The sequence below is a fragment of the Halichoerus grypus genome, chromosome 7 (assembly GCF_964656455.1).
Source record: "Halichoerus grypus chromosome 7, mHalGry1.hap1.1, whole genome shotgun sequence".
NCBI classification, from domain to species: domain Eukaryota; kingdom Metazoa; phylum Chordata; class Mammalia; order Carnivora; family Phocidae; genus Halichoerus; species Halichoerus grypus.
In genome coordinates this window covers 27448482-27586000 of record NC_135718.1, presented here as the reverse complement: position 1 = coordinate 27586000, position 137519 = coordinate 27448482, and the positions used below count along the sequence as shown (strand labels likewise).

The following is a 137519-nucleotide window of genomic DNA, read 5'->3' as shown; positions in this document are numbered from 1 at the left end:
GAATTGATAAAATTACGTCTGAAAAACATCTAGCATTGCGCCTGACATATAGGAAGAATGTTAAAATAGATGTAAGTGTAGAAACAGATATATAGATATGCTCCCTTTCATGAGCAAACTGGTGTCCCATATCTACTCTCCAATATCCTTCAGTGATGCCATCTTTTCCAGAAAAGTCGGCCTCCTCAGAGAGACGGTGATGCCTGCAGGAGTCTCCTGGATCCATGAGAGAGACTGCTCATTATAAATTAATAAATTCACATTTTGGTTTTAGGCATCCATCTTTCAAGCCTGATTAATATGCTTTTGCTACCAGACAAGGATCTGTTTCTGGTTGCAGATAAAATGAGTTTTCTGAGCCCATAAGGCTGGGGGTCAAATCTTGGACCAGAGATAAGTCTCCAAGTTAATGGCTGTCCCCTGAGAAACCTCCCAGGAGACGACCTGCTCACCATCCCTGGAACAACTGGTCACCTCCATATCTGACACCTCTGGCTCTGCTGCCCCTTCCCCCATCTGGAATCGTTCTGCCCTGGGCACAGGGCTTCACAGAGGCTAGGTATTTAGGATCCACTTCTTTTGTCAGTGTGTGGGTGGGTGGGTGGACGGTCGAGCGGGTCACCGGGAATTTGTGCCTCTTTTGGAGGCAGGGAAGAAGCTGCGGTGGCCTAGCAACAGGGGAATCTGCCTAGCAACAGGGGCGGGAGGCGGGGCTTGCTGGATCGTGGGGAATGGCTGACGGGAGGGAGACCTTTCTGGATCTTGTCAAGCTGGGGTCTCAGGCCAAAAAGAGAGAAAGCAGACCCACAGAGACCAGGAGAGAAGCGTGGGAGGCAGGGCAGGAAGAGAGTCAGCGTATTTGGAAACATCACAAACCTAAACTGGAAAAAGCCTCCTGCTTTTCCCAAAATGTGCTGAAGCAAGGAGCCCTCCCCAACCCCCCCCCCGGAGTGAGCTGATGCCCCAAAGTGGACAAATTTGAAGAGTGTACCACCTTTTCTGCACTCCAGTTTGCAAGGGTGCGACAGGATACGCTTTCATATGTGCTGTCAAGTCTGGAATTTGCTCAACTCAGAAAGCCACAACACTCCCCCCCCCCCCCCCAGGCCCTGGAAAGGATAAAGACCTATATTCACTTAAAATCAATCCAGAGGCAGATTTAGCAACTTTCCAACCCAGTCTGTCTAGGGCAAGGAACCATTAAGAACTCAGGGCTGATCTGGTTTGAATCGCTTCCCTCCTTCCCTCCCTTCCACCCATCAGAGGACAAGGGCTTGGACATCCCCTCCTGTGAACTTTCAAGACCCTCCCCTGAAGAGAAGAAAAATTGTCATCAGCCTTTGACCTGATTAATAATTAAAACTGCTGAGTCTGAGCTGCCCCTAACAGCGAGGTGCTCCAAAACCCCAGCAAACTTTAACAAATAACCAGCCCGCTCAGGGGAGAGAGGAAGCTTTTTTCACTAGACAAACTGACAATTAGCCGCTATTCAAATCCCCCTCTAGTCTTAGCATATTGGTTCTCCTTTGAAAGTGGCTCGGCATGGGGTAGAATTTTTGGCCTTGAGTTTAGAACTACTGTGCATAAAATCAAAGCAAGGAAGCCAGCAGTTGAGAGAATAGAGGCTATTTGGGGATTAGTGATTTCAGAGTTAGATTTCTAATAACTTGGTGAGTGGTGGGTTAGGAATGTCCTCCAGGAGCATCAGGCAGTCAACACCGTGGGACATGTCCTCACAGTGAACTGGAAAGCAGTGAGTCACTACCCTAGAGGGTAGAAATACAAAATGGCATAAAATAACTGCAACTCAGCAGCACCGCATGGTAATCTGCCTTTTGTAACTGCTGCGGGCTGTATCCAGCGCTCGCTGTCTTGGGGTTACGTGTGAAACCCCAACTTGGGCTCAAAGTTTTCTCCCCACGGAGCCACAAATACTGGCCCCCCCACATTAGGAACCATTTATGGAGAACAAAGGGAAGAGAGTGGGGGAGGTGGGAGAAGGGAGAAGGAAGAGGCAGGCATTCAAACTGTTCATTTTCCCCTAGGAAGCATAAGGCCCAGCCACTACGGTGGGTGAGCAAAGCAAATTGGTAATGGGTGATCCAGATTGCATCGCAGAGTCTTGCTTGCTTTCCAGGCACTTACTGAACTTTATAACTCTTTTGGGGGTAAGGCACAAAAACCCAGGGTTTCTTATTGACCAGTGGGGGAGAGGGAGTTTGAGCTGGCTGGTCCAAGTCTGCTGCTTTTCCACAAGACTGTACTGTGTTCTGTCAAGAGATTGTTTTTAAATATATATTTTTTTAAAGAGGGGAGTGAGCCAGAAAATTGTGATGGGAACAGCAGCTGCAGGTCCTTCAAGATTGCAATAGCCCAGGCTAGAAAGCACTGGAAAGCTCAGTTTTTCAGAGATGAAGAAGGCAGAAGGCAGAGGTGGGCAGATGGCTGCTCATCCTAGGCACCCAGAAGGGGAGGAAGGCTGTTTTGTGAGGACGAATCCCCTTTTGTCCTTTTTTTGTTTTAATTGAAATATAACTTAAAAACAGCAAAGTGGATTATTCATAAATGTATGGCTTGATGGATGTATATATGTATTCATGCAATCACTAGCCAGACTAAATGTGAGGCATGACCACCACCCTGGGACTTTCCCGTGTGTCCCCTCATGGTCACTATGCATCCACCCCCCAAAAGTGGCCACCACTCTACCCTATGTCTAGATAAGTTGGCCAATTTTCAAACTTCATGTAAATGGGATCATAAAGTATGTACTTTTTGGTGTTGCTATCTGTGAGATTCATCTACAATGTTGTGACTATTGTTGGCCCATTCTTTTTCATTGCAGTGTGGTATTTCATTGTATAAATGTGCCACAACCTACTTATCCATTCTACTGTAGGGACAGCTGGGTTACTTCCAGTTTTTGTCTATGATGCATAAAGTGGCTATGAGTATTTTTGTACGCATCTTTTGGTAGATGTGCACTTATTTCTGTTGGGTATATACACAAGAGTACAATTGCTGGACCATTTACTTATTAAAAACAATAATCTGGAGGCATGTGGCTGGCTCAGTCATTAGAGCATGTGACTCTTGATCTCGGGGTTGTAACTTGGCGCCCCACATTGGGTATAAAGATTACTTAAAAATAAAATCCGAAAACAAAACAATTACCCAGACTCAAAGAGGACAGACATCATATCTGTCTTCTTCATTGCTATATCCCCAGACCTTGTCACAAAGTACACACTCAGTGAATATCTCTGGAAAAAATATTGATAACAATGATCAATTTTTCCAAAATTAATGTACACATTTGATGCAATTCTAATTAAATAACAAGAAAGTTTTGATGGGGTGGATTGAGTAAAACAAGTTTAAATTATACAGAAGAATAAATGCTTTACAATGGCAAATACAATGTAAAAAAGAAAAATAAAGGGTGAGGCTTGCCTTAGCAGATATCAGAATGTACTATAGAGCCACTATAATTAAATCAATTTGATATTGGCATAGGAATAGATAAATGTATCATTGGAATAAAATAGAGAAGCCAGAAACAGACCAAGTGTATATATGAGAATTTACTATATGACATAGTTGGTATTTCAATTCTGTGAAAAAGGACGGATTATTTAATAAATGGTGCCAAGGCAACTTCCATCTGGAAGAAAATAAAACTGGACTCCTAGTTTATACCACATACAAATTTAAACTCCATGTAGATTAAAGACAAATGTGAAAAATGAGACAATACCAATCTTGGAAATTTAGGAGTCTACATGTTCAATATAGGAGTCAGGGGAGGGGGCTTTGTAAAACAAAACTGGAGTCCAGAATCTATACAAGAGAATATGGACATATTTTACCTGGTAACAATAAAAAAAAAAAAAACTTTGTATGGCAATAGATAAACAAAGTCAATAGACAAACAATAGGTTTGGGGGAAAATATTCATAATGTCCAGGACAGACAGATAATTAAGAACAAAAATAAACAGAAAATCTTCATAAATGTACCAGAGACAAATAACAGAAAAACGGGCAAAAGCTCTTGGAAGGCACCTCACAAAAGAGCATTTGTAGATGGTCAACATGCGTAGGATCAAAATTATTAGTATTCAAAGAGATGCAAATTAAAGTACAATGAGATATTGTTTCATACCTTTCAAAAGCAAAAATTAAAATGAGGGTAATTTCCATTGCTGGCAGGGATTCGTGGAAAACAGTTCTTACATTGCTGGTAGAATTATAAATTTCTACAACCCTTTAGAATCTGGCAACATCTCTTGAAATTGAAAATATGTATTCACTTTGACCCATCAATAGAAATGAAAACACTGGCCATTCTCCTCCACACCCCTCCCCCCAGAAAAAAAGCCAGACACAAACTAAAACCCATTAATAAGGCTCAGTGATGGGCTAGTTAAAATAGGGAAAATGCCCTGGTTTGTAGCTTTTGCAGATTCCTAGTATATAACCAGTCCCAGTGCCTAACTTTGAGCTACCAGCCTGGTGTCACTGAACGCCTGGGCTGGGAAGAGATGTGAACAATCTGCTGGGAGCTCCAGCACAGCCGCACCTTGGACTATTAGGCAGCCATTAAGGAGAAGGAGATGATCCTATAGAAGTTTCCTTGGTCGATTTCCAAGAGCGGTGGTTGCAGAAGAAAAACAAAAGGCAGAAAAGTGTGTAAGGTGACATCATTATATTTTTGTAAAGCATATTTCGACCCAAAAACCTCTGTGTGTGTGCATGTTTGTGTGCATTCTGTTTGTGCATGATTATATAAATATGAGAAGAAGGAGAGAGCCAAGGAAAAAAAATAAAAAGGGCACGTTTATACATTAGATGTATGTCTATAAAAGTAAAATTTATTTTAATTAAAAAAACATAAAGATGGGGCACCTGGGTGGCTCAGATGGTTGGGCATCTGCCTTCGGCTCAGGTCATGAGCTCCAGGTCCTGGGATCAAGCCCCACAACAGGCTCCTGGCTCAGCAGGGAGCCTGCTTCTCCCTCTGCATCTCCCCCTGCTTGTGTGCTCTCTCTGTCTCTTTCTCAAATGAATAAATAAAATCTTTAAAAAAATAAATAAAGAGGGGCGCCTGGGTGGCTCAGATAGTTGGGCGTCTGCCTTCGGCTCAGGTCATGATCCTGGGGTCCTGGGATCGAGTCCCGCATCAGGCTCTCTGCTCCTTGGGAGCCTGCTTCTCCCTCTGCTTCTCTCTCTCTCTCTCTGTCTCTCATGAATAAATAAATAAAATCTTTAAAATAAATAAATAAATAAATAAATAAATAAATAAAGAGCCTCTGATACATGCCCAGTTCTGCAGCAGGTCTCGGGAACATAGGAACATGTGAGACATGGTTTCATTCCAATATCTAGTTGGAAATATAAAAGCAGATCATCACAGGGCAATTTATTAACTCCTATTAGGCATGAAATAAGTGCCACAATAGAGGGATAAGTAAAATGAGGGTAGGGGTGAGAAATCCCACCGAGGAGGGCTTTTTATTTCTTGTTTATGTTGATGTTCTGTGTTTTTTTGCTGTTTTGTTTTTGACTAAGCCCTCCAGGCTCTCCTGGGCCCAGACTTGCTGCTGGGTCCAGGTCTCCTGCCCCATGTCACTGTGGATCCCGGGCCAGCCTCCTTCTTAGTCTCCTTCAGCAGGTGCCTTTGCCAGGCCCCCAAACCCCCCTTCCCTGCTGCCCCCAAAGACAAACACATTTTATTTTAAAGCTTTGGCTGCTTTACTGCTACTGATTGCTGTTAATCACCATGGAAACAGACCTGGATACACATAAACTGGGGAAGCCACACATGTTAAGAATCATACAGGTGTCAGGAGGTTTGGTTTCTGGGCCTGGCTCTTGACTCCTTTCTGATGTGCTAACAGAAGCGCTCACTGGGCAGCCACACTCCCCTTTCGTGCTCCCATCTCTCTCTCCTGGGGTGGCCAACCGTTCATCAAGCAAGAGCTACTTTGGGTTGCCATCAGCTTTACCTTGGGGAAGGGTCCTTCTACCTCAGAGAGGGAGACCTCTCTGGGAGAGAGGGAGCATGAAATTCCTCCAAGGCGCTCTCCCAGGCCTCCCTTTGACTGGGTTTGGTCTCTGTATAACATACCAACAAAAACCGGGCGCCTGGGTGGCTCAGTTGGTTAAGCGACTGCCTTCGGCTCAGGTCATGATCCTGGAGTCCCTGGATCGAGTCCCGCATCGGGCTCCCTGCTCGGCGGGGAGTCTGCTTCTCCCTCTGACCCTCCCCCCTCTCATGTACTCGCTCTCTCTCATTCTCTCTCTCTCAAATAAAAATAAATAAAATCTTTAAAAAAAAAAAAACAAAAAAAACCATACCAACAAATAGGCCGGACAGGTCATCTGCAAGTCTCAGAGCCAAGAATTGGCTAAAGCCCAGTAAATCCCCGTTGGTCCCAACAACCTTTGTGTTCAGGCAGCTTCAGACTCTGATGAATTCTCCACCCAGCGAGCCAAAGCCCCCATCACCACTCGATAGCCCCACCTCCCACTGCCAACAGGCCACTTTTTGTCCTGCTCCTCTGGTCCAGTGCTTTAGCCTTCATCCCGAGACTGTCAGGAAGTCCGTGAGCATCCTCTACCTGCGAGAGGCTGGCTTTGGCTCCTGTCCTCTCATTCAAACACGGCTTTATGAATTTACTGTGTTCAGTATCTTTAATTGGTTGCACCCACATTTTTCACTCAGCCAGCTTGCCAGAGCATTTATATAAAGTTTTGAATCATGCAAGAAAATGGCCAGAAGGCCTGTTTATATAGGAAAAAAAGAGGTAGGGTTTAATTAGAAGGTCTGAGGTAATATTCAAGGGGTCCATCCAAGCTAGAAAAGAGAAAAACTGTTGGGAATCTTAATAGTCAGATGGAAGTCCACCGAGACCAGCTGGACAAGGGGACAAGTAGAGTATGGTCAGAGGTCAGAGGTGGCAGCAGCAGGACATAGAAATTCTAGCACATTACAGTGAATCCAGGGTGAGCCCTCAGGCCGGGCTTGTGGTATTGCAATCGCACGGCCAGACTTAGAGCGTAAGCAGCCCTAAGCTTGGAAATGGTTATGGTGTCCCCTACCTCACTTGTGTTTCACTCAAAAAGAAAAATGCTAAACAGTAAAACAAGCACGTGGAAGTCAAAGTTTTGATTTTTCCTTTCATTATTATTTCAGTACTTTAAAAACTATATGTATTCTTTCAACCTTTTTTTTTTTTTTTTTTTTTTTGCTTTCTTGGCACCCCAAGTGTATGCCCGGTTTGCAATTAGGCCATCTAACACTACGTACAGTACACATTGTCTTGCAACTTGTTTTGTTTTTCATATGAGCCATATCTTGGGCATCCGTCCATGTCAGTATCTAAACAACATTGTGACTGGCAGCTGTAGGCTCCTTTCTAAAGAAAAACAGGATCCTTCAAATGTTGGTGCCTGTAGCCAAGGGTTAGGATCTTGGAGGAATTTCATGGCTTTAATACATTAGTGTGACAACGACTGACAAAGAATTTTCCTCCATGTTTAGCTTGAGTTCACAAGCAACTGAACTGCTTTCAGACCTTAACAGAAAGAGATGAGATATAAATAAATAAATTGACTAGTTCTCTTCTTCACAGCTAGTTCAACTTAGGAAAAGCAAACATCCTTATCATAATTAAGGGGAAAAGTAAAAATCAGAGAAAACTAATTAATGCAGGGTTTCCTTTATGTCATCACTGTTAGAGAATTTAGAATTAGACTATCTCTTCAACTGATATTTAACTATTACTTAAATGTGGTACTTTTGTTACTGATTTCTGATTTTATTACATTGTGGACAGAGAATGTTTATATGCTATCCGTTCTTTGGCATCTTCTTAATCCTGCTGTGGCTTAGCACATGGTCATTGTAAATATTTGGCATGTGCCTGAAATACTGAAGTTTTATCCACCATCCTGGGTGAAGGCAGAAATAAGAAAACTAAAGTCCATATTCCTATTTGAAATTAGCATTCAAGGACAAGCTTCCAAATAGTATAAATCCTGAAATTTGCCCGACTGAAATCCTCAAAAGCTCTACAAAAAAATTACTTCTTAAAAATTATAAACCGCCTTTAAAATTTTCTTTTTTTTTTTTTTTTTTTTTGAGAGAGAGAGAGAGAGAGAAACAGCATGAGAGGGGATAGGGTCAGAGGGAGAAGCAGGCTCCCCGCTGAGCAGGGAGCCCGATGCGGGACTCGATCCCAGGACCCCGGGATCATGACCTGAGCCGAAGGCAGTCGCTTAACCAACTGAGCCACCCAGGCGCCCCGCCTTTAAAATTTTCAAACAGAATAAAGATTATAAAGTTGAAAGTAATAATTCCCTGATATCTCCCCTACGTCAAATCCCAGAAGGTGGATGTGGGGCACTGCGAACAGTTTCAAGAACTTCCCCCAGACACTGTCTTTGTAGGCGCAAGAATATGTAAATACATTGCCTACGCCCACCCTGAAAGGGAAATGCTGTACAGAAGTGGGATGTTACGGGGCGCCTGGGTGGCTCAGTTGGTTAAGCATCTGCCTTGGGCTCGGGTCATGATCCCAGGGTCTTGGGATCGAGCCCCACATCGGGCTCCCTGCTCGGTGGGAAGCCTGCTTCTCCCTCTCCCTCTGCTGCTCCCCTTGCTTCTGCTCTCTCTCTCTCTCTCTCTCTGTCAAATAGATAAAATCTTAAAAAAAAAAAAAAAAAAGAAGAAGAAGTGGGATTTTACTACCTGTACACTGTTCCACGCTCTGCTTTTTTCACTTAGTGTATGTCAAGTATCTCTTCATATCAGCACGCTTATATCCTCTCCATTCTTTTTAATGGCTGTATGGTATCCCCTGGTAAAGCCGGGCCATCCTCTCTTGATGGCCACGTGCATTATTACCAACGTTCTGTTACAGATCGTGCTGCTGTGAGCAGCCTCGTTCACACATGAAATTGTTGCTGCTCAGCTCTGTCCTTTCTCAGGACCAACTGCCCCCTCCCACAGTGTACCTCACCAAAGCTCCCCATCCTCCCTTGCTGCAGACCCAGGTATTCAATCTGCTTCCCTCTCCTTCGGAGGCTGCCACACCATCGCCCCTGCGGGCTGAGGGCCAGCATTTAGTTCCCTCGCTCCCTGTTTGGTTAGAACTCCTGACGACCAGCACACTGGCCTGTTTGGATTTTAAGTGTTTTCTTCCACCACTCCAAGAAGCAAACAGAGAAGAACAGTAAGAACAAATGCGGGGTGGCACAAAGCTTACAAAGTGTTTTAGTTAGTAATCCCTGGCTCTTGTTTCTGTCCAGGAAATGCCAAATTTCCAAAATTCACCAACTCCATTTCTGATCCGCAAATTAGAGAAGGTCACATTGATTCTTTTTTCCATAGAACTCCTTCCTCCCCCCCGGAAACTGTCTTCTTATTTCAAGAGAGCATTTTGTGGCTCTGAGGACCCTACACTGGGTTCCCAAATCAACAGGTTTCTGCTCTGTCACTGTGGCCACCCCGGAGCATTTGCTTCAACCATAATTTTTCATTATTATACAACATCTCTAGGTAGGCTGCAACATTCTATGACTAATAAACAGCCTGAAAATGTCAGAACATTGCGTCCTACAGCCAGCTAATTCTGAGTGAGTCACACATAACCTCCTAGCACCTGTAACATAAGGCCAGCAGAATGCATCCTTTCCCAAGCCCTGCAGAGATTGGGTGAGGGGGGCCGCACAGAGAGGGGGTAGATTTCATGAGAGAATTCAATCCCGAAGTGAGCTTTGGGTACAAGTGCCTCATGGGTCGGTACATCTGTGGACACCTGTTGTTTTGCCATTTGTTCTGCTGAGCTGTAGACACCCAGAATCCCCCAGGCTGATCCCTTGACTTTCACACCTGTCCACATCTGAATTTTTCATTTGTGATCTAAGCCAGCATCACTCAAAGAGCCTCTAGAAAATCAGGCATGGCATTTCTAGGCTATGCTCTACAAAACAAAAACAAAGCATATTTTCCTGCTCCCAACTACCCAGGAAAGGTTTGTTTCTGCTCTCATCATAAGAACACAAAGTGAGAATTTTGTGCTTGAAAGAGTCCAGAAAGAGAACGTTACGGTAAAGACCATCTGAGTCCCTACCATGGGAAACTGTGGATTCTGGGGGAATCTTGGAACAGATGGTTTGGGTTTATCACACATGGAGACCTCGGACTGAAGCCTGCTTCAAGGGTGAAGAGAAGAGGGAAAAGGCAGATTCGGTGAGTGGCTTGGAAAGGACTGGGGTGGAAGTAGCACAGAGGGGCTCGCTAAGGTTTTTAAAATGCAAATGATGTTCCCAGATTCATTTAACATAATGCATTTTTCTAATGCCTACAGTTATTTCTGGTATGGTAGCTAAGTGCCTGGGATGGAGGAGCTGGGGAAGAAGGGAGGAAGAACGGGCACCATTGACCAAGACTCACTGACCAAGCCAGGACTAAGTGAATAGTGGGGATTACTTGTGAAATTTTAGTTGGGGATGTCCATGTGTCACCTAGGCTAACACCGCTCCTACACTAAGTATCTCCTCTGGCCCTAAGAACCTCTTTTTGAGGAATGGCCCTATGTCCAACAATCAAAGGAAGCCAGGACTAGCAGGAGACAAACTGGGGGAACTGACCCAATGGTAGGAGCTAGCCCCCGTGGAGGAGGTAATACCCCAAAGACAGGGGACATGTGTTTCAACATTCTCAGTCCTAATTCTGTAAGGGGCATTAAGACATATAGTGCAGGTAGACAAGGTATTCGTGCAAATATACCAAGTGCCTACCATGAATAAATAATGGTTATTAATAATAGGTAAACAAACATAGATCATCAGAATTAACCTTTATTGGGCACCTATTATATGCTATATACTATTATAAGCACTTTATGTATATTAAATGATTCAGTACAAGCCAATGAGATAGGTACTATTATCATTATCCCTGCTTTACAAAGGAGGAATCTGAGTCACAGAGAAGTTAAGCAACTTCCCAAATAATAACAGAGCTGAGGTTCAAACCCAGGCCATCTGTGGCTCCAGAGCTCATACTCCTAGCCACTCTACGATTCTACCTCTTGTAACAAACAGACAGAACCCTGGCCAAATGAAGCTTTCAACCCATAGGGAAGACATAGATACAATAAATCATTTCAATGCAAGGTCATAAATATTATAGTGGGGTCATAGCATATGTGGGTTGAGAAAGGGGCAAGCAGGTCTCTTTAGGGATGTCAGGTAAAATTTTACTAGGACGACAAGATAGCAGTAGAAATGAGGTACTCAAAAGCCCAGAAGTGTGAGTGAGGCTGATGTGTTCAAAGAATGGCCAATACCACTGTTCAGAATGGCTAGAAGTAAGACACACGGGGGCGGGGGGGGGGGGAACAATGTGATGGCCTCACAGGTAGAAAGGGATCAAATCGTGGCGTACCTGGTATGGCCTGCCGAAGAATTCAGTTGTTGATTCAGTGCCTTGAAATTTGTTTGCTGAGGATTTGGTCGTTGTTGATGATGATGATTTTGTTTTGTTTTGTTACCCTGTCAATAATGAATTTGGGAGTGGCATACTCAGATTTGCTTGTTAGAAAGATAGCTCAGGCTGCAGTGGGGAGATGAAGAAGGACAAAGGGACCAGTTTGAAAGCTGTTGCAAAAGACTTTGCAGGGGGTAATTAGGACTCGTATTGGGGTACAGCGGGAGGGATAGAAGGGATTTTTGAGTATACAAAATATGTAGTTTTAAATTCTACAAACCAATAAGAAAAACACAAACAGCTTAGGAATAAGTAAAATATGGAAATGGACAATTAACACAAGAAGAATCCAAATAGGCACCCCCTCAATATGTATGAAGAGATAGTCAACCTAATAATTAAAGTAATGCAAAAGAAGACAATGAGAAGCCATTTTCACCCTCCAGATAGGCAAAAATAAAAAAGGAGCACAGACATGAGGAAAACAGAACATTGCTAGTGGGGTCATAAATTAATTTGGCCATTTATGGAAAGCAATTTGGCAGCATACAATAAACTTGATAATGCAAATACCCTATGACCCAGCAATTTCCCTTCTGATTATATAACCCACAGAAATTCTTGCACATGGGCACAAAGAAGCATGTACAGAAATGTTCGTGACAGCGTTGTTTGTAATGGATAAAATGTGGCATATGAACTGTATACATAAATAAGATGTATAAGTATGCAAATCTTTTCAAAAATATATACAAAATAATCCTATATATTCCTTATGACTGCATATAGGTATATGTAAAAAATAAGGAATCTGAGGCACAGAGAACTTGTGTACTTGAAAACCACAATACTGGGAGGAGGGGAATTAAACTGGGGTGTTGGTTAAAAAGGACAGCTACTTCTGTGATGTTTTGTTATAAAAACAAAATGACCAGAGGGGTTCCTGGATGGCTCAGTCAGTTAAGCTTAAGCGTCTGACTTCAGCTTAGGTCACGATCTCAGGGTCCTAGGATTGAGCCCGCCCCCGTGAACCCCCCATTGGGATCCCTGCTCAGCAGGGAGTCTGCTTGTCCCTCTCCTTCTCTCTCTGCCCCTCCCCCTACTCATGCTCTCTCTGTCTCTCTCTCAAATAAATAAATGAAATCTTAAAAAAAAAAAAAAGACCAGAAAAGAGGAGAGGAGAGTAACTGGGCAAACTGTTCACAGTCTGTGAATCTGGAGTGGTGAATATGTGTTTGTAATATTCTTCTTTGCATTTGACTGTATCTTTTACATTTCTAAAAAGAACCAAATATATGTTTGTGTGTGCATGTATTTTTAAGAGAAAGAAAGGATACAAGTGATATTTAGGGTGCAAAACCACTAAGACTTGATGACTGATGACAGGTGGGGGCTGAGGGTAATAGAGAGGAGGGGTTAGTTAGTAGGGTTCCCAGGCTTCTGGTTTGGGTGACAGGGGAAGGGAGATGATGTCCCGATTCACTAAGATAAGAAATACAGGAGGAGAGAACATTACATTGGGAGGTTAGGGAGCGGAGATAATAAGTTACGTTTAAGACACGCAGAGCTTGAGAACTCAGCATCAAATGTTTGTCCTGCTGAATCCCTCCTCAGGCAACATAAGCAAATGGCCTCCACATTGGCCACAACAAGCAGATAGGCGCAGGGGTGTCAGAATCACGGTCCTAGGGAAGGGAGACGAAGGAGAAATGGGCAGAGGCTAACAGAAATAGGGGCGGGTATCCGGCAAGTCTTCACTGAAAGCAGTTAATATAACAGCATAACTTTTCATCTGAAACTATTGGTCCCCTTATTTTCTTATGTGTAGGTGAGAGAGAGATCTGTTTCTTTAGAAATGTAATATATGTAACTGGTAAAATACAAATTTCACAAGTAGGGGAAAAGCTCTCTCTAGAGGCAACCATTGTGAAGGGCTTCTTTACCTATGATCAAGATGGCCACTTAAAAGGACCAGTGGCCTCCCATGTGGGGGGGTCAAGGCAGGCTGCAGGCAGAGAGAGCAGCAGGACCTGGAGCACATGCCTTTATTCGGGTCCATGGTAGAATCCTTTGTGGTTCCCAGGTTAAGGCCCCATTGGTCAATTCAAATTAAAAAGAGCTGGATTTTGGTAAGCTCCCCGGGGGTCTTATTAAGGGGCACACAAGGAGGAGGCGGGGGAGACTGTTGATCACAGGGACTGTTGGGGGGGTTTTATCAGGAACTTCGTTTACTTGTTACTATGCAGGCTGTTATCTAGGCACGTGCGTGGGGGGGCAGATGTCAGTTCAAGGCCCCTGCAGGCTGCTTGGCCATGCAAACTAGATGCCAAGGTTGGCAATATTACAGAGTAGTTTAGCAGAACTCTCTACACTTGTGAACAGTATAAACTGGTATGGAATAGTTTCGAAGATATATTGAGAAAAAATTAAGTTGCAGAACAGTGTATGCTACCGTGTATACATAGACTATGTTATTGCTTGTATAAGTAAAATGGGTGATTTGCATGTATACGCCAAGACTCTCTGGAAGGATGCTGCACTTTCCAAGTGAATTCCTAAGTGCAGCACAGCATTCTACTGTATGGATGTGCCATGATTTGTTTTGTCCCCGACTTCTGGGCTGGTTAGTTCCTTTGCAGCCTTATACTTTGGCTAATGCTACAATAACTTTATAGATCCATCTTTGTGAATGGAGGAGAGGTATATTTCTAAGAGACATTAGAAGGGGAATTGCTGAATCAAAGGACATGTGCATTTTATATCTTTGATAGATATCGGCCACTGGTTCTTTGAAATGCCCACAGGTATTGATTATAAGTAAAGTGTGACAATTTCTTTAAGTAAGAACCCCTGAGTGAGAACCCTGCTAACTCCCTGTAACACTCCTCTGGGTACCGAAAGCACTATTTCTTCCTCTCTTGGTTCGAAGAGGAAATACTTTAAGAGAGCATTCTCTCCTAGAACTTTAGAAACAAATATTAGGGCATATATTAAGACATCCAGGGCACTCAAAAAGGAGTTGCTGTGCAATGTCATGCCTCACCTCCCCACTGCCGGGTGCTTCTCTCTTTGCTGCTGAGAGAAGAGGAGGAAACACGGGGCCTACGTTCCCACGTGGAAACTGCAGCCTAGAGAGGTTGTCTCCATTTAGCTGGGAATGTGCCCCCCAGGTCCCCCCAGAGCCTCGCCTCTCCACTCACTGAGGCTGAGTTCCACGTGCCATTTACCACCATGCTTGTGCAAACACTGGGCCAGTGCCACCATGTCCTAACTTGTAGGGACGTGGCAAAGATTAAAGGGGTCAGCAATCGTAAAGTGCTTAGAACAGTGCCTGACCCATAGTGAGGCCCAATAGGATTTCGCTGCCATCGCCGTACTGACCTGCGAAATAGTTCTCTGATCCCAACTCTCTATAAAAGTCAGGAAAATGAACCTGATTCACATATTTATTTACCTAGCCCCTGTAGGCGTAAGTGTGAGACCCCTCCTTTATACCTGTTAAAGCCAGAAATCTAGAGTTTTGTGTGAAATCTCTTGATTTTTTTTTAATTTTTTTATTGCTATGTTAATCCCCATACATTACATCATTAGTTTTAGATATAGTGTTCCATGATTCATTGTTTGTGCATAACACCCAGTGCTCCATGCAGAACATGCCCTCCTCAATACCCATCACCAGGCTAACCCATCCTCCCACCCCCCTCCCCTCTAGAACCCTCAGTTTGTTTTTCAGAGTCCATCGTCTCTCATGGTTCGTCTACCCCTCCGATTTCCCCCCCTTCATTCTTCCCCTCCTGCTACATTCTTCTTCTTTTTTTTTTTCTTTCTTAACATATATTGCATTATTTGTTTCAGAGGTACAGATCTGAGATTCAACAGTCTTGCACAATTCACAGCGCTTACCTGAAATCTCTTGATTTTTAAATGTTGTTCTACGTCTTTAAGAATCTCTTTGAGAGCTCAGGAAAGCACGTTTTCAGGAAGGCTGGCACAGAAGGTTCAGTATTTTGGTGGCGTGGAAGCTTCCAGCTTCAGGATAGTGTTGGTAGGGAATGACTGTAGAGGCAAGTCAGAGCCTGATAAAGTAAGGGTCATGATGTGAGGAACTCTGGGAAGAGCACTGCAGAGGTAAGAGATCAAATGTATTCTCCCTCCCAGACCCTCTCCAGTTCCAGGTGGTGGGGTTTTATGTCAGGGGCAGGTGGAACAGGGGATCTCTGCCTCGTTTGCAACATTCTCCCTTCCACCATTTCTCACCCACAGTCCCTAGATTACTGAGGACAAGGCTGGACTTAAGAGGGCCACCTCGGCCATCCTCTCCATCTTGAAGCTATTACAGCGCAGGATGGGGAAAGGCCAGCTCCTCTAGAGAGTCAGCCTCCCTCTACTAGGCTCCCCACTCCTGGAGGGAATGGCTTTAAAGGAACATAAGGGGAACCTGAGTTGTGTCTCCTGACCCTCCTCACCAGCAGGAGTGACCAAAGGAAGCCCACCTTTTCTCCTCCAAGCAGCTTCTGCTGTTCAGAGCCCCCGGTACACAGAAGGGTGAAGTATGAATACAGATTACAGCAACAACTTTCAAACGTTTCCACCACTGCCCACAGTAGGAGCCACGGACCTACCTTTTATATCACTGCCTCCAAAAGAAAATACATACAACTGAAGTTTTGCAAAATAACACATAACTAAACTATGCGCGGTGCACTGATATTCCCTATTCCATTCCCTCACTCTTTTTTCAATTATGGTCTGGGACCCCCTTACATCAATTTTAAAACCCTCTAATGGGTTGCTAACCATGTGTGAAAAACACCTGATTATAGACCGGAGTCCCTAAAACTAGTATTTTCCAAAGACTCTCTTGTATTTCACATATATGAATAATATCTATGCCTACCACCACTAGTAAACAAGATGACCGTAGGAGAAATGTGGGGAGATATTTTTCTAGTTCTTATTGAGTTCTTTATTAGTTTTTACAGTTTGCTTCCATTTGGAAAGTTATCACTTTCCAAGTGATACTGATTTTTAATTTAGGGAAATGATTTTAAGTTTTCTTCCAAAATAAATGGGTTTAAGAGTGATTTAAGTGAAAATATTGAGTAAATAATAGTACAGGAAATATTCAGGTATGTCAAAAATCACAAATATGTTACTTGTGTTCTAAAGTGTAGGAAATATTATCTTGCAACATTCCATAGTGAAATAACAAGAAACGTACTTTCCCTAACATAGGATCTGCTTTCTCAGAGTGTTACTAATTATTCCCAGGAAATTTAGATTATATGACATTACGTTATATTACATTTGGCGTGTCCCTAGCAGCCCCTTAAAACCAAGCCAGTGCTTCTTCCAAATGCTTGTTGGGCAGTTTTGAGTTCGGCATCCATTTGCAAAGTGAATCGTGTGGCTCTTGAGAAGCAGGAGCTCGCCTTTCCTTCGTCAGATCATCACGTGGTCTTTCTTTCTCTGTCAGGTGTTCAAGTTAATTATTTCCTGTTTCTCTGGGTCTGTTCCTTATCCCCCGCTTCCCAGGTCCCTCTACCTTCCCCTCCACACATACAGGCTTGGCCATCGGCTGGCAGCTCTACAGTAAACCCACCTTGGTCTCTCCGCCTGCCCTGGAGAAACCTCCAACAAGAGCCTTGGAATTTACCAGAAGGTAGCAATCTCAGAGCAAAAGTGTGTCATTACTGTGGAACCAGAAGTTACTTTTACTTTAGTTCTCTTCTTTTTAGTATCATTTTTTGTAACTTACTGACCTTTTGTTCTTTTAGTCCCTGCCTGCTAAGGTACTGCTGAGCCAGTCTGCCCACTGTTGTTTCCTTTGTGCCCGCTTGGAATCTCTGGCATCAGTTATCCTGTCACTCCTCTCAGGATTCCCACGTTGGGCTTGACACTCCCAGCAAACTTGATCTGTTGTACATGTAACACTGTTGCTGCTGCTGCCCCATCCCTTCCCATCAAGGCCAGAGTCTGCCCTCCTCCTAACGGCCTTTAACAGTTCAGGGTGCCAGACTGAGGGGAGCTGCACCCCATAGAAGCTTCATGCATAGAAGCCACTCCATTCCTATGGTCTTTGCTTCCTCATCCCCAACCGCATTCCCAGAAATCTTTTCAAACTAGCCTTTTATGGTCATCTGGCCTTAATTTCTCCATATTCTTTTTCCAATCCTGGCTGAAGTTTTGTCTTAAGTCTCTAATTGAGTCTTGTCTACTTTATTCATCATCCTCTCCTCCCAGCCCCACCCCAGTTCTACTCTCCTCTTGTCTCCTCACATGCAAGCACCTGAGTTCTTTACCATCTCTCACCTGGTGGACAGCTCCTGGCTATCTATTTCTGGCCCACTACATGAACCCTACATGAACCGTGTGTGTGCATGTGGCATATGTACACATTCAATGTGGGGAGAAGGGGTATAAACACAAAATAGAGTGCCCAACGCTATTTGGGGGTAGGGGGAGAGCCTGAGAGGCTCCCAGCGGTTCTAGTTAGTATGTTGAGCATATTTCACCCTGTGACCAAATCTGTATCATTTTCAAATACAGCTTAAACAAAGAAGAGCCTTGATGCTTATTGAGGATTTGGATAACTACTTCCCTGTTAAGAAGAGATTTTTTAAATTGTGTTTTCATTATGACTCCATCTCCATTTATTGATCAAGGGATTTCTTGCCTCACTTAACTCTATAATCTGTTGCTCAGATTAAGAAAATGTGAAAACTATTGTTTGGTAGCATGAGTACAGACTTTAAAGTGATACCTTGGAGGCCAGATGATTCAAATATTATAATCCAAGAAAAGCAACTGATTGATCATGTAGAATGTTGTTTTTATGCATCGCTCTTTATTATGGACCGAGCATGCAGTGAAACGAATCAGATTAAATGTTTTGTAGATGTGCCATTATAGAAGCAAGAATTTACTAGTGTAAAAACACCCAAGAGAAAGCACTAATACAAAATAGGAAATAATACATGTAAAAAGCCCCAAATAAACAAATGTGTAAATCATTATTCATTCAACACATTTCAAGCATCTATTGTATTCTTTGTTAGGTAGAGAATGATGCTACGTATAACTTCTCGCTATTAGCAGAAAAAATGCCCCTTATTTTAGTATTTCCTTTCTTTTTTTTTTTTTAAAGATTTCATTTATTTATCTGACAGAGACAGACAGTGAGCTGACAGAGACAGACAGTGAGAGAGGGAACACAAGCAGGGGGAGTGGGAGAGGGAGAAGCAGGCTTCCCGCTGAGCAGGGAGCCCGATGTGGGGCTCGATCCCGGGACCCTGGGATCATGACCTGAGCTGAAGGCAGTCGTTTAAGCAACTGAGCCACCCAGGAGCCCCATAGTATTTCCTTTCTTGCTACCTAGTATATTAGCTGCATATATATGCTTTTTGGGTTGTATGACAGATCGTACATTCACTGTTTATCTTTTACCCTATGCTTTGCAACCTTGTGGGCCACTTTTACTCCTCATTAATTCTTCCTCCTAAGGGCTAACCAGGAGGGAAAAGAAGTGAACTTCCGGTCAGTCAGCCTTGCTTAGCTACAGAACCAGTCAAATCTCAGTACAATAAACTTTATTTTTTTTAAAAGATTTTATTTATTTATTTGACAGAGAGAGCACAATCAGGGGGAGCAGCAGGCAGAGGGAGAGGGAGAAGCAGGCTCCCCACTGAGCAAGGAGCCCTATGTGGGGGGCTTGATCCTAGGACGCTGGGAACATGAACTGAGCCGAAGGCAGGCGCTTAACAACTGAGCCACCCAGGCGCCCCTCAGCACGATAGACTTTAAATACCTGCCTAAATTCTTTTGTGTTTTAAGATTTTGTTCCACCCAAATGATTGAACAGGCCTGACAATTAAAGCTTGGACATCCTGAAGATATCACATATAATGTACGTGAAAACTATTAATATATTACATACAACATATGTCTGCATATATGTCAGACAGTATCTGAGGTATCTCTGGAAGATTTTGTAGTAAATTAGAGTGTAAGAGTATGTCTAAAGAGCAAAGGAAAGGGAACACTAATTTGCTCAGTACTTATTACACGAGAGACTCTGAACTGTTAAGTTTACACTGCTTATCACTTTTATAGTTTACAGTTTCCCAGAAAAATAGAATAGCATTTTATAGATGTGGAAACTGAGGCTCAGAGATATTCTGACCAGTCTCAGTTTGCGAGGAAAACCCTGGCTAACAGCCTCCAACACACAAGCCCCTTACAAAGAAGGACTGGAGAGTGCTGGCAGCTTTCACTAATCTATGCTGTCCACACTTAACATGGGTAATTGAAAGCTGACCCTGTGTTCCTTCCAAAAATCTCCAAGGAATCTGGCTGCAGAGACTTCATGGATAACTCATTTCAACAGCTGAGAAACAAAATGCTTCTGCGGAATAAAAACAGCCTTTATTTCTGTGGGGTTTTTTTTTTCTTTCTTAAAAAAAGAGAAAAGGCATCCACAATACTTAACAAGAACTCTCACAGAACGGACAAGTCTTCAGATTGGGTTGTGCAGATTACCAAGGAAATGGTGACAGCATTAGGGCACTTTGGCCTAAGATGTTAAAGAGACGATGTAATGAACAGCTGGGGATTTCTGAGGCACAATTGTATGACACGGGAAGCCGAACCGTTGGCCATCCTCACTGAGGGCAGCTGCCGGGCTCGGGTTTGCTTCTGCAAACCTCGTCGTCCCTCGCCCTCGAGCAGGCGGCTGTCGCCAGCTGCCGCAGCACCCGCAGCGGCCCGCGCCTGTCCGCCCCCGCGTGCCTGCCAAGGCCGACGCGGCCCGGATGCGACGGTGCGCTCCCCCCACAACCGCGCACGTGACGGGGGGGGCAGTTTTCCTACTCCCCTCCCCCTTCTCGAAACCCCGCCTTCTCCTGAGAGGCTGCGGCTTTCTATTGCGCCACTACTGAAATGACCGCCGTGCCAGCCAGTCAGAGTGCGACCCTTCAAGTAAGACCCGCCCCCTGTTGGTCCTCAGGTTCCTTCCCGCTCATACAGGAGTCACTTCCGAAGAGAGAGAACCGCCATGAAGAGGGAAGGGGGTGCCGCCCAACTCCGCTCCGACAGCCTCCCCGAGTCCCAGCAGCAAGACGGCAACCACGCACCCAACTTCTCCAGCCACAGCTCATGCCGCCGTCGCCAGCGGCGCCGACATGACAAGGCGCTGCATGCCCGCTAGGCCAGGTTTCCCCTCATCCCCAGCCCCGGGGTCGTCGCCCCCGCGCTGCCATCTGAGACCCGGTAGTACCGCCCCTGCTGCAGCGGGAAAGAGAACAAAGAGTCCTGGGGACAGGTACCGTGCAGAGGGCTGGAGAAGGGGCCGGGTCGCGGGGGCAAGGGTATGAGGGAGGACTGCGGACGCCCGCTCTTTCGGTTCCCGCCATCCTCCGCGAGCTCAGGCCTCGGCTTTCCGGGGCCTGGCAAACCCCTGCCCCGCCTCCGCGCGGGGGCTTCTGGGACTTCGAGTTTCCTTTTCTGTAGTTGGGACGCAGTTCTCGGTCTAGTGACCACACAGCTTGGGTGGCTACGGAGAACCCGCCTTAGGTAGACCGTGATTTTTGTCTTTTACGATAGCTGGACCCGGGGCCCTGCCTGCTTAGTGCATATTTAGGTGGTTTTTTTGTACGTTGCAGTTCTACTGATCGTAGTAGCTTAACAGTATAAATCTTTTCTCAATTGTGGGTGAAATTATGTACGACGTGACGAGGAAAACCTTTCCACGAATTACTTTATAGTCCAGTATGCACGATAATTGATACTTGACATGCAGATTTGGAATGTGATATGTTTTTTCCTTCAGTAACTTTCCGCCTCTCCAGGCTAGGTTTCTTGTGAAGATTTTGTGGGAGCTATGTAATAAGATGGGGGAGTTTTGACATCCTCTGACAATAAAACATGTTTAAATTCTCTACGCACTTGGTACTGTCTTTTTTATTTTAAGTTTTAAAAAGCTTGTAACAAGTTTAACAGTAAGTTTATCTTCTAATGTGGTACAGGTCCACAATCCCTTATCTTAATTGTGAAAGCCAGAATGCTATGAAAATCAAAAGTTTTCAGTAAGTTTGGCACCACCTCTGACTTGGCAGCCAAACCTGACTAGAACTAATGGAAGGCTATTTATGGGCTTTATGGCATTAAGTGTGAGTATTTGTAAGCTTTGCTGGAGAAATACTGGTGTGTTTGCTTCCGGGGTGCAGTGTCAGACCCCACTGGGGGACTTTATGTAATGCATCCAAGTTACCCCCGTTCTAAAATCCAGTAAATTCAAAATTCAAAAACACATTTGACCCCAAAAATTTCAGATAAGGGCTTGTGAGCTGTTATAATTTTTAAAAGCTAGTTATAAATAACTAATGGACATTTCTGTGCATATAAAATTAGAGAACTGTTCCTACTTGAAAGTTACATTCATGGTTATTTTACAGATTTCTTGTATGTTTTACCCAAAACCATTTTTCCCTCTGGTGTATTACTCGAAAAGGAGCCTGGGATCTAATATTTTAGGAAAGATATAATGTTACTTTTAGTAATTAATGTAAAGGCATATTTAGTATTGTTTTGAATTAGCTGCTGCTTAATCCTTTCCCATCTCTCCTCAACTAGTAACAGAGGGCATCATCCTTTCCCGATTTGCAGAACCTCTGATATTTCTTCGTTTATTCTCCTGTGGAATTTTTTATGTTTTATGAAAACAAATGCATAAATTATTTCTTAGTCTGTCACTCATATTCATTTCATAACCAGTTAGCTTTTCTACCAACATTTTATAAACATTGTAGACTCTCAGTAAACCATTAAAGACGGGTGTTGCTCTTCGAACGTGACCTGTGAAGCGTACGAGGGACTTGGATTGTTCAAGTTTTCTCTGAGCATTCCAACCTCATAATGAATAAATGTTTAGGGAAACTGAGTGTACTGCTTCTCTTTCAGTGAAATGAATATGTTTTAGCAGAATTTTGCCAGGAAGTTAATTTTTTGCTCTACATATGATGACATTTCTCTTTATGCAGCTGACAGATAACTCTAAATACATCAATCCGAATACAAATTCTGGTAATATGGTTCACTTTGTGTTACTGTGCAGAAAGGCGCAGAAATCCTTAAAAATTAAAACAATTTGGTTTTTGTAATTGTTCACTTTCTTCCTTTTCTCGTGTTTCGTGTTTTCCCCAGGCAATGTGTTATTTTTGTAAATATCTGAAGAGTTTTTAGGTAAAAATTAAGATTTTGAAACACTAGTTGTGAAGATCATTCTAATTTCTGCTGTTACTTAGATTAACATCTTACTGTAGTATATAAAGAAGGTAGTATAAGCTTGGCACTTGATCCTTTCTGCCTTATGGCCAGCATGCCCTTCAACTCAGCTGCCTCCCCAGCTGGGCCCAATCACTGATATGCCATTCTACCATCTACTCTTGCTATGAGTCTATTCAGGTTTTACTCAGTTTTTGTAATCTCCATTATTCATTCAGCAAACATCTATTGAGCATTATTTTGTACCAGTCACTGGAGATACCAAGCAATAGGATCAGATCCCTTCACGTAGCAGTAAGCTTTTCCTAGGAAGCACACTGTCAATTCCCTGGATCTGTACTCCAGTCTTATCATTTTAGTACTATAGATTATATAAACCTCAGTTGTGCTTTTATAAATTTGCTCCTACAGGAAATGGTAAATTATATTTTCAGTTTTTTATAATCAGCTTAGCAAGGCATTATTGCCATTGTCAGAACGTGATTAAACCAGGTAGTGAAATCCAGTCTATATCCTATAAATCTAGTATTCTCCCCTTAATCTGAATTATTGAGGTTTTAACGTTTGCTTGTGTGATACCATATTAGTTATGCTTTTATTTTCAGGAAGCAGTCAATTATAGATTTCTTCAAACCAGCTTCAAAACAAGGTATGTATACTATTAATGCATTTTTTTGCAGGATCTTTTGAGGAGGGAGATGGATTCAATAAATTTCTCTAAGCTCTTACTTGATTAAGCATAATGTTCAAATTGAGAATATAATGAAGATGCAGTGTTTTTTACAAAGATAAGTTCTAAACATCATGAAACTTTTTGCTATTATTTTCTTACATTTAAAATATTCAGTCAATAATGTTCATACTGCATACTATTTTGATTCTCTAGTACAGTAACATTTTATAAATGGAGCCATATGAGCTTACAAGATGTAGCAAAAGGGAGCTTTATGAAAGTAAGGCTATTAAATAAATCATGTCTTAATTCCCCCCCATGAAATATGTATCATCATCTAAATATTGATTTGAAAATTCTTGTGATAGCTTAGTATTTTAAGTATTATTAATTTAAATAAATATACAAAATGTAATAGTTTGTGTTATTTTTAATAACATGCAATTTGTGTTTTAATTGGCTATTTAGACAGACGTATGTTGGATTCTCCACAAAAATCAGACATCAAATATGGAGGAAGTGGATTGTCCATCACTGGGACAGAGCAGTTTGAAAGGAAACTATCCTCACCAAAAAAATCTAAACCCAAAAGGGTGCCATCAGAAAAGAGCACTATTTTAGAGGCTTTCATGAAAGGTGTAAAAGAGCACCATAAAGATCGTGGTATGCATGAGTCACGTCGGCCTTGTGTGTCAATAGCCACCAAATATCCAAAGGCAGTTGCAAAAGTCTATGTTCCTCCATATTGCTTGTCAAAGGAGATGAAGGCACTGAAGAAAAAACATCGATCTCCAGAGAGAAGGAAGTCACTGTTCATTCATGAAAATAGCAGGGAGAAGAATGATAGAGATCGAGACAAGACCAGTGCAGATTCCAAAAAGCAGGCCACAGTGACAGAAACTGACATCTTCAGGAACAGCTCTAGAAGTCTTAGCAGCAGGAGCAGCCTATCCAGGCACCACCCAGGAGAAAGTCCACTGGGGGCTAAATTCCAGTTGTCATTAGCTTCTTACTGCAGAGAAAGAGAACTAAAGAAGTTGAGAAGGGAGCAGATGGAGCAGAGAATCAACTCGGAAAATTCTTTCTCAGAAGCAAGCAGTCTTTCCTTAAAATCCTCTAGTATAGAAAGAAAATGTAAACCAAGGCAGGAACAAAGTAAACAGAATGACGTCACACCTGGAAAGAGTAATCTTTCAAACCTGGTATGTGTAATAATTACTGGATTAGCCTGGCTACTGCTTTATTTAACATGCTAAATCTAAAAATATTTAATAACTATTAGCATCATATTGGTATCTTTTGTTAAGGAAATACTGATACACAGTTTGTTTAAAACCTAATTTCATTACATTTCTTCTGACTGTAGGATTCAGTAAAGTAATGTTTCTTGCCCTTAATTTTTTCAGACCATGAACAAAGACCTTTCTTAATCAAGAAAGTAAGCATTCTTTTTTTAGGCAAGTATAGTCATTTTTAAATTAGGCTGTGCTGAAGGGAGATACTTAAGGAATGGAAAAATCTAAAACAGGAAGAAATGTTCTAGAACAGCGATTCTCAAAATGTGGTCCCTAGACTAACAACATCAGCATCACCTGGGAACTTAGAAATGCAAATTCTCAGGCCCCGCCCCAGACTCACTGAACCAGAAATTAGAGGTAAGACCAGCAATCTGCAATTAACAAGCCTTCCAGATGATTCTGATATACTTTAAAGTTTTGAGACTGACTGGTTTAGATTATATGAGTCCTAAATAATTTTGAGAATGGGTCTTAGACAACTTAGATAATACTTAGAAAGCTATCCAGATACATACTAACTTCATATTCTCCCTTGAGAATAGACCAAACCTAGATTAGCATAAAAGCTGACCCTCTCCCCTAGAAAGACAAGTACCTCTGTTTCAAAGAACTTTTCTACATACAGAGCAAATAAAGCAAGATCAGATATCAAGAAAGGGCTATGTTGATAAGATGCTATGAGATTTTAAAGCCAGGTAGACCAAAAAAGTAAACCAAACTATGACATTTTAGGAGGAAATGGAGAGTGTTGCCTTGTATATTGTTAGAAGATGTGTTTGTAAACTCTAGGGTTTGTTTGAAAGGAGTTTGGTGTCTTTACCAATGAGATTTGCTAACAGTCAATAGAAGTTAGTAACATTTGGTCCATTCTTACAAGATTTTAGTGTTTGGTTGTACATCAATACTTGAACTGAAGTATTGAAGAGTCTGTTATGTCCATTTTTTTTTTTTTAGAGATTTTATTTATTAGAGAAAGCACAAGTGGGGGAGGGGGGGCAGTGATAGGCAGACTCCCCACTCAGTGGGGAGCCGGGTACGGCTGGATCCCAGGACCCTGAGATCATGACCTGAACCAAAGTCAGGCACTTAACTGACTGAGCCACCCGGGCGCCCCTGAGTTATGTCCATTTAATTGGCAAATATTAGGCTTACTATTTCTTTTTCAAAATAATGATGCAGTGCTTAATCTTTAGCTCTAAATTTGCATTATGAAAACTGGCTTTTATTTTTACGACATTTTTACATTTTATGATACAAATGCCTTTCATTTTTATAAAACTTAAAGAGTTTAAAATGTTTTATTATAGAAGTTTGAATTTCTCTCCAAATATAAGTGCTTGCTTTAATTGGTCTAGAAATCTGTGTTTAAATGTTATAAAGAAAAGTTTACATTCTTTACTGGCCCCAATTCCTAATTAACTTTTTCTCATTTTGCTAATAGGAAAATGGACATTTCTCAAGGAAAAGATCCTCTTCTGATTCATGGGAACCTGCTTCAGGTAGAATCAAAATTAATTTATTAATTTTTAAATAAAATTGTACCTCAGTGGCACTTTTTTTTTTTTAAAGATTTTATTTATTTGACAGAGAGAGACACAGTGAGAGAGGGAACACACGCAGTGGGAGTGGGAGAGGGAGAAGCAGGCTTCCCACTGAGCAGGGAGCCCAATGCAGGGCTCGATCCCAGGACCCTCGAATCATGACCTAAGCCAAAGGCAGACACTTAACGACTGAGCCACCCAGGTGCCCCATTAGGTGGCACTTTTTTAAAACAAATTGGTTTAAATATTCAATTTCCTTCCTAGAGGGAAATTGAATGTCTCAGATCAGTTAAGAGTTTGGTTAAATTATATTTTAAAAGAATAGTACTTGAATTAGTATGTATAACCTGTGGTTTATCTTGACTTTTTTGCCTCTTTCAAGAGTTCCTAGCAACATGTTTCTCATTTTGGTATTCAGTGTTCTACTGCTGAATCTTGGCTACAATAAGAAGCATAATCTTATATTATTGGAATTGTGGACCATCTGAGATCTCGGTATTATAGATGCTTTGTATAAGGTTGAAACTGTTATCATGATCCAAAACAGTGTTTCCTAATATTTCAAGTACAAAGATAACCTTTTTAATATCAAATTTCTGAGGACACCTACATGATATTAATTTGTACTTTTAGTATCTATTGGTTGAGGAAATACATAATAACAAATAGCTACTGTTAATTCAGTAATTCTTAAAATATCTTTATCTTTTCTTAACTAGAAAATAGAACAGTGTAAAAGTCAAACAATGCAGAAATTCATAACACAGAAAATGAAAGGTTCCCAGAAATAACAGCTGTTAATAGTCCAGTGTATCAGATTTTTTTCTGCCATGACTGCAAACTTTGAAAAATGGATTTTACAGATTTCCACACTCAGTAAGATACAGTGGACATAACAATAATAGCCAGCGTTTATTGAACAGTTACTGTGTGCCATGCCCTGTTCTTTGTGCTTTTAATTCATTTGATCTTCACATCCTCATAAGATGATTACTTTTAAAGATGAAAAAACAGTGGTACAGAGAGACAGATGTGACTCCTTGTTCTTCAGGTTTCATGTAAGACTCTATTTTTTATATATTCTAGAGGTGCAGTACATTTTGACCAGGTGATCTCAAGTGTTAAAATCAATGTTTAGCCAAGGCTGAAACCATAATTACCATCATAGAGGGAGCTTCTAGATACAGGAATAAATTTGAAGTTTTATGTGGTTTTTAAAATTTTTATTTAATTTTTACAGTGTTGTTGATTTTAGTGATCAAATTTCATTGCATTTTGACATCACGAAATACAACAACAATAATTTCTCAGCCAGGAGGTTGTTCCTGTACTCACTGTATTACACATTTGTAGTAATAAGTGATTTGCAGTGAGGTGAATGGAGGAACAAAGTATTTTTAGTATAAAATATTTTGCTCTGCCGGTATAAAGGGCTGCTGGTGGTGGTGTTGCCACCAAGCTCTTCAGCTTTTTTTTTTTCTCTAGTAATGACTAAGAGAATTCTCTTCAGTTCATAGGTTTGCAGATTTCATCAGTGGTGACTGTAATGTAGTTTCATTTATATAGTTCCACATATTGCAGTTTTTGAACAGTGTTTGAAAAAGATGCTTTCTGGGTGCCTGGGTGGCTCAATCAGTTAAGCATCTACCTTGGCTCAGATCATGATCCTGGAGTCCCAGGATCGAATCCGAATCCGGCTCCCTGCTTAGTCTGCTTCTCCCCCTGACCCTCCCCTCTCTTGTGCTTTTTCTCTCTCTCAAATAAATAAATAAAATCTTTAAAAGAAAAAGACGCTTCCTGTCCCGGGAGCTCTTAGGTATCAAAGTGTTGTCCTTTCCCCCCTGCTTTTCTGGTTGAGATCATGTCATTGATGAACTCCCAAAATCAAGGGAAGAGGGCGGACACCTCGTGTTTACATCGGAGTTTCTACACGTTTTAGACAGAGACTCTTTAAGGCCTGCGCTCTTGTTTCACTAAAGACAAACTAATGGCAGCACACGTTGCTAATGACAGTGGATTTTTTTTTAATAAAAGTTTACAGATCAAATGTGAAATAAATATGAAAAAAATAAAAAGATGCTTTCTGCATATTTTCATAAGCAGATTTAAGATTCACTTATATTTTTATTTCTAATATTTTTGCATGTTTCATAATCATTTTTAGTTATGGTATTGTACTTTTTAATAAATACACATTTGTGCTGCATTTCACTGTCAACAGAATATAAAGGACATAAGGGGCTTTTTCACTAGATAACCTGAAGAATGCTTATCTTTATCTGATAGTGAATAGATCTTAATAATCCAAATATACTGTCTTGTTCATATTACTGCTATTATACTTCTCAGTTGTGATCGTGATGTACATAATCACACACAAGTTAGAGGATTTCAGAAATGTTGATAAAGTCATTTAGCTCTTTAGTCTTCCAGAATCCTGTCCTTGGGCTGCATTCTGAGGTCCAAATTAATCCATCCCTTGTTTATTCTATAATTTATTAGTAACCAATCTCCTATTTTTTTTTCTTTTTTTTTTTTTTAAGATTTTATTTATTTATTTGACATGGGGGGCGGGAGAGAGTGAGGGAGAGGGAGAGGGCAAGCACAAGCAGGGGTAGCAGCAGGCAGGGGAGAAGCAGCCTCCCCGAAGAGCAGGGAGCCCGATGTGGGACTCGATCCCAGGACCCTGGGATCATGACCTTAGCCGAAGGCAGCCACTTAACCAACTGAGCCACCCAGGTGCCCCTAACCAGTCTCCTATTAATGGACAGTTGGATTTTTACTTTTTTTCTATTTACAAATTAAATCTCTTGTCTTACCTGTTTTATATATTAACAGATATTTGAAATGTTCTTAAACAGTCTACAGTTTGTACAAGCAGTGCAAAAATAATTCTTCAGTTAACCCACTGCTTTAGAGAGCTTGCAAAAGGGGAGCTGCCCCACAGTACCATTTCAACCTCCTCTAATTCTAGATGTCAAAAGCTCTTAATAAGCTGATTTTTCCTAAACCTTGCCCATAAACAAGTTTTCTCTCCTCCTGTTCCGTAATTAAAGACCTGAACAAATCAGAAATTTCTCCTCATGTCTAGCTGTATATAAATTAACTTCTCTAGGAAATGGAACAGAACTCAAACTGGCAGCTCTGTAGCTGTCTTTTTTGAAACCCTAAATTTAAAATAATCAGTGTAAGTCCACCCCAAGTCTTTTTCTTAGTTACTTGATTTCTCATCTTATACTGTAAAGGACCCCTGTCCTTTTTTACAAGACATTTAACCCCAGCAGAGTGAGTGGGCATGGAATGATTTCTTCAGGTAATAGGAGCTATCTGTAGAAAAATGGCGATAGAGGCATTTGTTTATTGATTTTTCATGTTTATAAATGGAATTTTTTAGATTATGTTCTGATCAAGCTATCCAAAAAGTTGCTTACCTCTTGAGTTATTTTGTTGTTGTTTTAATCAAATTGTTAAGGATTTGAGGACATCTGCCCATATGCAGAGAGAAACTTGATTTGGGGAATACTGATTATATAAATAGTAATATTTAATGATTAGTGGGTTTTAATTAATGATACATCACATTTTTAAACACAATAAGAAATTTTTTAAACCTGGTTAACTCAAATATACGTGGTTTATTAAAGTTCTCCTGTATGGAGCTCCTAAACCTAGGTGGCTTAAAACAATAGTAATTTATTTTCTCATGATTCTAGAAGCTAGAAATCCAAAATTAAGGTTATCAGCAGAGCCATGCTCTCTCTCAACAATTCTTAAGATTTTATTTATTTATTTATTTGAGAGAGAGTGTGCGCACACAAGCGGGGGGAGGGGCAGAGAGAGAGAGGGAGAAGCAGACTTCCACTGAGCAGGGAGCCCAACTCGGGGCTCAGTTCCAGGACCCTGAGCTCATGACCTGAGCCAAAGGCAGATGCTTAACCAACTGAGCCACCCAGGCACCCCTTCCTTGTGTGTTTTCACGTCATCTTCCCTCTTCAAGTCTGTCTCTTATGTCCAAATTTCCCCTTTTGAAGGAAGCCAAAGAGAAAGGTATTTAGGTTCAACTAAAATGCCAGCCTGCTCCACCCAGAGAAGTACATTTTGTGAGAACCAATGGAAAGGAGCCTGAGTTGCTGTAGTACATTCCCTGTGAATTCATGACATGATAGTGTAAAAAAAGATAAAAGACCTCAAGACTGCAGATATCCCCTTTTTCTGAGGACACCAGTCATAACTTTATTAGGACCCACCTTAATGACTTTATTTTAACTTGACTACCCCTGTAAAGACCCTATTTCTTATTAAAGTCGCATTCTGAGATTCTGGGAGTTAGGAGCCACAATTCAACCACAGCTCATAACACAGCTAAAGACTAGACGGATACACAGGAAGGAATAAACAATTAAACACTGGGGAGAAAGACTTGGGTGGATTTTCTTAATTGAGAAATTAAAATATATCTGCCTTCAACTAGTTATCGTATATATATTTTAAGGTGCTATAAATTTAGATGTAGAAGTATTACATTTTTGGAATCAGATAGTCCTTGGTCTAAGAAAGAATATATGAACTTTGAGGGAATTGCCTTCCATGATAACAGATATGCAGCTTTTGTGTTTTGGGGAGCAATACCTTGAATTTTGTTTTGGTAGTAAACTTTTAACAGCTTTAGAATGAAAATGAGCATTGTCATTAGCTTTAAATTTGGACACCAGTATTTTATTAGTTAATAAATAAATGGTAGTATTACCTCTTTTTCCTTATCCCACATATATTGAATGATCTCAGCCTAAACTTTTACAATTTATTTTTTCTTTTTTTTTTAATTTTACTTTATTATGTTAATCACCATACATTACATCATTAGTTTTTGATGTAGTGTTCCATGACTCATTGTTTGCGTATAACACCCAGTGCTCCATTCGATACATGGCCTCTTTAATACCCATCACCAGGCTAACCCATCCCCCCACCCCCCTCCCCTCTAGAACCCTCAGTTTGTTTCTCAGAGTCCATAGTCTCTCATGGTTCGTCTCCCCCTCCGATTCCCCCCCCTTCATTTTTCCCTTTAAACGTTTACAATTTAAACATTTTGTCATAGTGTTCTAGACACTCACTGAATAAACTTTACTAAGATAGGAAAATATATTTTTCACTAATCTGGCAAAAATTAAATTTTAGCAGGGTCTAAGCAGAATAAGTTCCCTGACAAAAGAAAAAGGAACTCTGTGGACTCAGATCTGAAAAGCACAAGAGAATCTATAATGCCAAAAGTAAAAGAGTCCTTCCTTGAGAAGCGTCCTGACGGACCACATCAGAGAGAGAAATTTATAAAACATATTGCACTGAAGACACCTGGGGATGTATTGCGCTTGGAAGATATATCCAAGGAACCCAGTGAAGAAATTGATCGCTCCTCTGGAGGCTTGGCACCTTCAAATTCTGGCCACCATTCTTCCAGGAATAGTGACCAAATCCGTGTGGCAAGTACCAAAGAGACTAAGATGCAGAAACCCCACTTATCTTTACCTCAGGAAAAGTCTGCAGTTAAAAAAGCTAGCAATCTTCAGAAAAATAAAACTGCTAGCTCTGTGGCATCAAAGGAAACAAAACTTCTACCTTTACTTTCCCATGTTCCAAGTGCTGGTTCCTCCCGGGTACCATTAAATGCTAAAAATTGCACTCTTCCAGTTCCTAAAAAAGAAAAAGAGCGTTCCTCATCTAAAGAATGTTCTGGGCATTCTACAGAGTCCTCCAAACACAAGGAACACAAGGCAAAGACTGATAAAGCTGATTCTAATGTATCTTCAGGGAAAATTTCTGGGGGATCTTTGCGTTCAGAATATGGCACTCCTACAAAGTCTCCCCCAGCTGCTTTGGAAGTTGTGCCATGTATCCCAGGCCCTACAGCACCTTCAGATAAAGCCCCTTCAGATAAAGAGAGTTCAGGAAATTCCAATGCAGGTAGCAATGCACTGAAAAGAAAACTAAGGGGTGATTTTGATAGTGATGAAGAAAGTTTAGGTTACAACCTAGACAGTGATGAGGAAGAGGAAACATTAAAATCACTGGAAGAAATAATGGCTTTGAACTTCAATCAGACTCCTGCAACTACAGGAAAGCCTCCTGCTCTTTCCAAGGGGCTTAGATCTCAGTCATCAGACTATACAGTAAGTAGTGCTGTGACATTTATCTTTACTTGAAGAGGGAAAGATGGATTGATCAGTGAAAGAGGGATAAATTGCTAGAACTTATTTGAAAACTTAGTATTTGTTATGATTCATAATTGGACTGAAACTGGTATAGTTCTTGTTTGGTTAATGGATTTCCCATATCTTTAGTTTTATTACTGTAAATCAGTGGTCTCCAAACTTTTTTGATCACACACACTTCTATTAGTAAAAAATTTTTAAGCATGTACTCCAATATATATGTATACTTGTAGATTATATACATGTACCACTATACTACTGTGTACTTTCTAAAGCATATGCAAAAACAGAATTTAAAAGGAAGAAGAAAAAAGTATTTTCCATTAGAAGTTATATAGAAGTTACTATAGACTAAGTTCTACTGGAGTTTCTATAGAAGTTCCATATAAATAGAAGTTCTATTATTTTCTTCCTGCACCCCAATGGATCACCTTGCACACCCCCTGCTTTGGAGACCACTGCTGTAAATGAAGGTAGAGTGTAGAAATGTTGTTAATTGTGGTGTGCAATTTTATTTATAAAGTGCTTCATTCTATCTTGGGAATAAGCTGCATTAAATTCTAATATGTCTGTAAAATTTGGTGGGGAAGGTGTTAATGTTCCATGGTAACACCTAAAAATTAGTTTGATTCCATTAAAATAGAATTTAAAAATAAAGACAGGGTAGCCATGGAGCCCTTGGGTGTTTGCAGTCAGTTCCTAAGGCTGGCAGGGTTTTATAAGTAGTGCCTTTCCTAATAAATGGTAAAATCAAATTGCCTGCAGTACAAAATACTAGATTTAAAGCATGATGGTGAAAATTCTCTAAGAAAGGTATCCTCCTGGCCTAGGTTATTGAAATAGAAAATATTCTTTAGTACTCTGAACAACTTAGAACATCCCAATTCTTCTACTAAGATATGTTATAAAGTATTCCTAAATTTTCTTCTTGTTTTAGGAACATGTTCATAGTGGAACATACACAAATACTTTAGAACGTCTAGTGAAGGAGATGGAAGACACTCAAAGGTTAGTTAGCATCATGACTACCTTGCTAAATTTAACATACTGCTTGTTTGTGTGGCTGGCTTTTAATTTTCCTTTAAAAATTATGAGAAATTAGCATGCATTTTGTGCTAGTTTTATTGTCAGCTTTGTTAGAAAAAAAGTATTCTCGTTCACAGGCAGGGTCAGAAGATCAGGTTTTTATGGTTTACTGCATTACCGTAATAATACAAATTCCTTTCTGCTTACCACAACCAGAATCTAACTGGTAGCTGAAATTCTTGATCAAAAGTATGGGCAGAGTTTTTTGTGTGTATTTTTTAATTGTGATAAAATATATAGAATTTAATTTACCATTCTAATCATTTTTAAATTTGCAGTTCAGTGGCATTAAGTACGTTCACCTTGTTGTGCAACCACCACCACCATCCATCTTCAGAACTTTTTTTCAGCTTCCCTAACTGAAATTCCATACTCATTAAATAATAACTTCCCATCCTTCTCTTCCCCCAGCCCTTGGCAACTACCCTTCTCCTTTCTGTCTCTATGAAATTAACTATTCTAGGTACCTCATATAAATGAAATCATACAGTATTCGTCCATTTATACTGGCTTATTTTACTGAGCGTAGTGTCTTCAAGGTTTGTCCGTGTTGTAGCATGTGTCAGAATTTCCTTCCCTTTTAAGGCTGAATAATACTCCATTGTATGTATATAGCACATTTTATTTATCCATTCATCCTTTGATGGACACTTGTGTTGTTTCTATTTTTTGGCTATTGGAAGTATTGCTGCTGTGAACAAGGGTGTACAAATATCTCTTCAAGTCCCCACTCAATTCTTTTGGGTTGGTATATTCCCAGAAGTGGAATCCTGGACCATACAGTGATTCTATACATATTTTGAGGAACTGCTGTACTGTTTTCCATAGTGGCTGCACCATTTTACATTCCCACCAGCAGAGCACAAGGATTCCAGTTTTTCCACATCCTCACCAACACTTGATATTTTCTGGTTTTTTGATCATAGCCATCCTAATGAATATGAAGTGGTACCTCATGGTTTTGATTTTCACTTTCCTAATAACGAATGATGTTGAGCATCTTTTCATGTCCTTATTGGCCATTTGTATAGCTTCCTTGGAGAAATGTCTATTCAGATCCTTTGCACATGTTTTTTTTAAGATTTTATTGATTTATTTGAGAGAGAGCACAAGAGGGGGAAGGGGCAGAGGGAGAAGGAGAAGCAGACTCCCTGCTGAGCAGGGACCCCGATGTGGGGCTCAATCCTAGGACCCCAGGATCATGACCTGAGCCAAAGACGGATGCTTAATCAACTGAGCCATCCAGGTGCCCCTTGCCCATTTTTTAATTGAGTTGTTTGGGGGTTTTTTGTTTGCGTAGAATTTTTTTTAAACATTCTTATATTCACGTAGTCCAAATTCTGAAACCAGCATAGCCACACATGGTATTTCTACATCAAGTTACTCTTGAGGAAGAAGTTTAGAATTAACGTTTCTCTCTCTTTCTGTCTCTGGCTCTCTCTCTCTCACACACACACACAGAAATCAAAAAGTTTGAGGATCATAATGGACCTGATAAAATTTGTCACTAGTTGTAAACTACTTTTGCTAATGAGGGGAAAAATATCTTCCTCATTTAAGGAAAATCCTCAAAACTAGCCCACAGAACTTCACTAAAAGCTCAACTGACTTGGGGCGCCTGGGTGGCTTAGTTGGTTAAGCGTCTGACTTTGACTTAGGTCATGATCTCAGGGTCTTGGGATTGGATCAGGCCCCATGTTGGGCTCCCCGCTCAGCAGAGAGTCTCCTCTCTCTACCTCAAATAAATAATAAAATCTTAAAAATAAGATAAAAAATAATAAAATCTTAAAAAAGAAAAAAAGAAGCTTAGGCGCCTGGGTGGCTCAGTTAGTTAAGCAACTGCCTTCGGCTCAGGTCATGATCCTGGAGCCCCGGGATCAAGTCCTGCGTCAGGCTCCCTGCTCAGCGGGGAGTCTGCTTCTTCCTCTGACCCTCCCCCCTCTCATGTGCTCTTTCTCTCTCTCTCTCATTCTCGCTCTCTCAAATAAATAAATAAATAAATAAAATCTTTAAAAAAAAAAAAAAGCTCAACTGACGTGAAGTTGGTATATATGTGTCTCAAACTTGATAGATGAGTTAGCTAACCATAGGAAATACAATTAGAAGTGTTCCCCTTTCTAAATTTAGAGAAATTGTTTCTATTGTAAAATTCTTTAAACATTTCATGAATTCATGTGATTTGTAATGTCAGATCTGAAGTTGTTTATTTGAAATGAACACTGCACAGACCAGAGGCAGAGATGCTAGTTTGATCTGATGATTGACTCTTTTCTGTATTGGTAGAGCAGTACATTTACCAGTCACTTACTGTTGTATTATACTCATCTACTGTGGGGCTGGAGCTAGGAATAAGGACCTTGGTTAAAATAACTTAATCTTGGCAAGCAGTATAAGCAAGGACTGCAGAGCTAGACTCTCTGGCTTTGAATCCCAGCTCCTTGCATTGTGAGCTTGAGCAAGTTAGCATTCCTAATGTTTGTTTCCTCATGTGTAAAATGGGTAATAATAAACTACTACATGGGGTTCTAGTGAGGGTTGAAAGATTTAATACGTAAAGTTCTCAGTACAGTGCCTGTCCCATAGTAAGGGCTCAGTGTTAGGTATTGTGATGATAATAATGATGACAATGATAATGACTACTGGTGCTAGAAAGACTAATTAACATCAGTTTGTTGGTCTACTGGAAGTCAAATGAGCATTAAAGATTCAAGGGGATAATCAAATTATTCTTTGCCATTTTCCTTCCCCTTTCTCTAAATGATTTGGATATCATTCTTGAAGTCCTAGCTATAAAGAAATATTCAAGTCTTCTATCTGAAGGAACACTATTCTAATATCATACCAGTAGCTGGGTAAAAGTCTGTTATACATCATGATGTTTGGGAAGACATAATTTGACCTGTAGTGCATCAAAGTTTGTCATATAACAAGGTACTTATTAATAAGAGGTTGAGTTTTGGGGCGGGGGGTGTTTTGTTTTTTGGTGCTGCTTTTAGACCTAAACTAAAGATTATTTTTAGAGTAAACCATTTTCTGTAACATTTCTTGTAATTCTCAGGCTAGATGAACTGCAGAAGCAGCTACAGGAAGACATAAGGCAGGGCCGAGGTATTAAATCCCCCATCAGAATTGGAGATCAAGACAGTACAGATGATGAGGATGGCCTCTTAGAAGAGCACAGGTATAGCATTTTTCATAATGTATACCCTATTAAGTTTATATTTTTAAATTTTGTTCTTGTGAAATAAATGAACCATTGACGGTTATGTACTTTACGAGTAGGATGGCCTCTTAGAAGAGCACAGGTATAGCATTTTTCATAATGTATACCCTATTAAGTTTATATTTTTTAATTTTGTTCTTGTGAAATAAAGGAACCATTGATGGTTATATACTTTATGAGTAATCTATGATGGTTTTCTAATCCATGTATGATGGATTTGAAGGACAAATGTTAAGGCCAAGTTACATCTTTTTCCTCCTGGTTATTGTTTCTTTTCACACAGACCCATTTAGTGGCTTTGGACTAACTACTAGCAAAAAGTGGGAGGAACAAAACACATGTTCTCATGCTAGTCTTCTTATCTGGGGTTAACATTGGTCCTAAGAAAAGTTTTCTTTGTGCCCAACCTTTAAACACAAAATCATATGCAATATAACTATTTGATATTCAATAACTTTTTTTATTCCAGGGAATTTCTAAAGAAATTTTCAGTTACAATTGATGCTATTCCTGATCATCACCCAGGTGAAGAAATATTTAATTTCCTCAATTCCGGAAAAATTTTCAATCAGTATACCTTGGATTTAAGAGACTCTGGTTTTATAGGACAGAGCGCTGTAGAAAAGCTTATACTTAAGTAAGTAGAAAAATAGAAAAACGTTTTGCTTTTTCCTATATAAAAATTACTCTAAAAGATTTCTAACTGACATAGTCTTCTAAAAGGTTAATTTCTATTATGACCTATCCAGTTTTCTAATCCTTCTTATTACTATTGCTTTTTGTGTTTATTATTTAATTATAGGAAGCAGTGTAAGATAGTTGCTTGGCGTATTACATGCCTTTATTAGTTAGGATTAAGATCAGCATATATTAACAGCAACTGTCAAAATAATAGGGGCTTAAAATAAGAAGTATATTTCTTTCTTATGTGAAAGAAGTTCAGAGGTAGGAAGTCCAGGGCTGGTGTTTCACCATATAATCTTTCTTCTCCACCATCTAAGCACCTGGTTGCTTCAGGTGCTACTGGTACTCCAGCCCTTTACATTAAAATTCCCAGAAATCCCACACATTTCTACTTACGGTTAGTTGGATAGAACTTAGTAAACATGACCACGCCTAGTTACAAGGAAGGCTGGGAAATGGTTTTTATTTTAGGCAGAGCCAGTGTACCCAGCTAAAAGTCAGGGTTCAGTTGCCAAGAGGAAAGGCAAGAATAGATGTTGGGATGGGCAACTAGCAGTCTATACCACAGTGCCCAAATTGGTCTAATTTCTCTCAGTGCATGATTATCTCAGATGCAGAGAGATCACATTAATTCTGGTGCTGAGTTTTATGGAAGTACAAACCCAAGCTGACAAAAGCAGACTTAATAGGAGCTTTCTCAACACTGCCAGCTAATGTAAATTTATCCACCAGATAAATCTGGAAACAGGCTAACAGACTGGATCAGCTTTAGGCCATCACTTGAATTTCCTTTATGAGTAACCCATCCATATTGGAGTAGAGTCCACCTCTAAGGACTGAGGATGGTGTGCTAGCTCATTTCCCTGATTATGTCAGATGTGGTGGTAGAAGTTTCTTACTATGAAAGTAACAGTCATTGATTTCACTTTATTTTTTCAGATCAGGAAAAACAGATCAGATTTTTTTGACAACACAAGGCTTTCTTACCTCTGCTTATCACTATGTCCAGTGTCCCGTACCTGTGTTAAAGTGGCTGTTTCGGGTAAGAGAAATGTTTGGGGAGTATAGTTGTCTCCTACTGCATTTCCTAGTCAAAAACAAAGTTAAAATATCATATTTGCACATTACTAGAGGAAAAAAATAGCACATCAAACCCATGATTTCAGTGGGTTAAAATGAGGCAAAAAGAGTCCATGTGAAGAGATTATAAAGGAAATGCTAATGCAGATCGTGTGTGGGATAGTAATGTTAATTGTGCCTAAGACATTTCATCCCACTGGTAAATCATTATCATGGTTAGTTTAGGAGAGTTCTTCTCATTCTTACGTTACCTGTTTTTTTGGGAGGGGAGGGGGTTTAGTGGGGTTTTTTTAAATATTTTTTTCTCCCATTTTTATGGAGATTCTTGCATATGTATTTTTAGGATTTGACTTGTATACCAATATTTTCCCATTTGTGTGTGTGTGTGTGTATGCAGATATATATATATCTGCAACCAAATGTTTCTTTTCCCCAATAATGTTTAATTCTTAAATCCACTTAATTATCTAAATTTTTATATTATCTGCATGGTAACTTTAGAAATATCAATGGTATCAAAAAATATGACTATTAAAACATATGACTATTGTATGAAGTGAGAAGTGGGAAAAACATAAGGAGTTTCTATTCTGGGCTTTAAGATAGCATTTCAAACAATCTCATATTTGGCAGGAACTAGATATTCCAATATAGCCTTTTATTCATTTTTTTCATATAGCTGGCATTTTTTGAGTGCCAGCTGTGGCCAGGTACTGAAGAGAACAGCAATGAAAAAATCTACATTTCTTTTTTTTCTTTTTTTTAAGATTTTATTTATTTATTTGACAGAGAGAGACACAGCAAGAGAGGGAACACAAGCAGGGGGAGTGGGAGAGGGAGAAGCAGGCTTCCCGCAGAGGAGGGAGCCGGATGCGGGGCTCAATCCCAGGACCCTGGGATCATGACCTGAGCCGAAGGCAGACGCTTAATGACTGAGCCACCCAGGTGCCCCAAAAATCTACATTTCTGATCTCATGAAAGCCACATTCTAGTACTATAGAGGAGATAGTAAATGGGTGTGTGTGTAAATGCCTATTTAGAGATCTATTGTGTCAGATGGTAAGTGCTAGGAAGAAATAGTAGGCTACAGTAGACACAGAGAAGTATCAGGGTGGGGAAAAAAAGCTTGCTTTTTTGAATATGTATATAAGATAATTAATGATGAGGGCCTTACTGGTAAGGTGAGGTCTGAGTAAAGAGAAGACAAAGTAATGGAGTGAGCTGTGCCACTATATGGTAAAAGACCATTCTAGGCAGAGAAAATAGCAGGCAGTGCAGACTGTGGGGCAGGAGCATTTACTTCCAGTGATTAGGAGCTCAGTACTTTGACCCCAGTAAATTTTTTTTCAAGAGTCCTAATTAAATCAAAACTTGCCTCCCTGTAGTTTTTATATAGTAGTACTAATTATCTTTTCTGGAACTTCCCAGAATATGCTTCATCTAACAGTCCTTCATTTATTTTAAAACAGCTGTCATGACCCTCATCTCCCCCCAGCACTAAACTTTCTCCAGTCACTAAATATCTAGTCCCTTTACTGATCATCTTTCTGAATGGCCATTAGCTCCTAAAGTGTTTCCCCATAAATGGACATATGCTCCAGATAAGGTCTTTATAAGCAGCAGTTTCCAGTGCGACTCTTTCCCTTCTACCCACTGACATATTTCTGTTACTGCAATTCAAAACTTCATCTATTGTCATGCCAGGGCTTTGTTATTCTCTAACTATGCAATATATCTTTTCTTAAACTTACAAGTAAGGCTTTCCATTTTTATCTGTGTTAATTTTTATCTTGTTGATGTGGGTCCTCATTATAGCCTTTAAAACCCTGATTATAACATATAAGCATACCTTTGTATAAGTGGTTTCTATACTCTACATATTTATTATTTGAAAAACTAAACTAATAATCATTCTAATCACTTTTTCTGTGTAAAACACTTTGTCTCATCTCTCCTTTTCAATTCCAAGTCCATTTTTCATGATGGAGAGATATACCAACTTATGACTATTTTTCTTTTTTAGAAAGTATGTCAGAATTTATTTTAATGCTGTGGTTCTAATTTTTTTTTTTAACCCTTCTTACCCAAAGAATACAAAAACACTAATTCAGATATATACACACCCCAGTGTTTATTGCAGCATTATTTACAATAACCAAATTATGGAAGCAGCCCAAGTGTCCATCGATAGATGAGTGGATAAAAGAGATGTACATGTAGACATGTGCACATGTACAATGGAATATTATTCAACCATAAAAAAGGAATGAAATCTATGGTCCTAACATTTTTGTAGGTTAATTGTTAAAATGTAATTAAAATGTTTGCATTTTCCTGATTTTATGAGTGTAAAACTAGAAGGACACTTTACTACTTTTTAAAAACTTTTGCGGGCGCCTGGGTGGCTCAGTCGTTAAGCGTCTGCCTTCGGCTCGGGTCATGATCCCAGGGTCCTGGGATCGAGTCCCACATCGGGCTCCCTGCTCTGCGGGAAGCCTGCTTCTCCCTCTCCCACTCCCCCTGCTTGTGTTCCTGCTCTCGCTATGTCTCTCTCTGTCAAATAAATAAATAAAATCTTTAAAAAAAAAAAATAAAATAAAATAAAATAAAATAGTTTTAAAAAAATAAAAATAAAAAAAAATAAAAACTTTTGCAAAGGCAATTCACATTTGATTGTGAAAAGTTCAAGTAAAATGGAAAGATTTTTTAAAAAGGCTTAATGCCATCCCAGTTTCCAGGGGCTGTTAAATTTTAGTGTTTTCTAGATTGTTCTCTGCGTGTACATAGATTGCTGTATGACAGTATAAACAGAATATGTGCTGTTTTATGATTTGTTTATTTCAGATAACAAATTATTGAGTGTTTTCATGTCAGTATAGATATGTTGTCATCGTTTTTAGCGGCTTTATATAATTCTTTTGTAGTGTTATACTATGATTTATTTAACCCAGTCTCAGTTGATAGACATCAGATTGTTATTTGCACCTCTTTACACATTTATTTAATTATCTCCAAGTACTGGGTTGCCCACCTTAGAATTATTATTACCCAAAAAAGATTGTTACCAAAACTTGTCCTGTTTCCAACATGCCTTTGGATGGTGCTTCCCCCTAGTGGCAAAACATAGCACAAACATTATAACAGACTTTTTTGACACAGGTTGATTTTGAAAATGGCACAAACATACAAATGATGCAAATACAAACATACAATGACACAAATATGCCTGATTGAAACCAGAGTTTGGGTTAATCTCCCTTACATTTTAGATTTAAATTTACTGTAATCATAATCTACAGCTCCAAAGCAAAAGGGAAAGAGAAGTGTTTTCCCCTGCTAAACCACTTTAAAATTACCTTCGATACGTCACATGATTCTTTTTTTTTTAAAGATTTATTTATTAGAGAGAGCGTGCATGCAAATGCAAGCAGGGGGAGAGGGAGAATCTCCAGCAGACTCCCTGCTGAGCGGGAACCTGACACAGGGCTTGATCTCATAGCCCTGAGATCATGACCTGAGCCAAAATCAAGAGTTGGATGCTTAACCAACTGAGCCACCACCCAGGTGCCCCTGTCATGATTCTTTAAAATGTTTTTTTTTTAATGTTTTTTTAAACTTGAAAATATTTTCCCAAAAAATTGTTTTGTAAAATTATATTAATTATATGCCTCTGCATATAAATTTCTGTATGTAAAAAGGCTAACTAGATCAAAATATAAGGACAATAACTTTGCATAAATATTACCAAATTACTTTTTAAATTTTACCAAATTATACTTAATACTGGGCATGCTACCTCTTTCCTAGTACTCTTATGAACGCTGGCATTATCAATGTTCTTTTTTTTTTTTTTTTTTTTTTTTTTTTAAAGATTTTGTTTATTTATTTGACAGAGAGAGACACAGCGAGAGAGGGAACACAAGCAGGGGGAGTGGGAGAGGGAGAAGCAGACTTCCCGCGGAGCAGGGAGCCCGATGCGGGGCTCGATCCCAGGACCCTGGGATCATGACCCGAGCCGAAGGCAGACGCTTAACGACTGAGCCACCCAGGCGCCCCATTATCAATATTCTTGATCGTTAACAATCTTAAAGTCAAGCTTCTCTTTTTTTTTTTTTTTAAGATTTTATTTATTTCAGAGAGAGAGAGCAAGCACGAGTGGGGGGGAGGGTCGGGGGGAGAGAGAGAAGCAGGCTCCCTGCTGAGCAGGGAGCTCGATGCAGGGCTCCATCCCAGGACCCTGGGATCAGGGCATGAGCCGAAGGCAGATGCTTAACCAACTGAGCCACCCAGCGGCCCAAAGTCAAGCTTCTTTTGACATGCTAATGACAGTTTGTCACTTCTCTTTGCATTTCTTTGATTACTAGTGATATTGAACATCTTTTAAAAAGTATATTGATAGGGATGCCTGGGTGGCTCAGTCCATTGGGCGTCTGCCTTTGGCTTAGGTCATGATCCCAGAGTCCTGGGATTGAGTTCCGCATCAGGCTCCCTGCTTAGCTGGGAGCCTGCTTCTGTCTCTGCCTGCCACTCCCGTGCTTGTGCTTGCTCTCTCTCTCCCTGACAAATAAATAAAATCTTAAAAAATAAATAAATACGTAAATAAATAAATAGTATATTGATATATTATTTTGCTTATTTGTATCTTTTCAAATATTTTTATTAGTTTGTGGTTTGATTTTTGCCTGTGATCAACTAGCAGCCTTTTCCTTTATGGTTTTTGGATTTCATCGCACAAATGAACTAGAAAGGCATTTTTTGATAGTTTTCAAATGTAAATATTTCTCTAATATAAACGAAAGTTGTAAAAACAGTCAGCATGTTAGAATGGAAAGGGCCCTGATTTTAGAATTAGACCTGAATTATAAGTTCCAACTCCTCATGTATTACATTAGGTAGAGTATTTTAATCTCTCTGAGTCTGTCTGCTCATGTGTAATGTATGACCACTTCATAAGGTTATTGTAAGTATTAAAATGAAATGCATATAAAATACATTTTAAAGAAAATACACATAAAATACCTTTATATATGCCTGGCAAGTAGTAAATGCTCATTTTCTTTCTTTTTTAATACTCTTACCTACTTTGGCAGATGATGTCGGTTCATACAGACTGTATTGTGTCCGTGCAGATTTTAAGTACATTGATGGAAATAACGATTAGGAATGGTGAGTATATGAATTTACTCTGATTAGCTGTGTGAATTATTGGTTGCTATTTATACAGTCTCTTTCGTGTTGCTAAACATTTAGGATATTCAGAAATATAGAATAAAAAATTATTTTTTGTGATCTAAAATCTTTAATGACATGAAACTCCAATCAAAAATGAGTATCTGCATTTTTCTAGTTGCATTGAGAAAAACGGTATAAGACCTTACAAGTGACAGCCCTAACCTAATATTTACCAACTCATGGGTTACTGTTCTGGGTAAATGGAAATAGTTGCAAGTTTGTTATTTATTTAGCCAGTTAACTTTAACTGGCTTATTGGTGAACAAGTATTGTACTGATTGTGCACTGAGGAGACTGAAAGTACTACAAAAATGTAACAATTGTTTTCTCACCTCTGAGATCCCTTATAATAAAACAAGCATTGTGATTTACACCTTTCGCTTGTTTTGGGGCTTGAGACTATATGGGCACTGAAGATGGTAAAGTCTTTCTGTGTTAGGAGTAGTTGGTATTTTACCATTGTTATTTTCAGTCTTTTCAAAGTGTGTTACTTTTTGAGTTATACTCTTTTATTCATCATCACTCTCAGATACTTTAATAAATGTCATTTCCTTCATTTACTTGAAAATCTATAATTCCTGTATGATCATTCTAAATAACTATATCATTAACATACCATTACCAGATGTCATTTCTATAAAATCATCATGATAATCCATATTTCACATGCAGACTGTCACCTTGCAACTGTGTTTGTGAACCTGGGATTTGGGATAAAATATTTTCTTCTGTTAACTAGATACCTTCAGTGATTCACCAGTTTGGCCCTGGATCCCATCGTTATCTGATATAGCAGCTGTGTTTTTCAATATGGGAATTGATTTCAGATCTTTGTTTCCTCTGGAGAATCTTCAGCCAGACTTTAATGAAGATAATCTAGTGTAAGTTTTATTTTCATAAATAACTCCCCAAAACATTCTTTTAAATAATTTGTAATAGGATAAGAGTTAATACTCATTTGATAATTTCAGTACCCATTCTTGGTTTTTTTAAATCTCTCAAAGTTGAAATGGATCTTGAATTAGATACATTCCTAACATCTGTCTTAATCTGAAAGTCATCATCAAGTTGAACAGGGAGGATATAGGGGCACCTGGGTGGTCAGTCATTGGGCATCTGCCTTCGGCTTGGGTCATGATCCCAGAGTCCTGGGATCGAGCCCCACATCAGGCTCCCTGCTCCAAGAGGGGCCTGCTTCTCCCTCTCCCACTCCCCCTGCTTGTGTTCCCTCTCTAGCTGTGTCTCAGTCTCTGTCAAATAAATAAATAAAGTCTTTAAAAAAAAAAAAAGGAGGATATAGAAACATTTAAAATTTTTAAATTTTTTTAAAATGAAACTGACGTTATTTGACATTATTTGTTATTTGACATTATTCTGTTATTTGACATTATTTGCTTATTTGACATTATTTCTTGGTGATACTGGCCAAAGCAATTAGATAAGTATTTGACATTATTTGACATTATTCTGTTGGCAATACTGGCCAAAGCAATTAGGTAAGAGAAAAAAATAAGAGATATAAAAACTGGAAATGAGTTGGTAAAAGTTTCATTATTTGCAGAAGTGTGTTAATGTATGCAAAGAAGCCTAAGTCGGCTGAAAAGCTATAACAAATAAAAAAAAAAGTAAGAGAAACTGGTATGGGGCACCTGGCTGTCTCATTCAGTAGAGCATGTGACTCTTGATCTCAGGGTTGTGAGTTCAAGCCCCACATTAGGCAGGGAGCCTACTTAAAAGGGGGGGTGGGGCACCTGGGTGGCTCAGTCGGTTGGGTGGCCAACTCTTGGTTTTGCCTCAGGCCATGATCTCAGGGTGCTGGGATCAAGCTCCACGTCAGGCTCTGCACTCAGCGGGGAGTCTGCGTAAGATTTTCTCCCTCTATCCTCCTCCCTCTGCCCCTCCTCCCACTCACCTGCTCGCTCGCTGTCTCTCTCTCTCCCTCTCTCTAAAATAAATAAATCTTTAAAAAAGAGAGAAGTTGGTATGGATTCCAGGGTACAAAATTTAAAAAGAGAAATTAGTAACCTTTAGATATATGAGCTGTAGCTAGTTTAAAAGATAAGCTGTGGGGTGCCTGGCTGGCTCAGTTGGTAGAGCATGTGATTCTTGATCTCAGAGTCATGAACTCGAGCCCCACCTTGGGGGCAGAGATTACATCAAAAATTTTTAAAAATAAGGGGCGCCTGGGTGGCTCAGTTGTTAGGCATCTGCCTTCGGCTCAGGTTGTGATCCCAGGGTCCTGGAATCGAGCCCCACATCGGGCTCCCTGCTCAGCGGGAAGCCTGCTTCTCCCTCTCCCCCTGCTTGTGTTCCCTCTCCAGCTGTCTCTCTCTGTCAAATAAATAAATAAAATCTTTTAAAAAAAAATTTTTTTTTTTAAATAAAATCTTAAAAAAAAAAAAGATAAACTGGAAGAAAAGACTTCATTTACAACAGCAAGAAAAATATATGAAATACCTAGGAATAAACTTAAATAGAAGAGAGAGAGAGTGTGTGTGAGTGTGTGTATAGAGACAAAATAGAAGACCTAAATGAATGGAAGAGCATACCATGCTTTCAGATAGGAAAATTCAACATTATAATATAAATAGATTAGAGCTCCTGAAGTTAAACCATAAACATAATGACATTTGAATAAGAAATGCCAATGGGATATTTTGTGGGGAAGGGGAGAGTTGATACTATACAAGTGATTCTATAAAGTTATATGGAAAAAAATAATATCTAGAAAAGCTTTGAGAAAGAAGAGTTAGGAGGCAGGACTGGCCTTAGCAGATAATAGTATGGGACAAGTGCAACATGCAAAGTTCTGTCAGTGGAACAAAAGAAGTCCAAAATAGAAACAAATACATATAGATACTTAGTAAATGCTAAAAAGCTATTTCCATAAATGAAAGAGTAGGCTATTAAGTATCTGGTATTATCCACTATCTGGAAAACTGGATAGCCATCTGAAAAAAAATTTTGCATCCATACCTCAAACTGATAGATCAAAGATTTAAATGTATACAATAAAACCATAAAAGTAACAGAAGAAACCAGCAGGTTTTTATAATCCTAGAAAAGGGGAAAATGATTTTGTGTATGAACTAACACTCAAAAGCCGTATAAAGGAAAATTAACTTATTTGACCACATTAAAAACACTTTGCCATGACAGTAATCACTATACACAAAGTCAAAAGAAAAGCTTCAAAAGGGAGTGGGAGGGAGATAATATTTATATGAATTTTTCATATTCATGCGTATATGAATGAAACAACTGTGGTTACAGGTAAAGATTTAGTTTCAAATTAATAAAAAAGATAATAACCTATTAGAAAAATGGACAAAGGAATAAACTGATCACAGAAATAAAACTGGTTCTTAAATATGAGAATATACTCATCTTCACTTCTGAGAAAAAAGGTAAATTCTTGTTATTGCTATATCCAAAGCCAAACTCGTACCTCTCTAGTTCTCTTTCCACTCCATACAGGATCCCTTGTTGCTCAGATATAATCTGTATCTAAAAATACGTTGGATAGCAAATTTTCAGATAAAGACTATGTTCTATCATTTTAAATAGGGAAAATAATGCTTGTCCCAGCCCATCCAAAAAACCCAACCATTTCCCCCAAACATTGTTAAAATATCAAACCACCTATATTTAAAAAGTTAAAATACCAGTTATTTTATTATTTAACATTTCATGAATTCAGTAACATGTGGTCACATATGTTGTATGCAACAGATTTGAATTTTTCTTCACTGTTGCAAGCAGGTACTGTAGTGGAAATAGTGAAATAAAGATATATAATGAATGCATTAAGGCATAATACATGCAGATAATATTCAGCAAAATGGTTTTTTTTATTGGTTACTTACCAGTTAAAGAGTTGGCATCAGTTAGGTTTGATGACTACAGCAGGGAGGTGGTGGCTGTAGTCACTGTTGCTGTGCAGTGGTAGGCATCGGTGAGCACAGGAAAGCAAGGAGGAGCTCGTGAAGGAATGAGTGAACCATGATGAAATGCCTGTTTAAGCAACATGAGTACAAGACTGAATCCTGTTGAGATATGACCACAACTCACTCTTCTCACTAAGACTCACATGCAACTTAACCATTTTTGTTGGTGTGTGTGAAATGTTTGAAGGCTCTTAAATATTCAGATAGGGAGAGTAAGATACTAAAGGATAGTCGAACAGTTCTTTTCTTGACCATTATTGTTAGATGTACAGACTTAAAATCTGAGTCACAACTAACCTCTTTCTCTTCTGCATTCCATCAGTTCTCACATCCCTGTGTTCTAGTTCCTCTGCTCATGTCACAGCTGTTCTTTCCTTTTTTGTTACCCGTGTTAGTCTAATTCAGATCCTCTTTTCATGCCTACCCTGGCAAAAAAAAAAAAAAAATCTCCTTTTCCCCAGGGGCTTTCTACCTCCAAGATATTTATTCCTTTCACTGTTGGAGGATTCCTTTTATGAAACATAGCCTTGAACTTCTTTCTCCTCTGTTCTCAAGCCTTTTTACACCTTGTATTGAAGACTCTGCAATTTGACCTATTTTCTATTTTTTTGTTTGTTTTTGTTTTTTTTTTTTAATCTCCTTTGACGTCTTTTTTTTTTTTTTTAAGATTTTATTTATTTATTTGAGAGAGAGAATGAGAGAGAGAGAGAGCATGAGAGGGGGAGGGTCAGAGGGAGAAGCAGACTCCCTGCCGAGCAGGGAGCCCGATGCGGGACTCGATCCCGGGACTCCAGGATCATGACCTGAGCCGAAGGCAGTCGCTTAACCAACTGAGCCACCCAGGCGCCCGACCTATTTTCTATTTTGCTGTCCCTTTTGTTTTAACCAAATTGATCTGCTTGCTGTTCCTCCATATTAGTCATCATTGCATTGGCTCTTCCTCATAGTGATCCCTCACCTCCATCCTCAGTGTCAGCTCACTAAAATATTACCTGTCTCTCTCGTTGAAGCGCTGTTTCTAAGAGCAAGACGGTCAGGGGGCCTGGGTGGCTCAGTCTGTTAAGCATCCGCCTTCAGCTCAGGTCATGATCTTGGGGTCCTGGGATTGAACCCCACATGGGGCTCCCTGCTCAGCAGGGAATCTGCTTTTCCCTCAAACCCCCACCCCCCACTTGTGCTCTCTCTCACTTTTGCTCTCTCTAATAAATAAAATCTTTAAAAAAAAAAAAAATAAGAGCAAGACAGTCTTATCTGTATGGAACAGATTACTAAATCATGGTACATTAATCATCATCATCACAACTACTAATAGTTACATATTGCTTACTATATGCCAGACACAGTTCTAAGGGCTTAAAATATAGCACTTCATTTAATGGTCACTACAGCTGTTAGATAGTATTCTCATTCCATTTTACAGGTGAGTCAGGCACAGAAAGGTTAAGTAGTTTGCCTGAGGTTTACAGCTAGGAAGGCACCGGACTACTAAGCAGAGACTTGAAAAGCTAAGAAAGCTTTTCATATATAGTTATGGAAGTATAAGATATATTAAGTGAAAAAAAGAGAGGTACACAACAGAGTATATAGTGTGCTGCCACTTACATTAAGGGGGGGCAAATAAATAAATACGTATTTATTTGTATATACATAAAATGCTTGTGGAAGGAAGGATTAAAACTAGTGATTGGAGGGGAAATGGATGGCAAAAGGCCTAGACTGAGGACAGTTCTTCACAGCAGTACTGTTCCTTGATACCTTTTGAGTTTTTTAACCATATGAAGGTATTATTCAAAAAATTAAATAAGAAAGTACCTTTTGAAGGCCAAATTCATGTGTCTCCTCCTCCACGAACCTTCACTGATTACCTCAACCAAAACTGCAGTGCTTAGAATTGTTTCTTTATATTGCTGTCTATTCATGAGACCTTTATTATGAGTTCTTTTGTAGTCAGAGCCACCTTCTACATAGTTCTCTGACACCAAGAACAATGAGGATAGTGCCTTATAAAAAGTAGCTGTTCAACGGAAAACTAATGCATAGAAATAGGTGTCAGATTAGTGTTTACCTGGAGTGGGAGATAGCAAAGTGACTTGGATCTGGCATGAAGGGACTTTTGTGGGTAATGGAAATGTTCTACTACTACTTTATTCTGTTGGTGGCTATACTACTATATATATTTATCAAAACATAAAATGGGTATATTCTTTTTATTATATGTAAATTATGCTTCAACAAAACTTTTTTGTTGTTCGATCTTAAAATAATTATTTTGTGCCTAATTTCACATTGCTTTATTCACTTTTCAATAGTTCTGAAACACAGATGACATTGGGGGGGGAAGGAAGTGAAGATTCATCTTGTAAGCCAATTTTTTCAACTCTTCCTGAAACCAACATTTTAAATGTGGTTAAGGTAGGGAAAAACTCTTTTATGTCTTTAGCACAGTACTGGAACCATTTAGTTTTGTGGTTAGTGGTTTTAAAACAAAATCACTAGTGTTTTACCAGGTGATTTCCAATCTTTGAAATTTGTTAGCAGTATTCTTTGTATTAAACATTGTTTTTGCTGTTTTTATTTTTTGTTTTAATATTAGGAGTAAAAGGGAACTTTAGATTTATAGAATTAATATAGTTCTAGGATACCTTTACCAAGAAGCTTTTAGAAACCAGTATTTTTAGAACCAATAATTTTTTTAGAATTAGGATGTATGAAGAGAAAAAAGTTATTACTTGTAACTTAGTGATTAAGAATTAATAACAGTGTTAAAACTTTTTAGTGGCTGAATCAAGTCAGTGATACTGAACCATTAAAAAAATCTCAAAAATGAAAATTGGAGAAGAAAATACTTATCTTGTCACCTAATTCAGCTATTACATTACTATTAACATGAGTATTTCTTGCCTTTTTTCTAGACATCTGATGTTTCGTTTTCTATAAGTTCTCTTTTGCATTTTTTTGTCAGAAAGTTTTTATAATTTAAACTCTCCAAGTAAAATATATCTCCTTAAATTGTTTTGTCTTTGTACTTCTGTCACAGTTTCTAGGCTTGTGTACATCTATACATCCAGAAGGTTACCAGGATCGTGAAATAATGTTGCTGATTTTAATGTTGTTTAAAATGAGTTTGGAGAAACAGCTGAAACAGATTCCTCTAGTGGACTTTCAAAGCCTCCTGATAAATCTGATGAAAAACATTAGAGATTGGAACACAAAGGTAACCATACTTAAAGCTTTTGTATTGGTTTTAGTATTGGTTTTTTGTATACCATCACAAATTGACTTTCATAGTGCATATGGAATTAATAGTTTCTAAGCTCAGTTAAGATCTCTGGCAGATGAAAAATAAACAGGAAGCTACTGTCTTTGTTGGAACTGTATTAAATTTATGATAACTGAATCTTCTCTAAAACTGCAGCTATTCATTCCCAAAAAAAAAAAAATGTGTTTATTGGGGGATTTATTGGGGGTCAAGCATTAATGTAAGTGCTGGAGATACAGCACTGGAAAAGATAAATCCATTGCCTTTATAGCAGTTTTATGCTAGTTAGAGGGTTAAATAATAAATGTATATTATACTATGTCAAGTTGTAATAAGGGCTACAAATTAAAATAAAGCAGGACATGGGTATAAAGAATAGCAAGGCAGGAATCTTCTGCTGTTTCAGATAAAGCAGTCAGGGAATGCCCTTCTGAAGTGACCTTTGAGGAGAGACCTACATGAAATGATGAAGCAAAGTCACACATACAACAAAAATTGGGAGTTGAACGTTTATAGCCATATTAAGGGTAAACATGTATAATTTTTGTTAGAAGAATTACATTTTTTAACCTTTTTTGATGGAAAATTTCAAACACGTGCAAAAGTAGAAAGACAAGTATGATGAACCCATAAGTACTTATCACCCAGCTTCAACAATTAACAAGACATAATCAACCTTGTCTCATCTGTTACCCTCATCCCATACTTTCTTCCCCTACTCAGATTATTTTGAAGCAATTTTGTTAGACCTTAAATACTGAAATAGTTGAGGATCCCTAAAATGCAAGAAATCCCAGGTCAGGAACATGTATGATCTTCTGCAGCTCTCATTATACACCTTTAGAAGCTGGTATTTGTATTTAGCTCTATTTAGGGGTACCTGGGTGGCTCAGTCAGTTAAGTGTCTGACTCTTGATTTCGGCTCAGGTCATAATCTCAGGGTCCTGGGATGGAGCCTCCAGTTGGGCTCCACACTCAGCAGAGAGTCTGCTTGAGGATTCTCTCTCCCTCTGGCCTTCCCCCTGCTTGCGCGCACACACGCACACACACACTCTCTCTCTCAAATAAATTAAATTAGATCTCTTTAGATTTAGATTTGTATTCTTCTAGGGAGGACTGTTTAGAATATAGGTATAGGTATGACGTAGAAAAAAACATGAAAGCCAAGTGAAATTCTGATAAATATATCTGTTCAGTATGTTCCAAAGTTTAAGATAAAACTGAATCTGTGTACTGTGTATGTTTTAGCAGGTTCTAGGCTCCATGCTGTTTCTAAAAGTGAGTGCTCTTTTTGTCATAATGCTCACATAGGGCAAGAAGGTGTGGATGAAGAAGATGTGGATGACTTGGTTTCACTGACCTATTTGAAAAATCTTGCTCATTCTTTGTTTTCAGGTGCCTGAACTCTGTCTGGCCATAAATGAACTGTCTGATCATCCACACAACCTTCTGTGGTTGGTACAGCTGGTTCCTAACTGGACATCACGTGGAAGGTATTGAAAATTGAGAATTAAACATTAAGAAAAATTTATATTTACATTAATGAAATACTTTTGGGTCCGTTATTTCCTTTCATCATTCCTTGAATGTTAGATCAGTCTTTTATTTCATAGTCAGCTGTGGGAAAAATCATTGAGAGCCTGATTCTAATACTTAACTCAGATCATTTTGTGATATTCTTGATTTTTAATTTTAGCCTATCTAATAACTTAATACAGATGACACATATGAAAATGAATGAATTCGCTTTTTTCTTTTTTTTACTTTAGTAAATATAAATGTGAGCAATAAAATAGATTTTCTATCAGTATATCAGCAGGGCCAAAGATAAAGACTCTTAATGATTTGCAGGCAATTCTAACTTTATACACAAATACTTTACATGAAAATTTTACTGTTCTATTAAAGTTTATATGTTCTTATACTGTCTTCTCTTGAAATACTAGCTATGTTTCCAATGTTTCCAATTAGAAGAACTTTGGGCTCATTCATTTGCTTCTCAAACAGTATTGATTAAAATGCATTCTAAATACTTTTAAATTCTAATTCCAGGCAACTAAGACAGTGCCTCAGCCTAGTGATTATTTCAAAGCTTTTGGATGAGAAACGTGAAGATATCCCTAATGCCAATAATCTACAGGTATAAATAATATTTTTGTTTTCTTTTCATAAATGGGAAAGGTAGTGAGGTGTAAGGAAAATTGATGGTTCTTAAGTCAGAAGTTCTGGGGTTAGATATCAACTCTCAAGCATAATACTATTCATATAATCTTTAGAATGGTACTTAACTAATGAGATCCATTACACTGACATGATATCATATTCAGTAACATATAGGTTGGTTGTGGACAATTAGATGAATTAATGTATAAATACTGGGAAAATCAAAATGTGCTATATAAATAGGACTATATGATTATTTATCAAGGTTAGCAATTTTATCACAAGATTAGAACTTGCAGAACTATTGTACATTAATTGCATCTTGTACTGTTTTCATGTTAAATTGTCCTTAAATTGTGGAGCTTAAACATGAGTTGTCCCCTAGTAATTGTTCAGTAGTAAATATATCATGTATAGATGAGTGGGTTTAAATATGTCCAGCGGAAGCTCCACTGAAAGGTACTGAAAGCCTTTTACAAACATTAATAACACTAAGGGAGCTACATGGGCTACACATAGTTAGAATTTTAAAACTCAACATCTAACCTGGTCTAGATACATTCTTCTGTGAACTGCAATTCAATACAAGATGATCTATTCTCTACTAGGTCCTAGGGATAAAAAAATGGATTAGAGACTCTGCTCTTGAAAACATAATCTAGGTTGAAACAAAATAAACCCTTGTAGTACAATGTAGTAAGAACAATGATAGAGGTATGCACAGGGTGCTGTGGGACAGAGAGATTGAAAGGGACAGCTGGTTTCTTCATTAGTAGAGCTCAGGTAGATTTGATTCCAGATATGGGGACTGTCAGTCTTTTCAGTGATAACTTACTTTCATCAAAAGAGAATTCTTTTTAGAATTCAGTGACTTCTACTCATAGGGAGATTCAGCTTTGCTGACTTTCAAATAATTTCACAGAGAAAGCGTTCTGTTTGGCCTTTGTTGTAATGCCATTTGGTCTCCTCCTCAAGCTTTTATCCTCAATTACAAGTATTGAACCTTTTAATTTAAAATCCCTTTTAAGCAAATGAGGACTTTTAAATAAAGGAGAATTGGATATCACTGGACTATAAAGAAAGCTAAAGGGGCAAAATTAGAGAAGGCAAAATGAACAGAGGACCACTGAAAAAAAGTAGACTAAGAAAGAGCAACTGTATTGCTTAATATTCAGTTTCTCCTCTCTGTTGATAGATAACAGTCCTACATCGCTATCTTGTGCAAATGAAGCCTTCTGATTTGTTGAAGAAAATGGTCTTGAAGAAAAGGGCTGAACAGCCAAATGGCACTATTGATGATAGTCTTCATTTGGAACTCGAAAAGCAGGTATCCGGGGCTAGATCATCTCAGAAGAGTACATTATGAGTATAACTGATGCCAGTTTCCTAACAACAGGCTGATAGCATAGGCATTTCTGGATTTGGAGACTTAGATACATTCTAGCAAACACAATTATAAAAGTGAATGATATTTTTTACTTATTGCTGTCGTGAAATTCTTAAGTAACCTTGAGAGTTGAGAACCGAGGTAAAAGGATGGTTGTTGGTAATTTAATACTGGGAGTATTTTTTGTACTCCTTTACTAGGGCACTTGTGAGATAGTAAAAGGAATGCACTTGAGTTAGAAGTCAGGAAGCCTAGATTAAATGCTTGGATTTTCCTACTTACCAGCTCAGTTAACTTTATTAGCAAATTCTTTAGTCCTTCCTGGGCAACTCTCCTAATGTGTAAACTGGAATGATATCTATGCTAGCTAATTCATGGGTGTTTGTGTTACTTATTTCTTTAACAGGCATATTACCTGACCTACATTCTTCTTCATTTAGTTGGTGAAGTTAGTTGTTCTCATTCTTTTTCTTCTGGACAACGGGTAGGTAGTTTTTAGTGTTTTTTGTTTTTAATAAGTGTCACTATTGATGGAATGAATGAATGTTCTTTATATAGAAGAAAACTTCATAAAAGTTAACTTTGGGTTTGCTATAGAAATCCCAGTGTACACTGGAAAGGGGAAAGTAATAGTAACTTTGCAACCATATCATTGGCAAGAATTATTTGTCTGCACATGTTAGTTCTGTTTACTGGAGTGTAATTTAACCATCATAACTTGACAACAATGTAATACATTAATAAGATACCAAGGTCACCAAATGGGCCAGCTATTAGCTGGTTTTTTCCCGTCTTTTCTCCCACTCACTTTTTTTTTCCTTTAGAACTAATATTTGCCTTCAAAATTAAATTGATAGTAAGTCAGGCTACTTTACATATGCATTTCTTAATTATCTCCCCATGTTAAGATACTCATTTTGAATTATTCTGTCCTTCCCATACTATCATAATCCATACTTCTGGGGAAAGTTCTTGTTTAAGTCATCATGTTTCATACTGTAGGTATTCCAACCTGTTTTAAAACTTAGTATTATCTCCTTAGTCATTGTGAAAAGGACGCAACACTGGGGGTTCATGTGGGTTTTCTTGGTTCTGTTGTTTGTTTTGTTTTTTGGGTTTTTTGTTTTTTGGTGTTTTTTTTTTAGATAGACACACAGTGTTACATTAATGTCAGGTGTACAACATAGTAATTCAACAGGTTTATATATTATGCTATGCTCACCACAAGTGTAGCTATCATCTGTCACCATACAATGCTATTACAACACCACTGACTATATTCCATATGCTGTACCCTTTATACCCATGACTTACTCATTCCATATCTGGAAATTTGTATCTCTTACTCCCCTTTAGCCATTTTGCCCATCCCCTCACCACCCCCTACCCTCTGGCAACCATCAGTTTGTTCTCTGTATTTATAGGTCTGTTTCTGCTTTTTGTTTGTTTATTCATTTGTTTTTTAGGTTTCACATATAAGTGAAATCATGTAGTATTTGTCTTCTGTCTGACTTATTTCACTTAGCATCATACTCTGTAGGTTCATCCATTTTCTCACATGGCAAGATCTCATTCTTTTTATGCCTGGGTGGTATTCTAGTTTGTGTGTGTGTGTGTGTGTACCACATTATATATATATATATATATATATATATATATATATATATATATACACACACACACATACACATATATACACCACATCCTCTTAATCCATTCATCTGTCACTGGACACTTGGGTTGCTTCCATTCTTGGCTTGTAAATAATGCTGCAGTAAACATAGGGATGCATATATTTTCTCAAATTAATGTTTTTGTTTTCTTTGGGTAAATACCCAGTAATGGAATGACTAAGTCATTTGGTATTTAATATTCTGAGGAACCTCCATACCGCTTTCCACAGTGACTACACCAATTCACATTCCCACCAACAGTACATGAGGGTTCCTTTTTCTCCACATCCTCGTCAACACTTGTTATTTCTTGTCTTTTGATTCTTGCCATTCTGATAGGTGTAAGGTGATACCTCATTGTGATTTTGATTTGTATTTCCTTGATGATTAATGATATTGAGCATCTTTTCATGTATCTGTTTGCCATCTGTAGGTCTTCTTTAGAAAAATGTCTAAGTCTTCTGCCCATTTTTTAATTGGATTTTTGTGTGTGTGTGTGTGTGGTGTTGAGTTCTTTATATATTTTGGATATTAACCAAATCGGATATCAACCTTAATCGGATATATCATTTGCAAATATCTTCTCCCATTCAGTAGGTTGCCTTTTCATTTTGTTGATGCTTTCCTTCTCTCTGTGGTGGTTCATGTATTTTTATAAACACTCCTCTTGTACATAGCACTATTTGCTCTCGCTCTTTTTTTTTTAAGTTTATTTATTTAAGTAATCTCTATACCCAAAATGGGGCTCGAGATCAAGAGTCATATGCTCCCCTGACTGAGCCAGCCACCTGCCTGCCCCTAAAACTGTTTGCTCTCCTGAATGGAATCTAATGTAGTCATCTATCTGTATTGTTCTTATATGGTCCTCACATTTTTTTTAAATAATTTTTTTCTGATTAAAAGCAATGAGTATTGTTTAACAATTCAATTATTATAAAACTATATAAGGTAGAAAGTGAAAGACTCCTATTATCCAGTGCCCTCCTATAAATTTCTCCATAATCTGTGCATATACTAACTTGATTACTTTAACAAAAATGGAGTCATACTATTCATATTATTTGCAACTTATCTTTTTTTTTGCCTTAAGATATTAGCACTTCTATCTGATAACTATAGTATTTCAAAATCTTTGTTGATGAACATTGTATTATGCTTCTTGTGATTACACACAGTACTAACATGAACATGCTTATTTGTGTATGTTTACCAACCTATACAAGCATTTCTTTAGGATAAATTACTAGAATTAGAATTGCTAGATCAAAGCTTGTAAATTTTTCAAATTTTAATTGTAAAATAATGGTTATCACATTTCCCTTCCAAAGAGTGTCCATTTACATTCTCACCTTATATAATCAGCCTTACTGTATGTATAACAGTGACTGTTTTGGACTATACACTTCTAAAACTTAAGACACTTAATTTGTCAAGACACTACTTTTACACCTCGTTTTGTTCAAAGAGAAAAAGTAAGTTGGCTGGTATTTGAATATTCCATTAGAGAATATGTTAAAAAAGAAGGACTCTTTAAATTTCTGAGCATTACATCACAGTCAGAACTCTAGCATTAATTTTCATTAATGTAGCTTAATATACAGCAAAACGACTTTCATTTTTGTGTATATTTTTATGTTAGCAGTAAACCTTAACAGTCTTATTGTTGGTGGCAGTTACTGTTTTCAGTGATATGACTGGTATTATGTTATGGTTAACATCAGAAATCGGTAACTGGAGAATGAGATTTTTTAAATGATTGTTAGTTCTAAGCATCATCTCCTCTTTGTTAATTTGCAATGCTTCAGAGTTGTTTTCATCCCTCATGTTTGTTTCGCACAGAAACACTTCGTGCACCTCTGTGGGGCTTTGGAAAAGCATGTTAAGTGTGATATTAGGGAAGATGCAAGACTGTTTTATAGAACTAAGGTAAGTGTTTGTTTTTCATAAGAATTGTTAGGATTTTTTGTTGTTGTCTAGCTTTGATTACATTAATATTTGAGGAAGAGAAGCGAATAAGCCTCTCTTTAAAAAGGGAGGGTGGGTGCCTGGGTGTCTCAGTCAGTTAAGTGTCTGCCTTCAGGTCAGGTCATGATGCTGGAGTCCTGAGATTGAGCCCTACGTGGTGGGTGGGGAGAGAAGAGCGGGCTCCTCTCCCTCTGCCCTTCACCCTGCTCGTGCTCTCTCAACCTTCTTGTGCTCTCTGGCTCTCACTCTCTCAAATAAATAAAATCTTAAAAAAAAAAAAAAGACATATAAGATGAGAAATATGACTTTCTCCTTTAATAACAGAAATCAGTTTCTACTAAATACTTCTAGCTAAATTAAAAGTGAAAGGAGAGGCACCTAGCTGGCTCAGTCAGTAGAGCATATAACTCTTCATCTTGGGGTTGTGAGTTTGAGCCCCACATTGGGCAAAGAGATTACTTTTTTTAAAAAAGTGAAAGGGAAAAATCTCAAGACAAATATATTTTTCATTTTACTATACTCTCTATTCTAAGACTCCTGACACCTGAAGAGAAAGTTCTTCCAGTACTAATAAAACTTGGACGCCTGGGTAGCTTAGTCGGTTAAGCATCTGCCTTTGGTTCAGGTCATGATCCCAGGGTCCCATGATCGAATCCCGCATTGGGCTCCTTGCTCAGCGGGGAGCCTACCGCTCCCCCTGCTTATGTTCTCTCTCTGACAAATAAATAAAATCTTAAAAAAAGAGAGAGAGAGAAAATTAGTTTCTTTTTTGATTACAAATTAAGACTTTTATGCCTAAGTTAGTTTCGGGGATTAAAAGCAATTTTGTGATAGTTGAAAACTTGTTTTGTTCATAGAGAAGAAATAGGTTAGCTGTTTTTCTTTGAATGTCCCATTAAAGAATGTGTTAAAGAAGGATTCTTCAGGTTTCTGAGTTCTATATCACCCAGTCTGAGCTCTAGGATGGAAATGATTCAGCAGTAAGCTTGCTAAGCTTTTTTTCTTAAAAGTTTAGTATATTTCAAGACAGTAGAGAGTAGAAAAGCTGACTATGAGTATGGAGTTAGGAAAGCAACTTGAGTATTAATAAAATAAGTTTTTCCTAAAACATTAAACACTTTTTTAAAAAACTTTTCTTTTAAGGATTTTTTAATTCCAAATCATCTTTTAGCATTTGTAATGTAAAGCTGATTCTTTTTTGCCGTTGTGTTTGGATAAATCAGTAAATGTGAAGTTTCAGCTTTGTAACTTTATATCTTACATTAATTAGCTGTAAAGGTTAGTCATTTCAACAATGCCCATTTGGATTCAGTATGTGTATTTATTTTAGTAGATTTAAGTTAAATACAGAGATGAGCAACTAATGAAGTTGTATCAGATTGCAGATTTTCAGAAATATGTAGGGGATAGCTCTTTGACTTAGAGGGGAAACCATAGTTTCAAAGAAGCACATTCTTTTGAACATTGACTAGGGTTACTGGCCCGTAGAACTTAGTGGTAGTGGCTACTGCTGACAGATGTGCTAAAAGGGGACCACCCAAGGTTTTTGTTTCTTAAAGCCAAGGGCCTGCATAGATTGGTGCCAGGGCTTGCTTCTCTCAGAGTGGAGAGAGACACAGGCGTCTATGGAAATTGTGTCGGGGGATGGTCTGCTGAGGAGTTGCCTCTTCACAACCTGTAATAGAAAAGGTGGTGATTATTTTGGAGAAACCGAATCTGCTGAACTCTAAATGGAGAAAAAAGTACCTTTTAATTTACTTTATAAACTTAAAGCAGCTATAAAATTCTTGACTTGTTTAAAACATTTTTCTGAAGCAGTTATGTTTAAGAACTAATTGAGAATCTCTAGAGTTGTAGGGAAGCTTGAGTTTCAGGCAGAGACTCACTAAACCTACAAACGTGGAATATACTTTGGATTTAAAGAGGATTCATAGTACTTTGCAGAAACCTAGAGAGACAGTACAGTGAATCTTGGATCTTCTGATAATGTGGAAAGGAACAAATGACAGCCATTTTTGTGGCCTTGAGTCTTTCAAATAGAAGTTGGAAAGACAAGGACAGCCAAAGCCTTGGGCCCTATAACAAAGCCCCACAATTCAGCTTCTCTATGTGGGTGTTCAAAAGCCAGCAAGTTGAAAATATAAGTGTCTTGCTGGCAGGGAAGGAATATGTTTTTTCTGGATGATCTTTAGTAACTGATGGGAAAATAGAGTCCTAAGCATTCAGTAACTTAGATTATGGTGATTGAGAAAAGTCTTACATTAATCACTATGATTTGAAAGCCCCTCCAGAAGATGAGTAGTTTATTTTCTTTCTTGACAAAATTAAATTGAATTGTTGGGTATGGGCCTGTCACAACTATCATATCTTTCATATCAAGCATTAAATTGATTTTAGTTAAGGATGTTTTGATCTGATCCCTTTTCCCCTTTTTGATATTTTTAAGGTAAAAGACCTGGTTGCCAGGATACATGGAAAATGGCAGGAAATAATCCAGAACTGTCGGCCTACTCAGGTGTCATTTTATTAAACAGTTTTATTTATTCTTAGTAGTTTTGCTAAATGGTACTTCTTTATACTGTTTTAAAAAAAAATGACAGAGCACTTGCTTCTAGGTATCTTAAGATAAACTGAAAACTCCAGTATAATAATTTGTGTATGTTTTTTAGTTTTTGTTTGCTTTATATTTATTAATTTATTTCCAGAGATGGTTGAGCCTATTTTAAAGTATCACATTACATCAAATGGAGGTTGATATTTTCATGGGGAGCATTTTTCTCAACAGCTTTATTGAGATAAAATTCACGTATCATATTTCACTCATTTAAAGTGGTTTTTAGTATATGCACAGAGTTGTGTAACCATCACCACCAAATATTTTAATGTACTTTAAAACATTTTTGTCACTCCAGAAAGAAATCCCAGAACCCATTAGCAGCCACCACCCATTCCCCAACCACGTGCATTTCTATCCCCAACTCCCCCCAAGCCTTTAGGTAACCACTATTCTTTCTGCCTGTATAGATTTGCCTATTTTTCACATTTCATATAAGTGAAATGATATACTATGTGGTCTTTTATGACTGGCTTCTTTCACATAATGTTAGGTGAATCCATGTTGTAGCATGTATGTCATTTCTATTGCCAAATAATATTCCATTGTATGAATATATCTTATTTATCCACTTAATTAGATGGGACATTTGGGTATGCTTCTACTTCCTGGCTGTTGTAAATAACGCTTCCATGAACAACACTACACAGGTTTTAGTGTGAACATATGTTCTCAAATTAAAATATTTTGGGTGTATACCTGGGAGTGGAATTGCTGGGTCGTGTGGTAATTCTATGTTAAATGTTTTGAGGAATTGCCATACTGTTTTCCATAGTGGCTGCACTGTTTTACATTCCCACCAGAATGTATAAGGTTTCTAAATTCTCCACATTCTTGCTAACACTTGTTATTATCTGTGTTTTTTATTATAGCTATAGTAGGGGGTTGGTAGTAGAATCTTATTGTGGTTTTAATTCTTATTTCCCTAATGACTAATGATGATGTGCATCTTTTCATATGCTTACTGTCCATTCATGTATCTTCTTTGGAGAAATGTCTACTGAAATCCTTTGCCCATTTTTTAATTGGGTTTTTTATCTTTTTATTACTGAATTGTAGAAATTCTCCATTTGTTCCAAATACAAGTCCCTTGTTAGGTATATGATTTGCAAATAACTCTCTAATTCTGTGTGTTGTCTTTTCATTGCCTTGATGGGATCATTTGTAGAACAAAAGTTTTTAACTGTGATGAAGTCCAGTTTTATTTCCTTTTGTTAGGCTTTTGGTATCATATCTAAGGCTTTTGCTTAAGAGGGGCATTGTTTAAGCACCTGGTATTACATTTGCCATACTATAAATTTGCCTTTTACAAACTAACGGATATGTTATTTTCTAAAATTATGCTTCTCAAATTTTAATGTGCATATAGGCATCAATTTATTGAAATGCAGATTTTGATTCAGTAGGTCTGGAGTAAGACCTGAGAGATGGTGCATTTCTAACAGGTTCTCAGATTGATGGCAATGCTGCTGGTCCAGGAACCATAATTTCAGTAGATTGGACCTAGAAGTTGCTTATAGTTTATGTCAAAGCAACAGGAACACTGAAGATTAATTAGGAAAAGTAATCTCAACTCTTCTGCATTTTGACCCTCTTGCTATTATTGCCCCTCATAAGATATGCCTGCTCTTTGAGAAATCTTAATGTTTTGTTGTTATTTCAGTTTCTAATCTCAGTAGATCTTGTTTTAGCCTGGCCATCTTTGCTGATGTGGTATTAAAATAAATGAATTTAATACCCAAACTTCTCTACTAGTCAGCTTAACATTTTACAAAATCTTCTTAAATATGATCCTCCACATGTGTATGTTGGTGAGGAAAACATCTTGGACTTATTTTGTGCTTTTTTTAATTGTTAGACCACAAAATGTGAAAACTGATTCCGATTACCATAAATTTTCAGAGAAATGTACAATATAAAGATTTTATTACTTCCTTTACCAAAACCCTGTTTGATGATTAGTAGTTTTATAAGGATTAATGCATAATCTGACTTTCCTTTATCCTGTTTTTTTCCCCATTCCCTTTTCTAGGGGCAGCTTCATGACTTCTGGGTACCAGATTCTTAACAGGAGTTGAAGCAGCAAAAATATGAACCAAGAGAAATTCAATAAGACCTTTTCCTAGGGGAGTAGAAAGAATGCTACAAACTCCAGTGGAATGCTAAGAAAATGTGCTGCAAATGTGCCACTTGAATATCTAGTATGAAGCTGGTAATGAAGAAATTGCCATTTCTGAAGCAGATATGAAACATGATCTGCTTAATTTTAAGGCAACTGACATTTTAAAAAGAGCAGAATCCTATAACAAGAGGGGAGGGGTAGAAGCAGCTAATAGTTGCATGTCTAACCTGCCCCTATTAACTCCTCTTGTTAATTTGTAAGCCAGTTATCCTTTTTTTTGTTTTGTTTTGTTTTTTTGGATTGTATTTATGGCACTTGGATAATCACAGGAAATATGTAGGAAAGGGTTTGGACCAAGTTGAGTAGTTTGACATGGAAATCAAGACCAAGTTCCAGTTGGGTTTAATTTTCCCTTTCGTTATTTTAGGACTCAAAAAGAAAACTTAGAACTGAGATTAATAACAAAAAGAATAAATCTCTTCTGTAACTCCTATAAACCACAGGGAGGTTTCAATCCATACATTTTCCTTCACTATTCAAGATTAGAAATCTGTTAGGTTTTTAAAATACATTTAAACAGTTAAGAAACAGAAATTTGGTATATTGTCAGATCCCCCTTAAGGGGAAGAGTTAAGCTATAAAATAGTGTCTCTGTTTTTATGCCAAAACATTCATATGCAGTTTGTTTTGGATTCCTTTTAAGTGTATATATAATTTTTAAATACTGGTTAAATCTTAGAATTTGGCTAAATCTTAGAATCCTGGCCCTTGGTCAGCCATATTACAGAAGTCTATAGTATAAAAGCTTAAAGATCTGGACAAGTTTCCAAAACCCTTACTTTCATGAGTATATAAGCTTGGCAGAGACCTGGATGGTGTTTATTCTTTGGGACATTGCACACGCGCGCGCATGTGTGTGTGTATGTGTGTGTGTGTGCACGCGCGTGTGTGTGCTTGTATTTTAAATTTGTTGCACTTGAAAACCACAGCTGCTCTAAATATTCTTAAACACTGGAAAGCCATCCTTGGGTTTAAATGGTGAAGGGTTAGTAGAAGTGCACATGCTGGTCTTATTAGTCCAAGGGCCCTTTGAAGCCTTTGGTAGTAATAGACTCTTACTAGCTAACTGAAAAATTCTTTTGTTGACTGAGTGTCCCTTTGTGGAGGGGGTTGTTTCTTGAATGAGAATGTCAACTTTTTTTTCCTTTCAATATTGACTTGGATGACACTGCTTTCCTGAGCATTCTCATGTCTCCAATTGTGGGGGGAAAGATGATGGAGAGGAAGGGAATTGGACTTGGGTTTTATGGTTTGAGAGGGGAGAAAATAATTTTTGAAAAATAGCTTTCTACCTCTAAATTGAGGCTTAGGAGTAAAAAGCATTTTATCTTAAACTTATCATTTACAATAGTATAAGTAACTTTTGAGCCCACGTCAAGCATTGAGCAGTTAGAGATTTTAAAGGGAAGACTAAGTAAATCCAATTCCTTAGAACCCCGACCGAATGAGGCTCCAGGAGTCAGACCAACAAAAGTTTTATTCTGTTGAGTTTACTGGTAAGAATATTATTATCTCGATACTACCTCTCAAGGGTATTATTAGAAAATGCCACTTATGGTTAATGAGATAGATACAAAGAGTTCTATTTGACAGAAGCTTGAAACTCTGGCATCTATCTGCCCAACAATGGGGGCTTTCACTCTTTGTAATTTAATACTTTGTAGATACATTATTTGTGTGTAATTTTATAAGTGTTCATATTTTTCTCATTTTGCATTGTGTAAAGTGTACAAAATCTCAAAGTATAAAATACTGCTTATATTGCTTGTAATTACAGTGTGTAAATATTTTCTAATCGTGTACATTGACGGGGGGACAAGTGGGTTATTCAGGTTTTTTTTTTAAGTGACCCTTTTGTATTGCAGTTTCAACTGATAACTGCTCATCAAATTTAAAACCACTTTGATACATTTTTATTTAGCAGTTCCAATAAGAAAAGTCTCTATTTTTAATTGTCTTTCTTCATTAGAGAAAAATACTTCATCTGTCCCTTTAAAAATGGCCAGACATCAGTTTGAGCCCTTGTATTTATGACTGTGGTAGATGTCTCCGTCTCCAGGTCATACTCCAGTCAGTATTTGCATTGGGTTCTCATACAAATTCTGTGATGATTCTCTTTTAGCACAAGTAGCCCATGACTTTTCTCCCAAATCAAGTATTATCCTTCTCCCTCTTGAGTCCCCATGTTCTGTCTCCCTCCTGCTGTTGTTGCCCAGCGAATGGGATGGTAGTGGGGGGAGAAAATGTTCATTGCACAGAAAATGTCAGGCCACTTTTGGGACTTGGCAAACAAAGCTTGCACTGAGTGGTGGTGTGTTTGGCAATATTACTGTGCCAAAAATAACCTTGTCTAATTTTCTGGTTATGTATGTCAAACTTATTACCCTTATTGCAAGCTGAAAATTAAGGTACTTGTAAGTGTTTATGCTTTTGTGTGTAACTGTTTGCCTTTTCTAAACTGCTTTTCTTGTTATTGGAAAATATAATTCTATTAGTTATATCATGTTAAGTGAAGAGGCTCTCCATGCACAAAATGCATCTATCTAGCAGTAAAGTAACAGCATTTGTACATTTCCTGTCTGTCTTTTGATGGTAATGGTGCCTTTGTCACCTTTTGGGAGGTTGGCATTTTGGTTTTGTTTTGAAGTACAAATAATAGCTTGCTTTTGACTTCACAAAATCTCCCCAGATGTAAAAGAGAGAAAAGGCGCATTGTCATCCAGGCTCAGTCAGGAGCATTTGCATTTTTATTTCTGTCCAAACAAGTATAGTTGGTGGGGACTGGCCAGTAATAATGCGTGGAGTCTTTAAACCAAGGGTAATTTTTAAATTTTAAAAATAAAAAATTTAAGAGGTGACCCAATAACAAGTGACTGAGTTGGAAAATTAGGGAAGAGACTGTCCTGGTTTGTCTCTAAGGACGCAGGATCAGGGAACCGGTGGCTGGGCATGTAGAGCACGGTCTGTGGTGGTTATTTCTTACTCGTTTACAGTGTTGGCGCACCTCGTTATCTGTGCATCTGTTTTCCCTGGGCAGTCCTGTCAGCCAGTTGCTCCACCAGCTCTTAGGCAGTTTACAAGTAAATGCAGATTTCTTTTCTCTTCCCCTTTTTTTTTTTAAGATTTTTTTACTACATCTTGTTTAAAGTCCCATGAATGTATGTGTGTGTTATTAAAAATGCTTTTTCTCAGTTTGAACATGTGTTTGGTAATATTTGTTTGGGAGTGGGGGATAGTTAAATATCTGGGAATCCTGTTTCTTCCCTGCCCCATCCCCCTAGTTTTTAAACTGATTCTTTTTTCCTCTTGCTTTGGATTCTTCCATCTGTTTTTTTGGTTTGATGTCTCCTGTTTCTGGAATACATAAAGCTATAGTTGTGCACAGTTCACTTTTACATAACCCACTTAATAATTTGCTGCATAATTTGTGGTCAGCAATTCAGTAATCTCATTCTTACATTACCCCATTCGCTCGGTTGATTCAACAACTATTGCGTACCTACTACATGCTAGGTACTCTTTTGAGGATTCAGTGGTGAACAACACAAACCGCTCTCATGAATTGTACCTTCTGGTATCCAGGTGAAAATACTTTGTTATTGGCCAAAGAGGACTGGAAAGGAATCCTTTGGCCTGGCTCCCCTGTTCTAGAGCCCAGGTCAAGGAAAGGGGAAGCCATATGATGCAGAAGCAGGGCTCAGGACTACCTCCAACCTGCCAGGCAGAGAAAGCTGTGCATATGGCAGCTGAGGGGAGACATAGGTTGACAACTCCTCACAGAAGAAACTATTATGAGCTCATAGAAGGGCCAGGCATGGTTGCCAGAGGCCTCAGGTTCCAGAACCATGCCAGTATTTCTTTCTCCCTTCTGACAGGCTGGTTTGGAGAAGATCACTTGTGAGCATTTTTCTGACTGGGGTAGAAGGGTGAGGGAGTAACAGACAAAAGCAAAGACATTGCCTTAAGTACTGGGATCCTGGCAGCAAAGCCTTGTGCAAGTTAAGGGCCTTGACCTTGACCTTAGTCCTGACCTCAGATCCCAGATTGACCGTAACAACCATTTGATCTTTGGCAAGTTACTTAACCTGTCCGAACCTTAGTTTCTTCCTCTGTTGAAAGCAATAATAATGGTGTCTATCTCAGAGCTTATAAGGATTAAGTGAGCTAATGCATGAAAAGTACTTAGCAAGGTGCCTGGCATATACGCTAGGTATTATTATTTAGCTCTCATTTGAAGCTCTTCTCAGATGACAGGTAAAATTGAACTTAAGGAGGGGCACCTGGCTGGCTTGGTCAGTGGAGCATGCTACTCGTGTTGTGAATTTGAGCCCCATGTTGGAGGTAGAGATTACTTAAAAAATAAGTTGAACGTAAGGCACTTGGGGGTTCACTGACATCTAAGCAAACCATACCTTAAAATTGTAGTGTGGGTGTGCTCTAATCCTTCTGACAGGCAGCTCCAGAGGCTTCTCTGTCCAGCTCTGTCTCTCCTGGTAAAAAAAATATATATGTATATATATATACACATATATATGTATCTGTATATATAAGTTTGTGGCTTCTTTAGGACTCAGCATGCTAAAGCTGAGAAGGGGTGGTGGTGGGTGATTTTCCATCATTTGTAGACATGTCCTGACACTCCCTTTTCCTTGCTAACCATTCCCCAGGCTGGAGTCAAGAGAGGGCAAACCAGAAGGCCCAGCTTTGGGTCTGACTCCAAGACGACTGGCTGGGAGGAAAACTTAACAGGCAAAACAGGCTTCTGAGGCACAGTGGAACAGTGAGACTACAGCATTGGTGCCCTGGTGACAGTCCCTACTGAAGAAGCACCTCAGCTGTATATTTGGCCCAAATAAAGATCACGCCACCTAAAGGGAGAGTGCTGGGCAAACCAGAGGTGGAGATGGCAAAGCAAGAACAGAAATGCTGCCACAGTGAACAGGAAGCAGGACAACTTGACTAGGCCAGAGTTCTTTGCCTCAGGGAACCTCTGCTCAAGTTTCAGGAGTTCATACCTACCCCCTTCACCTAGGATCCCTGCTATACAGTGAGTAACTGCTCTGTGCGAAGCCTGGAACCAAACGCTGGTGTGTAGGTGGCTGAGAACAACAGCCATTTTCTTACAACGGAGTTGGGGAGAATAGCCTAGCAAAAACAAAACTACGTTTTATGTTCTGTGCTTGTGAAGTACACCAGAAGGTTTTCCAATGGGATCATCTCCCAGCCACCCTGTGAAGCAGCCAGGATAGTGACCTTAAGGATGAGTAACAACCTGCTCAAAGAATGCCCTGCCTGTGTCCCAGGACACAAACTCATGGCTAGGTTAGGATTCATTTCTTTCTTTGATTTGGAGTCTCTTCCACTGTCAGTATTCCCCTCATTCATATTTTATGAGCTTAATTTGCAGAGAAGAGCATTGTCAGAGGGGCTTCCTAGAGAAAGTTCCATTAATTGCCGTCCCATCTGATCATTAGGTTCAGAGACTCAAGTGGGAGGACAGCAGAAAGAAATGGATTGTGATGTAAATCTGTATTATTGGAGATACTTAGGTAACTGCTCAGCTACAGTTCTGCAAGTGCCATGCTGGAACTCCGCATTGTAATTTACACATTTTGTTCATTTGAAACGTGTGAGGTTCTGAGTCGGCCGTCAGGGCACCTTTGAGGAGGAAGGCTTGCCTCACAGAGTGTAGGCGCGAGTGTGATGCTAAACCTGCCACCAGATCACTACAGCTGCACAGGTACCTGAAGTCAGCACTGTGAGTTCTGTGAGAACCGGAGGAGCTGTGTCCCTTAGCCCACTGGGCCCCTGCAGGCTAATCTCTCTCCTGTCTGGTACTGTGGGGCTAGCAGTCTTCCTGCCCTCCCTCTGCTGTCACCCCCCAACCCACTTTCCCACAGGACTGCAGATTTATTTTTCTTAGCCATGTCTTTCCTGGGCTTCCCAGCCTGGACTTCCTTCATCTATTAGGATTTTCTTCTGTGGTGTCTCCCAACTATTTGCTGACTTCTCCTTTCTGTTTCCCACTAGGAACCCTCCCATCTCATCACATTAAACTCACTTTTCTCTTTCACACCCCTTCCTTTCTGCCTACTCCCCCAATACACGTCTGTGCACAGAATTGCACATTTATGCCTTTGATAATTCCTCTTCAGGTTTACCCTGTTTCCCTCTTCTCAGGCTTTCCCAGTACTGATTATCTGTAAACACAAGAATCAATTTCAAGGCCAGTTACTTAACCTCTTAAAGCCTGTTTTCTCATCTATAAAATGGCGCTGTTAATCCCTCAGGATGGAATGAGGGTACAGTTTTTAAAATGAAGCTGGGTAGTCTTTGTGAGAGTGTGTGTACACTTTAACATAAGCATTTCTCCCCAGCTACCTCCCCCTTCACATACACACATCCTATTTACAGAGTGCCGGGGGAGGTGGGAGTGTAGCGTGGGCCCTGCTGTCTAGCAATCTGCAGTCACACACAGCAGCCCAAGCTACGAGATTGTATATGATGAAGTGCCAAACAGAGCTTTGGGGAATTCAGGAAAGAGAGATGACATGTCTTTCCCAGGGTCCTTTTAGTTAAATGACAGAGCCATTTGAATCTTGTTCACCCTCCTTCAGGCCAATGTGCATCTGCCTCTTCTCCTAGCCCCTGCCTCTCCAGAGTTCAGACTCTCAGGCACATGCAAGAGTCAGTTACCTATGTCCCTGTAGCCTTCAGCATTTTAGTCCTGCTCTTCGGCCCACTACAATAATGTCATGGATGAGGGAGGGGGAGGATCAGGCCAGGTCATGGCTAGAGTCCCAGTTTGATTCAAACCCTAGAGGGGTCTTTAACAGGCCGTGAGGCAAAGGTATAGCCCGAGTTGCCAGGAAACTGCAGCACCAAAGGTGGCTTGGGAGGACCATCCTGGACCTCCCCTGGTTGGGAAGTTAATTCTGAGGGGGGCTTTCTAGATTGCTTCTAGGTGAGGTGACTGAGCCTAGGAGGGACAGGATATCCGATTGCCTATGAGGAGAGTTAACTGGAAGACCTGGAGTAAGAATGATGTTCAACATGAGCTGGAAGGGAAGGCAGTTATCTGAGTGACCCAGTCCCTGAGGAGGTAAACCCCGGTTACCATAAGGTTTGGTTGAGTGGACAAGTGCAAACCCTTGTGGCTTATTTATCCAGAAAAACAGCATTGTCTTTGTCAACTTCTGGTCAGGCCGTTACTTCATCCCACCAAGCCCGACCCACTCAGACTTCAGGCTGAAGGACCAAGCAGCTGGAGGCTCTTGAGCTGGGAATCCAGACCCTGTTGTGTGTTCAGAGCTGCCCCAACGCTCGGCCTCCACCAACTGTGGCCCACTGCACCCTAGGCAGAGAGCAGAAAAGAGTGGCAGGCGCTCAAGAAGTGAGGTCCAGATTAGAAGACAGGTTAGAGGGCCCTCGGAAAGTTAAGCCCCCAGAGAACAGTTTTGTAAGTCCCCAACAGTAGACAAGTCGGAGGGGTCCTAGGGCTAGAGGGGAGAGAGGTGGGTTTTAAGCCCATCGAGGGCGCATGGCGTGATGAGGCCACCACCAGGGGGCGATACGGGGGCCACGGCCCTTGGAGGCGGAGGACGCCAGATGCCCGGAGGCCGTGGGAGTCTTACCTCAAACCTTTATTGTGTAGGGTGGGGGGCGCAAAAGAAGAGAACGGCGCCCTTCCCTGCACGCCACCCAGTCGGCCCCGCCTCCCTGGCCCCGCCTTCCAGCCCCCGCCCCACCCCCGGCTCCGCCTCCACCCCCACCCCGCCTCCGGCCGCGGCCCCTTCCTCCCGCAGCTGGTGCTGTGGGGCCGCGGAGCAGCGCGTCGCCGTCTCTATGGCCAGGGATCCGAGCGCAAAGGTGAGAGAGGCAGGGAGTGCGGGCGGTGGCGGGGCCTAGGCCGGGGGGCGGAGGCCAGGCCAGGCCTTCCCCACGTCCATTCCACCCTCCAAGCTGGGCCAGGCCTTTCTCAGAGCCAAGTCTCCCGGTCCCGCATAAAGGCTCCTGGGGGGGCGCGGGCCAGGCCTCGGGCTGTGCTGGGCACAGACCCGCCACCGCGGAGTCGGGGACCCGCGCGGGGCGAGGACCCGCGTGGCGAACAGTGTTCCCTGGGATCTGGGTCACGTCTCCTGGTGTCCGGCGGGATCGAAGGAGAGCTTGTCCTCGAGCTGCAGCAGTAGAGACTGAGATTAGATCTGAGGAGAGGGAAGACGCGCGGACTGTCCAGGATGGTGGAAGAGAGGGTAGCGGGGGAGGGGCTCTCAGGCCAGAAAGACGGCCATCCTACTGGGCAGAGGGGGATGCCGCCTACTAAGCAGGTGGACATCTGGGATGAAGGTCGAGAGCCTGCTGATCCAACATCGATCCTGTTTTGGGGGGGGTGTCTCCCCTCAGTTTCTTCAGCCCTAGGATCTAATAGTCGGAAGGTGACCAGAGTTCAGGGGGCTGGCCCTGGGGAGGAACCCAAACTGTGGAACTGGGGGTGGAGTGTGGGGTGTGGACTGGAGACCTTGAAGCCTTGTGGCCACTGGGGGAGGGAGGGCAGCAGCTCCGCCCCCCCGTTTAGCCCCGCCCTCCCTCCCAACAGGTTAAATGGGGGTTGAGAGCCCCTGTCCAACTCCCACATCTAGAACAGCAGTATATACATCGGAGTAGAGCAGCGCTAAGTTACACGTTCCATTCCATCTTTCCTTTGCTAAAGCTAGGGGCCTCCTTTCGCCTGGGTTAGGTACCCCCTCCCTCCTTTGCAGAGAGGCCCATCCCATCCCAGCATCTGAGGTCAGATGCCTCCCCACATCACTACACACACACTTAGAATCTGGCCTTAAAATTGGGACTTTTGGGAAGGGAGGGAGGGTCTGCTCTGCACCTCAGTGGATACTGGCAGCCTCCAAGCCTGCAGTGAGAACTGGACCCCTATTTGTACATACGCTTGACGCTTGTCTCTGCATACATGTAATTGTGTGTTTGAGTACTGTGTGAACACACATTTACTTGACCCTTCTGTGAACATGAACACCCCTGACCTACTGTATTGGTGGGTTTGTGTGCATGTCCCTACACATATGTGTGTATGTGCTGGACCTTTCTGTGAATAGGTGTACAGTCCTTCATATGCACATGTGTAGGTTTATAACCTTCCTTGTCAATCTCTGAGGCTGTGTAACCTGCTGAATGAATGGATATGACTATGTGAATACAACCTTATTTGTCAATGTGTATGAACACATCTGGCAGGCCCTTTATATGAACATATACATGCACAAACCTCCCTGTGAATGTATGTTTGCATGACTCTCCTGTGAGTACATGTGCTCACAGCCCTTCTGTGAACATGTGTGTATGTGCACCTATTGCATGCACATCACCCCTCTCTGGATTATGTGTGACTTTTGCCATGGACCACACTCTGAGTGGTTCCTCTGACCTGGGGTGTGTTCCTCTTGCCCAATCCTAGGGACTGATACCTCATAGCCATAGGGCTCCCCCCACTTCTGCACTAAGCAAATAGGAGGCCCCAAAGGTAAACAGGTGTGCCTCCACAGTGAGAGGTGGGGCATGGGCAGTTTGCCTGGGACTTCCTACTGCCCAGCCCCCACACAAGGAGTGGATGCCCTTTCTGTGGTCCAAGGACCCTCTTCTCTCTACTCATACTACATTCTCCCCTTCTGGGCTCTGACCACTACAGTGCTGACCTTTACCTCTTAAATAAATGCTCCAAATTTCTGTTCTCCCTCTGGCCAGTTCCTGGTCCTTCCCTTCTCTTCAAGGCCACATAGTTAATATTTGACCTGGAAAGGAGTGGAGAGGCCAGTGGCCCCGGTGGCCCTGTCTGTGGGTGTCTGATGAGATTGGGTGGATCAGGCTTCCTTCACACCCAGCCCAGTCAAGGAAGCTTTCAAGAGCCACCTCAGAGATCAGGCCTATTACAGGGGTCACAGAAGGCCTGCCACCCACTTCCACCCCATCCCCAACTGGTTGGCTTGAGTGTCCCGGTGTGGGAATAGTCTCCAAGATGTGCCAGGGGAGGTGGCAAAGAACTCAGGGATCTCATCATTCACCTTTTCCATGTTGCTTATGTTTCAACTGGTCTTGCACACTAGAGCCTCCGGCACAGACTTTACACCTGTGCAACCAGGGGGCCCAGATGCCAACCCCCCCATGTCTATGAGTGCCTGTTTGCAGGTAGGGGCACGTGTGGATGCCTAGCCAGAGGGTGCAGTACAGACTCGCATGGGCAGAGTAGAGATGTGCACCCCCTCGGAGAAGAATGCTGAGGAGGAGAAGTGTCTAATTAAAGAGAAATTCCAGAGGGAGCTCTCAGGCCAGGGAGAAGAAAAAACAAAGGGAAAACAGGACAAAATAAACAAAGGCCCATTAAATGTCTCTGCCCAGCCTTCTTGCATAAGGCACCCCCGCAGGCAGCAGGGGCAGCTGCTGTCCCAAGTTTGGTCTCATTGTTGCTAGGAGAAGGCATTCTCCCTGAAACGGAGCTCTAGTCGAGATGGAGACCTAGCTTAGCTTCTGACTTGGTCAGAGGATTGCCATTACTTTGGGTTTGGGCTGGGAGGAGTCTAGGGTCTTGTAAGGAGGGCAAATTCTGCCCAACTTGCATCAGAGCAGAGAGGTAGACAGAATGACAGTGAGCTGATCCTGATGTGGGATTCTGCGGGCCTTCTCCCACCAGTGCCCCCTGAAGTCTGGGGGTAATGCCATCTACCTTCTACCCACACACAGATAAAAGACCTTTTTTTTTTCCTGTTTTTTCTTCAGAAAACGGACCTCAGAGAACCAGGACTAGTCCTTCTGTCGGGGCAGGGTGACCCCATCAGTGACCTACAACCCCTGTATGACCCTACAACTCCCTCCCACCATGGAGTTTGTATGTGATGCAGAAAGGCAGTGTGGGATCCATCCCTCCCTCTGACCTCTAACCTGGGATTCCATGGCCACACAACCCTGTGATTCCATGTCCCCTCGATTCCAGGACCCTCCCTGGCCCCATGACCCCTGACCTTCCAAGTGACCTCTCTGGACCTTGACCCCCGTGACTGTTCTTCCCATCATCCCCTGTGACTCTGGCCTTGGCTCCCCTTGGGGGTCTTACTGGTCTGGGCCTCCCAAGGAAAATGTGGGGGAGGCTCTGGCCCCTCTTCCTGAGCTTCCTCACAGCAACTGCTGTCCCTGGACCCTCACTGCGGAGGCCATCCAGAGAACTAGATGCCACCCCGCGGATGACCATCCCCTATGAAGGTTAGACACCCCTCCCCCAACTTTGAAAGGCAGCGGGAGCCAGGTCTGGGAGTAGAGAGGCAGCCCCAGGGCCGGGCTCACTGCTCCCACTCTCCAGAGCTCTCCAGGACCCGGCACTTCAAGGGTCAAGCCCAGAACTACTCAACACTGCTACTGGAGGAGTCCTCCGCAAGACTGCTGGTTGGAGCCCGAGGTGCCCTGTTCTCTCTCAATGCCCGTGACATAGGAGATGGGGCTCACAAAGAGGTTAGCCCCCAGAGCCTGGAGTGCCTGGAAGGTCTCCAGCTTTATAGCCCTCTGGTCAGATAGCACTGCCCTTCCCAAGCCAGGTCTCCTTTACCATCCAATGGCACTCCTGAAACTTCTGCACCTCAGTTTCCCCTGTTTCCTGCAGTCCTGTCACCTGGTCCCACAGACAAGGGTGAAAGACAAGGGTACTGGGGTTAGCACATCAGCCCCTTCCTTTCCCCGTCTCCAGATCCGCTGGGAGGCCTCCCCAGAGATGCAAAGCAAATGTCATCAGAAAGGGAAAAACAACCAGGTATGTGGTCTGCCCTGTCCCCAGCTCCTTTCCTTCTCTTCATTTGGGGATGTCAGGGTTGGTGGGGACACAGATGGAGAGGTATGGATCAGCCAGTCAGTTGGAGCAACCACAACAAACACGTGAGTGTAGCCGGAGTGGCAGGCCCTAGGTGCAGCACTTCTAAGCCAAGCATCTGGTGACCTACCGGCTTGGCCTATAGTGGCCTCTTATTAGATTATTATTCTGGGCTCCTGAATAATAATCATGAGAGCAATAAGTAATCTCCAATAAATGCTGACTTAGCTGTTATCTCTCCTAATTCTAAAATAACCCTATGAAGTAGTTTTATCCTCCATTTTACAGATGTAAAAAATGAGGTTTGGTCAAGGAATCGCTCAAGTACCCGGTACACCATGGAGGGGTGGTAGTGAATTGCTAGCTCTTTCTGGCTAAAGAACAGGGTGTCTGCGGGGGTCCCAGGTCGGGCTATGGAACAGATGCCTCTGGGGGCGCCCGAGTGGCTCAGTCAGGTTGAATGTCTGACTCTTGGTTTCAGCTCAGGTCATGATCTCAGGGTCGTGGGATGAAGCCCTGCTTCGGACTCCCCACTCACCTCAGGCTCCTCTGGTTCCTGGGGCTCCCACTCAGCAGGGAGTCTGCTTCCCCTCTCCCTCTCCCTCTGCCCCTCCACCCGCTCATGCTCTCTCCCTCTAAAATAAAACAAATAAAACTTTAAAGAGGCACCTCTAAGAGACTCCATCAAAGATGCCTGCTGGTACAGCGTGTGGCATGGGCAGAAAGCAGGGCTGGTGAGGCAAGTGGAACCCAGGTCACAGAGCACTGTAAGTGCCCAACAGGGGATGGCTTTTACCCTGTGACAACGGACACCCTCACCACTTGGTACTTTATAGACTCTCCAACTTTAGTGTGCACATGAAGCCCCAGGGTATGTTATAAATGCAGATGCTAACTCAGTAAGCCTGGGGAAGGGCCCAAGATTCGGCAGTTCTAACAAGCTTCCAGAGGAAACTGATGCTGCCGGTTCCCAAGCCACACTTGAGGTAGCAAAGCTTTAGGACAACACTTCCCAAAGCATGTTCTGAGGAACGCTAATTTTCAAAAGAAGGGCTTAATGGTCACATGAGTTTGGGAAGTGCTGTATGCTCAATCCCACAATGCACAGCAACATCCTTAAGGCTCTGAAAAATCCCCTGGAAAGGCAAGTTTTAGCCATGGTTTCCAACTTATTTGACCAGAGTTCCTCCCTCACCCCCCTTTTCTTATGTAAACATCTTGGGGAAACACTACTACAGGAATATTAATCCTGCCCCAAGCACTAGAAGGATTAAAATAGAGTGAGTCTGGAGGCAGGAAAGACAACATGGGTTGGGAGCATCATGGGGGTCGGAGGAGGGAGACCTGAGCAGGCTAGTGGAGAGAAGGGACAGATACACCGAGGGAGGGAATGGGATGAGACAAAGAGGTCTGCATGGATTCAAACCCTGGGTAACAGGCAGGAGGAAGAATCATTAACAAGGCAAAGTCAAGGTGTCAGCTTACGGCATTTAACGGGCAGAGAAGAGCAGTGTGGCTGGAGGGGGTGAGGAAGGGGCAGAGCCCTATCATGCAGGGGCAGAAGTGGTGGGACTCCATGTTCAGGACTCTGGTGAGCCACCAAAGTTTTTTTTAAATACAGCAGTGACATGATTTGGTTTACATTTTTAAAATATGCCTTGGAAAGTGGGTTGCCAGAGGGTGCTGATGGGTAGAATATCTCTGGAAGGAGACTGCAGACAACGGTAACAGCAGTCCCCTTTGAAGGCAACAGGGATAAAAGGAGATGCTCTGTTTACAACATATCCCTTTGTACCTTTTGAATTTTACACTGCATACATGTATTCCTCATTCACTGGATAAATAGGTAGCTTTATAGAGTGGCGGAGGCTTGGGAGAACAGTCAGGCAGTCCCTAAATTTGTTCAGGGAAGAGGTGACAGCGGTAACATGGACTAGGGTGGTGGAGGTGAAGGGGAAGTGGACTACATCAGGAGACACTTACGACAAACAATCCTGGAGAAGGACTGAATGTAGGGTGAGGGAGTGGGAGGCAGCAAGCCTGACTCCTGGTATCTAGACTGAGTAATAGGATGGATGGATGGAGTGAGGTGGGAAAGACTGGATGAACAGGTTTAGGAGGGAAGATGCGGGTTAGGGAGGACGGAATGAGCTTGGTTTGTGACGAGGTGAGTTTGATGTGTCCGTGGACTATCAGATGGAGAGAGGGCCAGAGCCTGGGGATAGATTTGGTAGTGTCACCCCAAAGGGTGTGTGGGGGCTCCAGGACGGGGGCACTGCTGAGAAGGAGATGTGAGAGAAACATCTCAGGGTGGCGGGAGCCCTGGGGGCCCCAGGACTGGGGATGCAGGGGCCTGCGGGAAATGCAGGAGAAGCTGGCTAAGTGTTTCAGGTAATCCTAACAGTGAGAGAGAAGCAAGAAGAGGGCTCATGCCACTGGGAAGCCAAAGGACAGTGAGTGCCAGGGAGTAGTCTGTGTCCCGGACAGTGAGCAGGCCCACTGGGATCTCAGAAAGAACCACGTCCCGTGGTGGGGGCAAGAGCTGGACGACAAAGCTAGAATTTTGATTAATGGAAAAGGCCTCTAAGCAGGCTGGGGGCTCAGCCCTCCCCCACCCACCCCACAGACGGAGTGCTTCAACCATGTGCGATTCCTTCAGCGGCTCAACGCCACCCACTTCTACACATGTGGGACTCATGCCTTCCAGCCCCTCTGTGCAGCCATTGTGAGTATGCCTGCCCCAGCCCTGATTGCTGGTCCCAGGCCCCTGGCCCCTGGTCCGTGGCCCCAGACTGGTCTGACCTTGGGCCACACCCCTGCCTGTCCTGGAGACCACTGACTTCTGGCCCCATATTCCCCCAGGATGCTGAGGCCTTCACCTTGCCAACAAGCTTCGAAGAGGGGAAGGAGAAGTGTCCTTACGACCCAGCCCGTGGCTTCACAGGCCTCGTCATTGGTGAACATGCTGTCCTCCCCACCCCGGCCCCTCACCCACCAGCATGCTACTTGTGGGACATGGATCCCGTTGCTAGGACTTGCCACCCATGTGTGTTATGCGCCTTGTTGTATGTGACATGTCTCATGCTTAGCATGTCTCTGCTCCAGATGGAGGCCTCTACACAGCCACACGGTATGAATTCCGGAGCATCCCTGACATCCGCCGGAGCCGCCACCCGCACGCCCTGAGGACTGAGGAGGCACCAATGCACTGGCTCAACGGTCAGGAGATTGAGGCACAGGATGCTGGGGGGGTGGGCAGGGCACTGTTTCTTCATCTTTACTCCCTTGGGCAGTTGACCGTCCCCTCCCTAAATTCCCAGGTGAAGCTGTCTATTCCTGTGTGGTGCTGACTGAGGGGTGGTGGTGGAGGGGATCCCCAGCCTGTCTCAGAGGCCGCTTGAACTGTCCAACCCACAGATGCTGAGTTTGTCTTCTCTGTCCTGGTGCGGGAGAGCGAGGCCAGTGCAGTGGGTGATGACGACAAGGTTTACTACTTCTTCACGGAGCGTGCCACTGACGAGGTCCCCAACAGCTTTGCTCAGAGCCGCAACAGCCACCGTGTGGCCCGTGTGGCCCGTGTGTGCAAGGTGAGTAGGACCAAGTTCAGGGCAAGAATGTGGAAGCTGAAGCTCTGACGCTGACCCTGTGCCCCTGCCTCCCCAGGGAGACCTGGGAGGAAAGAAGATCTTGCAGAAGAAGTGGACCTCCTTCCTAAAGGCGCGTCTCATTTGCCACATTCCCCAGTATGAGATGCTACGTGCTGTCTGCAGCCTGGACGCTGACGTCTCAGCCCGCACGCACTTTTATGCGGCCTTCACGCTGACCACACAGTGGTCAGTGCAGGGACAGTGGGGAGAGGAGGAACTGGGGACAGCATGGGGGCTGAGCAGAGGTCAGTGAGGGTACGATAGGATCCCTTGTGGGGAGGCTGGCTGCAGAGAGAGACTTTCAGGTACACCCAGTTAGCCTGGGGCCAGAGGCCACAGTGGCCTACTGACCCTTAGGAGAGGCCCTGAGGCCTAGAGCTGTGGGGTCGGCCAGGGTAACAGCGGGCTTCAGGCTGGGCAGGTGGCAGGGGGGCAGGTTCCACTCAGTGTGGCTCAGCCCCTTCCCCTATGTCCCTTCCTAGGAAGACCCTAGAGGCCTCAGCCATCTGCCGCTACGACCTGGCCGAGGTGCAGGCTGTCTTCGCAGGTCCCTACATGGAATACCAGGATGGTGCCCGGCGCTGGGGCCGCTATGAGGGTGGGGTGCCGGAGCCCCGGCCTGGCTCAGTGAGTGCCCAAGCCTAGGGTCAGCGCTGGGTGGACAGAACCCCTGGGAGGGGCAGAAGGATCTAGCCTTGGGGGTGGCGGGGGACGGGCAGGCAGTAGATTCCTGAGGCTCGCCACCTCTGTCCCCCACCCCAGTGCATCACAGATTCATTGCGCACCCGCGGCTACAACTCATCCCAGGATTTGCCATCCCTGGTCCTGGACTTTGTGAAGTTGCACCCACTGATGGCCCGGCCCGTGGTGCCCACACGCGGACGGCCCCTGCTGCTCAAGCGCAATGTGCGCTATACACACCTCACAGGGACGCCTGTCACCACGCCTGCCGGGCCCACCTATGACCTGCTCTTTCTGGGCACAGGTACTTCTGACCCCTGGTCTGAGCCCTTTGGTTACTGAGTCCTTGATCCTCGTTGACCGCTAATCCCCTGGATGACTTTTGATCACAAAACCCTGGTGGCCATTGATGTTGATTCTTCATTGAACACTCACTACTGGTCCCCGATGACCACTGGCTCTGGGTAACTGCTGAATCCTGTCACCAAACACAGTGATATTTGACCCTGATCACTAATGCTTCTGAACCCAGTCATTTCTGCCATGACTAGCCCAGAGTTCCCAGCGTCTATGAGGAACTGCTACTGCCTGAGTCCTTGTCCCTGATCTCATGACTCCCGAGCTGCTCCCATTAGGCTATTGCAGGGGACCAAAACCAGATTCCACTGTTGGGTTCTGACCCTCTGTCCACTCCGTACCAGTCGATGGCTGGATCCACAAGGCCGTGGTGCTGGGCTCTGGGATGCACATTATCGAAGAGACGCAAGTGTTCAAGGACCCCCAGTCTGTGGAAAATCTGGTCATCTCTCCAATGCAGGTAGCCTCTGACTCATGACCCTCAGTACGGCTTTGCCAGAATAGGGGGAGGGAGTGGGTGGCTGGGCAGTGGCCATGTGTGTCTGTAGGTGGGAGTTGGGGGTGTTGCCAACCAGCTTTGCTCTCTGGCTCCCAGCATAGCCTCTACGTGGGGACCCCTAGTGGCGTCATCCAGCTACCACTGTCTAGCTGCTCCCGCTACCGCTCCTGCTATGACTGCATCCTGGCCCGGGACCCCTACTGTGGCTGGGACCCCAGCACCCATGCCTGCACCGTATTCAGCAGGTCCCAGGGGAGCAGGTGAGAGGTGGGGGGGTGAGGGTCCCACGTGAGCGGGGAATCAGGGCCTGAGCGGGGAGGAAGGCCTGCCGGCTGTGGGGGACGTGGGGGCCATTGGCGACAGCCCCACGGATGCTGCCGCTGGGGAAAACTAAAGCTTAGTTCCCCTGTCCCTGAATCCAGGACAGCCCTGATACAGGACATGGAGAGAGGCAACCGAGGCTGCGAAGGCAACAGGGACACAGGTAAGTGACCTTCACAGGCTGCACAGCCCGTCCTCTCTACACTGATTGTCATTTACCTGTGCATGTGTGGCTCTGAACGGCCGCGTCTGTGGGCTTTCGTCCAGGATGTCCCAGCAGAGTGTGGCAGAGTAAGTGCTTCACAGACGGTTGTTGCCCAAAAGAACCATAAATGAGGAGACAGGCTCAAGACGTGAAGTCTTTGTCACTTCTGGAGCTTATAGCCAAGTTGGGGGGGGGCAGACAATTAAATGATCACCCAAATAATTATTTCATTGGTTTTTGTTACAAAAAGAATACTAACAACTATGACAAGGGTTTGAAGCATAATGGGTACTTCCCTGAGGAAAATCAGATGACTGAGCTGATGCCTGAAGAGCAAAAGTTAATCGCCACAGCGAATATGTACTGAGTACATATTCATGACAGGTGCTGACTGAATACTTACACACACGATCTCACTTACTCTCCCAGCATCCCTGGGAGACAGGTGCCACAATCCCCATCCCCATGAGGGGCAATCTCTCTGAGGTCCAGGGAGAATAAGTAAACTACCCAAATTAATAAGCTATTAAGTGGCAGGGTCAGAATTCAAACCTGACCCCAAGCAGCCTGACTGGAGTTTGTGCTTTTCATCACTGCTGTGCTCTTTCCTCCAAGTGAACCAGTGGAGGGCACAGAGAGGGGGGTGACACCCGAGCAGAAGGAACAGCAGGCAGATGAGCTTGGTGTGTTTGAGAAGGGGCTGGAGAAGTGGGCAGGGACCACGTTGAGGGAGGGAAGCGGCATAATCAGTATGGTGTTTTTAAAAAGATACCCCACTGCTGCATGGAGAATGGATTAGATGGGAGCCAGAGTGAGCCAGATTCCCCAATTGGGGAAGGAGAGAAGTGAACAGGTCTGAGATGGAGTCTGGAAGCAGAATCTTGGTGAGGGTTAGATAGAGCGGTGAAGGGGAGAGAGAGGCAAGGGAGACTCCCAGGTTTCTTTCTGACTTAAGCAGCTGAGTAGCTAGTGGTGCCATTCACTGTGATGACAATTCAAGGAAAAGACCTGGTATAGTTTGGGAGGGAGGCTTTGGCCTTAGTTCTTGTGCCGTATGTCCAAGAGGCCTCACACGGAGATGCCCTGCAGGTGGAAGATGTTAGAGTCTGACAGTCAGGAGAGAACCCCGGGCTAGAGGTCGAGATTACCAATCACTGGCAGGTAGCAGGAATTGAAACCACTAGGAAGGGCCAGTGCGAACCTTACATGGGAGCATGAGTGCAGGAGACCTTGGTCATTTGTCACCGTGATTCCAGAGTCTGTGCTTGGTGCTAGGGACGCTAACAGTGAACCATCTGGCCTGCCATCTCCAGTGCCCTCCCTGAGATAGACAAGCATTGACCAGTCCTGTTTCTCACCCCCCTCCAGGACCACCACCACCACTGAAAAGCCGCTCTGTGCTCCGAGGGGATGATGTCCTCCTGCCCTGTGACCAGCCATCCAACCTGGCCCGGGCCTTGTGGTTGCTCAATGGGAGCATGGCCCTGAGTGATGGGCAGCATGGCTACCGCGTGGGCGTGGATGGGCTGCTGGTGACAGACATACAGCCTGAACACAGTGGCAACTACGGCTGCTATGCTGAGGAGAATGGCCTCCGCACCCTGCTGGCCTCCTACAGCCTCACAGTCCGGCCAGCCACTCCTGCCCCAGCTCCACAAGCCCCTGCCATGCCTGGGGCACAGCTGGCCCCTGACGTGAGGCTGCTCTATGTGCTAGCCATTGCTGCCCTTGGCGGCCTCTGCCTCATCCTAGCTTCCTCCCTCCTCTATGTGGCCTGTCTTCAGGGAGGCAGACGAGGGCGTCGAAGGAAATACTCTCTGAGTCGGGCTGGCCGGGCAGGGGGCTCTGCTGTGCAGTTGCAGACTGTTTCGGGCCAGTGTCCTGGAGAGGAAGATGAGGGTGATGATGGGGAGGGGCCTGGGGGACTGGAAGGTGGCTGCCTCCAGATCATCCCTGGAGAGGGAGCCCCAGCCCCACCGCCTCCACCACCCCCACCCCCACCGGCTGAGCTGACCAATGGGCTGGTGGCTCTGCCCAGCCGGCTGCGCAGGATGAACGGCAACAGCTACGTGCTCCTGAGGCAGAGCAACAATGGAGCGCCAGCAGGGCCCTGCTCATTTGCCGAGGAGCTCAGCCGCATCCTGGAGAAGAGGAAACACACGCAGCTCGTAGAGCACCTGGATGAGAGCTCTGTCTGAGCCCAGCCTCCTAGGACAAATGCTCTTCCAAGCCAGCCTGTCTGCCCCAGGCCGGGCTGCTGCTTCCCCAACACAGCCACTCTACCTTCACCCTCCCCCCCAACTCCAGGCCCTTCTCCCAACTTTTTGATGTCCCTGCAGGGCTGGCAGAGTCAGGCCCAGCCAAAGCCCCCTCCTCAGTCTCCACAGACCCATCTGTGAGCAGCCCAGGCCAACCGGTGCTCCTCAGAGGTGGGTACTCCCTCAGGACCTGGTATTCTGTAGACCCAGTCCCAATTCCTATTCCCTTAACCCAAGCACTTGGGAGGAGAGGATGCCATTCTCCTGCCCCATTTGTCTGCTCAAACCCTTCCTCTTTCTCCCAGGCAGGGCTCTGCAGGTCCAGATGACCTCCATGTCACCACCCTCTGCATGGCCCTATGTGCTGGACGGTCCCGAAACCAGACGAGACCTCTGCCAGCCACCAGAGCCACCTGAGCCCTGCGTACATTCACACGTGCACATGGATGAATGTCTATCAGCTGGGCTGCAGGGCCCCCACCCCCATCTCCTGGTGCATTCTTGTGTTTCATCTCTCCTGGACTTTGGGTACCCTTCCAATTGCCACATCCCATCCTATCTAGTCCTCTCCCCTAGTTCCAACCCCATGTGGTGACCTCTTTGGCAAGAGCTTGGGAACAGGCCAGCCTGGGGAGGTAAGACTGTGAGACTGTGTCATTCCCCTCTTCTTCCTTAATGTGCAGCCCTCGTGAGTCAGCCTCCCCACCCCCTTGGTCACTCTCAAGAGTGACAGACAGAGCCCCAGGCATGTCCCTTCACGCACATGTGCTTACATTTCCACATGTATTTCTGAGCCTCCCTTTGCTGCCTCGGACCTGTATCTGTTGGGTTTGGTCCATGGACATTTCAGAGGGAGAGCCCTCTCCTGTTCAGCTGTCCTCTCAGACATTTCCCTAGGACGGGTGACCAACACTGCAATGAGCCAGCCTCCCTTTTGGGGACCAAGCATTTGCTACCCCTAGACCAGAGCAGGGGGAGGAGATCTGAGGTCTCATCAACCTGGCACATGAAGCCCGTTCTTGGAACTATGCAAAGGGCAGAGGCTGGGAGTTTGGATGCTTGGCTCCCATCCCTGTCCTACCTCACCGGGGCACTTTCAGGGTCCAGGGGCCTCTGAAGTTTCCATTGATATGGGACAATCAAATCCTGACTGAGCTCCCCCGTTCTCCTTGGGTGAGGATGACTGTTATTTTTGTAGCCAAGAACGTGGAATCCCCACGGATTTTTACTGCCCTTCACCCAATCTCTCCCACCTCCACCCCACAATGAATGTATTTATTGTGAGAACGGCTATACTTCTTTAGGAATGCCCCCACTCACCACCCAGGTGGGCAGAACAGGCATGAGACAGAGTGGGGAGCCTGGGCTCAGCTCCTCCCCCTCCTGTTGGTTAATAAATACCCTCTCTCCCCGCAGCTATGTGTGTTCCGCTTGGTCTAGATTGGCCTTCCCTGATCACCAGGGGGCAGGCTTCTGAGCCTATGGAAACAGTGCTGCAGGGTTGGCTCTGCTCCCTATAAAACCATTTGCAGAGAAAACTGGGATCCTCAGCTTCCATCTGGCTGCCCTGGGCAGGTACACAGGCCTTTATAAGGCTCTCACCACTCACTGAGTATGGTGATAAGGGCATGACAAAATTACAGCTGTTCAAGAATTCATACAAAGGTTTCTAGGTTTACCTCCTGACTCTCTTCCTCACCATTCCTCCCCCTTGTTTTAGCTAAGCCTAGAAGATGCTCCCTGTTTATTTCTCTTGCTTGTCCACAAGAAGCTTTTCAGTACCTCCCCTCCCCCAACAAAGGACAACATGAATTCCTTTCTGCAGAGGGGCCTGTCTTGGGGAATAGTTAGGACAAGGGCAAGCTTGTTACCACAGATCTGACCTGAGAATCACTCTCCAAGGGTCAGGACTAGATTAATCACATGGCCTTTGATACTAACCATCCTGAAGGGTTATATGTTCCGCTTCTGGTTTTAGGATAACGAAAAGTGAGGTTATATTTAAAATCTACACATATTTTGAAGACCTCAAGTGTAACCTCGAACAAGTTTATTAACCTCAGTTTTCTAATCTAAACATTCACACAGATATAAAGTGATTATCCTAATGCCAGGTTCACAGCAGGGTGGAAGATGCTAGCTCTCTAGCTCAATGGTTACAGAAAAAGGACACGGGGGATTCTTCAGATGCCAATCTTGAAAGCGCTCTCTGGGATTTGAGATCACTGTTATCAATCTGGATTTCAGAAATAAATGCCTGTAATATCCTTGAAGAGTCAGGTTTCAGGGATATCAAATAGGGAAGAATTAGGAGACGAACAAAGTCACTGCCCTGCCTCATAAGCAACGAAAAGACAGCTCTTCTTTATCCCAAGCAAAAGCTTTGGCATTAGTTTCCCTTTTGGTGGGCTCTATCTGCCTGTGTGGGCTTGGAATCCCCTGAACCCAAAGAGGAAGAACCACCTCCACTGGGGTAAGAGTCCAAAGCCTGGGTATTGGAGTTGGTGGGCAACTCTTCATGGCACTTGCGCCTGGGCTAGGGCAGCATCTTGGACCTCTCGCGGGCGCAGCCCACCCAACGTCGTCGGTTTGTTGGTGAAGGGGTGCCACTGGCCCTGGATGCTAGGGCTGTCCGTGTGGAAGGGCTTGCGGATGCGGATCACGTCCAAGCCCGACTGGTCCGCCAGCTTCTGCACCAGCGTCGTAATCTCCTCGACTGACTTGCAGTGGATGCTCTCCTCGCGCACCGCCCCGTTAACTGGCCGAAGGAAGGGGGTCGGAGGAGAGGAAGCGGATGGATCAGGGGTCAGACCAGAGGAAGGCGAGCGGGCCCAGTCTCCACCCCCCCAACCCGCCCCCAGGCGCCCTCCAGCCCTCGGCCGGCCCCACTCACGGTATTCGGCCACTACTCTGGGCACACAGCACGGCCGCGAGTTCACGTATATCACGACCCCCGGGTTCCGTCGGGCGAAGTCGGCCACCTCTCGTTCCACGAACTCCCTGAGGAAGCCGAGAAGAGTAAGCACAGCGACCCCTGACCCGGGGCGACCTCAGCCCGGAGAGCACCCCGCGCCCTTCGCCCAGTTCACCTGGCGCCGCGAGACGACGGCGCATCGCGGCTGAGGCTAAAGCTGAGACGCTGCAGCTGCTGTACGTAGCGCCCCAGCCCGTTATGGAGGACACTGGCCAGGAAGCGGCTCGGGGTCCCGCGCGCCGTCATGGCCGCAGCGCCCAGGTAGCCCAGGCCAGCCTGGAGGGGCGGCGGGGGTGGGGAGCGAGACGAACGCCGAAGCTTCCGGTTCCGGGAACACCCGCGGCCGGGAGTTTTGCTTCCGCGGTCACGGCGCGAGGCGCACCAGTGAACCGCGTTGCGGGCGAGAGGGGCGAGGGGAGGGTAGTGACGCGCGGTCCGGGTCGCGAGCCGCGCAGCTTCTGTCAGTAGAGCCGAGGGAGGACGCGGGCGCGGGGCCGAGGTGAGCGCGGGGACTGGCGGGAGCCGCCCGGTGGCGCTCTGGTCGTGGCGAGTCCCCTTTGAGGGAAGGAGCGGCGAGGAGGGCCCCCCCTTGGGGGCTAGCGCGTTGGGGTCAGGAACGACGCAGGCGGCGGTAGAGATGGGCACGACGAGGAGATCCCCTGGCCGGGCGGGAGTGGTGAAGAGATGATCTAGAGAAAGTAGAGCGGTGAGGCGGTGGCTGTACGGGGCCATAGAGATAGAGAGCCGGATCGAGGCCCACGGACTGAAAGATGGGCATAGATGTGAAGTAGCAATGCAGAGGGGCTGAAGAGGGTTCAGAGAGATGTTTATGAGGGACAAGTTGGAAGAAAGAAGCCACCTCGAGGGGGCTCTGTAGAGTGTGCTGTGCAGAGGATCCCTAGGGTCTGACCTAGTGAAGGCACCCAAACCAGGGACGGAAAGCATTTCAATTAGTGACTTCCTCGATTTGACTAGGAATGTGGGTACTCCTTCGAGGTGGGTACCCCCTCCGTATCCTGCTACCCCTGCGTGGGGAGTGGATGGGTCGGAGGGGCCTGCCCAGAAGCTTGGTCCCAGGCTCTCCTCGAAGACGGTACAGGAAGGAGGCTCTCCCAGCCTTGGAGGTACCAGTGTTGCCTGTAACTGCAACTGAAATCCGCCAATATTTGAGGGCACATGGGATCTCCTTCCAGGATGGCCACAGCTGCCTGCGGGCACCGAGCCCCTTTGTGAAGGCCTTGCAGCTCAAGGACCAGACTGGTGCTACTGCTTCCTTCAGCCTTTTCATTGACAAGACCACAGGCCGCTTCCTCTGCATGACCAGCCTAGCAGAGGGCAGCTGGGAAGACTTCCAGGCCAGCGTGGAGGGGCGAGGGGATGGGGCCAGAGAGGGGGTCCTGCTTGGTGAGGCCCCAGAAGCTGAGGACAGTGAGGAGGTCCGGAGGATCTGGGACCGAGCCATACCTCTCTGGGAGCTGCCCGAACCAGAGGAGGCCCAGCTGGCTCGTGTGATGTTTGGCCTTACCAAAGTGACAGATGACACACTCAGGCGTTTCAGTGTGCGGTATTTGCGGCCTGCTCGCAGCCTTGTCTTCCCTTGGCTCTCCCCTGGACGTTTGGGATTAAGAGGCCTGAAGCTACTAAGTGCTGAAGTCCGGGGAGATGAAGTGCACTATAAGGAAACCACCATTCCCCGGCCTGGTGTCTACCACAATCTGTTTGGGTTACCACTGATCAGTCGGCGAGATGTTGAGGTGGTACTGACAGGTCGAGAGCTGGACAGCCTGGCCTTGAACCAATCCACAGGACTGCCCACCCTTGCCCTACCCCGAGGAACTGCCTGCTTACCCCCTGCCTTGCTCCCTTACCTTGAACAGTTTCGACGTATTGTGCTCTGGCTGGGAGATGACCTTCGGTCCTGGGAAGCTGCCAAGTTGTTTGCCCGAAAACTGAATCCCAAGCGATGCTCCTTGGTACGGCCTGGGGACCAGCAGCCCCGTGCCCTGGAGGCCCTGAACCAAGGCTTAAATCTTTCTCGTATTCTGCGTACTGCCCTGCCTGCGTGGCACAAGTCTATCGTATCTTTCCGGCAGCTTCGGGAGGAGGTGCTAGGAGAACTGTCAAATGTGGAGCAGGCAGCTGGCATCCGCTGGAACCGCTTCCCAGACCTCAATCGTCTCTTGAAGGGACATCGGAAGGGGGAGCTGACAGTCTTCACAGGTGAGCCCTTGGGAAATCACTACTTGGGGTAAGAGGCAAAGGATCAGGCGACAAAAGCATGTGGGTTTGGGCCATGGCAAATCTTAAAGAGGAGGTTTCTCCCAACTTTGAAGCCCTTGCTCCAGGTCTTGGTTTTAAGGGTAGAACTTTCCTCCCTCACCCAGGTCTGTGTTCAACCCCCCTGCAGGGCCAACTGGCAGTGGAAAGACGACATTCATCAGTGAGTATGCCCTGGATTTGTGTACCCAGGGGGTAAACACACTCTGGGGTAGCTTTGAGATCAGCAACGTGAGACTAGCCCGGGTCATGCTGACACAGTTCGCTGTGGGGCGGCTAGAAGAGCAACTGGACAAATACGACGAGTGGGCAGACCGCTTTGAGGACTTGCCTCTCTATTTCATGACTTTTCATGGGCAGCAGAGCATCAGGTAAGATTCCAAGGCCTAGGGTTTTCAAAGAATGGAAGGGCAGGAGAACAGATCCCCAACAGAATTTTCAGGAATGCTGGCTTTTCTGCTGGGATGGTTTAAAGAGACTACTTATAATTGACTCTTGAATTCATTGCCTTTTCCTCTTCCCAGGACTGTAATAGACACAATGCAACATGCAGTATACGTCTATGACATTTGTCATGTGGTCATCGACAATCTGCAGTTCATGATGGGGCATGAGCAGCTGTCCACAGACAGGTGACATCCTCTTGTCTCTCTGGAACCCACTTGAACACGCAATTCTTCTCACGCAGTTGGCCCCTAGGCACGCACACTGTACTCTTTTGTTTTCTGACATGTGTGTTTGCACACACCACCCCATACGTATTTCTGTCTCATAGAGGTGTGGGTTGTGGCAGTAGGAAGTATGGATAGGGACCTAAGTGTGAGTCCTTGGGTAGAGTGGGTTGGGGCGGTTTGTGGGGAGATGTGAATGAATCGAGTGTGGGTATGTTCTTGTCCTTCTCTCTGTGTCTGATAATGTCTTTACTTTGATGGGGTTGGGGCAGGATTGCAGCTCAAGACTACATCGTTGGGGCCTTTCGAAAGTTTGCAACAGACAATAGCTGCCATGTGACACTGGTCATTCATCCCCGGAAGGAGGATGATGATAAGGAACTGCAGACAGCATCAATTTTTGGTTCAGCCAAAGTAAGTGGCCTTTAGAGGAGCCCAAGTTTTGGAGAGTAGAGGGGACAGGTGTGACCAGGGATGGCCTTCATTCAGCCTTAAATCATCTTGACTGTCCACCTGGAAGAGGCAGGAGACAGCTGCCTCTGGGGCCATGACATGCGGAACACATGTGCTAGGAATATAAAGGCTGATAATAGTTGGTCCTTTGCCTTCACATCGGAGCTCACATCGTCCAGTGGGGAAAATAGTGAGACAGTGATTATAACTCAGTATAAGAGCTATGATAGGCAACACAGGTATTTGGGGAACAATGAGACATCTGAGTCAGCCTGGACATCTGGAGAGACTTCCTTGCCCATTTGGGGAGAGGAGGTATCAAAAGAGGTTGGGTTGAGTTCTGGCAGACAGTAAGTGTTAAATAATCGAATAAATGGGAGGGCTTTCTGGGCAGCAGGACCAACCCGGTCCTGGAGCTTCCAGGGATATGCTGAGTGCCTGTTACATGCTAGGCCTGGGCTGGGCACAGGGAATCCAGGGTGAGGAGCACAAACTATGCCACCATGGAACAAACATGGAGCTGGGGAAGAGAGTGACACAGAAGTGCAAAGATGGTGGTTCTTTCTTTATGGGGATCAAGAATGGTCTCTGATGAAGTGTGACATTCAGACCGAGACCTGAACGATAAGAAGCTGGGGTTGAGTGGGGTGGTGAGCTGTGGAGAAGCGTCACAAGCAGAGGAGTCCGGGGCAGTGAGGTAGTCAAGGAACTGAAAGACAGGTGGCCCCATCATCATGGTCAGTAGTTCAGGGAGCTTTGCCATTCTTCCCTGGACCTTCAGCCTTCCTTTCTGCTTCTCTCTGCTCTTCCTCCTTCTGCCCCCATCCCCCAGGCAAGCCAAGAAGCGGACAACGTTCTGATTCTACAGGACAGGAAGCTGGTAACTGGTCCAGGGAAACGGTATCTGCAGGTGTCCAAGAACCGCTTTGATGGAGATGTAGGTGTCTTCCCACTGGAATTCAACAAGAGCTCTCTCACCTTCTCCATACCACCAAAGAGCAAGGCCCGGCTCAAGAAGGTCAAGGATGACAATGGGCTAGTGACCAAAAAGCCTTCTTCTGGCAAAAAGGGGGCTGTGCCCCAGAACTCCAAGACTTGCTTGGGTCAGGCCCACCACCCCTACCAGCCAGACCCCTCCAAGCCCTCAAGGTGAAGGCAGTGCAGAGCTGGACACTGAAATGAGCCTGACAGAACAGGCTGGGACACAGACTTTCTTAGCCCTCTGCTAAGGCTACCTCTGTCTTGTGGTCCTAAGCTAGGGACCCTCCTCCGTTAGAGGGGCCTAACCTAGGGCAGAATTCCATACTGAGAGAATTCAATTTAACAGATATCTGAGAGCCTCCAGTGTGCCGTATACAGCACTGACAAGACAGGTGAGGCCCCTGCTTCTCTAGAACCCACGATCTGGTAAGGGAGACAAGAAAAATAATACAAAACAGTGTCAAATAGTGAGATATACTATGAAGAAAAAACAGTAATGCAATAATGCTTACAGGCTAGTTTAAGGTCTGAATAGGTATCTCTAAGCAGAGGACCCTGGAGATGGGGCCTAAAGAACTAGGATTGAGCCATGTGAACATCTGGAGAAAGAGGGATCCAAGCAGAGGGAAAATTAGACACACAGGCCCTGTGGTGGGAATGAGCAAATTGAGTGCAAAGCCCTGGGTTCAGGCCCCCTGAACCTGGAAGGGAATAGAGGACTTCTTGCCAAAACTCCAGCCTAGGTTTCTGGAGCCACAGGGTGATACACGGTGGGTATCAGACTCTGCTGCCTCCTCTGGACCCTGCCATGTGGTGGCACTTGCTACCATTGGATCCTAGGTGCTTGGCCCTGTAATATCAGGGCCCCAAAGGTGGAAGCTGGCTGGAGAAGAAAGCTGTGAACCCAGAGTGCCTGCCACCTGGACACTGATTCCATGTTATGCTGCCTCAGACCACTGGAGTGGACACAGTCATGACTTTTTGTAGAGCCTTTTCTAGTTTTACTGAAAAAAATTTTCCATTGCCTTTGTTTCTGTGTTTTTTCTTATTTGTCCACCAGATGTCTCCCCAGTCTATAACTGGATTTTCCTCTTGATTTGAATAGGGAGTCTGAGCTGTGCACTCCCAAGGAAGCAGGGGCATTAAAGGGCCTTGACCCACACATCCCTTTACGCCTCTTCTTGGCTTAGGGATGACAGGATGGTGCCTCTTTATCCCTATCTTCCCTGAGGATCTCCATGTGATCCCTGGCAGAGGTGTGGGTCACTGGGCCACATGCCTAGGCCCTGCCTGACCGGCTGTCCCTAGGTGATACAAGCCACTCACTGACCTCTCAGTGTGGACACATGCTCAATGTCTTATCTGGCTCCCCATCCATTTCCCTCGTCCTTGTACACTCAGTATTTCTCTTACGTTCGTATGTGTCAGAACTCCTGGGACTCTAAAAATGCAGAACCTAGGGCCTACTCTCTCCCCAATAAACACTCACACAGACGTTTTTAATTCTGAAGGTCTGAGGAAAGGTACAGGATTCCTCATTTTTAACAAGTACTGAAGGAGATTGTACAGTTAGAGGCCTTGTCAGAAATAGTCCTAAATGAGGGCACTTTCCCATCTCACTTCCTGTGATAGCCTAAAGTCCCATTGTCCCTTTAGATTTGCATGCAAGGATAGTCAGAATGCAAGATGTTCTGAGGGCGCTGGGGAGAAGGCTTTTGTAAGGGTGAGCAGAGGTTTCCTGCTCCCTTGAAGCAGGTCTGCCTTACCAAGTTCTCCCAGTCCACCTAAGGGGGCTGCTTCTGGGGCCCTGTGGAAGGCTCTGGGGTCTCTGGTCTGTTGTGTGTGAGAACTGTGGCTACAACTGTCTCCTGAAACAGACCCTGGAACAAAGCTGTTCTCTGGGGAAGAACCTGCGGGGGAGGAAGGGGGTAGCTCCTCCAGGGCCTCCCTTCTTGGGGGTCTCTCCCAGACTGGCTGGAGCCAGGCCTCCTAATCCCGCAGTAATCATTCCCAGCCGCTGGCTGGTCTATGCCTCATCCAGGATCTGTAACACTGAACGTCAGCCATACCTTCCAGATGCACGCCACCGGGTCATTCCTACCTCTAAGGATTCTGGTCTACTGGGAACGCCTGGTGTGTTCTCAGGAAATCCTTGAGGGATTTCCATTAGGGCCTTTGTGAGGTCTCTGCCAATTGGGGACAGAGGGATAGATACACACTTGCCTGTCTGTCTTGCCCTACACTCCTAGCAGACTCCCCCCACACAGCACAAACCAGAATGATGGGAGGCGAAGTTAATGCTCCCCCAGCCCCACCCCCTACACACATTCCTTTGCACACCTGTCTTAAACTCCTCACATCAAGACTAAAGTACGTTCAGGAGTCTCTGGAGCCTAGAAAGCAGTGGGGGATCCCTGGGTCCTATGTAAGGTCCCTGGGAGCCACGTCCCTATACCCAACCAGAGTGGATTGAGGCAAATTACCTGGGCTCTGCCTATATCCAATTGAATATTAAGAATCTCCCTGAGAGTTCAGGAAGGGCTTGGCCAAGCAGGGTCCAGCTGGATCTGCAGCCCTGTCCTCAGATTTAGTGTCATTTTTATCTGTGAGGGGGCATCTTGGGTCCTCCAGTAGCTTCTTTACTACAGGTGGGTTTGAGAAGAGACTAAATTCACTGGACTCCTGCTGCCCAAGTACTCAGGCTGCAAGTATGGCCCAGATACCTGTAGATACCACAGTCTGTGCCTTCCCACAGGCTGCCTTGGGTGCCACGGGGGGAGCCCTAGGTGCCTCCCTGCAATACAGGGCAACTTCCTGTTTGTGCCTGTGGGTGGAACTTTATGAGTCGAAGGGAAGCCTGGCCATGCTCTGTGGGGGGCCAGAACTGGCAAACATGCTCACCTGGGCAGACACCTACTCCGGGGGAGGGGAGGTGCTGGTTCTGCTAGGGCAGTTCCGACCGACCGCAGGGTGGGGCGGGGTCTGTTTTGGTGAAACCCGAGCCGTCTTTGTCTGCTTCCTAGGGGTTTTCCTTGTTCCCGGGGAATGAGCTGAGAGTGGACCCGGTTTGGCTCCCTACAGGGCAGGGCAGGGGCAGTAAAGCCCTATCGTCAACTTGGTTAGGGCGGCCAGGTAGTTTAGTTCTCGGTCACGTGCTGCTCGTCCCTTCCCCAGGTCGAAAACCAAATCCAGAAAGCTGTGAAGTCGGAGGCCAGAGGGGCAGCCTCAGGCCACCGTCGAGCTACCGCTGGGCTGGGTACCGGGTCGGCTGTTGCGGGGGTGCTGGGCAGACCACTCCCCTCCCTGGGTCGGGGGCGCGGCCTCAGCCGCCCCGCCCCGCTCCACCAGGCCGGGCCAGGCGGGCGCCCGGAGTCCGGAGCCCGGAGCTGGCTGGGAGCCGGCAGATCCACGGCGAGGAGGTGCCCGCGCTGGAGCAGGAGCCGGGCGGGAGCTGGAGCCGCGGCGCAGGTGGCGCTGGGTGAGTGGTGGGGCCGTGGAGGTGTCGGAACTCCAGCCTCCGGCACATCCCGGCCCCGGAGCGAACTTTCCCGGTCTGGGGAAGCCGGGGGTTGGCGTGAGGAGGGGGTCCTATTCTGGGGTGGGGGCGGGGGTGCACGCGGGGAGCCTGAACAGGGAACCGAGACGGAAACTCACACCGAGGGGTTCACACACGCGCGCACACAGACCCACGCACTTGGGACACACGAACACACGTGCACTCAGGAAAGGACGCGCCCAGTGGGTTACCCTTGCAGTCCCTGGAGCAGCGCCACGGGCCCACACGGACCCCCAGCGGACAAGGTGCTCTGCTGTCGCGTACTTGACGCGAGTGGGAGAAAAGGGCTGCCCGGCGACCGCCGACGGGGGCGGGCCGGGTGGGACACCTCCGGAGGTTCCTGCTTCCTGGCCGCCCACAGGTGAAGACTAAGACGTAAACAGGCGCCGAGCACGTGATCGCTTCGGAGACAAGTGGGCTGTGCTTCCCCACCCCCGCATCAGGGCGAGGACCTCCCTCCCCAGTCCTGGGCGAGTCTGCGAGGTCTCCTGTCGGGCTGTATTCCATTCTCCGCCTCAAGAAATGTTAAGCCTTCCCCCAGAAATGGGAGCACAACGCCCCCTGGAGTCCGGGTAGCGCAAGACTGAAGACTGTAGGGCTCGGTGGGGTTACCTGGGCTCCGCTCCTTCCTTCACCCGAACGCGTTCATTGTGCCCTCATCCCTGAAGGTATCGGAGGAGGGCGCTATTTTTGATGGCAGTGTACGGCAACCCCCGCCCCATACCTCCAGTCTGGGGAGCAGCTGCCTGAGCGCCGGTGGTCTCCTTCCTGCCACCACCCCTCCTTGCAGAACTGGGACCTCCTCCCCTCACTGTAGGAACAGAAAGCCCACTCTGCAAGAGTGGGAGTCCTCCTTTCCCAGAGAATGCACGAGGGTAAATGTGCCCTAAGTACGGGAGTGGGCCCATCTCCCTGCCCTAGAAGGGAGGATGAGCCCCCTCTCCAGGGAATGAGGGAGTGGGCAGCGGCCCTCTGCCTCCCTCCCTGCCCCACCCTCCACCCCTCCACACATGCTGAGCCCAGCTGCTGCCTGAGCTTCTGGGCTGGCTGCCAGAAAGGGGAGGAGGCTCCTGGTGCCCCAAGAGGCTGGGATCAGGGCAAGGCCAGAGGAGGGGTCTCTACGGGGGGGAAGGGGGGGCTCAGTCTGTTCTTGTGAGGATCAGGGTCTGGGGTGAGCCTGAGGGTGGTTGGGCTATGTCTCCCTTTCCAGGGAAAAAGAAAGAAAAACAACCCCTTTCCATAGAGCTAAAAATAGAGCTGAGAGCCGGCCAGGGCTGTGGCCTGGAAGGGGGGGATGCTCCTTCCTGGGGCAGAGGAGCTCTGGCAGGCCTTGGCGTTGGGGGTGGGGATGCAAGTAGGGGGTGGGAGGCGGTCCTTGCCTAGGGCTGTGGGCATTTGCTGACCTGACTGGGGCACAGAGACCCCTCGGGGAAAGTCTGTGTGGTAGAATGTTTGTGAAACACCACGTGTATGTGTAAGTTGTCTGAATGAGACCACCAATGTGTGAAAGATGCTTAGGAGAGGAAGCCCATTTGAGATTGTGCCTCGGTAGGAAGGACTTTGAGTCTATGCGAAAGACTCTGCACAACAAGATGTGTGACAGTTTGTGTGTGAGTTGGCCTGAAAGATTATGGAAAGAAGGAACATGGAACCACGTGATGGATGAGACTGTGTGATTGTGGCTGCAGGGGACTGAATGTGGGAAAGGTCGTGTGGGTGTTATGAAGACTGTGTTGTTTGCAAGAGGGTGAGAATATCTGTGACCCTGAGAAGACAGAGGAGTGTTGTCAGCTGTGAGGCTGCTGTAGGTTCGGACTGTAGGTTTGGACCGCCTCAACCCAGTGACTGTTGGGGAGGGAGGGCAGGGGCTGCCGCTCTCCCAGCAATGACCTCTGTCTTAACAAATGATTCTGAAGGAAGGTTGGGGAGCAGACAGCTGCGCCCGGGACAGGCCTGGGCTCGCGGGGTCGAGAGGGTACAGTGCTGGGGAGCCGGGTAGGGGCCCCCAGGGTTGGGGGGGTGACGGTGTATTCTCCGAATGTGTCGCCAGGTGGCGCCACCTCCGCAAACCCGAATATGCCTCTATCTACCGCTGGGGGTGGGGCAGGCACGGCCCGAGCCTGGGTCCCCGACCGGTCCTGGGAAGCAGGGGCCCGGCAGCCGGGGAGGGTTGGGGGGGCAGCTGACCCTCGACGCCCCGCTCCGGACTCCGAAACCGGAGAGTGTGTCTTGCGGGGCAGGCTTCGATCGAGGAGCGGAGGGGGAAGGGCGGCCGCTGTGGCGCCCGGCCCTTTGTGCTCGAACAATGACCAGCTGCCGCTGGCCCCGGGGCCCGAGTAGGGGTAGAGGGTGACCCGCCGCCGCCGCCGAGTCCAGAGCCGACCGGGCTTCGAGGGGAGGGGGGGGAATCCTGAGTCCCGTGGCGCGGTCCCCGCGTGCGCCCGGCCGGCCTCGCGTGACGCGGGGTGCCTGCGCGTGTCCGCGCCCGGGGCGGGGACGCCCCTCGGACCCTCCCCCGCGCTGCGCCGCCCACTCGGGCCGGACGGGGGCCGGTCGGGCCGGGGGCGCCGCGGAGGCGGGGCCGGGCCGGGCCGGGCGGCTCCGAGTGGCCGCGCGCGGGCTGGAGCCGGGCGGCAAGCCTGTGGAGCGCTGGGGGCGGCCCGGGGCTGAGCATGGAGCGGCGCGGCGGAGGTGAGGGGGGGCCGGGGCTGGGAGGCGACCTGGGGGCGCCCCCAACTTCTGCGCGGCGGAGGGCCGGTGGGGAGGCGGCATCCCCCAGCCGACCCCACTTAATGGAAGCGGAGAAAGGGGGGGGTTGCTCTGGAGGGTGGGTTGGGGGCTCCGGCTTCCTGTCGCGGAATGGGAACTCGTGATCCCAGACTTGATCCCGTTTGACTGGTCTTTGGAGTTTGGTGGGGGGAGACTTTCCCCAACTCTTCAGCCCCCAAAACAGGTCTGTGGGAGTTCAGCTTAGCCAGACCTGCCCGGGGCCCTGGCTGAACCCAGCGCTCGGCTGCCCCCAGCCCACTAAGGGTGTGTGTGTGTGTGTGTGTGCGCGCGCTGGGCCAGAGTGATTACTCAGGGAGTGCTGGGGAGAGCCAGGGGTTCCCTTTCCCACAGCCACAACGCATTTCTCAAAATGGAGCCTCCACTTGCCCCTCCTTCTCTCTCGGGCTCCCGCTCTTGGAGCCCGGCTGGCTGGGCCTGGCTTTCCAGAGGCCTGGCTCTGGCTCCCTGAGTGTCTGGCTCTCAGGGCCCAGTTTTTATATCTCTTCTGGGTTTAGGGGCCTCTGGCTCCGTGGGATTCAGGGGCCCAGACTCACTGGGTCAGCCTGTCTCCTTGTCTGCCTGACCCTGGGGCCTCTCTGAGTCTTTGTCTCTTGTCTTTTGGGTCCCTGTCTTTCTGAGTCTGTCTCTCTCCTCCCCTTACTTCTCACTTTCTCAGTGCTCACTGAAGTGGGCAAATGCAGACAGAGGTGCCAGCCTCCATTGCCCCCTAAGAAGCCCCTTCCCCACAGCTTTCTCCGTGCCCTGGAGTGGTGTGGGAGAGGGCAGGAGATGGGGTGTGCCATCTGCTTAGCCCAGGGCTGGCACTTGGTGGGTGGGCTCTGCTCTCCCCCAGGTCCCAAGCCCTAGCTCCTCCACCCTCTGTCTGGATACCTTCCTGGTTTTCAGGGTCCTTTGACTTGAGCGGGGAGGTGGAGGGTGGGCCTAGTGGAATACAACCAAGAAAGAAGGGGGTAGACCAAAGGAGTCAGATAATGTGTCTCTCCTTTCCCCACACTCCAGTGAGTGACAAGAACCAGGCTCCTGCTCACCCAGTTGGCCCTGCTTGCCACCCAGGCTCCCACCCACTCTCACACATGCTCTATCCACATACACACACTCCTCTGTACACACTTGTGCACACTCACTTTCCTGTTCGTATGCTCGTGTAAGGTGCAGGGGGGGCTAACATATAAACTCATGTGTATCTGAAGGGACATCTATCCAAAGACACTCAGAGAGTTGCACTCATACACCACGAATTCACTTATCCTATATGCAGTTATTACTTCTGCGTATTTTCTGAGGGATCCCGAAGCACACACGTACTCTTTTATGACATATTAATCCACACACATGAATAATAGGAATGTACTGATACAACTATTCAAACATACATATACTCACACACACTCATTCATGATGTTTTCACACATTTTCACAGACACACATAGTAAGTACACATTTCCACACGCCTGTGCACAGTCTCACACACACAAATAAGTACAGACACAAACTCCTGTTCCTACGCAATTCTCTGTCCACTTCTTGGCCCCCACTCTGCATGATGACTTCAGCAGATGCCTGAGTCCTGCTCTTCGGCCTCAGGCCTGGGGAGGGAGTTCCGGGTGGAGACTCGCTGTCCCCTTCCAGGAAGGAGCAGGGCCTGGGGAGGTGGAGCCCTCTTCCCTGGGTTCCAGGGAAGTGAGATCTGAGAGCGGCTGCCAGAGGTGATGGTGGGGCTTCCACCCTCATCCCCTCGGGGCTACTCTGGAGACTGGCTAAAGCCGGATGGTTTCGCAGAACCAGAGGTTGGCCGCAGGCCTGTGTAGGCTCCTTTAGGCCAGACGATTGGGTGTGGTAAGGCTCGGAGTTGTCATGGAAGAAGCAGAAGGCTGCATCCACCTCTAGAAGGCAGGAGACCCCAGAGGGCATCTGTGGGCTCCCTAAAAGCTCTGGGTTTCTTGTTTGGCCGGCTCCATCCTTGCCGCCTCTCCGTCTGGGAGAAACTGAGCTGGGGGAGGCTGGGCGCTGCCTGGCCTTGGCTCTTTATTCCCTAATTACCATCTGAGTTGCTGACTGTGTCCCTGAGGTTGCCTCTGGCCCAAGTGCCCTCTAATGAGGCCACCTGTCCCAGGGGACCAGAAACCTGTGCTGGGAGCTCGTAGAGAACTCCCTCCTAAACTTGAGTCCCGAACTCTGTGAGGGATGCAGGTTTGGGTGGGGCACTGCGTCACCACCAGGCCTCCCTTCCCCTCATCATCCTTGCTTGGTAAGGTCAGCCCTTAGCCCTGCTCAGACCAGAGTTGGGCGGTGATCTGGATCCCAGGAAGACCCGAGTTTCATGCCGGTGCTTGGAGGAGGAGCCTTCGGGGATCAGGGCTTGTACCGATGTCAGGAGGCTGTTTGACGTGGGACAAGGGGTCAGGAGAGGGACTCGGGGACTTGTATAGGGAGGGGCCTCAAGGTGAAGGGACTCTGACGCCACTGCCCTGCTCACAGGTTTCCCTGGAGGCCCTTGGCCAGGCCTGAGCCTCTGTCGCCATGGCCATTGTGCAGACTCTGCCAGTGCCACTGGAGCCCGCTCCTGAGGCCACCACTGCCCCACAAGCTCCAGCCATGGGCAGCGTGAGCAGCCTCATCTCAGGCCGGCCCTGCCCTGGGGGGCCAGCTCCTCCCCGCCACCATGGCCCCCCTGGGCCCACCTTCTTCCGCCAGCAGGATGGCCTGCTCCGGGGTGGCTATGAGGCACAGGAGCCGCTGTGCCCAGCTGTGCCCCCTCGGAAGACCGTCCCTGGCACCAGCTTCACCTACATCAATGAGGACTTCCGGACAGAGTCACCCTCCAGCCCGAGCAGTGACATTGAGGATGCCCGAGAACAGCGGGCACGCAATGCCCATCTCCGCGGCCCCCCACCCAAGCTCATCCCTGTCTCTGGAAAGCTGGAGAAGGTAAGGACCAGCCCTTCCTTTGGGGCCTGGGTGGAATCAGGAGCCCCCTGAAGAAGCTGGAATTTGGGGGCCGATTTAGAGGAGAGAATGTGGGCTGCAGATTCACCAGACCTGGGTTCTAATCCCAGCTCTGCCTCATTCCAGCTGCATGAGCTCAGGGAAGTCACTTAGCCTTTCTGAGCCAGAGGTTCTGTATCTGCAATGTGGAGGCACCAGGTCCGCTCTCCTGTGGTGGTCGGGAGCACCCATCACACAGTGTACGTCAGTTTTGAGCCTAGTGCCTGTCACACGACACGTGCTCAGTAAAGGTGAGCTGCTCAGACTCCTGTAACTGTGCAACAGCGACGCATCTGACTCTGAACGAGGCCTTTAACTTTGCTGAGCCTCCATTTGCTCATCTGTAAAACGGGCACAGTGATAATATTTTGCTCGTGTGGCTGTTGTAATGATTAGCGATGAACCTTTTAAGTGGCTTGCCATAAAGGGTATCAGGAGGCCCTCAGTGGTGGTAGCAATTAGTATTAATGTGTGGGGATTGGGGACCCCAGATGGGAGGGCAGGCAGTATGATAAGGGCTTTGAAAGGTTCGGCAGCTCATCGCCAGTGTCACGTGGCACCTCATTTCAGAACATGGAGAAAATCCTGATCCGCCCAACAGCCTTCAAGCCAGTGCTGCCCAAACCTCGAGGGGCACCATCCCTACCTAGCTTCCTGGGTCCTCGGGCCGCCGGACTGTCTGGGAGCCAGGGCAGCCTAACACAGCTGTTCGGGGGCCCTGCCTCGTCCTCGTCCTCCTCCTCCTCCTCGGCTGCTGACAAACCCCTGGCACTGAGTGGCTGGACCAGCGGCTGCCCATCGGGGACACTGTCTGACTCCGGCCGAAACTCACTGTCCAGCCTGCCCACCTACAGCACCGGGGGTGCAGAGCCAGCCAGCCACTCCCCAGGCGGGCACCTGCCCTCCCACGGCCCTGCGCGGGGGGCCCTGCCCGGGCCAGCCCGAGGGGCCCCTACTGGGCCCTCCCACTCGGACAGTGGCCGATCCTCCTCCAGCAAGAGCACAGGCTCCCTGGGAGGCCGTGTGGCTGGGGGGCTCTTGGGCAGTGGTGCCCGGGCCTCGCCTGACAGCAGCTCCTGTGGGGAGCGCTCCCCACCCCCGCCCCCGCCCCCTCCACCCCCTTCGGATGAGGCCCTGCTGCACTGTGTCCTGGAAGGAAAGCTCCACGACCGTGAGGCAGAGCTGCAGCAGCTGCGGGACAGCCTGGACGAGAGTGAGGTGACCGTGTGCCAGGTGTGGTCAGCAGTGATGGTGGGGGTGGTACGGCCGGACAGCCGCAGGAGCCGGGAGTCCAGGGAGCACTCCCGTGTGTGCGCGGGGGGGGGGGGGGGGGGGGGGGGGCGGCAGGTGAGGCCCAGCTGTCGGGCTTCACCTGCGGAGTGGTGAGGGGTCCCGGCCAGCACCGCCGTTGGCTGTCCTCAGACTTGAGCGAGACACTTCACGGGGCTGAGCCTCGCTCTCCTCAGCTAGAGATGGGCACATTTCTGGCCTCCTGGGGTTCGGATGAGGATTAAGTAAGGCAGAGGCAGTGGAGCGCTTAGAATGACGCCCGGCACCTAGGAATTCCTGCAGGCGCGTTTGCTATCATGGACATTGTCCCGAGAACCCTAGAAGTGGTCGTGACTAGAGTTACCGTAACTATTCTTGAGTGGTTGGATGGCGTCTCCCATCCCCGAGCCCAGCCATAGAGCCGTCGGTGACCTGGGAGCAGTGGGCGGGGGGGACCCAGGTCTGCCCTCTGTCCCCAGGCGTATGAGGAGCGGCAGCGGCACTGGCCGCGGGAGCGCGAGCCGCCACGGGACGACAGCGTGGCCCAGGCCCAGCGGGCGCAGCGGGCCCACCAGCTGCTCCAGCTGCAGGTGTTCCAGCTGCAGCACGAGAAGCGGCAGCTGCAGGACGACTTCGCGCAGCTGCTGCAGGAGCGGGAGCAGCTAGAGCGGCGCTGTGCCACCTTCGAGCGGGAGCAGCGGGAGCTCGGGCCGCGGCTCGAGGAGACCAAGTGGGAGGTGGGCCGGGCCGGGAGGGGCGGGGGGCGGGGCCTACTGGGAAGAGCCCTGGGCCCAGGGGTCCAGCCATTAACACCCCCCCCCCCCCCCGCAAGCCTGCTACTCCCAGAGGTCCTTCCCATCCTCACCTCCGGGAGATGAAGATCTCCCTCTGACCTCCCTTCCTGGGGGGGGGGAGGGGGCCCCCTTATGCCCCCGTTTTAGGTCTCCTTGTTGCTCGGGTCGAGTGCTCACGTAGCCAGTGGCCTTCCCATCCACTGCCTCCCGACCAATAAGAATGTAGAGCCTGCTATGCGCCCAGAACTTTCTAGCTGTTACTTAGAGTGGATCTTCCGATCCTCAGAACAGCCCTGGGAGGCGGCTATTGTTAACACCCCCATTTTTGAGAGGAGGAAGGCTGGAGCCCAGAATTACGACTAGGCAGTGGCAGAGCTGAGATTTGAACCCAGGCCTGTGGCTCCATCATCTGCGCTTTTCACCAAAACGCCGTGGCGCCTCCCGGTAGAAGTGCGGGGACTGCCCTCAGTGGCTCCCAGTCCTGCAAAACCTGCCACCAGCCAGTCCCGGGCCTTTGTGATGGTTTAAAGTCACCTGCTTTGAAGGAAAAAGATCTGGGTCTGTGTTTTACTTCGGCCGCTTACTAGCTGTATATATGGCCTTGGACGTGTCACCGGGCTCGCCTCAGTGTCTCCATCCGTGTCATGCGTGTCATGATCACACAAGCTCTCCCCAAACACCCCACGTGATCTCAGGGCCTGACCCTCTGGGAGAAGCCTTCTCACCCCCCTCCCCGGCCCCCTCCCACCCCTAGGTGTGCCAGAAGTCAGGTGAGATCTCCCTGCTGAAGCAGCAGCTGAAGGAGTCCCAGGCAGAGCTGGTGCAGAAGGGCAGCGAGCTGGTGGCCCTGCGGGTGGCGCTGCGAGAAGCCCGAGGCGCGCTCCGGGTCAGCGAGGGCCGGGCGCGGGGCCTGCAGGAGGCGGCCCGGGCTCGGGAGCTGGAGCTGGAGGCCTGTTCCCAGGAGCTGCAGCAGCACCGCCAGGAGGCCGAGCGGCTCCGAGAGAAAGCTGGCCAGTTGGACAGCGAGGCGGCCGGACTCCGGGAAGCCCCCGGGCCGCCTGCCGCCGCCGACCCATTCCTCCTGGCAGAGAGCGATGAGGCCAAGGTGCAGCGGGCGGCCGCCGGGGTCGGGAGCAGCCTGCGCGCCCAGGTGGAGCGGCTGCGGGCAGAGCTGCAGCGGGAGCGGCGGCGGGGTGAGGAGCAGCGGGACAGCTTCGAGGGGGAGCGGCTGGCCTGGCAGGCGGAGAAGGAGCAGGTGATCCGCTACCAGAAGCAGCTGCAGCACAACTACATCCAGATGTACCGGCGCAACCGGCAGCTGGAGCAGGAGCTGCGGCAGCTGAGCCTGGAGCTGGAGGCCCGGGAGCTCGCCGAGCTGGGCCTGGCCGAGCCGGCCCCCTGCATCTGCCTGGAGGAGATCACCGCCACCGAAATCTAGGGCCCTTGGCATCCCAGATCTGCGGGGAGCTCTGCTGAAGGGGGGGGGGAAGTGGCGGGAGCCTCAGGTCCACGGAGGTCCCCACAGTCTGAGGGCCCCAGAACCACTCGTCCCCTGGGATCCAGGCCTCTGGGCCTCTGCCAAGACCCTGGGGCAGCCCTGTGACTTGGATGAGCAAGATCAGACTCCTTGAAGGTCCCCGTTTCACGGTCATGCAGAGGCTCCTGCTCACTTGACCCATTTCACCCCCCTTCTGCCGCCATTGCCACTCTGCCAAGCGCATTCGTCCCAGACGCCAGGGGGCTGGGAGGAGGAGGAGGGGGCGCCTTCGTTTCCACACTCTCCCCTACCCCAAAGCCAGAGAGAGCCAGACAGCGCCAGCTGCCCCAGATGTGCCTGCCCCCACCCTGCCCGTGTCGGGGGCCAGGGCTGGGACTGGGGTGTGACCCCCAGGCTCCAGCCCCGCAGCCTCTCTCCTGGGACAAGGGGGCTGTAGTCAGACCAAAGGAAGAACTCAGCATTGTCTTGTTTATTTGTGTTTGTGACCAAGTGGCCCCTCCCCACACCCAGGTTTATGGCCTCGTTTTCACTTGTATATTTTTCCACACTGTAAATTTCTTGTACAAACCCAAAGAAAAAAATTAAAAAATCTTTTGTTTTTAAAAAAAAGATGTGTGTGCTAGGTAGAGATTATGGGAACTTCTTTGACCCCTACCCCCAGGCCCCCTCAATTTGCTGGCTAATCCCCTACCCCTCGTAGGGATCTTGGGGAGGGAAAGAGTGATGGGGGAAGGACAAATCCAGTAGAAAGTGTGAGGTCCTAGTGGACCACGACATGAAATGGTCTCTCAGGGTTTGAGAACCTAGAAAAGCCTTCCATCCTGTCCCTTGCACAGAACACTGCTTGGGGCTGGGGGATGGGTGCAATGACCCTTCAGGGCCCTGTTGAGAGCCCATGTCCCTCAGTGCTTGGGGGCATTAAAGGGGACATCATGAGAAAGTGCCCACCAATCCCAAGCTCCAGACCTTGGCTTTCTCCCAACCTCTCCCTGTCCTGGCAGATTGGGGGCAGTGAGCGGGTGACACAGGCTACCTAGGAGCACCTTGTCCTTGACACCAAGTTTATCTGGAAAGGGCAGAGCCTTAGTGATAGCTGGAGAGGGAAGAAAGTGGGGAGCTTTGGGAGGAGGCAAGTCAAGCAAGAGGGGGAGGTTCCTAAGTCCCGAGGAGGTTAGTAGGTGAGGTCTGGGAGATAGCAGGAGGGTCCTGAGAGTCAGTGGGAGGATCTGAAGTCAGTGGGAAGAGTCATAGCATAGGTGGGGAGAGTCTGGGGTTAGTATCAGGAGTCTGGAGGGCTAGAGAAGGGACTGGGCTGTCGGTCCGATGGAGGAGCCTGGCGTCGGTGGGAGGAATCTGGATATTGGTGGGCAGAGCATTAATGGGAGGTTCTGGGAGGCAGTGGGAGGGAAGGAGTACCATCAAGGGGTCAGCGGGCAGGGGAATGGTCAGCAGGAAGGCGCTGATTGGTGAGGGCTGACAAGTCAGGGGGTAAGGGTAGTGGACTGGTCCCGGGGACCCTGACCACAAGCTCCATGGGCTCCCGAGCCTTGTTTCGATAAGCTCGGCGGATGGTATCTACTGCTCGCTGGTGGGTCACCTGCTCCAGGCTCTCTCCATCCACTGCCACAAGCTCGAAGCCAGCCTGGGATGGGGGTGGGAAAATCACAGCCCTCCCTTCTCAGGTCATCCCACCACCCAACCTCTCACCTCCACCACCTAGGACACTCCTCCTCATCTGGGTGGAGGGGATGGACAATGGGACTTTTGTGCCTGGAGCTGTGGGGGGCAGGGTGAGGCACAGACAATGGCCCTTTGTCCCTTGGGGCTAGGGGTGGAACATGATGGGCCACTCTCAGGCCCAGGCTGGCATGAGGGGACAGATTTCTCCCTAGGCTTGTTCATCTTGCAGGCCTGACCCCCCTGCACCCAAGCCTCCTCCCAGGACCTGGTCTAAACCTGTCTGGCTGGAAGATGAGTATGTTCCGGCCCCACCCCCACCAGAATTCAGCTCTGGACCTCGGGAGTGGGCTTGGGTACTCTTCACCCACCTGCAGGGCCCCACTGAGGAAGGCAGCCCCCCCCGGAAAGATCTTTTCTATCTTCACCATGGGCTGCACCTTGGACTCAATGCCCCCAGAAATGCTGATGCCTAGTGAGAGAAAAACACTGGATGAGCATGCAGCCACACCCCTCAACCCAGAGCTCCCAGAAGAAACCCAGCACCCCAACACCAAGTCCAGGCCCCGACTTCTCCCAAATCCCCAGATTCTGTTCCTACTCGGTCCTCGACTCCAAAAATCCTCTAGTTCCCACCCCCTCCAATCTAGAACCTCCCAAATAGAACCCCGTATCCAAATCTTTTCCTAAGCCCAGGCCCCCTAGTTGTACCCCAAAACCAAGCCCAGAAACCTCACCCAAACCCAAGAGCCCCACCTGCCAGGCCTAGTCCCACCTGCACTCACCCAAGGACTGCTTCATCTTGGACAATGTGACTGTCCTCAGCTCCCCACCAGGGGCCTTCTTGGCTGCCTCCCTGGCTGTCCCGCCAGTTCCATTCTCGGAGGGGCCTTGACAGCCCCCCGCCTTGGCTGCCTGCTCATCCACAGGTGGCAGAGGGGGCCTGGCCTTCCGAGGCTTGTGGTAGCGCCCGTTGGCCATGCTGGGGGTGGGGACAGGCGCTGGGGATGGGGAGCGCCTGCGTCCGGGGGACTTGCCTCGACCCCGGCTGCGGCTGTGGCTCTGGGCAGGGCCCTGGCTCTGGCTCTGGCTCTGGCCCTGCCAAGGGTCCTCTGGGGTCAGGGGTTCTGTCAGCAGCCAGTTAGGCCTTGGGGGCCGGGGAGCGACGGGGGGTGGTTGGGGAGGGGGTGTGCAGGAGCTTCGGTGTGGGGCGAAGGCGTCTACTGGCACATCTTGGAGAGGGGGGATCCCTTTATGAGGGTGGCGGGGAGCAGAGGCACCCAGGGAGAGCTGGAGGCCCCCCAGACGCTCCCTCAGTTCCCCATCGTCTTCCTCCTCCAAGAAGCCGTTCACAGGCAGCAGGTAGAAACCTCCACGTCTGTCTGGGGAAGGGGGCCAAGGTCAGGCTGCCCATCCTCACCAGCCGGGACCACCTTGCCAGGCCCCAGTCCTCGCCGTCGTCGGTGCAGGGCCCATGAGACCCAAGCTTGGGTTTGCTCAGGCCCTCTGGTGGCTGTGCGCGCAGTGAGGGACTCTCTGCCTGGGTTCCAGGGTGATACAGAACTTTAAAGTTTTCTATGGCAATATGTGTCTCAGAAAAAATAGCACTCGCACACCAAACTGGTAATTTCTCAGAGATTATTGCATAGAATGAGAGTAGATTTAAAAAGTGAGTGGGCTTAAAACTAATTAATTAAGTAAATAATAGTACAGGGGGTGAGTGGATGTGATAAACGTGGCTGCGGTGGACAAGGATTTCCTTCAGGGAACCAGCCGGCCTTCGGAAGCCATGACACCCTCTGTGGGGGGCAGGGACAGAGGGCCCGTTCTCCCTTCCCCAGTGTGCCCCCTCCCCCGGTTCCGGGACTCTGACTGACCAGGCACAGGCGTGATGAGGTGACGCTTGGGTGGTGTGTCCTGCCGGGCTGGTCGCAAGGCAGGAGGCCGTACTACTGGGAGAGGAGACCCCGTCAGAGGCGGGGCCCCTGCCGGGCTTCCTGATGGACCCAGCTGAAGGCCATCTCTGCCCCGTCTCCCCCCCGGGAGGCCCCACTCCCATCCCCACCTGGGGCTCAGGATCTACACGTCCTACCCCCAGCTGCTGACCTGCCCGGCTCTTAAGGGCCTCAAAAGCCTCCAGCTCCACGGGCATCACCATGCTGTCGAAGCGGCCGAGGTCGGTGGGGGCCACCACGCTCCTGGGGGAGGTCGAGAGACAGGGGGTGGGCAGGGGCACAGTTCTGGGGGTGACAGTGGGGGGAGTTCTCAGAGGTCCCCTTTCTGCCCCCCAAACCCTCCCCACAGCCCCCACCCCACCTGATGTCCCTCAGTAGCAGCAGTTTCACGGGCCTGTCCAGAATGGCCAGCAGGGGCCTCACGAGGTCCTCTACGCCGCCCTCGTGCACGTACTGCGGAGAGAGGCGCCGCGGGTCACACAGCGGCGAGGACATCCAGAGCTGGGGGGGGGCTGCTTGCGCATGTGCGGTTCCCCACGTTTAGGAAAGCTCCTCCGCATCCCCAGGCTGTCCCCAGCATGGGGGGGTGTTGGTGACCAGGGGGAAGTCTGCAATTGTCGTAACAGACCTATAACAGCCCCGGGAGCAGCGTTTGTAGCCTTTTACATACGGTCTCTCGTTTAGCAACCCTGTGCGATGACGTTCATTATTCTCGTTTTACAAATGAGGAAACTGAGGCTCAGAGAGAAGGACTTTGGCCAAGGCCACACAGATAAGGAAGTGTGAAGAGGGACTGGAACCTGAGAAGTCTGGCTCTTGCGAGCTCTGGTGCCGGAAAAGGGTGTGCAGGGAGCCGACTCTCCTCCCCGCCCCCACCTCCCAGGCAGAAGGAAGGAATTGGAGCCAAACGCTAGGCTGTGGGCCTGGCTGGCCCAGCATATGTCTGCACAGAGACCTACCAATTAGGCTTTGTTCGGCGCTGGAATGGGGGACCTTGGGGAAGGGGTGGCTCGACAGAAAGCCTCTCCAGTCAGTCCCCCGGGGCGTGGAGGCCCTTCTGCCTGGCACTGCCCGGATGCCACCAGCCACACCCCACCCACGCAGACAAACCCGTAAACTGAACACTGGGAGCCACTCTATTTGGACAGCACACCGCCCCCTGGTGGTGAAATGGAGATACATACAATCACATGGTGATACACACACACACACACACACACACTCACACACACCATCCTGGACAGGAATAGACACAGAGACACAGCAAGCCCTGGTGGCCAGAGTGAGACATTCGTAAATATCGGGAAATAAAATATAAACTATGTGGCCCTAAACCACACACAAAGTTACAGGGATTCACACACACACACACACACACACGTGTCCAAAATACAACCCCTTTTGTCTGGAGCGAGAGATCTATAATTGCACAGAATCAGTCGCATATGTACACATTTCAAGGCTACAAACCCGCATGTAGCACCTACTAAGTGCCACGCCCTGTACTGGGCAGTGGGGGCACAATGAAGAAAACCCTGTTCCAGATCCTTCAGAAGTCAGTCTAGTGGGAAACGAGGGGCAGAGCGAGCCACGTGCCCCAGGGAATGACAAACCACTGGCAGCGGGGCAGAGGGAGTTTCCGAGGAGCGCACCAAGACCGGAATCGGCTTCTTGGAGGCGGCGACATTTACACCGACCCCTCTTGGTATGTTTGTTTCATTGACATTTACTCTTAGGCATAAATGCAGGCAACAGCATGAGTATTGGGAGGAAAGTGCTCCGGGGTGGGGTGGAATAGTGGGTAGACAGAAGTTCAGCCTGACCGTGGGGTACAAGATGGGCCTCCACGTAGGCTGCATAGGTGGGGACTCCGGTGTGAGTGGTGCCCCAGAGTCGTGCGGCTCATCACCTGTGTAACCCTGGGCGGCGACCAGCAGAAGATGACCCTGTGGTGATGTGGCGACCGCGGGACAGCTGAGGTTAGTGGCTGGGGGAGTCGAAGCAGGGAAGGCCTTGAATGTGAGCATTAGAAACTTGTACTCTGTTCCGCCAAAGGTAAGAGATTGCACAGGGGCTTGGGGAGTGTAAAGTGATCCAAGGGGGGCTTTCTAAAGCCTGGTCTGGTGGCGGTGGAGAGATGGCTCAGAGAGGGAAGGAGGCCTGGGGTTTGGGCCACACATCTGAGTCACTAGGGGAGATTTTCCAATCATCCCGGCCAGAGCTCCACCACAGAGGGTGTGATCTCTTGGTGCGGGTGAGGTGGGGGTCAGGTTTGGGTGGCATGCAGGTTTCGTGGGGGTGCCGTGAGAGGTGGTCCCGGCTTGGACAGGGTGGGAGGAACGAAAGGCTGATGGAAAAGGAGCTGACCCAAGAAACGGGCACAGCGCGCCACCTAATGGCCAGAGCCCAGAGTTGCAAGCTCACGGAGGCTGGTGCTGGGGACCCCACTTAGCACTGAAGAGTTGAGCATGATGACACAGAGTTTAGCCCAAAGGCCCTTAGCTGCCCCGCAACATGCACCCCATCTGCAGCTCTGCTGTCAACCAGGCCTTGGTAAAGGGATGCATGAATTACTGTACCTCAGTCTCCAGGTGATACACACATGCCGTATCTAGACGCACGCACACGGGTCGATCACACAGATGACAAACCCAGGCGCCCACAGACACACAGATGTACACATCACACAGACAAACAGCACAGCCCCACCCCGACCGGGCTGAGGCCATGGGGGGATCACAAACGACTTCCCGGAGCCCCTCAGCTTGTCCTTGCACGCAAGCTCACATGTGCACTGACGCCGGCACCCCACGGGGACCCCAGCGCAGGAAACCCGGGGGCTCTGAGGCAGGAGGAGAGCAGAGGGCCTTCCGACCTCCCTGGAGGATCAGAGCCCAGACCTGTGCCTCCCACAACCTCCCCAACACCCAGGCCACAAGGACTCCCTCACATCTAACTTGCGCCCCACCCTGGAGCCCTACTTCCTGTTTGAAGTAGAAGGAAACAGAACAACAGTGCAGACGTTGGGGGAGGCTTGGGGTGTGTGGGGGGTGACAAAGGATTACTTACTTAGGTAACAGGGGAGGGGGCCTGGCATGAGGCCGGGCCTGGGGGCTGACTCAGGGGGTCAGGGGAGAAGGTTGGGGTTTAGAGGAGAGCTCAGGCGGTGACCGCAGAGACTCATGTGCCCCCACTCATCACCTGTCCGGCTCCTTCTCTCCTTAGCTGAAACATCACCTCCTCAAGGAGGCCCTCCTAGACCACACCACCTAATTTGTACCTCTTGGGTTATTTTCTCCTATTCTTTTCTTTCACAGCATTTCACACAATTTGCCACTATGGGTGTTGACGTTCTAGTTATTGTATGTCCCTCTCCTGTCTGTGAGCTCAGTGTGTGTGTGTGTGTGTGTGTGTGTGAGAGAGAGAGAGAGAGAGAGACAGGAACAGGAGTGACTTCTGCTTTTCCCAACCTCTGGCCTCAGGGCCTCGAGCCCAGATACTGACCAGAGATGGTGGCCTGAATGAATGAGGGGCTGGGTGATGGGGTGACCATGTGCTGGAGTTGGGGGCAGGCTGGAAGCTCACCCGGGAGCAGTGGCGGGTGACTGCCAGCACCTCGTCGTCAGTCAGCAGCCGTCGGGCCAAGTCCTGAATAAGGGGCCGTCGGCTCTCCCAGGCTTGCACCTGCTCATCCATGTCGGGCAGCTGGCTGGAGGGGCCCCCGGACCTAGCAGAGAGCAGGGTCGGGCCCCTCTCCCGCTCTGCAGGGAAGGAGTGAAGGCATATGATGAAGGAGCCAGGAGCCGTCAGGGGAGGAGGCAGGGGCTTCTCTCAATGGGGTCAGACCCCAGAACAGGTCAGCTGAGAGGCCTAGGTGCCACTGACAGAATTCCAGCCTAGCCCAGAATCTCCCCCACCGACGTCTCCCATAGCAATCTGCCCAACAAGGGAGCTCCAATCTAGACCCTTTGACCCCCAACACAGACCCCCTATACTAGGCTGTTCCTTAATGGTGTCCTAGCCCAGTGCCCCCCGGGGCCCCCCGAACATTCACAGTCATAGTACTCAATGGGGTCCCGGCACAGCCTCCCTCACCTCCCCAAAATCTGTCTTTGGGAGTCCCATCGAGTACCCAGTCCTCAAAAATGCACCCCAATATCTGTCTGCAGCCCTGTCTCTCCTGGTAAGCTTAGTCCAATTCTTTTAGCTGCCCCCAATTTGCACCCAATCCCCCATGCATGACCCCAACTGAGTTTAGCCCAAAGCCCCTTAGCTGCCCCCCAACATGCACCCCATCTGCAGCTCTGCTGTCAACCAGGCCTTGGTAAAGGGATGCATGAATTACCGCGTCTCAGTCTCCAGGTGACAAACTTCTGCACAGGCCCCACTGCCCCTGCTATGAAGAAGAAAGGCTCAGCTGTGGGCCCTGGCTCCCAGTCTGAACATGGGGCTTGGGAGGGCTCAGGGACAGCTGGATCACTAGCGGGAATGAAGAGTTTAGGCTGGAAGGAGGTGGAATGGCGAGGCAAGAGGCCAGGCCACGAAGGTCTTGTAAGGCTATGCCCAACTGGGGACTTCATTCATAGGCAGTGGGGAGTCAGTGAAGGTTTTGGATCAAGAGAGGGTGCAGTGTGAGTTCTGCTTGTGGAGATTCATTTAGAAGCAAATGTATGGAGGGAGGAACCCCAAGAACGAAGCTTGGGGCAGCACCTACCTTCAGGGGACAGAGAAAAAAAGAGGAGCCTTTGGAGGAGAGAGAGGAGTGGCCAGAGGGATAGGACGAGCATCAGGTGAGAGCAAGGCCCTGGGGCCTGTGGAAAAAGAGATGGGTTGAGGAAGTGGGGCTGACCTGGCCTAAGCTGAAGAGATTGTCTCTCCCATGGGACTCTCACCTTGGCCCCCCAGAAGGGGCAGGGTCCAGCTCCTCATCCTCTGGTCGTTTTTGCCTACCCAACATCCACTCTCCCTCTGCAAACAGCACCCCAATTTCACCTGGGGATCTCCATTCTCAGTGCATGGACTCCAGGGTGAGCCCATGACCCAGGCTGGCCCAGGAAGGTGCCACTGGCCTTTCCCCCCGCCACAGCCATCTATTGGGCATGTGACCCAGCTGGGCCAATGAGAGCCTGGAATTTCAGCTGGGACTCTTTAAGAAGCTCTCCTGTCCCTGGGTTGCTAAGCGAGAATGGCCATCTTCCCTCTGAGTGGGCAAAACCTGCATGATAACGAAGCCAACCCAGGGGAAAGGGGAACTAAAGAGGAAGGGGGCAGATGTCTGATGAGACCGTTCAAACCTTTAGACCCACTCAAATCAGTAGCTGAGCCAAGGAGTGTTTTTTAAAGCTAATTTGAGTTGGGTTTCCGTCACGTACAACCCTGAGAGTCTTAACTCATCCACTCTTGGTCCAGTCTTGGAGCCTCCCCTGAGAGACGAGAGGCCTGTCTGAGGGTCCATGGGAAGCCCCTGACAGAAGTGAAGCCTGCCCAGGCCTTTCTGCTTGGGCCCTGATCTAGAACTGGCCTTACTCAGGGATGGTGCTAGGACTGTGTAGGGCCTGTGGAGCACTGGCCAGGGGAGGTGAAGCCGAATATTCCAGGAGAGGAGTGCCCTACCCACCTCAGCGCCACCACAGAGATCTGAGCCAAGCCCTTCAACTTCCTTGCTAGGCTGTAGCCCTATCAGTTTTCCTTTCTGTAAAGTGGGGAGATGAGAGAGTTTAACGATGACCACTACATTTGCTGGTACCTTCTGGTACCTTCTCTATGCCAGACAATGTCCTGGAGTGATTTACATACATCCATTCACTTACTCCTCACCATTCCTAAAGAAACAGGCATCATTACTCTCACTTTACTCACGAGGAAACAGGCTTATGGGGGCGAGTTGTTCCTCCCAGCTAGGAAAAGGCAGCGTGGGATTGAAACCCAGAGCCGCTGGATGCCAAATGGGCTGTACCTCCTTCCTCCCTGTCTCATTGGCCGGTGCTTACCTTTCTCCAGGTCTAGGCGAGGGCGGGACCTGGCCGGGCTCCCTCCGTCCAGCGTCCAGGCCTCTCTGTGCCCGTGCCCTGCCAGCCAGCCCTGCCGCCCTCCCTTGAAGAAGAGGTTCATCAGTGTCTTGGAGCGTTGCAGGGCCCCCTTTTCCCCGGAGGACCCCAACTTCTCCTTCTTCCTCTGCTTCTTCTCCTCTGCAGACATGAGGGAGCACCCGGGGGCGTTGGAGCAGTGGGCAGAGGGAAGGCCGAGGGGCAGGGGTGTGAGGAGGGCCAGGGAGGAGGGACAGTAGGGGGCAGACAGGACCTCCAGCCTTGTGGGGAGGTGGGGGTGGAGATAGGTGGGCTTCTTCCTTCGACTTTCCACCTCTCCCCCACCCACAGCTCCAGCTCGGTGAGGACCCTCCAAGAGGGCCGGGGTGTGTGTGTCTGTGTGTGTAGGGTGGCGGGGATGGATTAGGGCTGGTGTGGGGCCCAAAGCCGACAGGAGCTGGGACTGGATCTGAGGGTGGGTTTGGGGCCCAGGGCCAGTTTAAAATGGGGCCCAGAGCAGCGTCTGAGTGCATTCTGGGGCTGGAACGGAGGCCGAGTCAAGGCCTAGAGCCAAGGGAGGTTTGGGGCCCAGGACTGGGTGTGAGACAGGTGTTGGACCAGGAGCTTTGGAGAGAACATCGGCCGCCCCTTCCCTACATACCCCACAAGGTCAGGTGGCTCTGGGACCTTGTGATGGGGGGCCGGGGTTGGCTCAGGGCCAGCAGCAGAGCAGTCTTAGGGGATTCGGAGAGCGCAGAATCCAGGCGGCGGGCGGGCCGGGGGCCGTCGGAGCGGATGGCTGTGTCCCTGAGGATGACGGTGGGCCTCACGCTGCACCAGGTCTCCACGCGGCCGCCCACGTCCGGCTCCGTCTGCATGGCTGTGTCCGCCCGCCCCCAGCCTGGGCCCCGACTGCGCGGCTCGTCAAGCCCCAGGCCGCCATCCAGGCGCTGGGAGGGCAGGGAGCCCTCGGCCGAGCTGCATGGGGCGCTGGAGGCATAGGAGGAGCCGCTCGAGCTGCTCTCCGAGGCGGGGGACAGCTGCCGCAGCGCCCCGTTGCTCACTGCAGGCAGTGGGGAAGGCAGGGGCATCTCAGGGGCAGGCCGCTGGCCTCAGGGCCCTGCCAGGGTCGCACACCTTGGGGGTGGGGGTGGCTGAGTGTCGGCTAGCAGCCAAGGCTGGAAGCGCGGGGCTCTGGGGAACCAGCTGCTCAGCAGTCCTGCCACTGACTTGTTGAGAGACCTTAGCCAAGTCACTTCTCCTCCATTCACCCGCCCCCCGACCCTGCCCTGGGACTCCAGAGCCAAGGAGAGCTGGGAACTGAACCCGCAGCTTCTCAGAGGGGAGCCCGGAAATGGCTCTGGGCGGTGGGGAAGTCCCAAGCAGGTGTTGCTCCTCCTGCCCCATTATTCCTCAGAAGCTCCCACGCACCCTCGGGCCTCAGCCCTTTCCCTCCAACGCAGGGGCCTGAGCCACTTACATCGGTCCAGCCAGCAGTACTCAGAAACCATCTCTTTGTAGGCAGGGTACCGGCCAGTATCCTGGGAAGAGCATGGCGGGCACAGGAGGGCAGCGGGGAGTAGGTGAGAAGGGGGAGTGACGGGACAGGAGTAAACTTTTCAACCCCATCCCTCTCCTCCAAGTTCATCACACTCCAGACAAATGGGCCGCTTTATGTCGGAACTTGCCAAATTCCTCTACACCTCAGGGCCTTGCACTTGCTGCTCCTTCTGTCTGGATTCTCTTCCTTCCACTCATCTCCTGGCTAGCTCCTTCTCCCTCTTCAGGTGTCACCTCCCCAGAGAGACCTGCCCCAACCCCCCCCCCCCCCCCCCCCCCCCCCCCCCCGGCTAAAAGGGCCTTCCTAAATTACCCCTCCCACCTCTCTGTTAATTTCCTTACAGCGTTTGTCAGTCAGCATGCATCCTGTTTGTCTGTCTCCCCCCCGCCCCCCCCGGAGCAGAGACCTCATCTGTCTTATAGCCCCAGCACCCGGCATAGGCACTGTCACGTAGGACATACTCAAAAATGTTGAATGAATGAACGAGGGGCAGAGTGGGAGAGAGGAGGAGTGTTTGGGGTCATGCGAGAGGAAGGAAAGGGAGAAACGGGATGGGGGGATTGTGGGATGGGAAATCAAGGGGGCAGAAGCGGGGGAATGGCAGAGGAGGCCCTGAAGGGCGAGGGAGGTGAAGGCTTGGGAAGGGAGGAGAGCGGAGCCGGGGCCGGGAGTGGGTCCTAGCAGAGAGCGAGCCGTCACCTCCCCTGCAGCCAGAGTGAGAAGGACCTGATCCTCAGGCAAGTGTGAGACCCACATGAATCATGAATGCAGGTGCCTCCCCTGAAATCCGATCTCTGGCCTCAGCCCAGCCGTCCTTGCCCTGTGCCCAGGTCCTGCCCAAAGCCGCAGCTACCACCCCACCCTCGGGGCGGGACGTTTTCTCCTTTCAACCCTGGACCTCCACCACTCATCCAAAGGGGCACTGCCCTGAGTGTCTGGGCAGCAGGACTGGAAGCAGGCCCTGCTACTAGCCAGCCGAGGAAGTGACCGTGGTTTCTGAGTGACTCTGCCTCTCTCAGCCTCAGGTTTTTCTTCTGTGAACTAGGGATGAGCACAATGCCTGCCCTCTCAAATGGCTGTGGAAAAGTCATAAGTTGTAGGGCAATGGGCATTAAACTCTAGAGAGGTCTGGGAAGTTCCTCCTATAGTCTGGCCTCTCCCTGACACCCACAGTCCTGCCCACCTTGATAGTCAACATGATGTGTGTTTGGCCCTTCAGCACCTCCACGGCCTGGCTGTGGCTGATGTCGTCGAACCTGACACCGTTGGCCGCCAGGACCTGGTCCCCCACCTTGATGCCATTCTCCTCGGCCAGCCCACCATGATCCACTCTGGGGTCAGACAGGAAGCAGTCTGAGAGGCCACCTGGCCTGCCCTCCCTCACCCTAGACCAGACTCTTCCCTCGGATACAGGGATGCCCCAGCCAAACTCCTTGACCCTCTTCCTGGAGCCCCCCACTCCCCTCCAGACCCCACCCCTGACCTAGGCCCTCCTTTGGACATGTAGTTGGCTGAGTCTCACTTGCCGACCCGTCCCCATTGCACGCCCGGCCCCAGCCCTCACTTGGACACATAGATGCCCAGGCCAAACTCCTTGCCCCCGCGGATGTTGAAGCCCAGACAGAAGTCGTCTGACGTGGTGTACAGGTGGACGATGCGCCGCACCCCGTCCTCCGAGCCGCTGTCGGATGGTGTCGAGCTGCACTTCTCCACTACCAGCCGCCGATTCACGACATCCACCCTGGGACAACAGCAAGGGGCTGTCAGTCTGGGCCCCCCCGCCCCGTCCACCACCACCCACCCCTTTTCCTTCCAGCATCTCGGACAACTGCACAGGTAAGGGGAGGTCGCCTTGGGGGACTCCCCAGTCCTGAGACCTTCTGTGGGATGTAGACTTCATTAAATTTGGGAAACGACCCCAATCTCCTCTTTTTATGGAGTGGCTCCATTGGGCCAGGACCCATTTCGAATCCCCACAAGAACTCTGAGGGAGAGGTGCTGTTACTATGCCCAGGCTCCCAGGAGAGCATCTTTGGGGACAGGGCCGCCGGCGTCTGGGATAGAGTTGGGAGGAGAGCTAGGGGAGAGACATGGCCTTGTCTCATTTCAGCGTCAGGCCTTAGGATCGCTGTGCTTCCAGCGCCAAGGGACAGAGAGAGCAGAAGCCGTACATAGCTGAGTCTCAGGCAGAGCCCTGTGCCCTCAGCGCCTCCTGCCATGGGCTGGATAGGGTGGATGGGGTGGGGCAAGGTCAGGGCTGGGACCAGGCGTTCTCACCACGTGGTCTTCTCCTTGGAGAATTTGATGCCTGGCACGCGGCCCATGCGCCTCACCATCATGTGCAGGCGGCTGCTGCCCGTCAGCACTTTCACGGCGCTGCCCATGGTGGTGCTCTCCAGGCTCAGCCCGTTCGCCTCCGTGATCTTGTCCCCCACGCACAGGCCAGCCCGCTCTGCACCGGGGGAGGGGGCGGCTGCCATGGGCCCCTTGGGACAAGTCCCCCAGGGCAAAGCTAAGCCTTCCCCACCACACAAGGCTCCCTGGGGTAAAACTTCTTCCACGAGATTGGGGATCCCCAGGTGAGGTCTGGGTATTCCTTATTAGACTAGGGACTTGTCCATGAGCCCACTCCATCCTGGGAGGGGGCCTCCTTTCCCCATTGGATCAGGCCCTCCAAAGCTGAGGACCCTTGCCTGCCATCATTGATAATAGGCCTCCAGAGCCCCACCGAGGTGGGGGCTCATCTCCTAAGCCAGCACCCACTCCTGGGGGCCCTGCTCACCTGCACTGCTCCCCTCCTCCACTTTGCTGACGAAGATGCCCAGGCCATGCTCAGAGCCGCCCCGCACACTGAAACCCAGTCTCCCTGCTGGGCTCTTCTCCACCCGGACAGCGTGGATGATGTCGCTTTCATCACTGTTGGCTGTGTGGTGGTGGTGGTGGGGAGGGACACAGGCATGACTCCCGTGTCCTTTCTGGGCACAGAAGGCCCCTGGGTTTCCCAGTTTGGGTTAGGTTGCTCGGCACATATACCTAAGGCCCTATGGCCTAAGGGTAGCCGATTTCTGAGTTCCCTGTTGGGGATTTGAGAGTATGGGTCAGCAAGAGAGTATGGGAGCAGGCAGGACAGGACTCCATATTAGAAGATGCTGTTCTCCTTCCCTTATTATATAGGGGTGTGTGTGTGTGTGTGCGCACGCCCATGCACGTGTGTGTTTCTTATACTTACTAAGCTTCTCATGCCCACAGGCCCGGGATAGGACAAATTCCTAAAAACCCTGCCACTCTGAGGGTCAGATGGATAGAAAAGAGGTTCAAGATTCCATTCTATAGGGTGGAGTTGAGCAAGTTTGGGCTCTTCAGCTTGAGCAGAAAGGAGTATGCTCGCTCTATCTTCAAATAGTCAAAGAGCTATTATGTGAAAGGCATTAGATGTTCTTTTCTGTGTAACCCAGAGAGCAGAACCAAGCCCTCATAGTGGAGTTAGATGGAGGCCAATTTAGTAAGGAAAAACTTTTTAAAACCTTCAGCTATCGGACAATGGAATGAGGTTTCCAGGAGAGATAGTGAGTTCCTCATCTTTGGTGGCATACAAGCCAGCACTTGATAAATCCCTGTCTGGGATATTGTGGAAGGATCTCTGAGGCCCCTTCTATCTCTTAGACTCTGTGATTCTGGAGGTAAGGGCTGTAGAAGCTACTTGACTATATGCGGAGAGAAACCCAAAACACCACTCTGCTATGGTATATGCCCAGAGCCCAGAGTGGTGCTCTCCATCAGTGCTGGGGAAAGTCAGAGAAGCAGGGTCCCTAGGAGCTGCAGCTGATAGGGAAGGTGTTTGGGAAGACAAGATGGGTGGGATTTCAATGGGTGGAGCAGAAAGGGAGGGCACTGATGAGGAAGGGGAGGGAGTGAGCAAGGCTCTGAGAGCGGTCCTTGAGAAGGCCTTTGGTTAGAAAAGTTAAGAAGACTGGAGAGGGAAGCTGGGTCCCAGGTGAGAAGGTGAGATTTCTTCTTGGACAAGGCTTACTCCAGAGATATTTGAGAGGGAGAAATCTCTCTCTCTCTCTCACACACACACACACACACACACTTCTGTTTGATCTAAGAGAAATCAGGTTACAATGCATGAGCAGAGCAGCTCAGGAAGAAATCTCCAAGGGCAGCCTGTGAGTAGGGATGGTGCAGGACAGAGTTGTGGGGCATCCTGAGGCTTCCTGGCTGATTCTGTCTGCACACATCTCAACCCAGCCAACGAGTCTGTTGCTCTGCTGTCCCCCAACTCTCTTTCTTCTCAGTCCTTCCCTGGGGCCTTCCTAGGGCCCTGGGCCAGGGGGATGCCGATCTGGAGTTTTGAGCATAGGAGCTTGGGGCCTCTGAGGATGGAAACTTTTCTACCTCTACTGCCCTACCCCGGGCCACCAACCTCCCCCTCCAGGAGCTCACAGCCTCCTCACTGTCTCTCCACTTCCATTCTTGTCCCCTTTAGGCCATGCTCTACACAGTGGCCAGAGTCAGCTTTTATAGCAGATCATGCCTGCTTATTAAAAACTTCAATGCCTGCTCCTTCTTCTAGAAGGAACTCCACAGTCCCCTACGCCCAGTAAGGCCCTCTGTGGGCTTTCCTCTGCCCACCTCTCTCCCTTCACCTCTGGCCACCATCCCAGCCTCACTGAGCTTTGGCCACACTGACCTCTCTCCTGTTCCTCTCACAGGCTAATCACTTCAGTGTCCCCTCAATCTGTGATACCCTTGCCCACACCTTCGTAAAGCCAGCTCCCAATCTGCAGCCCCTCTTGGCTCTGACACCACGTTCTCTGAGAAGCCTTCCTGGACTACCTTCCCTGAAGTCCCTTCCCTTCTTCCCAGGTGGCCTCTATTAGAGTGGTTCTCAAAGTGTGCCCCCCAGACCACCCATGCAGCAACACTCAGGAACTTATTAAAAATGTGTATTCTTGGGGCGCCTGGGTGGCTCAGTTGGTTAAGCAACTGACTCTTGATTTCAGCTCAGGTCATGATCTCGGGGTCTTGGGATGGAGTCTTGCAGCAGGCTCTGAGCTCAGCGTGGAGTCTGCTTGTCCTTCTCCCTCTGCTCCTCCCCCTGCTCTCTCTCAAATAAATAAACCTTTTTTGAAAAAAGTGTATTCTTGGGGCACCTGGCTGGCTCAGACGGTAGAGAATATGACTCTTAATTTCAGGGTTGTGAGTTTGAGCCCCACATTGGGTGTAGAGATTACTCAAAAATAAAATCTTTTTTAAAAAGTCTATAAAAAATGTGTATTCTTGGGCTTCGCTGCAGATGCCCTGAATCAGAAGCTCTGGGTGTGGGACTCAGCAGCTTGTCTTTTCACAAGCCTCCCCCCCCCCCCCCCCCGGCAATTCTGCTGTATTCCCACGTGTGCGAACCACTACTCTATCGTACCATCCAAATAAGTACCTCCAGGATTCTTACCATCCTTTCTCATTATTGGCTTACTCACATATTATTTATTGTCTGTCTCCTTTAGCTAGATTGTAAGTTCAGTCATGGTAGGGACTTTGTAATCCTTTTCTGCCAATATATCTCCAGCAAGTCGCACAGCACGTGATATCTGCCAAGGATTTTTTGAATAAGTAAAAGAATAAATGGATGAACGAGAGTGAGGAGGAAGGGCTGGTTTGGATTAGAGAATGCATTTTCTCTGGGACCAGCTGAGTTTGAGGAGCTGGTGGGAAGTCGTGGGGGTGATGTGGGTCCCAGTTTCTCCCTCCCCACTGGGTCTCCCTTATCCGTTCCTTTAGGCCTCTGGAATGGTCTAAATAGTAACAAGGGGGAGAGGTTCCAGGATGCGGCAAGTGGGGAGATGTTTGTGCTCAGGCAGAGGGGAAGATTCTGGGCTCAGAGGCTCTCAGCCCAGACAGGGTAGAGGCCAGCTGGTGGAGGCCATGCCCCGGGCCTCCCCTTGCTAGGAGAGGCTGCTCCCCTGGCTGCACTAGGGCTCTAGGGCGAAGCAGCAGGGCAGAGCAATCCCGGAACTTCTTCTGCAAGAGGATCTTCAGCGGGAGAGTGTACAGAGCCATCACATCATAGCTGGGGCACGGTCTATGTGGCTGTGTGAGGGGGACGTGTAAGTTCTTTTAATACAATGGGACCCAAAAGGGCCATGCCCCAGTGCCTTCCCTATCCTCTACCGTGTCTCCTACCTCCTCTGAGGACTTCTGCTTCATGACCCGAATGACAGTGGTGACTCTCAGCAGTGCCCTGCTGCTCACCCAGGGGGGAGACCCAGCATGGTAGATGATGGGAGTGAGCATGCTGGGCCACTGATTCAAGAAAGCCTGCTCTCTGAGCAACCCAGCGGCCCGGGGAGGGGACCTGAGATGCCCAGCTGGGTCAGAGGGGAGGAGCAGGGTCTGAAAAGTCCTCTCTGGGATCCAGCCAGGGGAGTTCTGCTGGCTGAGAAACAGAAGGGGAGCTGGAGATATTTATGGCATCTGGCCCACAGAAAGCCCAGCCCCAGGGGGCGCCCACTCCCCCCCCCAACTGGCACTCAAGGTCCTGCCTTGTTCACTGGCTCTTTGTCGCCTCACATCTGTCACTGCAGCCAAGCTGTCTCCTAATTGCACTCCTTCCCGTCCCCCCCCCACACCCTGTTCTCTTGGTTTCCACTTCCAGCCTTGTCTGGGATACCTCCACGCCAGCACCAGCTGTTCTCATTGCTCTGTCTCGAAGCCCTACTACACTGTAAGTTCCTGGAAGGTGAAGATTGAGCCTCCTTTTCCTCCAGGCCCCCTGCAGGACCTAACCAGGACTGGTATAGAACAGGTGTGCGATGTAACAGCATTAAACAACTATATAAGGTCAGGTAGCCCCCTCCTTTGGGGCCCAGACCTGAGGGTCCCTTCCTGACCCCCAACCCTCCTTCTTCCCCCCCGCTCTTTGGAACATTTGCTACTCTACCTCTTTCCTTTCTTCTGCATCTGAAACCTTTTTTAAAAAAATATTAATTTAGGGGCGCCTGGGTGGCTCAGTTGGTTGGGCAACTGCCTTCGGCTCAGGTCATGATCCTGGGGTCCCGGGATCGAGTCCCACATCAGGCTCCCTGCTTGGCAGGGAGTCTGCTTCTCCCTCTGACCCTCCCCCTCTCATGCTCTCTCTTTCACATAAATAAATAAAATCTTTAAAAAATATATTTATTTACTTATTTTAAGTAATCTCTACACCCAGTGTGGGGCTTGATCTCAGGACATGAGCCAGGCGCCCCTGCACCTGAAGGCTTTAATTCTGTCTCCCCAACTGGGCACTGACTCTTCACAGCCCAGCACAGAGCTGGTCACACCACGGGTTGGTTGATGGAGAATATCCTTCTCCATCCTGCTCCCCCCAACCCGCAGGGCATACACAAAGGGACTGGAGAAAGGCAGAGTCCATAGGATGGAGCAGCCAATTAGCTACCCTGCCTTGCTTGGCTTGGGGGCTAGCATATCACACACACCTGTCCCTGCCTCCATACTCCTATCTCCCACCTCCGACCTCTCTATAGTCCTGCAACCCTAAAGCATTGGCCTGAACAGGAGGAAAGGGCTGATGAGGAAGAGCTATGGCAAAACAGGGGCCCTCCATGCCCCACAGCCCCAAGACTCCCATCTCTCGAGTTCCTCCTCCCAGCTGGCCCTTACCCCAACCCTTAGCGCCAGGCCTAAGCTGGGCCCCGCCCCCACCTTCGATGGGGGAGTTGATGAGGATGACGCGGCCCATGGGCGAGGAGGCTCGGATTCCGCGGGGGGGCCCGTTCAGCAGCCGCTGCTGCTTCTTCAGCAGGTATCGCATTGCGGAGCCCGAGTCGCTGCCCAGGTGGCCGCGGGAGGAGAGGGAGCTCAGGGAGCCCGAGCTGAGGTCTCTGAGGCCCAGTGGGTCGAAGCCCACTGCAAAACCCTGCGCCATCGTGGCGAGCCTGGAGCGGCGCCCTACAAGTCCAGAAGGAACCTGCTAGCCCTCGCGAAAAGGGCCCCGCGTGCTCCGGGCTCCATGAGCCTTCTGTGCGGAACTGGGGTCTCAGTGACTGGGAGCCCCCCACCTCTGCAGATTCTCAGGAGTGTGCGCTCCAGGCCTGTGGATGGAGAGCAGGGATTGGGACAAGGGTGTAAATGCTGCCCTGCTGCCCCCCAGAACTTCCACCCCCGCCCTGATTTGAGATCCTGTCCTCCCTTGCCTTAGGCCCCTGGCCCAGTCCAGGCAGCATCGTGGACTTTCGGAACCATTTATACAAGGCCAGTGGGAGCCTCTCATTCACCCGTCATTCCGGCTCTCAGCTGAGTCATCTACCCCAGTGTCCAGTCCTGGGTATATTGGAGATGGATTCTTGCGGGTCATAGGGCTTCAAATGGTGTAAGAGAAATTGGGGCCAGGACGATTCCCTGCACGCCTCTCCTTGCGTATGTGGGTAGGGGGCTCGGATCTCTAGGGCAGGGCTGCAGAACCTGGGACAGCTGCAGCCAAGGGTCCCAGAGATTCCCCGACCCCCAGAGATCCCCTGGTCCCAGGCTGCTGTCCCCTCCGTCCCCCCTCCTCTCCCGTCTAAAGAGGTTGCCTGAACCTCTCCCAGGCTTTGGCAGAGGACCTGCTGGCTAGAGTCCCACACAGCGCGCACAAAACCCGGAGCCAAGTCCCCCAGAGCAGCTCTTGGACTCAGCACGCAGCATCCCACCCTCGGGTCGGTCCTCTCGGCCCCCACCTCTCGAGCTTGGCTCCCCTCACCTGCTTGCTGGTGCGGCAGCCGCTCCCGCGGGCGCGAGCGCTCGCCGCCGCCGGGGGGAACCTCGCCCACGCTCCGCCCCGGCTGCTGGAATAGGGCTGGCCTGCGTAGCCGCGGGCCCCCATTGGCTGCGAGGGCCGCCAGTCACTGCCTCCGTCCCCTCCCTTGAGCGCGCAGGAGAGCCGTTTGTCACCTGGGCTGAGGCCGCTGAGTTCTGCCCGCTGCAGTTCGAGTTCTGATGCCCCTCCCCGCCCCACGAACTTAGGGTTTGGGTCACGCCTCGTCCCCTCCCGCTACCGGTTCAGCGCAGGGGAGCCCAGTACCGCGTCTTCTCCAGGCCGAGCCAGATACTAGGGCTCTTGGAATTGCCACCCCTCCGCGTCCCCCCCGAGGCCTCAGTGAGGGAATGCCACCTGGGCAGAGGGGGGGCGTAAGCATTCGGTGGGCAGGAGCGTGGACTGGCGCCTGGGTGTGCGGCAGGCGTGCTCTCTAAGGTGACTGGGTGAGTTGTGAAGTGTGTGTGTGTGTGTGTGTGTGTGTGTTGCCTTCTTTGACATGCATCCTCCTTCTGTGTCACTAAGTGTCTCTCTGGCCACTCAGTTCTGGAAAGGGCACAGGGTGGAGCCGCTGGTTCCAGGACACTAGGGGGAGGAAGAATCTTTCTGATCCACTTGCCTGATGCACACAGAGGCACCTTGAGCCTTCTGCCCCTACACATCGCAGGGCAGGGACTAGGGCTAAGGTCTGTGGTGCAGGTGTAGGGATTGGGGCCGGAAGGAAACTGGGGACCCAATGGAGCTAGGGGTTACAAGAGGCGGGTGAGGAGGAAAAGGGTGGGGACATAGAGGGGGCACAGGCAGGAGGGAGACTGTAAAGGGCTGCGAGTGCCGAAGTGCTGTGACAAGAACTTGTGGGAACTGGGGTAGGAGCCCAGGGGGCCAAGGAGGCAGAGGCCACTGCCAAGGCGGCCATCTAGTAAACAAGCCGGGCGGTAATCCGAGACCCTCCGGGCGCACCATCAGAGGATGGCCCCTCCACGCCGCCAGCCTTCGTCCTGCGCGCTGAGAGCCTTCGCGCTGGGCACCTAGACCCGTTGCTGCCGAGGCCGGTGCCCCCCTCCCCGAGGCCAGCTAGGCCTCTGCTCTTTCTCCGGCTGGGGACTGGCCAGAACTGCTTCCCCGAGCCCCGATTGGCTCTGGGAGGCGGCGTTGGGCCAGGTCCCTGGAGCCCGGGCTGGGGGCGTCGCCCCAAATGGCACCCGCCGCCCCCAGGCTCTGCCAATCCCTGGGCACGCCCGGCGAACGCGCGGAGGCGGGGAGTCCCCGCCCCTCCGGCGGGTGAGCGTCACGCGTGACGTTACGCGTGATGTGTGGGAGGGCAGGAGCCGGGGCGCCGCGCCTGGAGGAAGGCGGGTCTGGGAGCTGCGGGGGCCAGAAGCCCGGGAGCTCGGGGAAGCGTGAGTGCCGGCGGTCCGGGGCGGGGTTCAGCGGTCAGGGGAGTAGGGGATTGAGGGCTAAGAGGGAGGGAAGCCGGCCTTGAAGTGTGCTCTCTGTCCTCTCCGGATTCAGTATATTCGGTTCTAGGGAGGTTCTTAGGGCGCGAGGGGAGCTTGGTTGCGGGGAGGAATGTCAGGGTGGGGCCTTATGTGGTTACACATTCAGGTGTCTGCAGTTGATGGGTATGGGTTGTGTGTGTATGTGTGAGTGTGCAAGTAACGGTCTTTGTGGGCTAGTGTACGCAGGGCGTGTCCACTGTTTGTATGTCTGTGTAGGGCATGTATGTTTCCTTGTGTGTGGGTATGTTCGTGTGAGTGTGAGAGAGAGGGGAGGGTGTGTCTTCCAGGGAGGGAGGAAGTATGGTCGGAGAGGATTAGTCATATTGTAGGATTTTGCCTAACACAGCCAGATGGCTGCTTTGGGCTTTCCTCTCCATACTGGCTGGAGAGGGCACTTAATGACTCCTCCTTTCTGGCCGTAGGTGGCCTGGGGAGAGGTGGATGGGTGTTTGTGCCAGCCCTGCCCAGCTGGGGAACAAGGAGGGCCTTGGGCCATTCAGCGTGGGTTGAGGAAAATGCCCCTGAAGAGGAGATTGGTGCATGCCCCCTAGCACGCATGCCTGACAGGCATCAGAGTCCCTTACTTGAGATCTGGCATAGATAAGCCCTGGGGTGGCCAGTGAGCCCTTGCTCTCCTCCAATCAGGGGCTGGGGCGTGGGATGGCTTAAGCCATCTTCCCAAACAGCCTTGGGGATTTGCAGCTAGGTCTCAAGGCAGCTGGGGCCTAAAGCTGACATGTACATATATAATGCATATAATATGCAATTTTGTGCATAGAGAGCACGAGAGTAGCTGCCCAGGATTAGTAGCTGCTCTTGCATCAACCACACACATGTAAATCCTCACTGATGAAAATCTGCACCAGGCCAGAGTGCAAAGGAGATCTGTTTCTCTGGTTGTGTTTCCCCCGCCCCCCCTCCCATGGCTCTAGGTCTCTGAGCCAGAACATTGTCTGGAAAACAGCTCCTCCCCCCAGCCCTTGCTTACCTATCTGGAGTCACCTTGAGCTCTGGAAGGGATTGGTGAGAGGCCCAGAGACCAGGGCAGGGCTACCAGAGGTTCCCACAGGCAGAGCTCTTGGACCCCCTCCTCAGAGTCCTCAGACTCTGGTCTTTGCCCTGCAGAAAATGGGTGAGTTGCCCTTGGATATCAATATTCAGGAACCTCGCTGGGACCAAAGCACTTTCCTGGGCAGAGCCCGGCACTTCTTCACTGTTACTGACCCCCGAAATCTGCTGCTGTCCGGAGCACAGCTGGAAGCTTCCCGGAACATCGTGCAGAACTACAGGTAGACCACTACCCCGTCTGACCCTGTATCCCAGGGCCTCATTCCCTGCCTTGAATACAGTACCTTTTGCATCTATCTTCCCAAACTTGAAAGTGACCCTGTCCCACTCCTCAACCCCCTTATTCCCTGGCCTTATGTGTTGGAATTACAGGTAACTATGGCACAGAGTTTTAATCCAGAGAATTTTAGGGTGTTTGGGTTGAGGAGGTGGCATTGATATATGTGGGCAGGGGACTGCTGTCCACTTCACAAACCCTCTAAAGGGGGGTGTCCCACTGCTAGGCCACCCTCTGCAAGAACAGATGGTCTCAGAGTTGAGCCCAAGGAGAAGGAGAGCATCCCCCTTGTCTCCAGGAGGAAAAGCCCTTGTGATGCCCCCGGCCATTTCAACCCATTGGGAACCATCATTACCCATGACCAAGCTTTGAGGCAGAAACAGAAGGGCACCCCTGTTTGTGTGGCTACAAGGAAAATAGAAATAGGAGCCTGCCTACTCTTCTGGGAAGATGTGGTTCTTCCCCCGAGACAAGGAGCTCCTTTATTCTGAGATTGGGGGCCAAAGTTCCTGGTCCTCTGTCCAGACTTCCCCTGGTCAGGGCTTGCAGGGGCAGATCTGCCGCCTAGAATTACCTGTCTCTTCCCTGTCATTCTCCACAGGGCTGGCGTGGTGACGCCTGGGCTCACCGAGGACCAGCTGTGGAGGGCCAAGTATGCGTACGACTCTGCCTTCCATCCGGACACAGGGGAGAAGATGGTCCTGATTGGCCGTATGTCAGCGCAGGTGCCCATGAACATGACCATCACTGGCTGCATGCTCACCTTCTACAGGCAGGTCCTGTCCCATGTGTCCCCTCCGTGAGCACTCTAAGCTAGAGTGTAGCTTGATGAGTAGGTGAGGCCCGCTGGGCAGAAAATAGTGGGCGGGTGAGAGCTTGTGTTAGAATCCCCTGCACCTCTCAGAACTCAGCCCTGGGGTTCCTCCCAGCCCAGACACAGTGTGTGTGGCTGCATAAGTGGGGCGAGTGGGGAGGGTCGTGCGGGGCTCACCAGAGCATGTTCTAGGGTCATCAGCTGGGTCCCTCCTGAGGGTTTGGGAATAACCTCTGGGGTTTCCTTATCAGGGTTGGAGGATGAGGGACACCGTAGAGGGGGCAGAAGTAAGCATCTTTGTTCCCTCAGGAAGACCCCGACGGTGGTGTTCTGGCAGTGGGTGAATCAGTCCTTCAATGCTGTTGTTAACTACTCCAACCGCAGTGGCGATGCTCCCATCTCTGTGGGGTGAGAGCTTGTCCCCAGGGACTCCCCCGGGACCTACCATTGCTCCCTCTGGTTTGCTCCTATTTCCGGAGTGCTGCTCTCAGCCTGCCCCCCTCCCCGCTTTCCTGGCCTGAGGGCACGGCGTCCTCTCGTGTGTGCTACGGGGGCCCCTCTGCTCCTGAAAGGGAGGGATCGGAGCTTCCAGACCAGTCTACACTGTAGCAGGGAAGGAATTTCTCTGCCTTCCACGCCTCATGTATTGAGGATTTGGCATGTCCCTGAAAGCGAGAGCCGTTCACCTCCCACGTGTGTCCCGACTCTTCCGCCACAGGCAGCTGGGGACAGCTTACGTGAGTGCCACCACCGGTGCCGTGGTCACAGCCCTGGGGCTCAAATCCCTCACCAAGGTAAATGCCCTCCATTTCCCCGTCACTCGTCCACACCGACCTCCAGGCTCCCCACAGCCCTCCCCAGAGTTCCTCACTACCCCACGGCCCTTAGGGCCACTAAGTGGCGTCTTCGCTCCCGCAGCACCTGCCCGCCCTGGTCGGCAGATTTGTGCCCTTTGCAGCCGTGGCAGCAGCCAACTGCATCAACACCCCCCTGATGAGGCAGAGGTGAGGGGCCCCAGCTCCTGGCCCGCGCGCCCGCCGTGCGCACCGGCCCGGTCCTCGCCCTCCACAAACGGAAGTCTCAGTCTGACTCGGGGATCCTGGGCTGGGAGAGAGAGCCTCTGAGTCTGTGACACCTGAGGGGACCCCAGGGAATAGCTGCCCGAGAGGGCATTACCGGTAGGATTTAGGGCCCGTGGTCTGACCCCCATCCCCTTTCCTTTTCAGAGAACTGCAGGTGGGCATCCCAGTAACTGATGAGGACAGTCAGAGACTTGGCCACTCGGTGGCTGCGGCCAAGCAGGGAATCTTCCAGGTGGTGATATCGAGAATCTGCATGGCCATTCCTGCCATGGGTGAGGCAGAGGTGCCTGGGTGGGGCACGGGAGGCTCTCAGAGAATGGGGGGGCCATTCTCCAGGGGTTTTGAGCACTCTGGGGGCTGTGACTCTGGGGGGAGTGGGAGGAGCTGTGAAGGGGGATCCACCCTCCTTAGGATCCCGACTTTCACTTCACTAACTCCCTCCTTTTCCGCCCTGCTCTCCCTGCAGCCATTCCCCCCGTGATCATGGACACTCTGGAGAAGAAGGACTTCCTAAAGGTAGGTCACTCTCACCTTTCCCATCGTGGAAGTGGTGGTGGCTGGAAGCAGAGGTGACCAGCCCCCGAGCCCGTTTCCAGCTTGGCCTGAGTCTGAGACGTGGCCCCTGTTTGCCCCACCCCTGTGCTGCCCCCACTCCCATCATTCATTCAGCGAGAAGGAATTGGGCTGGGGTGAAGGAACCATGAGGGAGCAGGAGGAAGAGATAAGGGAAGGAAGGAAATGGTTTCTGTTCTGAAGAGAACTGGTGTCACTCCAGAGGCCTCCGACACACACAGGGATGGACTACCGCAGTCACACCGAACGTCACATTCATGCTGTCGCCTACCGACAGCCGTGAGAAACACAGGCTGACACGTGCACAAACAGAACAGAGACGCGAGGCGCAGGAGTACAGGCTCACTCGCTGAGTCATTTATGCACAAGTATTTCCTGAGCACCAACTGTGCCAGTTGGAGGAACAGAATGGTGGTCCCTGTGGCTGGAGTGAATTGAGAAGGGACAGGTTCATGCACGCCACTGGGCCGGGAGGAAGTGAGTGGAGGGTTAGAGGAGGCTTCCTGAAGAAAGCAGCTCCCAGAGGAAGTGTGGAACCAATTCTGAGAGGAGAGAATGGGTGATGGGACTCTAGGGAGGGTGTCAGCCAGCAGGCCTGGCCGACTGGAGGGTGGTGATCTGGAAATTCCTTCCCTCTTGTGGGCTTGAGAGAAATGGGGCACATACCAGAGGTTCAGAGGCAGGGTTGGAGGGATAGAGCTGTGGTAGGGGGAATGGGGTGGAGGGAGGGGACGAGGGGACACAAGCCATTCCATTGTCTCTGTCTCCCCACAGCGTCGCCCCTGGCTGGGGGCTCCCCTGCAGGTGGGACTGGTGGGCTTCTGGTAAGTGTGCGGAGACTCAGCAAGGGTATGTGAGAGTGTCCTTTCCATGGTGGATGTGGTGGGTATTTATTGATTTTAAGATGTTTATGGACATCATTCATTCATACATTCGGCTGGTAGGGATCTTGGGCACTTGTAGGGCATGCTGTGTGTTAGGGGGTGATCTCCATCCTTGAGGGCCAAGAGTCCAGTTGAAGAGATTCTAGTCTTCGTCTTTGAGAGGAAAGCATGGAAATAGGCCTTTGGGTACATCCAGGAGTTTCAGGTACATTTGATTGCTGAATGTGGCACGCCCAGTCGCTGCTCTGGAGCCTCTTTCCTCAGCCAGAGCCTAATGTCAGCATTGGCTTTAATCAATTTCTACCCCTAGGGGCTGTCTCCAGAGATGGGGTGGGGTGCAGGGAGGGAACAACCTTGGGTCAAAACTTCACAAACCTTTCCAACGCTCTTCTCCCCAGCCTGGTATTTGCCACCCCCTTGTGCTGTGCCCTGTTCCCCCAGAGAAGGTAAGTGCTGCCCCCGGGCTGGCCTGGGGGCTCTGGATGGATCTCCACATCTCTGGAACCAGCTGACCTTAGGGTCCTTCAGTGTGTTCCAGGAGGAGGCCTGGCCTGCCAGGCACTAAGCTTATTCTGGCGCAGGGAAATGATAGTGAGCTGGGCCTTCTGGCCATCCAAGGAGATTCTTCAGCCTGGGAGGAGGAAGGGTGGTGATCCCTTAGCCTGATGCAGGTTGGGTTCAGGGGATACTCAGCCCGCCTGTGCTGTTCTGTTGCAGCTCCTTACACGTGAGCAGGCTGGAGCCAGAGCTGAGAGCTCGGATCCGTGAGCAAAACCCTGACATCGAAGTGGTTTACTACAACAAGGGGCTTTGAGGGAGGGTCGGCCCCTGGCCCCCTCCCTCACCTCCTTGGGCTGCTGCTTTAGTGGCGCCTTCCCTCCCCTTACCTTGCCCATCTGCCTGGTACTGGGTGGGGGCTGCGTGGGGGCATGGCCAGTGAGACCAGCAATGCATTAGGCTGAGAGAGGTGCCCCCATCCAGCCTTTTTCTCTCCTCCCTGGTTTCAAAGAGCAGGGTCACATAATCCCTTTCTCCTGGGCTTCTCTGTCTACGTGCATACATACACAATACGTGTGCATAAGTGTGTGTGTGTTTACATGCTGTCCTGGAAGCTAGGAACAGACACGCTGTCCTAGGGTGTCCTGATATCTGGCTTCTCTCGGCATCTTGCCACCTGTCAGCCAGCCAGGCTACAGGACTTCCCTGCTCAACAGTTCTACCAGCCAAGTCATTTCTAGCAGCACCTCGCCCCTTCTGGATGCACAAGGAGCCCCGGGATCTCAGCACAGAGACTGAGAGACACTGGCAGGCCAAACTGGGCCGACTCCTTCAGATTTCTGGTTCCTAGCTCCCAAAGCTGACCCGGGAGCTGGGCTGGCAGAGGAAGACATATCAGGATAAGGGAAACAGGGTGGTTTAGGCATCCCCCACATCCTGAAATAGAGAAGTTCGTCTTCTCTCCTCTATGAGAACAAAGGGGCACCAGGATCCTGTGGCACTCCCGCCATCTTCCCGTCTCCCCGCACTGCAGGGTGGGCACCCTTATGTACAATCTTAGGAGTTCTTGGTCTGCTCTGACGTTATAACCTCAAATCTACACCTAGAGTCCCAACTCCCTCCCCACACCACAAAGCCATGAAGGCGAGCAAGCATTCCCCTTTAAGAGCTCCCACTGCCCCCTCTTACAGAGGGACACCGCTGTGGGAATGGTGCTTAACCTCCACAGGTATCTGAGTGGATGTAACTAGGACACCCTCAAGGGCAACTAGGCCCTGAGTGTACAACCTTAAGACAGGACATTTTGTGTTCTGTTGGCTCTTGTTAGACATTCAGCAGAACCCTGACCTTAGGTCCTCTTTTGTAAGGCTTAGCCCTGCTCCTACTCCTACTCCTACCCCCACCTCCCAAAAGGAAGAAGGGCCTGGGCATCCATAGGTGGTCCAAAGGGGAGGTAGGCTTGGGAATGGAATATATGGTGGTACACTCATAGGATACAGGGCTGGACCTTGACTCTAACGCCCATGCGCTCTGGCCGAAGCAGTGGGTGTTATAGATGAAGGCCCCAGTGGGATCCTCTAAGAGCACTTTCCTGCTTCCCCAGCTATCTGCCATAAGTGACTAAAACTATGATGCCGTTGTTACTCAATAAACTGAAAACCTGTCTACTTCCTTTTTTAAAAAATATTTTATTTATTCATTTGAGACACAGAGATACAGAGAGAGAGAGAGAGAGAGAGAGAAAGCATGAGCAGGGAGAGAGGCAGAGGGAGAGGGAGAAGCAGGCTCCTCGCTGAGCCAGGAACCCGATGTGGGGCTCGATCCCAGGACCCCGGGATCATGACCTGAGCCGAAGGCAGACGCTTGACGGACTGAAGCCACCCAGGTGTCCCAAAACCTGTCTACTTCTTGATCTTCACTTGATTCCATGTCCTGAGGGTCCAGGAAGAGCCAGCCTCCGGCCTACCCTTTGCCTTCCCTCCCCCCAAAATGTAAGTCTTAGTCTCTTCCCTCCCCTTCTGTAGGGAACTCCAGCTCCCAGCAGAGGGCGCTGTGAGATTAGAAAATCAGTCCATCAGCATCCTGAGTACTAACCAACCTAGAGGGGATGTAGATGCCTTCTATTCCCTTCGCAGATAGAGTCCTGGCTTCATTTCCTTGTTTGCTAGGAAGGCTGATCACACACCTGCATACCAACCCAGGCTCTGGGCTCAGGCATTTGGCATGGGTTGGTAGCTTCTGGTTCCCAGGGCAGCCTTTGGAGAGAGGAAGACTAGAGGGCTAAGGACTGTCCAGTTCCATCAGAGAGAAGTTGTGCACCAGCACACCCTCCATACCCCTCCACGCCCCCATCAATGCAACACAGGAACAAGCCTGGCACAGACCATTTGCTAGTTAACACCCCTCCCCCCCATCCCAGGGCCCTGCACCCTCCACTCCCTCTTTACGTAACCCCCCTTTTTTTCCTGGGAAAAATGAAGCCAAAAGTTCACGTCTATGAACAGATAACGAGAGCTACTATTTAACAGCTTACAGCTGTGTCTCTTACCCTAAGTCTTGGCTTTGGAAGATTCAAAAGAATAACGATGTATGAATCTACAATAAAATCCATTGCATACTCCTGGCAGGGCATACCCCTCATCTCCTCTTTTTCAGCTCAAAGCTCTCACACTAGGTGGTGGGGAGAAATCTTTAGGGCCGCATGGTCCCACAACAGCCGGAAGTGAACCTGGTACCTTGGCCTGGGCTTGCTCACGCCTCTTGGGCAGTAGAAGTTTACTTGTATGGGTGGTGGGGGTGACACCAGCCACTGCTCATTGAGCCTTATGTGTGGTGCCAGGCTTAATAAAAAGGCAAGTGCTTTAAGCCCATTATCTCTTATGATCTTCACAACCCACTGTGGGGCCAGACATGTTATGTCCACTCTGAGCAAAAACACAGGCCTAAAGACATGTACAAAGTTGCCCACAGCTACACAACTAGGGAGTGGTGGAACCAGGATTCAAGCAGAGCCGTGTGACTCTGAAGCCACGATATTAAGCTTCTTCCTGACCTGCCAGCCCTCAGCCAAACTTGAAGTAGTTCTCCTGGTCCCTTTGACATTCTAGGGCATCTCCTCCCTGGGCCGTTTGTTTACAGGCCAGCAAAACTGAGGCCCACAAGTGTACTCAGACCTTTTACTAAAGCCACTGAGGAGTTTCCAAGCTTGAGGGTTTTATAGCTGAAGGAGCATGAGCAAAGATTCCTATTCTTTATTTTAAGATTTATTTATTTGAGAGAGAGAGAGCGCGTGCACACGCATGATGGGGGGGGCAGAGGGAGAAGCAGACTTCCCACTGAGCAGGGGACTCGGAGCCCTATGCGGGGCTGGATCCCAGGACCCTGAGATCATGACCTGAGCTGAAGGCAGCCGATGCTTAACCGACTGAGCCACCCAGGTGCCCCATCCTATTCTTGATTAAATATGCGGCAACATTTAGAGGGGGCCCCTAGCTGGCTCAGTCAGTATAGCAGGCGACTCCTAGTCTTGGGGTCATGAATTCATGACCCACGTTAGGCCTAGAGCTTACTTTAAAAAATTTTTTTTAAGTATGGAGTGACATTTAGAAAACACGTTTCAATTCCATCCTGTCCTGCCAGTCTGGAGTGGTGCCTCCCAGCAAGCCCACGGGGCCCTGGGTCAGCTCTTCAAGCCTCTTTCCTTTTTTTTTTTTTTTTAAGATTTTATTTATTTATTTGACAGAGAGAGACAGTGAGAGAGGGAACACAAGCAGGGGGAGTGGGAGAGGGAGAAGCAGGCTTCCCATTGAGCAGGGAGCCCGATGCGGGGCTTGATCCCAGGACCCTGGGATCATGACCTGAGCCGAAGGCAGATACTTAACAACTGAGCCACCCAGGTGCCCCTCTTCAAGCCTCTTTCTGCAGGTACAGCTTTCCCCTTTGGTAATTCCCTTGAAAAGGGGCCTTGAACTTTTACTGGAAAATCCATATAAAATAAACCTACTTGGGGAGTGAGGTGCAGGAATCTCTGTTAAACAAAATCACTAAGAACATTTTATAACACACTTATTTGTGCTCTGCGGATAACACTAAACCGTATCAGAGAGACGACTGGCCAAGGCACCAATGGGGCCAGTTAGGAAGGAATGCTTTCCTGTCATCTTTCCTTCCTAGTTCTACCACAGCTTCTCAAAGCAAAAGTTAGCTTTAGGCACACTTCACAGGCTTTCTAGGGGCAAATCCTAGCCAGGTACCTTTTCCAGACTGCCTCCACATACTTGGACTTTTTCCTCAGAAGTCAGCACTTGGGCAGAGGTAGCACTTTTCTCGCTGGAAAGTAATCTCCCCCATTCTTGGGCCTCCCTTCCTCCTCTTCCTGCTCAGACTCTGGGAACCTTCTTTGGGAGCCTACATCTGCATCCTTGGTCTTCCTCCCCAGCCTTCTTCCCTTGGCCCGGCCTCATCTGCTCCAGAGCTCCCACCTTGCCCATTATGAAGACCACAGCCCTCCCTCTCTCCCAGCCCATATTCTAAGGAGAAAAAGGGCTCCTGTCTGGCTTAGCCTGGCCAGAGGAAGGAGGCCAAGTGAGTATATCCTGTTCTTCTCTAGGGTCCCCTGCTCTTTTCTAGGGTCACTGAGGCCGGCATCTTAGGGGCAGTGGTGAGGGCCAGTTTCAGCTCCGGCCCTGTGGGCTCATGCCAAGACTAGGCTAGTCCCCGGTCCCCTACGAGTCACAGACAAGCCCCATTTCCTCCGTCAAGCTCTCCTCTCAACCCAGCCCCGCCCCGGGGGTGGGTGGGTGCCTGTCAGTCATGGTTAGGCCACGCCCCGCGGGGGCGGGGCAAAAGCCAGTCTGGCGCAGAGTCCCGCCCCTGCTCTGGCCGTTGTCAGTCAAAGTCAGGCTCGGCCCCACCTCCTTCCCGTTTCCCAGGCAACGGCTTTAATCGCCGCTGGCCCGGAATGCAATTCATCTTCCCTGTCTGAGCGAGGGACTCAGATCCGCTTTCCTGGTGACCTCGGTCCCGGACCCTTAAATCCGCCAAATCGCCTCCCTCCTTTCCTGTTTCGAAGCCCACGGGCGCCTGAGCGCCCGCCCTTTGACTTCCTGCCCGGAAATCCGCGAGGTTTTCGAGGAATCGCGTGAGGCCTCTCCTTGGGTCCCAAGCCCGGGTTTTTCCGCGGCCTACGAGGTTATCGGCCCTGCCTCTTGCACTTGCCTCCCACGGTTCGGGAAACGTTTATTGAAGTCTGCTAAGAGTGGCTCTATGCCCGGCGCTGGGTAGAAATGTCTTGTTGGGTGAACCGAGGCCCTTCCCATCTGCAGGGACACAGCCTGTGCCCAGCAGTCATTAAGGTGCCTCTCCCTCCGTCCCCTCCACGTCAATCTCCCTGCCTGTTACAGCGATCTCGGCCCAGTGCTGCTGCATTCTTTTGCTCGGAATTGTGGAGGGATCTTGACCCGGTTGCATCATTCCCTCCAAGGGAGCTTCCTGGGCAGCGCCCTCCCTTCTTTCTAAATATACACACCTTTTTCCTCACGGGCAGTTGTCCCAACTCAGGCTGCCAGGGGGACAACAGCAGGCCCCAGCTTTGCGTCCCAGCCTCCTCCAGCTTCTCCTTCCTTTCTCCAATCTTAGACCAGCAAGGTTTTGCAACTGAATAACGACCAGGAGAACAGGGGAGGGAGGAACCCCGCATAGCTTGGGCCACACACACAACCCCTTCCTCCTCCCACCCCATACATCCAATAGGAGAGTAACCAGCTCCTGGTAACAAGCCACAAGCAGTTCCTTCAAGGTAGGGTGTTTGCTTATGGAACAAGAGTTTGCTATGTAAATCTAAAAACTAACCAATCAACCATCTATATTATTTTCTGACTGAAGACCTCCCTTCTCCTATCACCAGCAAGTTCTCAATCAGTTACAACTTTTATTTCCCAGAAGAAGCACTTCTGGTTTGGGTTTTAGTTCAAGTTATTTTTGTGGAAAGCAACAGAGAATGATTGTGGCTAGCTTCAGTCAACAGAGATGTATTGGAAGGAGTCTGCAGTAGCTCTCAGAACCAGAGGTGGGACTAACCAGCCTGGCTTTGGAACGAGCAGGGAGCTGGGCAGCTCTGGGGCCTCAGCAACTGGAGTTTATGGACACTGCCATTAAGGTAGCAGCTTCAACTAGCTCCAGTTTCCGATCTGTCCATTCATGTTTCAGAAATTGGTACAGATTAGATCAGTTGTCTCCTCCTAGGAGGTGGCCAGAGGTCAGGGTCAAGTTACAAGGACATTGGACGTCATTACTTCAGGTCTACCTCTATGATTGGGGCTGTTCCCAAAGTAGGGCAATTACTGTGAGCTGGGAATCTCCATGATTGATATTTACTACAACATGTGTTATTATTGGTCCCATGCATCTGTAGTTCTCTCCAGTTTAAATGAAACCTCCCCTGAGGGCCAGCACCATATCTTCCCTTTTAAAAAAAAAAAGTGAAAAAAAAATAACACAAAATTTACCATCTTGACCATTTATTAGTGTACAATTCAGTAGTGTTAAGTATATTCACATTGTTGTGAAACAGATGTTCATAACTTTTTCATCTTGCACATCTGAAACTCTATACTCATTAAACAACAGCCCATATCTTCACTTTTGTATGCCCACAACACCTATAATACTGCCCGAATCACAGTAAGTACTCAATACATGTTTGCTGAATAAATGAATGTGGAATGCAAAGTGCCCTAAGCCCCACTCATATGTTGGTCCTAGGGAAGATCACTAACACAGTGGTTCTCAATCTGTTTTACTCCTCAGCAAACCTAAAATATGTTACATATTCACAAAAGAAACAATGGCTCACGACTCTAGTGACTTTCAGCCTGGAGGATGGGAAAGTATATCCTCCCAGGGAGGTTTATCAGAACCTTGCGGCTTGAAAAGTCCCTCAGGCAAAGTGAAGCTGTCCCTAGATTGTCCCTACAGATGATGGCCAGTGAGAGGAGGAGCTCAGCCCCCTCTCTTCTGTGTCTCTCCATGAGTCCCAAATGAAAGGGGGTGAGGGAGAGAGTGTCTCACATGTAATCAGAGCCCCTGTCTGCAACTCTCTTGTCTGTTTCTCCGTGCCATGTCAATGCCTCTTTCCTGGGGCAGTTCGTGCCCCATGGTGCTGACCTACCCTCTACCTCGGCAGCTTCTTGGGGCTGGCACTGAGCTGCCATCATTTAAGGCATGCTGGAAAGGAGACACCTTCACCTTATTCTTGTCCAGTTCCCACTGAGTGGTCCCACAGCAGAACTGCTTGGGCCTCTGGCTGTATGGTTTCATTTTCATGGCCTGTTTTCCAGGGCACCAAGGCACAATGGGGTGGGGAGGTGCTGGGTAGTAGTGATGTAAGATTAAGCATCACCCTACAATATGCCTAAAAGAATTCCTTTTTATGATACTCAGGCCTTCTGCTGAGTCTTGCTCTTCCTGGCTGGACTTGCTTGTCACTGCTAGTGATTTTCTTTCAAGGCTCCATTTCTGCAAGCTGGCTTCCAACACCTAAACTAGCCTCAAGCTGTCAGACTCCCAGGCTTATATCTGACCCCTGAGTTGTGGATGAAATTCAAGTTCTTTTCCTTTGGCCAAATCAGATGACTTCCATTCAATTGTCCCAAACTTTCCAAGGCCGCGAAAGAGGCTTGTTATGTAAAGGAAACAGGCAGACTCCCTAAATCTGTGGTTTCCAAACTGTGTACCGAGGCATCC

General features: G+C 47.8%; 7 protein-coding genes and 1 long non-coding RNA gene across 26 annotated transcripts; 5 read left to right on the top strand and 3 right to left on the bottom strand.

The window, feature by feature from the left end:
- Positions 1-20537: 20537 nt before the first annotated feature.
- Positions 20538-73918, top strand: SLF2 (SMC5/6 complex localization factor 2). Of its 5 annotated transcripts, XR_013449641.1 has the most exons (22): positions 20538-20818; positions 23385-23428; positions 23921-24654; positions 26192-26249; positions 31470-32458; positions 33438-33508; positions 36645-36767; positions 37279-37446; positions 38433-38535; positions 43664-43739; positions 44545-44686; positions 50062-50164; positions 50790-50966; positions 52407-52504; positions 53064-53151; positions 54370-54501; positions 54968-55045; positions 58074-58160; positions 60646-60714; positions 62846-63025; positions 67663-68042; positions 73778-73918. XR_013449641.1 is itself a non-coding variant. In XM_036065005.2 (20 exons), the coding sequence occupies exons 1-20, from the start codon at positions 20679-20681 to the stop codon at positions 62879-62881; spliced, it is 3513 nt and encodes a 1170-aa protein (XP_035920898.1). In that variant the 5' UTR covers positions 20538-20678; the 3' UTR covers positions 62882-66193. The 5 variants fall into 5 exon arrangements, 4 of the variants coding, with proteins under 4 accessions (XP_035920898.1, XP_035920896.1, XP_077933340.1 ...); XM_036065005.2 differs by lacking the exons at positions 67663-68042; positions 73778-73918 and having other exon boundaries at positions 31473-32458; positions 62846-66193; XM_036065003.2 differs by lacking the exons at positions 67663-68042; positions 73778-73918 and having other exon boundaries at positions 62846-66193.
- LOC144382545 (uncharacterized) lies at positions 59690-70696 on the bottom strand. Its single transcript, XR_013449642.1, has 3 exons — positions 70630-70696; positions 67408-67485; positions 59690-59874 (listed from the first exon to the last, which is right to left on the bottom strand). It is a non-coding gene; the product is annotated as an uncharacterized LOC144382545 (long non-coding RNA).
- Positions 73919-74124: 206 nt separating the features above from the next.
- Positions 74125-85060, top strand: SEMA4G (semaphorin 4G). Of its 3 annotated transcripts, none has more exons than XM_036065012.2 (15): positions 74125-74257; positions 74355-74503; positions 74736-74798; positions 77482-77580; positions 77718-77811; positions 77961-78074; positions 78273-78442; positions 78519-78688; positions 78985-79129; positions 79265-79487; positions 79885-80000; positions 80136-80299; positions 80462-80523; positions 81934-82994; positions 83133-85060. In XM_036065012.2, exons 1-14 carry the CDS (start codon positions 74134-74136, stop codon positions 82761-82763), a joined length of 2523 nt encoding a protein of 840 aa, XP_035920905.1. In that variant the 5' UTR covers positions 74125-74133; the 3' UTR covers positions 82764-82994; positions 83133-85060. The 3 variants fall into 3 exon arrangements, with proteins under 3 accessions (XP_035920905.1, XP_077933341.1, XP_077933342.1); XM_078077215.1 differs by having other exon boundaries at positions 83129-85060; XM_078077216.1 differs by lacking the exon at positions 74355-74503 and having other exon boundaries at positions 74205-74257; positions 83129-85060.
- On the bottom strand, positions 84859-86118 carry MRPL43 (mitochondrial ribosomal protein L43). The gene is made up of 3 exons (XM_036065025.2): positions 85913-86118; positions 85717-85823; positions 84859-85581 (listed from the first exon to the last, which is right to left on the bottom strand). The coding sequence occupies exons 1-3, from the start codon at positions 86041-86043 to the stop codon at positions 85340-85342; spliced, it is 480 nt and encodes a 159-aa protein (XP_035920918.1). The 5' UTR covers positions 86044-86118; the 3' UTR covers positions 84859-85339.
- A 28-nt stretch (positions 86119-86146) lies between these two features.
- Positions 86147-91209, top strand: TWNK (twinkle mtDNA helicase). 6 transcript variants are annotated; one of them, XM_036065019.2, is made up of 6 exons: positions 86147-86296; positions 87891-88017; positions 88205-88445; positions 88599-88706; positions 89018-89159; positions 90031-91209. In XM_036065019.2, the coding sequence occupies exons 3-6, from the start codon at positions 88324-88326 to the stop codon at positions 90349-90351; spliced, it is 693 nt and encodes a 230-aa protein (XP_035920912.1). In that variant the 5' UTR covers positions 86147-86296; positions 87891-88017; positions 88205-88323; the 3' UTR covers positions 90352-91209. The 6 variants fall into 6 exon arrangements, with proteins under 6 accessions (XP_035920912.1, XP_035920907.1, XP_035920906.1 ...); XM_036065014.2 differs by having other exon boundaries at positions 86154-87770; XM_078077218.1 differs by having other exon boundaries at positions 86165-86296; positions 86991-88017.
- A 2039-nt stretch (positions 91210-93248) lies between these two features.
- On the top strand, positions 93249-103680 carry LZTS2 (leucine zipper tumor suppressor 2). Of its 3 annotated transcripts, none has more exons than XM_036065022.2 (5): positions 93249-93657; positions 99004-99453; positions 100081-100743; positions 101259-101516; positions 102328-103680. In XM_036065022.2, the coding sequence occupies exons 2-5, from the start codon at positions 99046-99048 to the stop codon at positions 103009-103011; spliced, it is 2013 nt and encodes a 670-aa protein (XP_035920915.2). In that variant the 5' UTR covers positions 93249-93657; positions 99004-99045; the 3' UTR covers positions 103012-103680. The 3 variants fall into 3 exon arrangements, with proteins under 3 accessions (XP_035920915.2, XP_035920917.2, XP_035920914.2); XM_036065024.2 differs by lacking the exon at positions 93249-93657 and adding an exon at positions 95115-96426 and having other exon boundaries at positions 100081-100728; XM_036065021.2 differs by lacking the exon at positions 93249-93657 and adding an exon at positions 95115-96426.
- Positions 103523-123089, bottom strand: PDZD7 (PDZ domain containing 7). Of its 4 annotated transcripts, XM_078077219.1 has the most exons (17): positions 123028-123089; positions 121992-122380; positions 117073-117213; positions 116568-116742; positions 115855-116031; positions 115474-115621; positions 114210-114270; positions 113391-113792; positions 112694-112891; positions 111049-111099; positions 110289-110464; positions 107065-107156; positions 106855-106946; positions 106626-106700; positions 105534-106130; positions 105120-105220; positions 103523-104713 (listed from the first exon to the last, which is right to left on the bottom strand). In XM_078077219.1, the coding sequence occupies exons 2-17, from the start codon at positions 122212-122214 to the stop codon at positions 104498-104500; spliced, it is 2925 nt and encodes a 974-aa protein (XP_077933345.1). In that variant the 5' UTR covers positions 122215-122380; positions 123028-123089; the 3' UTR covers positions 103523-104497. The 4 variants fall into 4 exon arrangements, 3 of the variants coding, with proteins under 3 accessions (XP_077933345.1, XP_077933346.1, XP_077933347.1); XM_078077220.1 differs by lacking the exons at positions 103523-104713; positions 105120-105220 and having other exon boundaries at positions 106041-106126; XM_078077221.1 differs by lacking the exons at positions 103523-104713; positions 105120-105220; positions 105534-106130; ... (1 more) ...; positions 106855-106946; positions 107065-107156 and adding an exon at positions 108410-108690.
- A 260-nt stretch (positions 123090-123349) lies between these two features.
- On the top strand, positions 123350-131443 carry SFXN3 (sideroflexin 3). Of its 3 annotated transcripts, none has more exons than XM_078077212.1 (11): positions 123350-123527; positions 125706-125869; positions 126527-126701; positions 127053-127147; positions 127458-127533; positions 127658-127743; positions 127966-128093; positions 128288-128337; positions 129169-129218; positions 129677-129724; positions 129996-131443. In XM_078077212.1, exons 2-11 carry the CDS (start codon positions 125709-125711, stop codon positions 130090-130092), a joined length of 966 nt encoding a protein of 321 aa, XP_077933338.1. In that variant the 5' UTR covers positions 123350-123527; positions 125706-125708; the 3' UTR covers positions 130093-131443. The 3 variants fall into 3 exon arrangements, with proteins under 3 accessions (XP_077933338.1, XP_077933337.1, XP_077933339.1); XM_078077211.1 differs by lacking the exon at positions 123350-123527 and adding an exon at positions 124344-124481; XM_078077213.1 differs by lacking the exons at positions 123350-123527; positions 129169-129218; positions 129677-129724; positions 129996-131443 and adding exons at positions 124344-124481; positions 128597-129109.
- Positions 131444-137519: the final 6076 nt, after the last annotated feature.

Excerpts from the sequence above, each read along its gene's own strand:
- SLF2 (XM_036065003.2), top strand. The coding sequence starts at position 20,679 with ATGACAAGGCGCTGCATGCCCGCTAGGCCAGGTTTCCCCTCATCCCCA. Across the intron at positions 43,740-44,544 it reads GGAAATAACGATTAGGAATG|ATACCTTCAGTGATTCACCA; the intron begins GTGAGTATATGA and ends TCTGTTAACTAG. Across the intron at positions 50,967-52,406 it reads TTAGAGATTGGAACACAAAG|GTGCCTGAACTCTGTCTGGC; the intron begins GTAACCATACTT and ends CTTTGTTTTCAG.
- SEMA4G (XM_036065012.2), top strand. The coding sequence starts at position 74,134 with ATGTGGGGGAGGCTCTGGCCCCTCTTCCTGAGCTTCCTCACAGCAACT. Across the intron at positions 74,258-74,354 it reads GATGACCATCCCCTATGAAG|AGCTCTCCAGGACCCGGCAC; the intron begins GTTAGACACCCC and ends CCCACTCTCCAG. Across the intron at positions 77,812-77,960 it reads CTTCACAGGCCTCGTCATTG|ATGGAGGCCTCTACACAGCC; the intron begins GTGAACATGCTG and ends TCTCTGCTCCAG.
- MRPL43 (XM_036065025.2), bottom strand. The coding sequence starts at position 86,043 with ATGACGGCGCGCGGGACCCCGAGCCGCTTCCTGGCCAGTGTCCTCCAT. Across the intron at positions 85,824-85,912 it reads CCGTCGTCTCGCGGCGCCAG|GGAGTTCGTGGAACGAGAGG; the intron begins GTGAACTGGGCG and ends CGGCTTCCTCAG. Across the intron at positions 85,582-85,716 it reads CAGAGTAGTGGCCGAATACC|TTAACGGGGCGGTGCGCGAG; the intron begins GTGAGTGGGGCC and ends TCCTTCGGCCAG.
- TWNK (XM_036065013.2), top strand. The coding sequence starts at position 86,775 with ATGTGGGTACTCCTTCGAGGTGGGTACCCCCTCCGTATCCTGCTACCC. Across the intron at positions 88,446-88,598 it reads CATGGGCAGCAGAGCATCAG|GACTGTAATAGACACAATGC; the intron begins GTAAGATTCCAA and ends TCCTCTTCCCAG. Across the intron at positions 89,160-90,030 it reads CAATTTTTGGTTCAGCCAAA|GCAAGCCAAGAAGCGGACAA; the intron begins GTAAGTGGCCTT and ends CCCATCCCCCAG.
- LZTS2 (XM_036065022.2), top strand. The coding sequence starts at position 99,046 with ATGGCCATTGTGCAGACTCTGCCAGTGCCACTGGAGCCCGCTCCTGAG. Across the intron at positions 100,744-101,258 it reads GTGAGGTGACCGTGTGCCAG|GCGTATGAGGAGCGGCAGCG; the intron begins GTGTGGTCAGCA and ends CTCTGTCCCCAG. Across the intron at positions 101,517-102,327 it reads TCGAGGAGACCAAGTGGGAG|GTGTGCCAGAAGTCAGGTGA; the intron begins GTGGGCCGGGCC and ends TCCCACCCCTAG.
- PDZD7 (XM_078077219.1), bottom strand. The coding sequence starts at position 122,214 with ATGGCGCAGGGTTTTGCAGTGGGCTTCGACCCACTGGGCCTCAGAGAC. Across the intron at positions 116,743-117,072 it reads GGAGGAGGGGAGCAGTGCAG|AGCGGGCTGGCCTGTGCGTG; the intron begins GTGAGCAGGGCC and ends CCCCCGGTGCAG. Across the intron at positions 107,157-110,288 it reads TCACCCGCCACTGCTCCCGG|TACGTGCACGAGGGCGGCGT; the intron begins GTGAGCTTCCAG and ends CTCTCTCCGCAG.
- SFXN3 (XM_078077212.1), top strand. The coding sequence starts at position 125,709 with ATGGGTGAGTTGCCCTTGGATATCAATATTCAGGAACCTCGCTGGGAC. Across the intron at positions 127,148-127,457 it reads GATGCTCCCATCTCTGTGGG|GCAGCTGGGGACAGCTTACG; the intron begins GTGAGAGCTTGT and ends CTTCCGCCACAG. Across the intron at positions 129,219-129,676 it reads GTGGGACTGGTGGGCTTCTG|CCTGGTATTTGCCACCCCCT; the intron begins GTAAGTGTGCGG and ends TCTTCTCCCCAG.